A 144,179-nucleotide genomic window follows, 5' to 3' on the forward strand; every position below is an offset into this window, starting at 1 on the left:
GGATCAAGACCATCCCCATGGAAAAGAAATGCAAAAAGCGAAAGGTTGTCTGGAGAGGCCTTACAAATAGCTGTGAAAAGAAGAGAGGTGAAAAGCAAAGGAGAAAAGGAAAGATATAAGCATCTGAATGCAGAATTCCAGAGAATAGCAAGAAGAGATAAGAAAGCCATTTTCAGTGATCAATGCAAAGAAATAGAGGAAAAGAACAGAATGGGAAAAACTAGAGATCTCTTCAAGAAAATTACAGATACTAAGGGAACATTTCATGTGCAAAGATGGGCTCGATAAAGGACAGAAATGGTCTGGACCTAACAGAAGCAGAAGATATTAAGAAGAGATGGCAAGAATACACAGAAGAACTGTACAAAAAAAGATCTTCATGACCTGGATAATCACGATGGTGTGATCACTCATCTAGAGCCAGACATCTTGGAATGTGAAGTCAAGTGGGCCTTAGAAAGCATCACTACGAACAAAGTTAGTGGAGGTGATGGAATTCCAGTAGAGCTATTTCAAATCCTGAAAGATGATGGTGTCAAAGCGCTGCACTCAATATGCCAGCTAATTTGGAAAACTCAGCAGTGGCCACAGGACTGGAAAAGGTCAGTTTTCATTCCAATCCCAAAGAAAGGTAATGTCAAATTATGCTCAAACTACCGCACAATTGTACTCATCTCACATGCTAGTAAAGTAATGCTCAAAATTCTCCAAGCCAGGCTTCAGCAATACTTGAATCGTAAACTCCCTGATGTTCAAGCTGGCTTTAGAAAAGGCAGAGGAACCAGAAATCAAATTGCCAACATTTGCTGGATCATGGAAAAAGCAAGAGAGTTCCAGAAAAAAATATCTATTTCTGCTTTACTGACTATGCCAAAGCCTTTGACTGTGTGGATCACAATAAACTGTGGAAAATCCTGAGAGAGATGGGAATACCAGAACACCTGATCTGCCTCTTGAGAAATCTGTATGCAGGCCAGGAAGCCACAGTTAGAACTGGACATGGAACAACAGATTGGTTCCAAATAGGAAAAGGAGTACGTCAAGGCTGTATATTGTCACTCTGCTTATTTAACTTATATGCAAAGTACATCATGAGAAACGCTGGACTGGAAGAAACACAAGCTGGAATCAAGATTGCTGGGAGAAATATCAAGAACCTCAGATATGCAGATGATACCACCCTTATGGCAGAAAATGAAGAGGAACTCAAAAGCCTCTTGATGAAAGTGAAAGAGGAGAGTGAAAAAGTTGGCTTAAAGCTCAACATTCAAAAAACTAAGATCATGGCATCTGGTCCTGTCACTTCATGGGAAATAGATAGGGAAACAGTGGAAACAGTGTCAGACTTTATTTTTCTGGGCTCCAAAATCACTGCAGATGGTGACTGCAGCCATGAAATTAAAAGACACTTACTCCTTGGAAGAAACGTTATGACCAACCTAGATAGCATATTCAAAAGCAGAGACATTACTTTGCCGACTAAGGTCCGTCTAGTCAAGGCTATGGTTTTTCCAGTGGTGATGTATGGATGTGAGATTTGGACTTTGAAGTAGGCTGAGCACCGAAGAATTGATGTTTTTGAACTGTGGTGTTGGAGAAGACTCTTGAGAGTCCCTTGGACTGCAAGGAGATCCAACCAGTCCACTCTGAAGGAGATCAGCCCTGGGATTTTTTTGGAAGGAATCATGTTAAAGCTGAAACTTCCAGTACTTTGGCCACCTCATGCGAAGGGTTGACTCATTAGAAAAGACTCTGATGCTGGGAGGGATTGGGGGCAGGAGGAGAAGGGGATGACAGAGGATGAGATGGCTGGGTGGTATCACTGAGTCGGTGGACGTGAATCTGAGTGAACTCCAGGAGTTGGTGATGGACAGGGAGGCCTGGCATACTGCAATTCATGGGGTCGCAAAGAGTCAGACACAACTGAGCGACTGAACTGAACTGAACTGGAAAAACTATAGGTTTGACTATCCAGACGTTTGTCAGCAAAGTGATGTCTATACTTTTTAATACACTGTCTAAGTTTGTCATAGCTTTTCTTCCAAGAAGCAAGTGTCTTTTAATTTCATGGCTGCAGTCACTGTGTGAAGTGATTTTGGAGCCCAAGAAAATAAAATCTGTCATAGCTTCTGCGTGCTCCCCTTCCTTTTGCCATGAAGTGATAGGACCGGATGCCATGATCTTAGTTTTTTTAATATTGAGTTTTAAGCCAACTTTTTAAACTCTCATCAAGATGTTCTTTAGCTCCTCTTCACTTTCTGCTATTAGAGTGATATCATCTGCATATCTGAGGTTGTTGATATCTCTCCTGGCAGTCCTGATTCCAGCTTGTAACTCCACCAGCCCTGCCCTTCACATTATGTTTTCTGCATATAAATTAAATAAGCAGGGAGACAATATACAACTTGCCATAGTCCTTTCCCAATTTTGAATCAGTCGGTTGTTCCATGTCTGGTTCTAATTATTGTTCTTGACTTGCAAACAGGTTTCTCAGGAGACAGGTAGGGTGGTCTGGTATTCCCATCTCTTTAAGAATTTTCCACAGTTTGTTGTGATCCACACTGTCAAAGGCTTTGGCATAGTCAATTGAGCAAATGTTTTCCTGGAATTCCCTTGCTTTTTCCGTGATCCAATGGATGTTGGCAATTTGATCTCTGGTTCCTCTGCCTTTTCTAAACCCAGCTTGTAAATCTGGAAGCTCTCAGTTCACATACTGTTGAAGTCTGTGCTGTGCTGTGTGCTAAGTCGCTTCAGTCATGTCCAACTCTATGTGACCCCATGGACTATAGCCAGGCTTCTCTGTCCATGGGGATTCTCCAGGCAAGAATACTGAAGTGGACTGCCATTTCCTACTCCAGGGGATTTCTCGACCCAGGGGTCAAACTGGTGTCTTTTGTGTCTCTTATGTTGGCAGGCGGGTTCTTTTCCACTACCAACACCTGGGAAACACTTGTTGAAGCCTAGCTGGAAGGATTTTGAGCATAAACTTGCTTGCATGTGAAATGACTGCAACTGTATGTCAGTTTGAACATTCTTTGGCATTGCTTTCCTTTGGGGTTGAAACGAAAACTGACATTTTCCAGTCCTGTGACCACTGCTGAGTTCTCCAAATTTGCTGGCATATTGAGTGCAGCACTTTAACAGCATCAACTTTTAGGATTTGAGATAGCTCAACTGGAATTCCATTACTTCAACTAGCTTTGTTCATGGTATTGCTTCTGAAGGCCCACTTCACTTCACACTCCAGGATGTCTGGCCCTAGCTGAATGACCACACTATCATGGTTATCTGAGTCATTAAGACTTTTTTTGTATAGTTCTGTGTATTCTTTCCACCTTCTTAATCTCTTCTGCTTCTGTTAGGTTCTTACCATTTCTGTCCTTTATTGTGCCCATCCTGGCATGAAAATGTCCCTTCATACCTCCAATTTTCTTGAAGAATATTTGTCATTATATAGTGGCTCTCATTTGAGCATACTTGCTATGTTCCAGGCACTGGACTGTATTTAAACCTTATTATTTGTATGTATTTATTTTATTTTATTCATATTAACTATCATGTAATATTTTTCATCCCATTTTTATGATAAAATACCCTAAGGCTATATTCTGAGTGACTTGCCCAAGATGACAGGTAACAAAATCAAAAACATTATTGAATACTTATTCATTTGATTGCAAAGCCCATCTTCTTTTTTACCTTACTACTCTGAACTCTGTTGTTACTGTGACACATCTTTACTGCAAGATGGTAGAGGTTGAGATTTTTAGTAAAATTTCACTAATCGTAGTAACAAGGGTTGGATCAGGACAAAACAGTTGAAAGTAAGAACTGAAGAATTTGAAAATACACAGCTTCTTAGAGAATGTTATAAATGTTAATTAGAAGTAACATGACTTCTACCTAAGTAATTTCTTAGAGGGAGATCAAAGATGTAAGTTACAATGACACATTCCATTTACATTGCCAATTTTAGGTATCAAATCTATAGCAGGAAATTTTTAGGAAAATTATTGGACAAAATTAATATTTTCAAGTGTAATTTTATTTCCACCATTAATTTATGGAAAGAGTCTTTTATTTTCCTCTTAGACAAAGGTGGCAATTGGTTTTTGTCAAAGTGGTATACCATTCCTCTATCTGAGTCTAATTCACTAATAATTTTTCTTTATGTTAAAATGATGACCCGAAGACAGAAGCAAGTAGAGCAAAATTCATTGCGTCATAGCAGAGAAAGAAAATACAGAGTCAAGTTAAATGCAGAGAGCCCATCTTCTTTTAGTGAGTGACATTGCCTTGCTTGAACTTTCCCTGCATTCCACAGAATGTGAGATCTGAGACTGGTCTTCAACTTCCCACCCAAGATACAATTCTGATCTTGAGGTTTAACATCCTAACTTCCTAATTTGAGTTGTATTTTTTAACTATAATATTAGTCCGTGAAATTCTGACACACCATCAAGAAAACTTCTGACTCTTTGCTAAATCATAAGTGATTTCTATAAAATATTAAGCAGGTAAATCTGGATACAGAAAAAAAAAAAGAGAGAGGGAGAGAAATATTTATTGTATAGAAAGGAGGATGCTGTGTGGTAAAAAGACCGTATCTCAAGTAGAACTGGAAAATTTCTCCTGATCCATGCATAAAATAATAGACTAAAAAGTATGATGAAACCACCTATAGGGTCAAGTATCTATCCTAAATATGTTAGGACATTGTGTTCTGAAGTCATACAGGTCACCCCTCCCTACTCATTGTTTGCCCTTGTCACTTTTCAGCTCTGCACTCATCAGTAGTGTGGCCTTAGGCAAATACTTTCACTTTTCTGAAATGCAGTGTCCTCCTTGTCAAATGGAGATGATATCAATATTAATGTATTATAAGTATCTTCCACAGTTTATTGTGATCCACAAAGTCAAAGGCTTTGGCATAGTCAATAAAGCAGAAATAGATGTTTTTCTGGAACTCTCTTGCTTTTTTGATGATCCAGCACATGTTGGCAATTTGATCTCTTGTTCCTCTGCCTTTTGTAAAACCAGCTTGAACATCTGGAAGCTCATGGTTCACATATTGCTGAAGCCAGGCTTGGAGAATTTTGAGCATTACTTTACTAGCGTGTGGAAAATTCTGAAAGAGATGGGAATACCAGACCACCTGACCTGCCTCTTGAGAAACCTGTATGCAGGTCAGGAAGCAACAGTTAGAACTGGACATGGAACAACAGACTGGTTCCAAATAGGAAAAGGAGTACGTCAAGGCTGTATATTGTCACCCTGCTTATTTAACTTATATGCAGATTACATCATGAGAAACCTGGATTGGAAGAAACACAAGCTGGAATCCAGATTGCTGGGAGAAATATCAAGAACCTCAGATATGCAGATGACACCACCCTTATTGACTATGCCAAAGCCTTTGACTGTGTGGATCACAATAAACTGTGGAAAATTCTGAAAGAGATGGGAATACCAGACCGCCTGACTTGCCTCTTGAGAAATCTGTATGCAGGTCAGGAAGCAACAGTTAGAACTGGACATGGAACAACCGACTGGTTCCAAATAGGAAACGGAGTGCATCAAGGCTGTATATTGTCACCCTGCTTATTTAACTTATATGCAGATTACATCATGAGAAACCCGGACTGGAAGAAACACAAGCTGGAATCAACACTGCTGGGAGAAATATCAAGAACCTCAGATATGCAGATGACACCACTCTTATGGCAGAAAATGAAGAGGAACTAAAAAGCCTCTTGATGAAAGTGAAAGAAGAGAGTGAAAAAGTTGGCTTAAAGCTCAACATTCAGAAAACTAAGATCATGGCATCTGGTCCCATCACTTCATGGGAAATAGGGAAACAGTGGAAACAGTGTCAGACTTTATTTTTTTGTGGGGGGGGTGCTCCAAAATCACTGCAGATGGTGACTTTAGCCATGAAATTAAAAGACACTTACTCCTTGGAAGAAAAGTTATGACCAACCTAGATAGCATATTCAAAAGTAGAGACATTACTTTGCCGACTAAGGTCCGTCTAGTCAAGGCTATGGTTTTTCCAGTGGTCATGTATGGGTGTGAGAGTTGGACTGTGAAGAAGGCTGAGCACTGAAGAATTGATGCTTTTGAACTGTGGTGTTGGAGAAGACTCTTGAGAGTCCCTTGGACTGCAAGGAGATCCAACCAGTCCATTCTGAAGGAGATCAGCCCTGGGATTTCTTTGGAAGGACTGATGTTGAAGCTGAAACTCCAATTCTTTGGCCACCTCATGCGAAGGGTTGACTCATTAGAAAAGACTCTGATGCTGGGAGGGATTGGGGGCAGGAAGAGAAGGGGACAACAGAGGATGAGATGGCTGGATGGCATCACTGAGTCAATGGACGTGAGTCTGAGTGAACTCCAGGAGATGGTGATGGGCAGGGAGGCCTGGCGTGCTGCGAGTCATAGGGTCGCAAAGAGTCAGACACAACTGAGCAACTGAACTGAACTATGGCAGAAAGTGAAGAGGAACTAACGAGCCTCTTGATGAAAGTGAAGGAGGAGAATGAAAAAGTTGGCTTAAAGCTCACCATTCAGAAAACGAAGATCATGGCATCTGGTCCCATCACTTCATGGCAAATAGATGGGGAAACAGTGGAAATGGTGTCAGACTTTGTTTTTGGGGGGCTCCAAAATCACTGCAGATGGTGACTGCAGCCATGAAATTAAAAGACTCTTACTCCTTGGAAGAAAAGTTATGACCAACCTAGATAGCATATTCAAAAGCAGAGACATTACCTTGCCAACAAAGGTCCGTCTAGTCAAGGCTATGGTTTTTCCAGTAGTCATGTATGGATGTGAAATTTGGACTGTGAAGAAAGCTGAGCACTGAAGAATTGATGCTTTTGAACTGTGGTGTTGGAGAAGACTCTTAAGAGTCCGTTGGACTGCAATGAGATCCAACCAGTCTATTCTAAAAGAGATCAGTCCTGGGTGTTCATTGGAAGGACTGATGCTTAAGCTGAAACTCCAATACTTTGGCCACCTCATGCAAAGAATTGACTCATTGGAAAAGACCCTGATGCTGGGAGGGATTGAGGGCAGGAGGAGAAGGGGATGACAGAGGATGAGATGGCTGGATGGCATCACTGACTCAATGGATGTTAGTTTGAGTAAACTCCAGGAGTTGGTCATGGACAGGGAGGCCTGGGATGCTGCAATTCATGGGGTCACAAAGAGTCAGACATGACTGAGCGGCTGAACTGAACTGAACTGATTACAAGTATAGTAAAAGTCCTGGGAATTTTTCATTCCACGTGCAATATATGTATGTTCCTCACAACAATATAATGAAATGCTGTTAATGTCTTCAAAGTCCATCAGAAATACATCCATGGATGAACAAGTTGGTTTTATTGCTCATAAACTCACCATGGAGAATGATGGGGTATCTTTGTGTGATAATGTTGGAACCAAAGAAGCAGAATTTTTTGGAGAGATCTATTAAGAGAATTATTGCATGGAATTAGTTTACACAGTGTGAGAGTGACTCATGCGAAGAAGCAACTCATTGGAAAAGACCCTGATTCTGGGAAAGACTGAAGGCAGGAGGAGAAGGGGACCACAGAGGATGATATGTTTGGATGGCATCCTGACCTGATGGACATGAGTTTGAACAAGCTTCTGGAGGTAGTGATAGACAGGGAAGCCTGGCAAGCTGCAGTCCGTGAGGCTGCAAAGAGTTGGACATGACTGAGCAACTGAACTGAACTGAGGTTGAACTAGAGAAGTGCAAGACCATAAGGTGGGCTATTGTCAGGAAAGGCAGACTGGAATTCTCAGCAAAGGCTGGAACTTTCAGCACAGGCTGATGCTGTAGCCCACAGTGGAATCTCTTTTCCCTCAGGGAAATCTAGCTCTGTTTTTGAGACTTTTCAACTTTTTGGTCCAGGCTCACCCAGGTTATCTAGAATAACCTCTCCTACCTAATGTCAACTTATTATGGACTTTAATCACATGTACAGGATACCTTCAGAACAACACCTAGATAAGTATTTGAGTGAATAACTGAGGACTATAGCCTTGACAACACATGAAACTGACCTTTAAACTACTGTAGGATTTAGGCTTGTGTTGGCGATTTCGAGGATGATTTAAGAAACAGTGACTTTGTTCTCAACTAGATTCTGTCAGGAATTAGAATAGGTGGTGGAGGAGGGTAATTCTATAATCAGCCATCTAAGTAACTCTTACCTAGAAGGCACTGAGGCTAAAGCTGTAATTAGTAAAGAAGCAGAGGGCATTCATATTATCTAGGACAGAAGTATGCTTGGTCATTTTCATGATTTGGACACTGTTCATGTTCATGTTTTGTCTGTGTCATGATTTCTGAGGGTCCTTGTTTTCTGTTTTGATCCATCCTGGTCACAGAATGGCTGTCTGATGCTGTTGTACAACACTGCTTATGTTCAACAAGAAAACACCAAAACCTAGCTGTGAGTAGCAGGCCAGCCCCTGGCAACAACAAGGCCTAATTACAAGCAGCTCTAGACACCAGGGCTTTTTCAGTCTCACTCTTCTTTATAGTCTTTGTCACTGTGAAATAAGACAGTGCTGAGAAACTGAGGTACATCTAACAGGGACAGGGTGATTGATTCCAAATGGAACCCCCATTAACCTGTGGCTTCCATAACACACACAGAAACATAAATTATTTTCAAAAAATAAGTTCTCCCCTCTAAAAATTGCCTTTGACTTTAGCTCAGTCATTCATCCCTCACAAATATCTGGAGTATTAATGTGGTAGGATAAATAATACTAAAATATAGAGTAAAGGAAGAAAACTAATTTTCTGAGTCAGGACAATTCCCTGAATTCTACTCTCAATATTTGAGTTGACATACTTAATTATACAGTAAGTCAACCAGAATGTCCTTTAACATAATCAGTTCAGTTCAGTTCAGTTCAGTCACTCAGTCGTGTCCAACTCTTTGCAACCCCATGAATTGCAGCACACCCGTAGCAGCAGGCCTCCCTGTCCATCACCAACTCCTGGAATTCACCCAAACTCATGTCCATCAAGTGGGTATGCCATCCAGCCATCTCATCCTCTATTGTCCCCTTCTCCTCCTGCCCCCAATCCCTCTCAGCATCAGAGTCTTTTCCATGAGTCAACTCTTCACATGAGGTGGCCAAAGTACTGGAGTTTCAGCTTTAGCATTAGTCCTTCCAAAGAACACCCAGGACTGATCTCCTTTAGAATGAACTCTCCTTGCAATGATCCCCAAATTCCTTTAAATGTAGGTAGGTTCACCAGAACATAGAACATAAAGAATACTTAAGGCAGGGGAAAAATTCAAATGAAAGATCATGCAGTTACTTTAGGCAGCACAATATGACCTTATAAGTCTTTTTATTCCCCTGAGTGCAAATACTGGAGCTTTTGAGAACATGAGAAGAATAATTTACTCAACAGGATTTCTACAGGTAGAAAAGGCAAAGGTATTCCTTGGCTACCACTTGGCAGAAATCACTTGGACCAAATCAGTATTTAGAGAATTCCACATGCACTATGGAAACAAAGAGAAAGACAGTTAACCTACATACAGAGTCAATGGAAGGGGAGGGAATGGAACGTGCCAGGGAGGGGGAACAACTCAGGGAAGATTTTTTGGAAGCTATAGCCCAGAATATCCTGTTGGACATCAAATTAGCTGTATCTTCATCTATCCATGAGGCTGCTCAGAAATCCCCACCCCTCATCACCAACAGGCATACACACATATATGAGAAGACTCTACCCCTCGTCCAAGGTAAGGAGCAGCGGCTGCTTTGCTGGAGCAGCCGTGAACAGATATCCCACACCCAAGGTAAGAGAAACCCAAGTAAGATGGTAGGTGTTGCAAGAGGGCATCAGAGGGCATACACACTGAAATCATACGCACAGAAAACGAGTCAATTTAATCACACTAGGACCACAGCCTTGTCTAACTCAATGAAACCAAGCCACACTCGTGGGGCAACCCAAGATGGGTAGGTCATGGTGGAGAAGTTGACAGAATGTGGTCCACTGGAGAAGGGAGTGGCAAACCACTTCAGTATTCTTGCCTTGAGAACCTAATGAACAGTATGAAAAGGAAAAATGATAGGATACTGAAAGAGGAACTCCCCAGGTCAGTAGGTGCCCAATATGCTACTGGAGATCAGTGGAGAAATAACTCCAGAAAGAATGAAGGGATGGAGCCAAAGCAAAAACAATACCCAGCTGTGGATGTGACTGGTGATAGAAGCAAGGTCCAATGCTGTAAAGAGCAATATTGCATAAAAACCTGGAATGTTAGGTCCATGAATCAAGGCAAATTGGAAGTGGTCAAACAAGAGATGGCAAGAGTAAACATCAACATTCTAGGAATCAGCAAACTAAAATGGATTCAAATGGGTGAATTTAACTCAGATGACCATTATATCTACTACTGCGGAAGGAATCCCTCAGAAGAAATGGAGTAGCCATCATGGTCAACAAGAGTCCAAAATGCAGTACTTGGATGCAATCTCAAAAATCACAGAATGATCTCTGTTCGTTTCCAAGGCAAACCATTCAATATCACAGTAATCCAAGTCTATGCCCCAACCAGTAACACTGAAGAAGCTGAAGTTGAATGGTTCTATGAAGACCTACAAGACCTTTTAGAATTAACACCCAAAAAGGATGTCCTTTTCATTCTAGGGGACTGGAATGCAAAAGTAGGAAGTCAAGAAACACCTGGGGTAACATGCAAATTTGGCCTTGGAATGCGGAATGAAGCAGGACAAAGACTAATAGAGTTTTGCCAAGAAAATGCACTGGTCATAGCAAATACCCTCTTCCAACAACACAAGAGAAGACTCTACACATGGACATCACCAGATGGTCAACACCGAAATCAGATTGAGTGTATTCTTTGCAGCCAAAGATGGAGAAGCTCTATACAGTCAACAAAAACAAGACCAATAGCTGACTGTGGCTCAGATCAAGAACTCTATTACCAAATTCAGACTCAAATTGAAGAAAATAGGGAAAACCACTAGACCATTCAGGTATGACCTAAATCAAATCCCTTATGATTATACAGTAGAAGTGAGAAATAGATTTAAAGGCCTAGATCTGATAAATAGAATGCCTGATGAACTATGGAATGAGGTTTGTGACATTGTACAGGAGACAGGGATCAAGACCATCCCCATGGAAAAGAAATGCAAAAAAGCAAAATGGCTGTCTGGGGAGGCCTTGCAAATAGCTGTGAAAAGAAGAGAGGTGAAAAGCAAAGGAGAAAAGGAAAGATATAAGCATCTGAATGCAGAGTTCCAGAGAATAGCAAGAAGAGATAAGAAAGCCTTTTTCAGTGATCAATGCAAAGAAATAGAGGAAAAGAACAGAATGGGAAAGACTAGAGATCTCTTCAAGAAAATTACAGATACTAAGGGAACATTTCATGCAAAGATGGGCTCAATAAAGGACAGAAATGGTCTGGACCTAACAGAAGCAGAAGATATTAAGAAGAGGTGGCAAGAATACACAGAAGAACTGTACAAAAAAGGTCTTCATGACCCAGATAATCATGATGGTGTGATCACTCACCTAGAGCCAGACATCCTGGAATGTGAAGTCAAGTGGGCCAGGCAAAACCAACACAGTATTGTAAAGTAAAATAAAGTAAAAATAAAATTTTAAATAAATAAATAACCCTATGTGATCAAAAAAAAAAAAAAGAAGAAGAAGAAAGAAAGATAGAAAGCATCACTACGAACAAAGCTAGTAGAGGTGATGGAATTCCAGTTGAGCTGTTTCAAATCCTGAAAGATGATGCTGTGAAAGTGGTGCACTCAATATGCCAGCAAATTTGGAAAACTGAGCAGTGGCCACAGGACTGGGAAAGGTCAATTTTCATTCCAATCCGAAAGAAAGGCAATGCCAAAGAATGCTCAAACTACCGCACAATTGCACTCATCTCACATGCTAGTAAAGTAATGCACAAAATTCTCCAAGCCAGGCTTCAGCAATATGTGAACCATGAACTCCCTGATGTTCAAGCTGGCTTTGAAAAAGCAGAGGAACCAGAGATCAAATTGCCAACATCTGCTAGATCATCAAAAAAGCAAGAGAGTTCCAGAAAAACATGTACTTCTGCTTTACTGACTATGCCAAAGCCTTTGACTGTGTGGATCACAATAAATTGTGGGAAATTCTGAAAGAGATGGGTATACCAGACCACCTGACCTGCCTTTTCAGAAATCTGTATGCAGGTCAGGAAGCAACAGTTAGAACTGGACATGGAACAAGAGACTTGTTTCAAATAGGAAAAGGAGTACGTCAAGGCTGTATATTGTCACCCTGCTTATTCAACTTACATGCAGAGTACATCATGAGAAACGCTGGACTGAAAGAAACACAAGCTGGAATCAAGATTGCTGGGAGAAATATCAATAACCTCAGATATGCAAATGACACCACCCTTATGGCAGAAAGTGAAGAGAAGCTAAAAAGCCTCTTGATGAAAGTGAAAGTGGAGAGTGAAGAAGCTGGCTTAAAGCTCAACATTCAGAAAATGAAGATCATGGCATCTGGTCCCATCACTTCATGGGAAATAGATGGGAAAACAGTGGAATCAGTGTCAGACTTCATTCTGAGGGGCTCCAAAAAAGAAATTAAAAGACTCTTACTCCTTGGAAGAAAAGTGATGACCAACCTAGATAGCATATTCAAAAGTAGAGACATTACTTTGCCAACTAAGGTCCATCTAGTCAAGGCTATGGTTTTTCCAGTGGTCATGTATGGATGTGAGAGTTGGACTGTGAAGAAAGCTGAGTGCCAAAGAATTGATGTTTTCGAACTGTGGTGTTGGAGAAGACTCTTGAGAGTCCCTTGGACTGCAAGGAGATCCAACTAGTCCATTCTGAAGGAGATCAACCCTGGAATTTCTTTGGAGGGAATGATGCTGAAGCTGTAATTCCAGTACCTTGACCACCTCATGGGAAGTGACTCATTGGAAAAGACTCTGATGCTGGGAGGGATTGGGGGCAGGAGGAGAAGGGGATGACAGAGGATGAGATGGCTGGATGGCATCACTGACTCGATGGATGTGAGCCTGAATGAACTCAAGGAGTTGGTGATGGACAGGGAGGCCTGGCGCGCTGCAATTCATGGGGTCTCAAAAAGTCGGACACGACTGAGTGACTGAACTGAACTGAACTCCTTTCGTAGAAAAATCCTTCAATTCCACTCTGAGTGGAGCCTGCACCAGAACTTGGGGATTTCCCAGTCCCTTCCAGGCCTCTTAGTACAAAGTCTTCATCTGGCAACTGAGGTGTCATCACAGAGGATATTTCTGATTGGCTAAAAGCTAACCTGACAGAGTGTGGCTTGGCTATCTTTAGAATTCCCTCTCAACTCAGCCCACATCATTGCTCTGCAACTCCAAACAGCAACTTCTGAGACCACTTTGAGAACAGGATGATCCTGAACAGAGCCCTGATTCTGGGGGCCCTGGCCCTGACCACCATGATGAGTCCCTCTGGGAGTGAAGACATTGTGGGTGAGTGCACGGTGGAAGGATACGGAGACTGAAGTTAGGAAGTAGGAAACTGGAGGGGTGGGAGGGAATTGGCCTAGAAATAGAGACTCCTGGAAGCATTCTCAATATTAAGCAAATCTAAAAGTTACTGTCATTGCACCTTCAGGAAATCAGAGTCCAGACCCACCCTCTCTGTTACCTGTGCTGTTGCATGCTCTGTTTCTGATACTGGATCCAGTGAATATGTTCTGGAGGGCTCCAGGGCATTCACTCACAATTGTCTCAAAGATTAGTGATGTTTTCACAAGTAGATGTTTTGTTACAAAAAGTTTCATGAGCTACTGCTCCCAAATTTTCTGAATAACTTTTGAAGCTTTTTATGTACGTCTCCTAAAGTTTATATTGGGGTATATAGTTTCATGAATTATGAATACTGTGTGGATATGAAGAAAGGTAACCTTTACTTGGTTTCAGATCTACATACATTTCTGTGCTGGCATTCTGGCACAACTAGGTGTGCAAGCCCAGCTGAATATCTTTAGACAAAGCATTTTATTACATGGTTCTCACTTAATCTCAGTTACTTTATTTGTGTCACCTCACAAATAATCAAATAAAAAGGCATGTAGAAATGCTTTCCAAGTAATGAAGACACATAAATATCAATGATTATTCTTATTTTTAAATTATTACTATCACAAACACAACTTCATATTTTTCTAAAACAAAGTAGAGAATATATTTACCTTTATTTTAAAATTAAGAATTTTATGAAGAAAAATTTGGACATTTAAATTATATTATTCTCAATTTGTCAGCCCAAATTGCCTATTTTCATTTCATGTAATGAAGACCTGTATAGGGAAACTGGGCAAGCACAAGTTAATTACATGGTCCCTTAGGACCCTCTGCCTTGCTGTCCCCCTCTTTCCACCCTCTCTTCATACATTTCTTCATCTTCCTTTCCTTCCAGGATCCATCCCTGGCTCATATCTCTGTTGTTTCATAGACAGGAAAAGTGGGTTTCTAAAAACCAAAGTAGAAAAGCCAGATCGTTTAAAGGGGAGGTGAAAGAAAGGTTACTCTAACCTTCAGCAACTTTATTAACCATGGCAGCTACCACTCTAATTTTGTATGGTAGTGCAAGTTTCACCTGCTTCTCCAGAGCACTTCCAATTTTCCTCTCTTCCTCATCGCACCAGAGCATCCTTGTCAGGCTTGATTTACACATTAGGCACAGTGGGCACAGTGCTGAGGGCCTGCATTGCTTGTAGGGCTCACAAAAATTGTTTGTTTTTTTTTAAATTAGAAAAAAAAAAAAAAACTTTTAGAGTAGGGGGAAATGCTTTAAATTTTAATCCAAGCTGAATTATGTTTATCTTTGTATCATATGGCTATAAAATACATTTTGAATATTTTTATAAAAGGAGGCACTCACAAAAGCAACAATGCTTAAGGCTCACAAGTCATAATGCAGCTCTGGTCACTGCTGACTCTGACTTCCATATGGTTCGGCTACCTGTGTCTGTCAGTCTTCCCCCAAATCTCTGTAATTCTCAAGAATAACAATTGATGTTTAATACACATTTTTGAGAACACAGCAAACTAAATTTGGGGGATTCAAAGACGAAAAGACATGATTCCTGTCCCCTAGAGGGTATACAGATTAGCAATGAAAAGAAATGGTGCAGGAAAGCGGAAGGACCACGACTGAGCAGGACCAGGGATCCAGCTGAGGCTAAAACTGTAAAAGTGAATTAGTTCCAATTGACACAGTAGAGTGATACTCTTCAGCATCAGTTGGTAGCCCAGGACAAGTACCAGATGAAAAGGACATTACATATATTTCTGTCTGGAAAAGTCAAGATGGGTCAAGATGCATTGCAAAGATAAGGAGGCTTTGTTGCAAGGCTTTTTAACTAACTGGACAACTACCAACACAGAGCGAAGAAGGAGCAGGTACTGGGAATTTTGTCTAGAAACTGGGCCACAAATGAAGCCCACAATGTTTGATAGTCAATTTCTTCTTTCACTGCTTAATGAAGATCTTTTCTCTATTTTTCCCTTTCTGGCTCCTCACCCTGACTCAGCTGACCACATTGGCATCTATGGCGTAAACGTCTACCAAACATATGGTCCCTCTGGCTACTTTACCCATGAATTTGATGGAGATGAAGAGTTCTACGTGGACCTGGAAAAGAGGGAGACTGTCTGGCGTCTGCCTGAGTTTAGTAAATTTACAAGTTTTGACCCTCAGGGTGCACTGAGAAACATAGCTACGGCGAAACATAATTTGGAGATCTTGATTCAAAGGTCCAACTCTACTGCTGCTACCAACAGTATGTGTTCACCATTCTGCCTCTCTTTGTTATTCTTCCCCTTCATACCAGCTTCACTCCCTTTTTCCCTAGGGATAGATACCCTTCACCACTCTATAAAACTTTCTCCTTTCCAAGGAGTCACCACATTTTCTCATGGTAATATCTGAACCCTCAACCTCTGCCTTCTTTCAACTCATATATTTCCATATGATAGAAAGATCCTTACTTCCATAATGCAAGCTTTGAATATTTCATGGAGAGAGCCCGCAGACATCCCACTTGACAGGTCGTCAAAAACAGGGGGACAAGGATAAAGCAGAAGCAACATATAGTGCCTCCCAACAGAAGGGAAGCAAGAGCTTCTCCTCTGTCAGAGTGCAACTGTTGGTGGAAGGGCTCCCCCAGGAGGCAGTGCAGAATCAGGGCAGAGCTACTCCCGTTTCACATCTGTGCTGTTTCCTCACCACAGAGGTTCCTGAGGTGACTGTGTTTTCCAAGTCTCCCGTGATGCTGGGTCAACCCAACACCCTCATCTGTCACGTGGACAACATCTTTCCCCCTGTGATCAACATCACATGGCTGAGGAACGGGCACTCGGTCACAGAGGGAGTTTCTGAGACCAGTTTTCTCATCAAGAGTGATTATTCTTTTCTCAAGATCAATTATCTCACCTTCCTCGCTTCTGATGATGATGTTTATGACTGCAAAGTGGAGCACTGGGGTCTGGATGAGCCAGTTCTGAAACACTGGGGTATGTACGAGTTCCACCCTTTTGGTACCTTCTTTTCTCTGTCAGGTCCACAGTGTCATGTTTGTTATCCCCTAATCCTCATGGCCTTAAACTTTGAGGGATTCTAATGATAGACCTCACTCTCTTCTCTCAGCTCCATGCCCCAAGTCTGTAGAACCAACCCCTCTTCACTCCATCCCACATACACACACAGAAACACTCTGTATTGTGACTTCCACAAAACTTCACTTTCACAGAGCCTGAGATTCCAGTCCCTATGTCAGAGCTGACAGAGACTGTGGTCTGTGCCCTGGGGTTGACCGTGGGCCTCGTGGGCATCGTGGTGGGCACCGTCCTCATCATCCGAGGTCTGCGCTCAGGTGGCCCCTCCAGACACCAGGGGCCATTGTGAGTCATACTCCAGAAGGAAGGTAAGAATTCAAATCTGTTAGATCTGGGGACATAGTACAGACGAGGGAAAGTGGGAGGAGGCTGTGGACACAAACGTGGCTGAAAGTTTCTAAATTGGGAAACAGCATGGCAGTGGCACAGGAGCCCCCTGAGCCCACTCATCTCATGCCTTTTCTGTTGCAGGTGCACTGTTCATCTTTAAGAACAGAATAACAGACTTGCTAAATGACCTAGAGCTATTTTCTGCCCAAGTCCATCATGTACCTTCTCTCCTCCTACCCTCCTCCTCATACTTCTTCTCTGGGACTTAAGGTGCTGTATCATCTAGGAGCTCACATACATTTGGGATTCTCCCCCGACCTTCTAATTTTTTCTTTTCTCAGTTGTTACCTATTATGGGATCACTGAGATATCCCACCCAACTACCTAATCCACCAATGACCCTAAACTAATATATCCATGGAAGAAATAAATGCCTTTATGAGGTCTTTACTGACTTTTTCCCATCTTTCATCTCAGGGCTGATTAGAACCATGTCCTCTTCTGTTTCAGGCCCTTTTAACCTCATTTCCCAGATTATGTTTCATGCCCAGTAACACCGGAGCAGCTTATAGAGACTGATAATATTTTGCTGTCTTAACTGGATTTAATATTTCTGTCTTCCTTTTTTTTCCATCCTTAGTCACTGCCACACACCCCCAAATTCAGACATCAATGAAGGTAATATATACTCTCTGCCTTTGGTGAAGATTTGTTAAACAAAAATACAAAAACCAAGAAGTAAAGTGATACTTATTATAATATCACTTTTAAAATTCTGACAGAGAATTAAGTTAGGAAAAGGAACTTTAAATCTCTAAAGTACCAAGAGTCAAAATTAGTTTTCAGAACCTTTAATTCTTAAAGAATTAGTGGTGATAAGAAAAACTTTCTTCTCCCCTCTCTCACGCTTGAAGAGATAAGAATTATCTAGATAAGAAAAGAAATATGTTTGTTAGGAAAACATTAGAATAGGACAATAAAGCAGGTATCTGAGAAGGACCAAATACTTTGTCCTTATTTAGGGTTAGAAGCAATGGGAAAATGGATGGATGTAGAAACCACAGACATATTTAAGAACATAGCTGTAGTTTGCTTCATGTCTTATGCGAATTCCTCCTAGAAAACCATGTAGACTTTTCCTGACATGGCATGTGTGGAACAGAGTGAATATGGCTCCAGGATGCTCCTAGGAAAATAAGCCTAAGTCAGGCTCACCGAATCTCGGTGCATCCCTGTATGCCCTGGAAATAACCGATCAGTATCCTCAGTTCCTGCCCCTCACCCCTCCTGGCAAAGAGAAACATAAGCTTACAAGAGAGAAATCTCTGGAGGAACAGCATAGATGAGATAATGTGGCTGCAGCTATGGGTGCCATATCCTCCTCTAGGCTCACTGTCTCCTAGTGGAAGTCCTTGTAGTGGGGATGGATCAACAGACGAGATTCTCTGGCTGTCCTCAGTGTGTCCAAGGCCTCACTCTTGGGAGTGTATGTGACTTGACTTGGAGTCATTTTGACCTTGAAAATTATTTACATTCACTGTCTCAGTCTTTCCACTCTGCAATTACTAAGTCCATACATTGCATTGCAGATTACTTTATGGAACAACTATGAAATGTATGAAACTGTCCTTGCCCAGGCCATCTGCATCAGTGAAGCTTAAAATGTGATTAGAACACAAATCCATTCCCTGAGAGAATGTGTCTTCATTCTTTCCCTGCAAACAGGTTCATCATATCATTTTTATTGATTCCATATGTATGTGTTAATATACTATATTTGTTTTTCTCTTTCTGACTTACCTTGTAAAGATCTTTTGAAATATATTTAAATCAAAAAAATAGAAAAAATGTGTCAGGGGAAAAAGACACAATATGAGCACAGCACTGATAGAGCAGACTTTGGTGCAAAGAAACCCAAAATCCTACAGCTAGGATTTTGAATTATAACATAAAGCAAAGTATCTAGCATTTCTGAATCTTATTTTCCCATTCATAAAGTGGGAGTGGTAATACTTTCTTTGCAGAGTTATTGACAGAATTTGAATAATCTTGTTATATAGAAACTACCTTATACATAGTACAGAAATATATAAGAAAACATTGCTAGTTATATCAATATTTTATTTAAAAGAATGGATTATGTTATATGAAAATTGTTTTTCTGAGCCCTTTAATGATTTAAGAGATTCAAACTTGGAACTATGGATGAACTTCTTGTCATATGTTATTGGAGAATTTTTTTTTCCTCTCCAAAATGAGAGGAGGTGGTACTGGGTTAGGCTTAGAGAATAGACAGGGTATAGTGGTTAGTGACACATCACTGGTGAAGGGGTTGCTGAAAGAACTCAGGGCAAGTTGTAATATTTGACTTTGTGTTTTCGCTTTCTAATAAAAGATATATCTCTTCCTTATGGCCTATGAATTTTTGGTCAAGCTATGGTATATGCAACAGATCTTTATCCATGCTTATTTTGAGAAGTGGGGAGTAGAATTAAAAGCTGCCTGTAAGGTAGAAGCAAGAGGATAATTTAAAGTCCAGACAAGAAATTAGTAAACGCAGGGAATCTGAACCAGAGCTGATCATGAAAATATAGGTAATAGAGCATAACAGATATTTAGGGCAATGAACCTACTCTGTATGATGCTATAATAGTACATACATGTCATACAAAGCCATAGAATGTACATTAAGAGTGAATCCTAATGTAAACTATTGACTTTGCATGCTAATTATGTGTCAATGTAGGTTCATCATTTGTAAGAAATGTACCACTGTTAGGAGAGGTTTATAATAGGGAAGTTATAGTAAGGGCAGGAGATATGTGGAAATCTCCTTACCTTCCATTTAATTTTGCTATGAAACTAAAACTACTCTAAAATGAGTGATTAAATAAAATTAGATTGGTAATTATCATCCCATATAAAATAACATTTTAAGTATGGAAAGAAATGTAGGTCACCTAAAAATACATAAATATGCTGAGAAATTTTTGGCAATAGAATTTGAAGTAAATGTTATGTAAATATAATGATTCATCAGCTAACAACCCAGAATATTGGAGGTAGTGTGTGTGTTTACATTTTATGTGTTATCATAATATAGGGTTATATTGTATAGCATTACTATCAGTGTCCTAGAAACAGACAAATGCTGTACTCCTTCCCCATGAGATACTAAGGAAAGCAAATTTCATGGTAGTTGCATTTTATTAAAGGGATTCATTCATTAAGTCTTTGTGTAAGTTTAACAGAAATAAAATTAATTCCAAAAAATAAGAGCAAATATTTATTTTTATCAGCCACCATATGACATTACTATAAACAAAGACAGAAATCAGTCCTCATGATGTCAAATTACGTGATTCTTGAACAATTATTTGAATTATTTCAGAGTACATGCATAAAATAAGACTTTAATATTCAATATGCTATTTTAAATTTACAAATCAAAAATCACATAAAAATATATCAAGTTTGTACTTACCACATACAGACAAGGATTTTGAAAGATTTGATATACAAACCAGGCACTTCACACATAGTTGGCACATACTAAGCAGTCGACAAATGTTAACAATTTGTGTTATTGTTATTTTCTGGAACCCAAACCATAAATCTCATGGTAAATTATATCAGAAGGATGCAACCAACAAGATTAAGCACATGCAAAGTTCTACTGGACAAATAATTCCACTTTTTCAGCAAACAATTTTCTAGGAAAAACAAAGAACAGATTAACTATACATTAAAAAAAGAAATATATGGACCAAATGCTAGGCTTTGTTTGGATTCATATATAAATAAAATAACTTCAAAAATTTTTGTGAGACAATCAGAAAAACTGGACACTAAACACACTAAGGAATTATGTATCTAATTTTAGGTGTGCTCATGACATTATTATTTCTAAAAACTCATTACATTTTATATTTCTCTAGTAAAATATTTATGAATTAAATGATACAATTCTGAGATTATTTTCCAAGTCTGCATGTAAGATTAAGTAGATGGGTTTACAAAACTCCCCATGAGTTGATAATTGTTAAAGCTGGATTGCTGATACACGATACTATGCCCCCTACTATCGTATATAGTTGAAAATTTCCATAATACAAAGTTTAAAAAAAAAATTCAGTGAAAGCAAAAAAAAAAGTAGGCAGAGGGGCATTCTGTTTAAAGTTATGTCATTTTTTAAAGTTTTCTTCAGTTTTATCATACTTAGGAAACTTTGAGTATACAAATGCTAATCCAGACTACAGGAACCTCTCAGAAATGTAACCCTAAAGATATATATACTCAACAAAGAATAATAGTAAAGGTAAACAATGTAATTTTCCCTTTATTATTGGCTGAATTAATCCCCAAACTTTGGTAACCTGATGGTTAATTTAATTAGTAATGCAAAAATGGTTATTGAGTACCAATGTTATCACACATACCATTCTATGTTCTCAGTATATTAAAATAATGTGAAAACAAATATATTCATTGTTTTCAAAAGAATTTACACTCCAGGTGAGGAAATATACACACATGAAATAATTCCACAAAGATATAATCAGAAGCTCTGAAAAATTTAACGAAAAATAAAAGGTAACACAAAAGAGTATTGCACAGACACCAGAGTAGAGTTTAGAAGAGACTTGAAGAAACATATCTTGAGATGAAATAAGATGGTGCATAGTAGGTAAAGAACAAAGTTAAGGAGGGCAGAGCAAATGTTTGAGAAAATCTTACAACATGAAATAAAAGATGAGAATAAAAATCATCACATACTTAGTAAAGAAAGTTCATTTAAGAACAAATAAACTGAAAAAAAAGAGCAAACATAATTGTTTAAACAAACTTTAAAACCTTTCTAATTGGAATTATCAGAAAGAAAAAAGATACTGCATCTAATAAAAGTAATGCTTGCTTGCTTGTGTGTGCTCAGTCATGTCTGACTGTTCGTGACCCCCTTGACTGTAGTCCACCAGGCTCCTCTGTTCATGAAATTCTCCAGGCAAGAATACTGGAGTGGGTTGTCATTTCCTACTTCAGGGGATCTTCCCAACACAGGGATCAAACCATGTCTCTTATGTCTCCTGCATTGGCAGGTGGGTTCTTTACCAATATAAAAGTAATAGTGGGGGCTAAAAATGAAAATTTTAACATAAAGCTTGGACAATTAACCAAGAAAATCTGTCTGAAACTAAAAAAAGAAGAAGACAAAGAAATGTAATATATAGAAGAAAAGATAAGACCTAGAGAGTACATTCAGGAAAGTCTGTTGTTACATCAAGTAACAGAGCTAGAACTGTGGTGTTGAAGACTCCTCAGAGTCCCTTGGACTGCAAAGAGATCCAACCAGTCCATTCTGAAGGAGATCAGCCCTGCGATTTCTTTGGAAGGAATGATGCTAAAGCTGAAGCTCCAGTACTTTGGCCACCTCATGAGAAGAGTTGACTCATTGGAAAAGACTATGATGCTGGGAGGGATTGGGTGCAGGAGGAGAAGGGGACAACAGAGGATGAGATGGCTGGATGGCATCCCTGACTCGATGGACGTGAGTCTGAGTGAACTCTGGGAATTGGTGATGGACAGGGAGGCCTGGCGTGCTGCGATTCATGGGGTCGCAAAGAGTTGGACATGACTGAGCGACTGAACTGAACTGAACAGAGCTAGAGAGAGGAACAAATAAGATACAATATTACCAAAACAAATAGCAATGGGAAATTTTCCGTATATGAAGAACCTAACTCTTTACATGGAAGGGGACTATGATATATTTAGCAAAATTAGTGAAAAAAGACTCACTTCTAAATACATCATTTAAAAATTTTCAGAACCTCAAGGCTTAAAAGAAGACCATAAAGCATGCTGGTGGTGGAAAAAATAAACTTACAACAGACAAAAATCAGATTACCAGATACTACTATAATTAATTATACTATACTACTATAATTATATAATTAACTATAATTAAGATAATTAGAAAGGTCTGGAAGTTCTAAAGGAAACGTTTTCTATTTACAAATGTGTACCTTTCCAAAATCATGATCAGGCATGAAGAAAGAATAAAAATAGTGTTAGAAATGAAAGGATATATATTTGCCTACCACACATAGTTTTACTGATTGTTGATTAAGTTCATGACTTGTTGATTAGAATATGACTTGGAAAAGTGAGGCTGTTATTCAGAAAATAGGAAAGCAAGGAAACCAAGAAACAGTGGATTCAATCCAGGACATCACTGAAAAGAAATCATACTACTGCAGCTCCAAGGGAAGCCTAAGTTGATTACATAAAGTTGTTTTACAAGTGATAAAGAACTTCCCCCCATCCAACTTTTAAAATTAAGCTATGAGCAAAGCCCAAAGACAATTACTATTACAGAAGAATGCCAATATTTCCAACTTTGACAATATATTTTTTAAAAGACCTGACACCACAATTTGGCAAGTGGAAGCATAAAGAAGAGGTGAAGGAAAGCATAGTGACACCAACACCTTCATCTTCTAAGAAAAGTGATAAAAACACTGGCCATACTGAAGGGAAGAAAAATAAATATATTTAAATTATAATAGAAACTAAAACAAAAGTTACATAAGATGACTCTTGATTTTATACAGTTATTATGCAGTCAAGAAAATGTCCTCAGTTTAACCCCAGGGAGTTCCAAAGCTATAAGATTCCTGCAGGGTTGACACAAGTTAAGGCAAGACTCAGGGCCTTTATAGCCCTGCAATGAGCTGCCATTGGCGGTGAATTCCCTAGCGAAGTGGAATAAAACTGGATGAGACAGTTTTTTTTCTCAATTAAAGTAATTCCAAAGGAGGACAAACAACTGAGAGGTATCAGTCAGGAACATTCCCAAAAACTGAGGGAATAAACCCTTCATTCCCAGAGGGTGAAGACTAAGTGGATCAGGACAGTGATAGCTTATAGTGAACGGTGTGGGATTCTTGATCTCCAAAGATTTAGCTTCAGGACCAGGGACCAGGCTTGATCACTCAAGAGCTATTGCATAGCAGAGTTTTATTAAAGTATGAAAAGGGACAAAGCTTCTAACATAGACATCAGAAGGGGGACGGAGAGTGCCCCCTGCTAGTCTTTAGCCAGATATTGAGAAAGCTATTAATCAGATAAGAGAGACAGCTCAAGGTTGACGGAGTTTCACCAGGCCCCTCTCCCACAATATGCATTTTTGAGATAGGATAGCATGAGGTATGTCATCCCCCAGCCATAAAACCATTGATATGAACACTGGTTTGTTGAGCAATTATCAGCCCAAGTTTTGAGAAAAGTTAAGTTCTGGTGAAACCAGGTGTCATCATGGCAACACAGAATTTTAAGAGACACTAGCAGCCTATTTACTCCGTTTGGAGACCCCTGCCTGTTACCCTCTCAACAGCATGCCCTGCAGAAGCACTGTTCTAGTCACTGGGAATACTTATACTGTTAGGTAGAAGAAAACAAGCAAATAAATGTTTTTAAAAATTCATCATCTCTTAACTTCCATTAATTCCACTGGATCATCTTCTAACAAGAACTTAATTCTTCAGTTAAGCACTCCATTATACTTATGCAAAGTTATGTTACAGTAAGATGTTAAACTGCAGTAAAAATTTAATCTCAATGGCTTAGCTCACTAAAAGGGACTCCATTACACAGTCATTCAAGGGATTCAGGTTATAGAGTTTCCAACATCTTGTACACCATCACCTCAACAGTGGCTTCCAGGCTTGCAATAACAGGGACAGAAAGTAGAACTTACACCCACTTTTACGTTTCATTGGCTGGTGTCAGTCACATGACTCAAACCTAACTGCAGAGGAGGCTGGGAAATGTACAGAAGCGCATGGAATACTGTTGAACACCACTGTCCCTGAAAGACATACTGACTGATCTAATTGATGATAAGGCCAAATGCTCATGACAAACAGGTTGTTCTCTAGTACATGCACTTTTCTCCAATCTACATGTTTACTAAGACTTGAGGTTTTTTTTGGCCAGGAAACTTGTTTATAAAAGACGTACTTGTTTCAAAGGCAGGAGCCTGCTGCGGCCCCTTTGCCTGGAAAAGCAATGAAACTATCCTTTTCTACTTCACCTCCCCAAAAACATACTTGTTATTTTAAATTAAATAATCAACAAAGGATTATATTTCTTAATGAAATCTGGGTGCAAAAAAAAAAAATTATTTCTATGAAACTGTCACAGGCAGGAACTAAAGAAGATATTGACCTCTCATTAAGAAGGAATCTCCCTGCATGGGGCCTGTGTGACAAAGTTGAACTGTAAGAATGTCCCAAAATACACTCCTCTTTTCACTCCTTAGAAAAGGTCTTATATTTCAACTAGAAAAGTCAGATCTCAATGTCTTCCTAAACTGTGAATCTGGTTCAGTCTCCAGTCCTGCCTCTTGCTTTTGCAGGATCAAAATCAAAGAGCTACATACTGAGCCCAAGTCTCCCTGGACACCCCACATAAGCCCTCCCAATTTTCCCATGATATCACTCTATCTTTACTCCTATTGTGAATGGCAACACCCATCCTAAGGAAGATGCAAAGTCAGCACAAAACCCCTGACTCCACTCAGCATCTTGCTCTGGGCAGATTCAGACCATGACCTCCTCAGGAGGGAGAATCTTGAGTCCCCACACTCCACCGTGGCCCTGGCTGATGACCTGGAGTGCATCCCAGAGTACAAGAGATAAAGATCTCAAGAAAGCCTGGACTTCCCAGGAGAGGGAATGAGCTGCCATTGCCTCTTCAGGTACAGTGAGTGGATGAGTGATCAGGGAAAAGGGGATGTCTGGTCCTCAGAGGCATAGCTGTCCATAACCTCAAAGATAAGCACTCATCCACCCATCTTAGTGATTAATCCCAGCGACTGAGATGAAGACTAGCTTTTAGGCCTGGATCAACGTCTTCAGAGCCACCAGGTACAGTGACCTGAGAAGAAAGTCTCATCACAAATTGACAGAGGAGCTCTATCTTCTGAGAATTTCGCCTCAGCAGTGCCATCAGATGACTGTGCAGGACATGCGGGTTGGGATGAATGTGAGTCAGTACCTCCAATGAGAGACCCTAGAGCTGGAGGGAACTCTGCCATTTGTCTTTTGGGGTCCACAAAAAACAAGCTCCCCTTAAGCCACTCCACACTACGGAGGCTCTGTAGACTGGAATACTCCGTTTGACTGATGCAGACATCTCCACATTGGGAAGTCATTTCCTAATCAGGGGAATAGGCTCAATGCCAGGAGTCTGTATGCCATGTACAGGATGATGTTTCTGAAAGGCGTGCATGTTACCAAGGCTGGGCCAGACAGAATCCTTCCTAGAATAATTAAAACTCTAGAAGACAATCCAGAAACATACAACAGAGATAGGGTCATACACACAAACACAGAAAGAGAGATGTGATATAAGGTGGTAAGAAAGAAAGATGCAGAAAATAGACAGATGCAGATACAGAATAACAAAGGTGTAGACAGAGAAGAGTTGATTTTCTTTCTCTTTTGTCCACCCACCCCTACAGGGCACACAGTGGTGCTTCTCGTCTCCTTCTGGTCCTCAGTTGGCTGGTTTACCCCAAAATATTTTCCTTCATTCTGCAGTGGTTCCTACCTCTACTCATTTAAGGAGGTTCAGAGTACAGACAACTCACAATCATGTTTAATTATGATTAAAGGAAAAAAAACTCCACAGCCCAGTAAATGATTGCAATGTGCTTCTTTTGCACACTCTGTTGGGTGAAAATGGGAGCAGAGGAAGCTCTTGGGGTCTGAGTAGATGCAGCTGACGATGCACAGGCAGAGGTTCCAGGGTCAATGGAGGAAGCAGCATCACAGCCAGATCCTTGGTTGGGGGATGGCCACGGGAAATGACCTGGTGACTGACTCTGATCTCAGAGTGGGACAGGCTGACAGGCATCTGGGAATTCCAGGCAAGGACAGACACGCATTATAGAAGAGCAAACACCAATCTCAAAATATCCTCAGGAGTCAGCGCGTGAGCCCTGTAGAAGAGAGAGTGATCAGCACACAGGACCCACAAGGAGGGGTCAACCTGACAAGGAGGCATGGGAAGCAGGGGAGCAGCTCTTGTCCTTCTGGGGGATATGAAGATTTCAATTTTTTAGTAAATTCAGTGATAGCTCACCTTCTTTCCACCACATTCAATCACTTATAAATACCCACAGGGAGTAGCCACCAACATGTGGCACAAAGTACGCACCATCCTGGTGTCTATCTTTCAAACCAGAGCTCTGGCTCCAAGTTTCACAGAAAGATGCCATCAAAGTTATGGCCTGGTTCTGGGGAACAACTTCAGGAGCTTCCTATAGAACCTCCTACAGAAACTTCTTCCCTAACTCTTGATTCCATAGCAGGGAACATGTCATGAACAAGACACTATGCCCAGGTACACTCACCTCACACCCTTCATTCCTTTATCTATCCCCACAATCCCCACTGACACAGAACAGAAATAGAGCACCTGCTGGTAGGAGCCCACAATGTCCACAAAAGCTCTCATGACACAAACAGCCACTGCCTTACTCACCCCAAAGGGAAATAAGATAAGCAACTCAAGGGGAAATGTATTTCTTTCTTATCCATTGACCACAGGCCTTAACTGCCCTAAGCTAAAATTCCCCCAAATGAATGAAGCTTTCACTAGAAGGAAAGGAAACCAGTGCTCTGGCCTTCTTAATGGAAGAAGTTTTCAGAAAGGAGCCCATGAGACAATGATGAACTTTAAGGAAGTCTTAGAATAAATTCCACCTGCCATCTCCATGGCAGGGCTACCCTTTCAACCAATAAAGTCAGACTACAAAGTCTTCCCAGGTTGTTCATTTCCTCCCACCCCCAGCCCCGCCTCCCCCTTTCAGAGTCAGGAAGAAAGAGATACATCCAGAGGCAGAGGCTGCCCAGAGGATTGCAGTCACAGCCCATCTTCCCATTTCCCCAGAGTTCTTTACCCTTCTGGCTCCTGTGATGGATGATGAGGCCCAGCCCGAGGAAGATCAGCCCCAGCACGAAGCCTCCAACACCACTCAGCATCTTGCTCTGGGCAGATTCAGACTGTGCCCCTGGGAAGCAGAGCCTGAGTGTCAGCGTTTGTCCCCACATCTCACAGTGTCCCTTTAGGAAGCTTGAGGTCTAGTCTGAGGTACAGGAGGTGGAGGTATCAGGGGAACCTGGCTCTCCATTCTGACCACACCCATGGGAGGAACTCACCAACAGATCTTTGGATACAGTGGGCAGGTGAGAGAAGGTGAAAGTGGATCCCTGCTCTCAGGGACACTTCCATAACTTTAGACCTTAAGACTATGGTCACCAGTCAACTCTACAGAGCTACCAGGCTGGGCTCTGGGGCCATGATGTGTACAGTGAGCTCCCTGTATGTGAAAAGACAATGTGATTTGGCTCTTCTGATGCCTGTGCTAGGAGGCATGAGCACTCTTGTGTCCTGTGATTTCCAGTTCAGTAGTGAGGCTGGGAATAAGGGATGGGAGGGCATGGACTGGGGAAGCTCTGTCTGCCCTGAGCTGTAGGGCCCACAGTGAAAGGAAACCAAGTGCCCTTACGCCACTCCACCGAGATGGGGCTCTGGAGGCTGGGGTGCTCCACGCGGCAGGTGTAGACATCTCCTCGCTGGGGAGTCATTTCCAGCATCACGAGGATCTGGAAGGTCCAGTCCCCATTCCTAATAAGAGGCGTGGCCACAACGCCGGCTGTCTCCTCCTGGTCGTTCCGGAACCACCGAACCTTGATCTGGCCTGGATAGAAATCTGTCACCGAGCAGACCAGCAGGTTGTGGTGGTTTAGAGCCTCAGTCTTGGATGGGGAGACGGTCACTGTAGGTTCCACTGAGGGAGGAACAGACAGGAAAAGACACAGTGAGACATGAGACTGCACAGCATGTCTCCCATGGGAGGAGTCATTCCTTGGTACCAGAGTGGGAAGATCCTTGGAGTCCAAGCCTTGGATTTAGATCTATGCTGGGTCACTTCATTAGCTTGAATAAACCCATTGGTCAGTTTCCTTTTCAGTCTCAAGAGATCACTGTAATCACTCTATGGGAGTTATTCTATCAATACTAATTGATAATGGAGCATTTTAAAATTATAAATTGCTGTATTATACCACTATTTGTGAAATTTAAAAAACAATTTTTTTTAAGCACCTGGACTTGTTTTCTCCCCCACCTATTAAAGGTGACCATCAAGATCAGCACTAGTGACTTGTGCTGGGACAGTGATACCGTTTTCTGTTAGTCCCTGTGCTCCCCACAGTAGAGATAATCCAGCAGCTTTGACTCGCACCTGATGGCTGAGATTTTCAACATCAGTCATGGCCTCAGGAACATGGACTGAGAATTAAGAAAGTATAGACATTTCTATGTCCAGTAAAGCAGGACAACAATGACTATTCCATCCTTCCTACAAGTAATGCTTCTCAAACAAGCTATATTCTATAACTCTTAGCCTGCAATATTAACAAAATTTGAGAGCAAGAGCACTTCTTACATGTTGCCAGTCAACAAAGCACCTCTCTCAGCTTATAGCCTAACCTTAGCTCAGATGCCATACTCTCTGTGTGAACTTCTCACACAGACACATACACAAATTGCATTAAGATACATAAACCTCCAGGGACTTCCCTGGTGGTCCAGTGGATGACTCAACACTCCCAAATGCAGGGGTCACAGGTTCCATCCATGGTGGGACAACTAAAATCTTGCTTGCAGCCCAAGTGCTGCAATGAAGACCCAGTGCAGCCAAAAATAATAATGACAAATAAATAAAATTAGCTACATATATAATTTTAAGTGATATATAAACTTCCATCTCCACATCATGGAGTGGGTTGCCATTTCCTTCTCCAGGGGATCTTCCCGACCCAGGGATTGAGCCCAGGTCTCCTGTATTGCAGGCAGACGCTTTAACCTCTGAGCCACCAGGGAAGCTCATATATGCCACCTTTATTTTATTCATTCCTTGATTCATTTATTAATCCAATCAACAAGCAAATTTGACAAGCACAGGGAATCCAATGATATACAAGAACATGGCCCCTGACTTCACAGAACCTGCAATCTAGTAACAGAAACAATCAAAAAAAGAACATTATTTTTAAAGTTTGTAATTTTTGAAGTAAAGGAAAGGGGACTTTAAAACAAGTAACAGTGATAAAATGTTTGACTATGTCTCAATTCCTTTACCTTCTCAAATTGCTACTCATTATCAAACGCAACATACCTCCCAAATTCTTTAACACATCTTATCCTTTATTTCTCTAGGCATTGTACTGAATTTCCCTCATTCTCTTAGCCTGAAGCCATAGTAAATATTTCACGTGTGGTTTAGTTATTTGATAACCTGTTATGTTCTCTCCTTTCCTCTTTTTTCCCTATTTTTCTTTTAATTCAAGTGAGTCTAACTGCTGGTTCCCTATCCCACTCCATTACCCTGCTATTAAGAATAACTGTCTTGTTCTGAAATCAGACATTATCGCATGTATTCTCTAGAGAAAATATTCTGGGATTCTTGCCATAGTTGGCCTGAGTTAATGAGAATGTTATATAAACATTTAACTGTGACTTGCTGAGGTCAGTAGGCAGTCTCATTACCCCAATTACATGTCACTCATGAGCCATCATCTGGAAGGAAACCATGCTTTTGGTTTGGTCTTGACTTTTGATCAGGCTCTTCTTCCTGGGCTCTGACTGAAGTCATAATCAGCTATGGGGACTTATAAAATCTGTTCATCTTAAACAGATTGGGAGTAAAAGTAGAGGGCACAAGTTCAAGAGAAAAATGTTAGAATAACTTTTATGAAAAAGAACTGAAATAACAAAAATATAAGTTGTTGTTCAGTCACTAAGTCTTGTACAACTCTCTGACCCCAAGGACTGCAGCACACCAGGCTTCAGTTAATCCTTTACTATCTTCCAGAATTTGCTCAAACTCATGTCCATTGAGTCAGTGATGCCATCCAACCATTTCATCCTCTGTTGCCCCCTTCTCCTCCTGCCCTCAATGTAAGTACTCAGTGACATTAGGATACAGAAGAAGGCAAGACTGTAAAGTAAGCTAAAAGTTATACGAACATGTATAGATAACACTGGGGTCAAACTAGGGATTAATCAGTGAGTTTTCAGCCCCTTGAATATATCATTTCATCCCACTAGCATTGAAAATAGGCAGAAACAGACTCGTATTGCTGCTTCTAGTCATAACTGGCTTTAATGGAGGCTTTGCTTCTGTTAGATGCTAAACACATGTAGTAAAGAACATGATGACTGTTCTGTATCCGGGGCACACTTCACAACTTAGGAAATAACTATGATGTAATTACTTAAGCTGTTTATTATGTACCAATATTAGTCCATGGGGTCGCAAAGACTCAGACATAACAGAGTGACTGAACAACGAGTAGTGTATATAAAGTGGCGATGCTAGTTGTTAAGGCAGTTGTGGAATGAAGTAGCGTAATATAGATGGCGTTTGGTAAGATAATTGTCTAGAACTAGCTGCTTATTAAATGGGTATAATTCCTGAAATGGATGGAAATGTTGGGAGGGGGGAGAGGAAGGGAGCAAAGGCAGGGTTTAGGCCAAAAGAAACTAGAAATAATGTTTATTCAGTAATTTAATGGCATTACTTTATTCATCCCAAAACTTCAGTCTTTCTACTATGCCATTTGTTGACCTTTTCTAATAAATTAAAACTCTCTCTTACAAATACCATTCAAGTGTTGGGGGCGTTTTTTAGCAAACACTTTTTCTCTCAGACTTTGCATTCACAAATTCTAAATTGCTGATTTTGCATTCACAAATTCTAAATCCATTCAAGTCAATAAGAATTTACTTTAAAGCAATGAGCAAAATAGTAAAGAATAATTGATAAAGTCATTTTAAGGCCCTATTTACCTTTCTGTTTCTCTTGAGCCTAAGTGGATGGGCAACCGAGTACATTTATTCATTAATTTAACAAAGTTTTATGGAGTTCATACTACCCGCCAGGGTGTCAGACTAGGCACACAGGGATAATTAGCACAGCCCCTTGGCTGAAAGAAGTCCAGGCCCAGTGATATAGCGATGTCCATTTGAGAAACCAGGATTACGGTGAATAATAATTTTAAACCAAAAAGAGAACATGTATTATTTCGTGACTGTAATACATCACCACGAGTTCAAGTTGCCCTAAGAGCACCCGGAAGTAACCCTAAGGCCACCAGGCTGCGCTGTCAGGCCTCCAGGAAGCAAATACGCCAAAGGCACCGGGGGGGAGGTGCAGAATGAGTGGAAACAACAGCGCAGGGCGGGGCCTTCGAGAGGTGACCCACACCGGGCAGGCCGGCCGCCTCTGCAGGGAAGGCTCCCGGGTGCCCACCCCCACCCTCACGCTGTGCCCTCGGGCCCCTGTCCCTCAGCGCCTCTCTGTCCCATCCGTGGGTCTGGGGACCCCGCCCCGGAGGACTCAGCCCCCTCCCCGCGCGGAGTCCTGGCGGGTGGAGGGCGGCCCCGCGGAGGGCGGCCGGCACTCACCTCGCCGCTGCAAGGATGTGATGAGTTCGTTCTGGTAGTTGTGTCTGCACACCGTGTCCACCGCGGCCCGCGTCTGCTCCAGGAAGTCCTTCTGGCTGTTGAAGTACTCGGCGGTCGGCCGCCCCAGCGGGGTCACCGCCCGGTGCTCGCCCCAGTCGCTGTCGAAGCGCACGAACTCCTCCTGGTTGTAGATGTATCTGGTCACACCCCGCACACGCTCCGTCCCGTTGGTGAAGTAACACTGGCCTATAAACTGGTACACGAAATCCTCTGCGGGGAGACAGCCGCTCGGTCAGGCTCAGCCCCACAGCCCCACGCGGCGGCCCCTCGGCCAGATGGGGAGGTGCCGGCCGCCGCCAGCGGGGTCCCGAAACCGGAAACCCGCCGCCGCTCAGCCCCTGTTCCCTGCCCGGCCCTGCGCCTCCCGCTGCGAACCCAGGTCCTCCAGCGGTTCCTCCCCAGGCCTCCCGCCCCCTCTGAGGGCTCCCAGGATGTGAGAAGGCCTGTCATTGAGGGAGCCCTAGGACCTGTGATCCCTAGAAGCTCAGAATCAAGTAAACAGGGCGGCAGGTTGATTTTGCATCCATCTCGGTACTTAAAGGTTCTCACATGAAATCCCGTTTTACCCGGAGCTCCTGGGAACCTCAGAGACAAACGAGAGCAGGAGAGTTCAAGCGATGGCAAAGGACCTGTAGAATCAAGCTTGTCCTCCTCCTGACAGGTGTATTCTCTTGGTCCCCAGCAAAGTGTCCTTACAACGCCTTGGCTTACTCTTGAGTTTCTGCTACCCGCACCCGACTCCTGTGTGGTTTGAAAGGACCAGCAACCCCCCAGTCCTAAAAAGGACAGTTTATTCACAGAAAGAGTATGGACTTTCAAATTAGATTAGAGCTAATGTATAATCAAATATATATATATATATATATATTTCTCTTCTTATGTTCTCCTTTGTCCTAAATCCTGTCCATCCTCAAGTTTCTGAATATCACTCAAGTCACCAGTTGACTACAAATCAGTGAAACTTAAATTCTGTCTGTGGTCACCCAGGCAGCTCAAGAAATAAAAGTTTGCTTCCACAAACCCTCCACTGAGAGTCAGGAATATACAGTCTTCCCCTCAAATGCTGAGCCTGCAGAGACCATGGCTGCCCTACACATCCCCAACCCACAGCAGTAAGTCCAGACAAGGTCTTGCTGCTGCTGCTGCTAAGTCACTTCAGTCGTGCCCAACTCTGTTCAGCCCCATAGATGGCAGCCCACCAGGCTCCCCTGTCCCTGGGATTCTCCAGGCAAGAACACTGGAGTGGGTTGCCATTTCCTTCTCCAAGACGAGGTCTTGGGGGGACTCTGAGATGACAGATTCTGCAGTGCCTTCTTTGGAGAAAGTCACATCTTAAAAAAAAATACCCATGCTCACTTTGTCCTGGCACTTGTAGTAGATATTCACTGTGTCTCCTCCTCCCCATTACAACGTTCCCAGGGTTAAACCTGTGGGAGGGGAATTGTCCTCACCTTGTCCTTAGAGGGTGGAAATGAGAATGTAACATAGCCCTCATTCCCAAAGGGAGGAACTGTGTGATAAAAGACAGTATCCCAAGATCACAGCCCAACCCAAGGATCCCTCGGAGCCTGCTCCCCAGAGTGGTGGCTCCAGGGAGCAGCTGCCCTGCACTTACTTGGCAAGTCTCCACTCTCAGCCCCTGGGGTGCTCAGCATAACCAGGGTCACCATCACAGCTGCTGTCCAAAGGTCTCTGGGAATCTGCAAAGCCACTATCCCAGACATAATAGAGAACAAAGGAAGAAGTAATGGTAGTCAACACAGCTCAAACACAGTGGATCTGGTGAACTCACTTCACAGAATAAAAGTCTATGGGAGCTCCCATGTATGGCAGGATTGGAGAGTCCCTAGAAAAGGGACCAATCAGCAGTGGAGCTGAAAAACTTCATCTGTTTCTGGGTAGACATTTTTTTTTTGAAGGTTCTTACTCTAATGCCTGGCACAGTGTCCTAATCAAATTGCACTGGATTGAGATGAAAATGTTCTCTCAGTTATAAAATATCTGAATATTGAATGCCTTAAGAGTTTAAATAATGAAAAAAAATTTTCAAGAGTAGATATTTCTGTGATATTTATTTAATACCTATTGTTCTTGGAATTTGGGGTAAGGGAAAATAAAAGTGGAAGTGTTAATTAATGAGTTGTGTTCCACTCTTTGCGACCCCATGGACTATAGCCTGCCAGGATCCTCTGTCTATGGCATTCTCCAGGCAAGAATACTGAAGTGATTTGCCATTCCCTTCTCCAGAGGATCCTCATGACCCAGGAATCAAACCCAGGTCTCCTGCATTGCAAGAGGATTATTCTTTGCTGTTTGAGCCACAAGGGAAAATAAGTGGGGATCATATTTCAGAGAGGGAAAATTATTGTCACCGAGATGTTTACTTTTATTGTCTTAGAGACCCTGAAGATCCTTAAGTTTTGGGTGGGAAGAACAGAGTTCTTGAAGGAAATGGTTTTGAGCTGCAGTTCTATCATTGATGTGCTTTATGAGAGTCAACAAAATACTGAACCTTTTTGCCTAAGACTTCTCTATAAAATGTGAATCATGTTTCATGCATTTTATATCTAGACCTTCATATATACAAACTTAAAGGTAATATGACTTGTTTAATATTACAGAATGTTCCTCAGCTGCCATGGGTAACTGTTGGCAATATCAGGTTAATATGTGGAACAAGAAAACAAGCCAAAAAATTTGACAATCAGAACCTCCCTGGCAGTCCAGTGATTAAAACTATGCCCTGTACTGCAGAAAGTGTGGGCTCAGTATCTGGAGAACTAGGATCCTACAGTGCCATGGGGCACAGCCAAAACTTTTAAAAATTGACAGCCAGCCCTGCTGGCAAGTGATTTTTCATTACATAAGATTCTAGGGCTTCCTTGGTAGCTTGGATGATAAAGAATTCACCTGCAATGCAGGAGATCTGAGTTTGATCCCTGGGTTGGGAAGATCCCCTAGAGAAAGGAATGGCTACCCACTCCAGTATTCTTGCCTGGAGAATTCTATGAACAGAGGAGCCTGATGGGCTACACAGTCCATGGGGTCTCAAAGAGTCAGACACGACTGAGCAACTAACACACTTATAAAAAAGAAAAGAATATATTTCATTTATGCTTTTTGAGTTAAAGTATTTGGAAAGATAAGTTGACTTTTCTCTTAAAATATCTTCATCTGCTCAAATTCTTCCTGAACAGTCTGATTGTGCAAAGGCATAGTCCACTAACATTAAAAGCATTAAGATATTGTCAACTTCAGTTTTGAGGACAGAGAGCAAAATTGTGAAGAAGCATTTCCTGGGGCTTGAATTCTGTTGATGTTTAGAGAGCTGTGCCAACCCTAAGAATCAAATCTCAGTGGCAGAAGTATTAATGTGCTTTATTAAATAAACATCTTATTTATCAGACTTCTCTTGCCCATGTCTAGGGACAGTATAAAATGGTTATAGAGCAATTAGAACAGTGTCTGGCATATACCAACGAATAAGAAAATAAGTATCTCTCCCTCTAATTTCTCTCTCCTTCTCTGTCTTTCCTGAATTTTAGGTTCTTCTTTCAGAAGAGAGGAGATGATCTAAAAGCAGAAAATAAAGAGTTTACCAGGTAAAAAAAAAAAATAGGGATAAGGCAATGACAAGAATTTCCCTTAGTTGCACATGAAGGCAATGAGTTAGTTCAATATTCTGAATTAGGTGCATAGCCCCAGGGCACCTGAGACTGGGAAATCTGTCACTGGGCTTCCACCTGCTCTAGTACACTCAGGACCAGGGTAGCTCCAGAATAAGGAGGGTTCCAGGGTAGGATGAAAGCATAAAATAGGAACATCAAGCTCAGACCAGTAACTGGGTTGTGGAGCAACAAAGAACAGTCAGCGAGGGATTCCAAAGGTGTCTCAGTTCCCTCAGGCCCACCACAGGGTCTCTAGAAATAAACAGAGGCTTCTGGCCCTTCCCCTCCCTCCTGTCCTAAGGAGGAAGTTCCCTCCGCCCTGTTCTGGGGCTGTGCAGTGAAGGCTGCCTCAGACCTGGGGATTATCCTCTTCTCACAGGCCTCCTCTTCACAGAGACTTTTTAACTGGCAACATGTGGTCAGTTTAAAATCCCTTTTCTGATTGGCTACAACTTTATCTGCAAGGCTGTGGCTTGGGCTTCTGCCTGCTGCTTTCCCCAAGCCAGATAACATTCTCTACATTTTCTAGAGTTTTCTGCACTGTCCTTATCTGTGCTGAGTTACTCAGGGCAGTCACTGCTGGCCTGGCCTGGTCTGATTCCAAGTATTTACCTGAATCACCCTGTGGAGGCAGGGAGCTTAGGATGAGGCAGTGTGTATCCCACTTGAGTAGATGGAGGGATCTAGAAACAGTCATAGATATGGATGAAGGTCACTGTAGGGACCCTCTCTCATGGTACATCCTCTGTTCCCTTGGAATGGAAGATAAAAGCTGTGAACTACGTCCTTGTGAAAATTCAGGGAGAAATCATCTTCTTTGCTCAGCATCCACTGGAATCTACACTTGGTCAGTGGGGTTAACTGTGAAAGTAATAATCATCTTGTCCGGAAGGGCCATCCAGGACCCTATTTTGTATTCAATTCAGGAAACAACATTCATTGTATATTATCAAAGTTTCCATGACCTCCTTAATGTCAGTACTAATATAATTAGGATTATTTCTCCTCAGAATATTATTTCCCCTTAATGTAAAACTGTTAAGCCATTATCCTTAAATTTTTCCAAATCTTTGTGAAGTTACTCATCAGTTCGCTCAGTTCAGTTCAGTCGTTCAGTCATGTCCAACTCTTTGCGACCCCATGAATGGCAACACGCCAAGCCTCCCTGTCCATCACCAACTCCCGGAGTTCACTCACACTCATGTCCATGGAGTCCGTGATGCCATCCAGCCATCTCATCCTCGGTCGTCCCTTTCTCCTCCTGCCCCCAACCCCTCCCAGCATCAGAGTCTTTTCCAATGAGTCAACTCTTCACATGAGGTGTCCAAAGTACTGGAGTTTCAGCTTTAGCATCATTCCTTCCAAAGAAATCCCAGGGCTGATCTCCTTCAGAATGGACTGGTTGGATCTCCTTGCAGTCCAAGGGACTCTCGAGAGTCTTCTCCAACATCACAGTTCAAAACCATCGATTCTTCGGCGCTCAGCCTTCTTCACAGTCCCCTATATGAACACTTAGGTAATCCATTATAAAAATTTTCCATGACATACAGAAAGTCCTTTCTCTTTGTACAAAGTTATCTCTTTAAAATCAGATTTTACAGAATCTGAAGTAAGAGTCAGATTATTAACAGAGTGACCATGTATAAGCCATTTCAGTTCTGAAAGACATAGTTTTGCCTCATTGTCATGAAAACAGATGTAATTAGTAACTGTGCACTGCAGTCTATGGCGAGGTGCATACACACTGATTTTAATATAATAGTAGTCAGTTAATCTTTCCTGAGGTCATTAACAAAGTCTTGTTATTTCTCATTTCTGTCCAGATGGCGGAATCATTGTGGTTTCAGATCCCTAACGCTTACCTCATTATGAAGAGAAAGAGAGGAGAAAGCTCATTACCCATATTTGATCATGAATCCCCTGCATTTTCCCTCTCTGAACCCCATGAGTACCCCTGCAAAGAACTGCCATTTTAACTATAATTTCAGATCTCAGAGCCTGGTCTTCTCAGTGGGCTCATAAACGTGGAAACATGAATGTAAAACAGAATGTAATAAAAATTGATGAAAGAAGAAAGTGAATGCAACTTTGTGAACTTCATAAATTGTTAATGACAGAGAGTCCAGGGTTGTATGTCACACATCTTGATTTGATATAGAGAAAGAGGGACTGGCCACTCCTCATTGTAGCTTCTTCCAAATGTCTAAATCCTGTCCTGTACCACATGCCTGAGTGCCCTACTTTCCTAGCGCACATTGTCAGGGGTCCTCCTATGTCTGAGCTCTGGCGCTTTTATGTGGTTTGATCTCTAGTAGCTTTTGTCTTCCTTCCCCAAAAGCCAGCAGACCCTAGATGGTGGTTACTATCAGTTACCAATATTTTTATACACCTCCAGAGTTAAGGTCCTGGGTTCCAAAAATGAAAATACATAGATCCTGCCTTCTAGGAGTCCCCATATTGGAGGGGAGAAACACATGGGAAAAATAAAAGAGACAAAAGCTGTTGCTTTTGCAACAGCCACTAAGGAGAATGTCAGATACTACTGACTAAAGACAAGACTGCAGTGTTCAAGGTTCAGAGGACATTTAAAACTACAAGCTGATAATGATACCTATTGGTTCAGTTATTTTCTCTTCTGTTGGAAAGGGTTGGCAATGCAGACCTATGAGGTGATGATTATTTGTGAATTAATTCATAAATAATAATTTTTCAAGATGATGAGATGGGGAATTAATGGTGTAGAGGTCATGACGCGGTTGAAAGAAAGGCTTTTAAGATTAAGTTCTCAGAGGAAATGTTGGCTTAGAAGATAGGCTGTGATCATTCCAGGCAAAGACCCACACTTGAGTGCAGACACAGAAGTTTGGCAAGACTGCTGCTGAGGGGTCAGGGATGGTATGACTGTGGTTTGGTATGACTAGAGGGTGGGATTCAAGTAACCTATGCTCTGTGAAGAAGAGATGGCAAGAATACACAGAAGAACTGTACAAAAAGGATCTTCACAACCCGGATAATCACGATGGTGTGATCACTCATCTAGAGCCAGACATCCTGGAATGAGAAGTCAAGTGGGCCTTAGAAAGCATCGCTACAAACAAAGCTAGTGAAGGTGATGGAATTCCAGTTGAGCTGTTTCAAATCCTGAAAGATGATCCTGTGAAAGTGCTGCACTCAATATGCCAACAAATTTGGAAAACTCAGCAGTGGCCACAGGACTAGAAAAGGTCCGTTTTCACTCCAATCCCAAAGAAAGTCAATGCCAAAGAATGCTCAAACTACCACACAATTGCACTCATCTCACATGCTAGTCAAGTAATGCTCAAAATTCTCCAAGCCAGGCTTCAGCAATACGTGAACCGTGAACTTCCAGATGTTCAAGCTAGTTTTAGAAGAGGCAGAGGAATGAGGGATCAAATTGCCAACATCTGCTGGATCATGGAAAAAGCAAGAGAGTTCCAGAAAAACATCTATTTCTGCATTATTGACTATGCCAAAGCCTTTGACTACGTGGATCACAATAAACTGTGGAAAATTCTGAAAGAGATGGGAATACCAGACCACCTAACCTGCCTTTTGAGAAATCTGTATGCAGGCCAGGAAGCAACAGTTAGAACTGGACATGGAACAACAGACTGGTTCCAAATAGGAAAAGGAGTATGTCAAGGCTGTATATTGTCACCCTGCTTATTTAACTTATATGCAGAGTACATCATGAGAAACACTGGACTGGAAGAAGCACAAGCTGGAATCAAGATTGCTGGGAGAAATATCAATAATCTCAGATATGCAGATGATACCACCCTTAAGGCAGAAAGTGAAGAGGAGCTAAAAAGCCTCTTGATGAAAGTGAAAGAGGAGAATGAAAAAGTTGGCTTAAAGCTCAACATTCAAAAAACGAAGATCATGGCATCCAGTCCCATCACTTCATGGGAAATAGATGGGGAAACAGTGGAAACAGTGTCAGACTTTATTTTGGGGGGCTCCAAAATCACTGCAGTTGGTGATTGTAGCCATGAAATTAAAAGACGCTTACTCCTTGGAAGAAAAGTTATGACCAACCTAGATAGCATATTCAAAACAGAGACATTACTTTGCCGACTAAGGTCCATCTAGTCAAGGCTATGGTTTTTCCAGTAGTCATGTATGGATGTGAGAGTTGGACTGTGAAGAAGGCTGAGCGCTGAAGAATTGATGCTTTTGAACTGTGGTGTTGGAGAAGACTTTTGAGAGTCTCTTGGACTGCAAGGACATCCAACCAGTCCATTCTGAAGGAGATCAGCCCTGGGATTTCTTTGGAAGGAATGATGCTAAAGCTGAAACTCCAGTACTTTGGCCACCTCATGCAAAGAGTTGACTCATTGGAGAAGACTTTGATGCTAGGAGGGATTGGGGGCAGGAGAAGAAGAGGACGACCAAGGATGAGATGGCTGGATGGCATCACGGACTCGATGGACGTGAGTGTGAGTGAACTCCGGGAGTTGGTGATGGACAGGGAGGCCTGGCATGCTGCGATTCATGGGGTTGCAAAGAGTCAGACACGACTGAGCGAATGAACTGAACTGAACTGAATTGATGCTCTGTGAATTTTGATCATAGTACCTTTGGAAGTTTCCTGGATTTTCATCAGCTTAACAAGAAAAACAGAAGGAATTCAAGAAGCAGAGTGCCATGACATGCTTTTCCATTCATGAATCTACCTTGGAAGCAATGTAAAGGAGACCTTTCAGAGGGACTATAGATTACTTTCTGTGGTCCAGAAAGAATCCAGGTTAATGTGATGAAACCAATCCACTAACAGCTATATTACAGAGGAACCAATGTACCAATGACCAGTTTGGCAAATTTACCAAAATTAATGTACCCTAAACTCTTTTCATTTTTTTCTGTTCCTGATGTTTGCATAAGTTCATGTTTGGAAGTGCATCAGAGGCCTGAGAATCATAGACCCCCAAATGTCTGGAGCCCTCCTGCTCTCCCATGAGAGCCCTATTCTCTCGCTTCCTGGAACTCCACTCTTTCTGCCAACAAAGAGCTCCAGTTTCCATGAAGCTTTATATCAAATGTATTTGTAAAGACAAAATGAAAACAGGTCACAGATAACTTCAGAAATTGTTTTAAATGTTTTTAATATAAATTGGCTTCCCTGGTGGCTCAGATGGTAAAGAATCTGCCTGCAATGAAGGAGACTTGTGTTAGATCCATGGGTCAGGAAGATCCCCTGGAGAAAGGAATGGCAACCCACTCTGGTATTCTTGCCTGGAAAATCCCATGGATAGAGGAGTCTCGACAGTCCATGGGGTCACAAAAAGTCAGACATGACTGACCAACAAACATGTTCAATATAGACTGGAATAAACATTATAAATAGTTATAAAACATTTTGCTTGAATTTTGTAGATTTTATGAATTGACCCTCCAAAGAAATTAGCAAAATAACCCTTAAAAAACTAAAATCTTGACTAAACAAAATGCAATTTTAAAAGGGTTTGAGAGCCAGTATAAATATAAACAGATTTTTCTATGTGAAGTGACGACATAGCTGTAATGTTCATGTCCTACACAAGGCCAACACTTCAAGACTGGAAGAAGTGGCTATTTCAGCTGATGCATAGAAATCAATACAGAAAGTCAACCAAAATGAAGAAATAGAGGTATGTGTTCCAAGTGAAAGAACAAGGAAAAAAATGTCATTAAAAAAGATGATGCTCACTTAAAAAAAAAAAAAATCCTATAAGAAAGATGGAAGGACACTCTCACGTCTTAAAATACATTTAAAAGAAAAGATACTCCCAAACTTGGGAGTAAAATAGATGAATATAGTAATAACTTCAACAAAAAGATAAAAATATATGTATAAGAAAATTAAACAGAACACACAGATCTGAAATACAATAACTAAGCTGAAAAATGCATACAAGAGGTTCAGCAGCAGAACAGATGAAACAGCAGAAAGAATCAGTGAACTGGGAGAAAGGAAATAGCAACTGCCCTAATCAGAGAAGCAAAAGGAGAAAAAAAGAGGAAAACAGTGAAGGCAGCTTAATGAACTTACGGGACAATCTCAGGCACTAATATTTGCCTCTAGGACTCCTGGAGGAGAAGAAAGAGAAAACGGGACAGAAGCTTTATTTGAAGAAAAAATAGCTAAAATTTTCTTTAACCTGGAGAAAAAAAGTGGACGTCCAGATCCAGGAAGCTGGTAGTTTAAATAAATCAATTTTAAGAGATCTGTGGGCTTACCTGGTGGCTCAGCTGGTAAAGAATCCATCTGCAATACGAGAGGCCTGGGTTCAATCCCTGGGTTGGGAAGAGATCCATTTCAGAACACATATAATTAAAGTGTTAAAAGTTAAAGACAAGGAGAAAATCACAGAAGCAGCAAGAAAAAGAAATTACACAAAAGGTAGTCCCCATAAGACAATCAGATTTTTTAGCACTAACTTTCTAGAAGGGAAAAATTATTCAAAATATTGAATGAAAAAAAAAATTTCAACCAAGAATACTCTACCTGGCCACTGTAATTCAGGATTGAAAGAGTGATAAAGAGTTTTCCAGACAAGGAAACCTAAAGGATTCATCAGAACTAAACTGGCCTTACCAAAAAAAAAAAAAAAAAAAATATATATATATATATATATGCAGCAGCAAGCATATATATATACACACATATATATAAATTCTCACATATATATATATAAGGCCTCATATATATGGCCTTCTTTAAACTAAAAACAATGGATGCTAACTAGTAACAAGAAAACAAGTGTAAACTCACAAGTGTAAGGCTCAATGGTAAAGGCAAATATACAGTAAAAGTCGTTGATTCATCACTCCTAAAGCAAAAAAATTAAAAGATAAAAGTAGTAAAAAAAGTTACTAACTACAATAATTAGTTGAGAAACAAGAGATGAAAAGATGTAAAATGTCACATTGAAAACATAAAACATGAGGGGGATAAAAAGATAGAGCTTCAGAATACATTCAGATTTAAGTTTTTATCAAATTTCTACAAGCTATTACAAATGTAAGTTGTTATATATAAGCTTCATAGTAACCATAAAGCAAGAACTTATAGTAAATACACAAAAGATAAAGAGAAATGAATTTAAGCATACTACTAAAGAAAGTCGTGAATCAAAATTGACAAAAACAAGAGAAGAAAGAAACAGAGAGAAACTACAAAGCAGCTAGAAATGAATCATTTTTGCTGGTCACAATGGTATAAAACTAGAAATCAATTACAAGAAGAAAACTGGAAAAAAAACACATATATGTGGAGATTAAATAATATGCTAGTAAACAGCCAATGGACCAATAAGGAAATAAAAAATGAAATTTTTAAAACTTTCAAAAAATGAAACTGGAAATAAAGTATACCAAAATGTATAGGATACAGTAGAAACAGTTTTAAGAAGAAAGTTGACAGTCATTTTTACTGCATACCTCACGAAACAAGAAAAATCTAAATAAACAACCTAACTGTATACCTCAAGGAACTAGGAAAAGAAGAATAAACAAAGCTTAAAGTTGCTAGAAGGAAGGAAATAGCAAGGACCAGAGCAGAAATAACGGAAATAGATACTAAAAGAAAATAGAAAGAGCAATGAAACTAAAAGCTACTTCTTTGAAATAATAAAGCTCATAGAGAAAAAGAGAGAGGCCTCAAATAAATAAAATCAGAAAAGAAAGAGGAGATGTTATGACTAATACCATGAACATACAGGATGATAAGAGAATACTATAATTTTATGCCAATGAATCTCACAATATACAAAAATGGATAAATTTCTAGAAATGTACAACCTTCCAAGTCTGAATCATGAAAGAACTGAAAATCTGAAAAAACAATTAGTAATAAATAGATTAGTTCAGTAATTTAAAACCTCCCAACAAAAAAAAAGAAAAGCAATACCAAAGAAAATGGCAATGCCAAAGAAAGGTAATTCCCAAAGAAAGGCAATGCCAAAGATTGCTCAAACTACCGCACAATTGCACTCATCTCACATGCTAGTCAAGTAATGCTCAAAATTCTCCAAGCCAAGCTTCAACAGTACGTGAACCATGAACTTCCAGATGTTCAAGCTGGTTTTAGAAAAGGCAGAGGAACTGGAGATCAAATTGCCAACATCTGCTGGATCATCGAAAAAGCAAGAGAGTTCCAGAAAAACATCTACTTCTGCTTTGTTGACTATGCCAAAGTCTTGACTGTGTGGATCACAATAAACTGGAAAATTTTTCAAGAGATGGGAATACCAGAGTACCTGACCTGCCTCTTGAGAAACCTGTATGCAGATCAGGAAGCAATGGTTAGAACTGGACATGGAACAACAGACTGGTTCCAAATAGGAAAAGGAATACTTCAAGGCTGTATATTGTCATTGTGCTTATTTAACTTATATGCAGAGTACATCATGAGAAACACTGGGCTGGATGAAGCACAAGCTGGAATCAAGATTTCCAGGAGAAATATCAATAACCTCAGATATACAGAAGACACCACCCTTAAGGCAGAAAGTGAAGAAGAACTAAAGAGCCTCTTGGTGAAAGTGAAAGAGGAGAGTGAAAAAGTTGGCTTAAAGCTCAACATTCAGAAAACGAAGATCATGGCATCCAGTCCCATCACTTCATGGCAAATAGATGGGGAAACAGTGGAAACATTGGCAGACTTTATTTTGGGGGGCTCCAAAATCACTGCAGATGGTGACTGCAACCATAAAATTAAAAGACACTTACTCCTTGGAAAAGTTATGACCAACCTAGACAGCATACTAAAAAGCAGAGATGTGCTTTGCCAACAAAGGTCTATCTATCTAGTCAATGCTATGGTTTTTCCAGTAGTCATGTATGGATGTGAGAGTTGGACTATAAAAAAAAGCTGAGCACTGAAGAATTGATTCTTCTGAACTGTGGTGTTGGAGAAGAGTCTTGAGAGTTCCTTGAACTGCAAGGAGATCCAACCAGTCCATCCTAAAGGAAATCAGTCCTACAAATTCATTGGAAGGACTGATGCTGAAGCTGAAACTCCAATACTTTGGCCACCTGATGTGAAGAGCTGACTCATTTGAAAAGACACTGATGGGGAAGATTGAGGGCGGGAGGAGAAGGGGAGGACAGAGGATGAGATGGTTGGATGGCATCACTGACTCAATGGGCATGAGTTTGAATGAATTCTGGGATCTGTTGATGGACAGGGAGGCCTGGCATGCTGCAGTCCGTGGGGTCACAAAGAGTCAGACATGACTAAGAGACTGAACTGAACCGAACAGAAAAACTCCAGGACCAGATGTTTCCACTGATGAATTTCACTAAGCATTCAAGGAAGAATCTGTATCAATTCTATTCAAACTCTTCCAAAAAATAGAAGAGAGAACAATTCCTAAACATTTTATGAGGCCACTATTACACTGATGCCAAAACCAGACAAGGACAACACAAGAAAATAAAATTACAGGGCAACATCCCTGGTAAGCATAGATCCAAAACTTCTCAAAAGAATATTAGCAAACCAAATTCAACAATGCGTTAAAAGGATCATACACCATGATAAGCAGTATATATTTCAGGAATGCAAATTTCAACATCTGCAAATCAATCCATGTGGTATACCATGCTAACCAAACAAAATACAAAAGTATGATCATTTTACTAGAAGTTAGAAAAAACATTTGACAAAATTCAACACCCATTTTTGATAAAAATGCTAAACAAAGTCGGTGGAGAGGGAATGTGTCTCAAGATAATAAAGACCGTTTCTGACAAGCCCACAGTTAACTTTATACTCAATGGCAAAAAGTTTAGTGCTTTTCCTCTAAAATCGGGAATAGGCAAAGATTTGTACTCTCACCACCTTTATTTGGCATAGTATTGGAAGTCATAGCCAGAGCAATTAGTCAATAGAAATAAATAAAAGCATTCAAATTGAAAAGGGAGAAATAAAATCATTGCTAATTTGCATGTCACATGGTATTATATATAGAAAATCCTAAGGAACCTGCCAAAAAGCAATTAGAACTAACAAATGAATTCAGTAAAGTTGCAGGTTGCAAAACCAATATACAGAAATCTATGCATTTCTATATACTAATGACAAATTAGAAAGAGAAATAAATCAATCTCATTTATACTTCCATCCAAAAGAATAAAATAACCTAGGAATTAATTTAACCAAGGAGATGGTCGACCCATACACTGAAAATAATAAAATATTAATAAAAGAAATTGAAGAAGACACAAATAAATGGAAAGATATTCTATGTTCATGGATTGGAAGAACTAATATTGTTAAAAGGTCCATACTACCCAAAGCAACCTATCTGATTCAGTGCAATTCCCTATCAAAATTTTAAATGGCACTTTTCATACTTATAGAAGAAGTAATTCTAAAATATGTATAGAACCACAAAAGACCCCCAAATAGTGAAAGCAATCTTAAGAAACAAAGCTACAGGCATCACATATTCCTAACTTCAAACTATATTTTAAAACTATTGATATATTTGTGGGGATTTCCCTGATGGTTCAGTGGTTAAGAATCTGGCTTTCAATTCAGAGGACTTGGGTTCAATCCCTGGTCAGGGAACTAAGATCCCACATGTTTCAGAGCAACTAAACCTTCATGCCACACTGCTGATCCCATGGGTCAGAACTAGAGTGTCCATAAGCTGCAACAAATATCCTGCATGACACAACAGAGACCCAAGGTGGCCAAAGAAATAAATAGATATATTTTTTAAAACTGTGTTTGTAGTATAGTTTTCTTGACTAATTTTATAGTAATCAGAATAGTATGATACTGGGATAAAAATAGACACACAGATTAATGAAACAGAACAGAGAACCCCAAATTAAACCCAGGCTTCTACGGGTCAATTAATTTACAAAGGAAGCCAAACATATACACTAAAAAAATCACAGTCTCTACAACAAAGTGTTGCAAACACTGAACAACTATATGAAAAAAAAATTACACTGAACCACTATTTTACATCATACTCAAAAATTAATTCAAAACAGATTAAAGTTCTGAAACCATTAAATTCCTAGAAGACAGCGTAGGCAGTAAGATCCTTGATATTGGACTTGGTAATAATTCATAGGGTGAAACTACAAGGTCTAGAAAAGAGTAATCCAGTAGCTGTAATCTGAAGAGTTCTTAGAGGACACACACTGAGTGGAATAGAAGTTTTAACCAGAAAGAGCATGAAGTTCCTTTGTGGTTAATGAATTTCCATTTGATATTAAGCTATAGACTCAAAGGGACACTATGTAGATTTCTGGAGCTCTTCAGCTTTTGCTTTTCTCTGATATCTGCCTTTCAAAGTTTATCCTTCTTAGCGTTCCCAAACTCAAATCACTTTCTCTTCAACTCATCAAATTCATTCTGTTCCGCCTGAGACTTCCTCTTGTGTGCCATGCTTGAAAACATACTTCAGGCAGAAATCCAAATGAATCATAATGTTCCTCTTGCTTATGTCCCTTTTTCAGAAATCACAATCCGATAGGATTTGTTGTCCAATATTTGAAAACAGTCACCTTATATATTTTTCCTGTTTTCTAGTTGTTAACATCAGCAGGTGATGTCTGTTACTAATTACTCTATTATGGCCTAAAGTGAAAGTCCTAGCTCAAAATTTTGACCATTTCTATCACACCACATGTTCCAAAATTTGACCACTGGAAAACTTCTGTTACAGTAGGTTTGCATGAACTCATATCCTCTAGAGATAAGACCAAATGTGCATCTTCTTCCCTTAAGCACTTAGAATATTAAATCATTATGTGACTTGATGCTGGATGTTATAAGAGTCATAGAGTCTTAGGTTTGGGCATACACAACCACAATCCATTGTATAATTAGAGTGATATATATGGAACCAGATTTGAATAGATTCAAGGTACATTTGGAGAAGGCAATGGCACCCCACTCCAGTACTCTTGCCTGGAAAATCCCATGGACGGAGGAGCCTGGTAGGCTGCAGTCCATGGGGTCACGAAAAGTCAGACACAACTGAGCAACTTCACTTCACTAAGGTACATTAATGAATGAACAGTCTAAACTCCCACACGTTACCTACTTCTACTGAGTTATCATTTCTCCCTGAACCTACATCATGACAATTATGCTTAAACAACTAGTGGAGGAAGAAAGAATTCTGACTCAGTTCCCAAAAGGGTTGGATTGCACGGTGACGTTATTTGAAAGTAGATTGCTGCTACTCACTTGATGATGGCTCTCCAGGAGTTGATTACCACCTTAGAATATCGGGAGATGTGGCCTGAGGTATAGATACTCACTCTTGGGCAGTGGGGAATAGTTCATCTGAGTGATCAAACTTCTAAAAGGAATGAGCCTAGTAGATCTAGGACAGAGGAATGTGAAAGAGGTATATAAGTGGATCTCTATGAAAGATAACAAATGTTATTTATTTTTTTATTATGTTATTTTTTCTGTTAAGACTTAATGTGTTTCATATAAAGTCTTACCAGAAATCACCTACATCAAATATCATTCTTGAAAGTGACTAGAACAACTTACCTTATAGACATCCTCTTGCTTCTCTCCTTGGCCACAGCAGTGATTGTGCAATGAGCCCATGAATAGCATGGCCATAACAGCAGGGAAGAAAGATATACATGCATTCACTAATAGACTTCTTCGCAACAAGGGTGATCTAGTTAATGGCATAGCTGAGTCCAAACATACCAAAAATAGAGAATGACACTGAACTTTTAATATAGCATCATTCGTTGGGAAGATCAAGTTAATTGGCAGCAGACTAACTATATCAAAACCTTTCACCTTGGTAGGTAAGTGATTTTTCCTTCCTAGATTTGGTATGTATTTCGCATATGGGTTCACTATTTTTGCCCACAGTGCCTCCAATATTATTACCATCCAAGGATTCATGATACATCATATTTATTGGCATAATACTCAGCCACAATATTGCCTCAGATCACAGAACCCATTTAAGAAAAAAGGGGTAAAAGCATTGGGCAACATGGCCCATTATAAAGATGTATCTACCCAAAAGAATGATTGAACAGTGTTGACTGGAGGACACTGTCCTCTAAGATGTGATATCAGTCTCAAACTAAGGATGTAAACCAAGACTGAGTGACTCCTCTTACTATGAAACTTAGTTGTGGAATTAATGCTAACTGTTCCTATAAACTTGGGTTCTCCCAATTTAGATGTCCTGATTCCTGGAAGAGAAATGCTTCTGCAAAATGACACAGTAAGATTTTAATAAAATTTGACTATGATTGCCATCGCTTGCCAGTGGACCAAGAGGTAAACAAAGGAGTTAATGTACAGAATGAAGAAACTAATCTTAATTGTGATAGAAGGCAGGTTGCTCACACCCAGTAAGGGCAAGGAGGAATATATTTGCAACCCATGAATTTTACTGGACAGTCTTTTAGTACTTCTATGTATGGTAATAACTGACAACAGATGCTAAAACAATCATAATCCAACAAGTGGAGAGTAAATAAGAATGCAGACATTTATGGGATGGTAGCCTCTATAATCAAATCAGAAAAATAATCTAGACTAAATTCATAGAATGGGGGGAATTAAGAATGGCTTGTGAAGGAGAGACATGATAAAGATTACTTACAGTCACAAGGTTGATTGTAGCAGTGGACACTCTTGCAAATCTCACTAACCTTCTTCATTTAGTCTTCCAGATCACAATTGTCCACCTTTCCTGACGTCTCTTCTTGAAAAATTGAGGTGTTCGTTTTCATTTAAAGATGGAAGGAGACATGTTGAAATATGGGAGCCTGAGTCCCTGCATCGCCACCTAGAGGAGTTACTAATCATCAACATCAACTGCCTGTTGTTATCTAGTGAGATACAAACTTCTGTATTTGAAGCCATCATACATTCATGAATTTGTTACAGCAGTTGGATCCACTCTAATTAATATAGGAGGAAATTTTGAGGCAATCAATTTTACTTGTAGAATAAGCAAATCTCAAGAAGTGTTAATAATAAACTCTCATACATTGATGATGAGTTGCAAATGGAGGAAAATTTGGCACTAATAACCAAGATTTCAAATATGAAGTCTTTGACCTAGCAATTCTACCTCTAACAATTTATCCTTCATATATCTTGAAGATGTATAAATTAATGGATTTATGAAGTTATTCATTGCATCATTGTTTAAAAAAACAAAGAAAACAACATGACTGTCTCTCATTATCAGACAACTAAGTGGCTATTTTAAAAATGAAGCAGATATTTAGGTTCAGATATGAAAACACATTAAAGATAAATGATTAATTAGAAAAATGAAAATATCTATAACATACAATGCTAGGGCGGCCTGGCGTGCTGCAGTCCATGGGGTCTGCTGCAAAGAGTCAGACACAACTGAGCGACTGAACTGGACTGAACTGATTATGACTTAATGTTAATAATAGACAGATATTCAGATACTAGATGGAATAGATGATTTTTTACTTGCATATATTTAGAATATTTCTGGAAAGATAACCAGAAAGGGCTAACAATGACTGCCTTCTCAGAGGTATACTTGATAACTCTGTGTTTGGGTTGGGGAAATAGATGATAAATTTTCTACTATAATGATTCTTTGTTCCAAATTTTTGCTGTGAACGTGTATCAGTTATTCAAAATAAGTTAAATTTTAAAACAAACCAAGAAAAGCATGAAGAAAACTAAAGGAGAATATGACCATTTAATGGTTTCTGTGGACAGGTTTCAGTGAAATGACTCTCAATTTGGATCTTAGGACTGTCAGAGATGTAACACAGGGTGTCACAAAAACATTAAAGCTGATGATGCCAAATTAGCAGCTAGGGTATGTGTTTAGAATTCAGACCATGTCAATCCTCCCTGCCCATTTCATATCCTATCCTTTAGGGCAAGGCCTTTTCCTCATTGACTTCTCATGTGCTAAATCAGAACATAGTGTTTGCCTTTCATTGACATATTACCCCCTAAGTCTACATGGATCAAATCAATGTTTTATTATTTTGAAAGCACCTTATAGAAAGACAACTTTGTTGAAAATTATATTTGAATCTGGGCAGTCTGTCCTATGCTCTTGTACTGATATTACTTCAAAACTACATATATCTATATTCCTCTCACTTGTGGGAAATTATTACACTGTAGATCAGCTTGAAATAGTTGTGAATCAAAAGTTACCGTATGAAGTTGAGAAGAAAGGGTTTAGTTAGAAATAAATGTATCAAACTAGCATCCCAGACACTCAGGACAAGAGGAACAATAGCTAAGAGACCACAGAGGATTCTTTTTTAATCACATGCCTAGCTCTTGGAGCAGCGGACGGTGTCCTCGGCAGCATAAAGTGGTTACTTCACTGCAGAGTAACCAAATATGGAATGGTGCTTTAAAAAAAATTACAGAAGTTGTAATTCAACAATGTAGATCAAACCATTAAATACTTTCCTCTCCAGCTAATAAGGCAGCGTCACTTGTCTCTGGCAGACTAAGTCACTAAGTCTGGTCTAGAAAACAACTTACTTAGAAGAGCAATAAATGTACAAAATATCAAAGCAATAAACTCTACCAGCCATTTGTACAGTCTAAAGGAAAGAATAGGAGTTGAACAGAAAGTAGTTTAACAAATAAATAAATAAAGATGCCATGATCTGGAACAGGAAAGCTGTTGTCAATTTCCCAAACAAGATATAGATTTGGAGTTACTTTAATCTAAATATCAATAAGAGATTTTTACTAAAATTTTTTTTCAGTAATAATAAATGTACAAAAATAGTTATTAATAAGAAAAGTGGGATGAGTTTCTCTGTGCTCAGTTGTTCAGTCCAGTCCAACTCTTTGTGACCCCATGGACTGTGGTCCACCAGGCTCCTCTGTCCATGGAATTTTCCAGGCAAGAATATTGGAGTGGATTGCAGTTTCCTACTCCAGAGGACCTTCCTGACCCAGGGATCAAACCTGTATCGCTTGTGTCTCATGCATTGGCAGGCAGATTTCTGATCACTGTGCCATCTGGGAAGCCCAAGTTTTTCTGTAGATGTGTACAAGTGATTATAAAGTTAAATAATTAAAGTATGTTTGTACAGCTACAAAAAAAGACAATTGTGAAATAAAATTGACTGCACTGAATTATATTAAGATTAATGAGATTGAAAATTTTATTTACTGTATTTTTAGGAAGGGTTTAGTCCTGTGAGAAAATTTTAAGATAGGAAACAGAAGCTTTCATATTATAGGTTGTGTTCTCCACTTTTTCATGGCACAGAAGGAGCCACTTTACACCCCTGTAGTCAATCCTGGTCTGTCAGATAAAGGTCAGTAGCTCATGGGGACTGGAGGTCAGTGGAGCATGAGAGGTCAGGAGAGAAGTCTTTTGAGAGACTTTTGAGATATGCTTGATCATCATGTCAGCTAGAGGAAGAATGGAAATGAAAGCAGCATGGTGATGAAATGCAGTGAGGAAATTCTAGTGTGAGATTTTAGGTAAAGATGATATTTGAAAAGAATTTTACATCATACTTCTTGGTGTTAGAAATATAATTCAAATTTGATATTCCTCAAAAGACTGAAATAAAGGTTTGAACTGTGTTTTGATTATATGCAGGGAAATTTACTCATGCTTATTTAAAAGAATTCTACACTGGGGACTACTTTCAAGGCAGAACAAGTTATCCTACTATGCATAATAAAAAGTAAATTTTTTTAATTCAATGGAGTGAGGAAAATGTGCTAAAAATGGCATTGTCAATTGCTTTGTTGTAGGTGAACAAACACACGGATGGTATTCAGTTCGGTTCAGTTCAGTTGCTCAGTCATGTCCGACTCTTTGCGATCCCATGAGTCTCAGCATGCCAGGCCTCCCTGTCCATCACCAACTCCTGGAGTTTACCCAAACTCATGTCCATCGAGTCGGTGATGCCATCCAGCCATATCATTCTTTGTCATCCCCTTCTCCTTCTGCCCCCAATCCTTCCCAACATCAGGGTCTTTTCCAATGAGTCAACTCTTTGCATGAGGTGGCCAAAGTATTGGAGTTTCAGCTTCAACATCAGTCCTTCAATGAACACCCAGGACTGATCTCTTTTAGAATGGACTGGTTGGATCTCATTGCAGTCCAAGGGACTCTCAAGAGTCTTCTCCAATACCACAGTTCAAACGCATCCATTCTTCGGTGCTCAGCTTTCTTCACAGTCCAACTCTCACATCCATATGTGACTACTGGGAAAACCATAGCTTTGACTAGTAATGTCTCTGCTTTTAAATATGCTATCTAGGTTGGTCATAATTTTCCTTCCAAGGAGTAAGCATCTTTTAATTTCATGGCTGCAATCACCATCTGCAGTGATTTTGGAGCCAAAAAAAAAAAAGTCTGACACTGTTTCCACTGTTTCCCCATCTATTTCCCATGAAGTGATGGGACCAGATGCCATGATCTTCGTTTTCTGAATGTTGAGCTTTAAGCCAACTTTTTCACTCTCCTCTTTCACTTTCATCAAGAGGCTTTTTAGTTCCTCTTCACTTTCTGCCATAAGGGTGGTGTCATTTGTGTATCTGAAGTTATTGATATTTCTCCCGGCAATCTTGATTCTAGCTTGTGCTTCTTCCAGCCCAACGTTTCTCATGATGTACTCTGCATATAACTTAAATAAGCAGGTGACAATATACAGCCTTGACATACTCCTTTTCCTATTTGGAACCAGTCGTTGTTCCATGTCCAGTTCTAACTGTTGCTTCCTGACCTGCATACAGGTTTCTCAAGAGGCAGGTCAGGTGGTCTGGTATTTGCATCTCTTTCAGAATTTTCCACAGTTTATTGTGATACACACAGTCAAAGGCTTTGGCATAGTCAATAAAGCAAAAATAGTATTAAGATGGGTTAAAAATTCAAATGCAAAATAATAAGGAACTCAAAATATAGAAAAATATGTATAAATTAATATTTATTTTCTTTAAAGCGGTTGGATGCTTTTAAATAACAAAAAAGAATCTATAGAGAAAATATTGTTCAACTGTATGTTTAAAGCTTCTTATTTCTACATTCAAAAGTTGAAATCTGAAAGAGTGGGTATATGTATACATATGACTGGTTCACTTTGCTATACAGCAGGGAACTAACACAACACTGTAAAATAACTACAGTCCAATAAAATTAATTAAAAATAGTTTCTGAGATAAAGAAGTCATAAATATAACCACAAGTTACATGAAAAATCAGAAATTACTATGTGAAACACATATCAATCATTAAGTTTACTAGTTGTTTTTTAATAAGCATTTAAACCATAATGGAAAAGAATATGAAAAATAACATATGTATATGTGTGTGTGTGTGTGTGTGTGTGTGTGTGTGTATGTATAACTGAATCACTCTGCTGCTGCTGCTGCTGCTGCTTAGTCGCTTAAGTCGTGTCCGACTCTGTGGGACCCCATAGATGGCAGCCCACCGGCTCCCCTGTCCCTGGGATCTTCCAGGCAAGAACACTGGAGTGGGTTGCCATTTCCTTCTCCGAATTACTCTGCAGTACAGCAGAAACAACACAATATTATAAATTAACTATACTTCAATAAAATCATTCTTTTTGAAGTGCTTCAGATGCAGTATGTAAAACTTAAATGAGCAAGCAACGCTGTATTTATTTTCAGCCACTGTCATAAATTAATTCAAACTCAGCAGTTTAAAGAATACCCATTTATTATCCAGTGTTCTTAGTCAGAAGTGCATGCCAGTCTCTCTGCTTAAGGTCTCACCATACTGAAGTCACACACTGAGATTGCACTTCTCATCTAAAGGGTAGGGTCCTCTCCCAAACTTGTTGGATATTGGTATAATTCATTCCTACCCATTCACTTGTTGCCTCAGTTCTGAAATTCCAAACTTTCTTCTGTTATCATTTTCTTTCTGTTTGGAGAACTTCCCTTAGCCATTGTTTAAGGGTAGATTTACTACCAAAAACATTTCCTTAGTTTTCTCTTGTCTAGAAATGTCTTTATTTCCCCCTAATTCCTGAAGGATAGTCTTGTCAGATACAGAATAATTCATGATTGACAGTTGTTTACTTCCAACACTTGCAAACCATTGTGTCACATCTGTCTGGGCACTGTGGCTTCAGGAGACAAATCCATGGTCATCTGTCATATGATTTGATGTTCCTTTATCATAATGTATCATTTTTCTCTGACAGATTTTAAGACTTTTTTTCCCTTTAATTTCAGGAGTTTAATAATCCATGTCTCTTAGTGTGAATTTCTTTAGGTATAACCTATTTGAGTTTTGTTCACATTCTTGAATCTGTAGGATTCTTATGTCTTTGTTAAGATGGATTAAAAATTTGGGGATTCTTTAGCCATTATTTCTTTGACTACTTTTCAACAATACTCCCTTTTCCTTCTCTTGGGCTCCAAAAATAAAAATGTTAGATATTCTGTTACTAATCCATAAGTCTCAGAGTCTCTGTTTATATTTTTGTTTGTTTTCTCTCTATTGCTCAAATTGAGTAAATTCTATTAGTCTGTCCTCAAGTTCACTGATTTTCTTCTCTGTTGTCTCCAGTCTACTATTGAATCTTTTTGACAATTATTTTATTTATTTTTTAGTTCTGTGATTTCTACCGGGCTCTTTATTTATAACTTCTACTTCTTTACTTAAATTTTCTATTATTTTCATTTGTTTTGATATAATTTATAATTGCTAATCAAAGCACATTGTGATGGATGTGTTTTTTTCAGATTTTATTTTATTATAATTTTTTTTTTTACTTTACAATATTGTATTGGTTTTGCCATACTTCAACATGAATCCGCCACGGGTGTACATGTATTCCCCATCCTGAACCCCCCTCCCACCTCCCTCCCTATACCATCTCTCTGGGTCATCCCAGCACACCAGCCCCAAGCATCCTGTATCCTGCATCGAACCTAGACTGGCGATTCATTTCTTATATGATATTATGCATGTTTCAATGCCATTCTCCCAAATCATCCCACCCTCTCCCTCTCCCACAGAGTCCAAAAGACTGTTCTATACATCTGTGTCTCTTTTGCTGTCTCGCATACAGGTTTATCATTACCATCTTTCTAAATTCCATATATATGCGTTAGTATACTGTATTGGTGTTTTTCTTTCTGGCTTACTTCACTCTGTATAATCAGCTCCAGTTTCATCCACCTCATTAGAACTGATTCAAATGTATTCATTTTAATGGCTGAGTAATACTCCATTGTGTATATGTACCACAGCTTTCTTACCCATTTATCTGCTGATAGACATCTAGGTTGCTTGTGATGGATGTTTTAAATTTCTTTTCAGACACTTCCAACATCTGACCTGTCTTGGTATCAGTTGATTGTTATTTCTCATTCAAGGTTCTCTTTCTGATTCTTGATATGACAAGAGCAATATTTTATTACATCCTGGACATTTTGGATATTATGTTAGGAAACTCTGGATCCTGTTCAAATATTTTATTTTAGCTGGTGGTCACCCAATTCTAAAGGAAATCAACTCTGAATACTCATTGGAAGGACTGATGCTGAAGCTCAAGCTTCAATAATTTGGCCACCTGATGCAGAGAGTCAACTCATTGAAAAAGACCCTCATGCTGGGAAAGATTGAAGGCAAAAGAAGTGGGAGCAGAGGATGATATGGTTAGATGGCATCACCGACTCAATGGGTGTGAATTTGAGCAAACTCCGGGAGATAGTGGAAGACAGAGGAGCCTGGCGTGCTGCAGTTCATGGAGTTGCAAAGAGTCAGACATGACTTAGTGACTGAACAACAACAACTTGATATTCATGGCATGGTAAGCTTCTTTTATTCAAAGCTTCACTGTCTCAAAGCTGTCTACTAGTTCTCTCTCGTAATGAGTAATATTGATTCTCTGGTGTTGATTTGTGGAAGAAATAAGCACAAGATAGAGTCTCTAGTAAATAATGTCTACAGATCTGGATCACTCTAAGAGTTGAGGAATCTGTCTCCAGTAGGTATGGATGTGTCCGTTTGGACTATATTAAGACTATATTAAGAGATCCCTTGCATGTCACAACACCTAGAGTTTGGCTGTAATTCAGGTGAACTCTGATTTTTTTTTATCAGGAGACTGATGGCAGCTGGAAAGCATTGGGGGTGGATGACTGGGGTGAGTGGGTTCAATAGACATGAACTTGGGCAAACTTCGGGAGATGGTGAGGGACAGGAAGCCTGGTGTGCCACAGTCTGTGGTATTACAAAGAATCGGACATGACTTGGAGACAGAACAACAGCAACACTCTTCTTGATCTTGGCACTTGTTCTTGGCCTAATTTTCAAGCTGTGGTTCTAAAAACAGTTTTGTTTTAGGATCCCCTTTAGTGCTATTCTGGTCTGTTTCATTTATGTTATACCACTGGGGCTTCCATTCAGACCAAGCCTGTGTCATCCACGGTGGCAGAAAGCACTACCAGGACCAACCAGTGCTGCTGGGTGGAGGATGGGCAAAGGTATTTCTTGGCTGCCACTAACAGAATTCCCCTGGGTCAGCTCAATATTTAGAGAATTCTGTATGCACTATGGAAGCAAAGAGAAAGACAGTTAATCTACATATGGAGGCATTGGGCTTCCCTGGTAGTTCAGCTGGTGAAGAATCTGCCTGTAATACAGGAGACTCTGGTTTGATTCCTAGGTCGGGAAGATCCCCTGGAAAAGGCATAGGCTACCCACTCCAGCATTCCTGGACTTCCCTAGTGGCTCAGCTGGTAAAGAAGCTACCTGCAATGTGGGAGACCTGGGTTCGATCCCTGGGTTGGGAAGATTCCCTGGAGGAGAGCGTGACAATCAACTCCAGTATTCTTGTCTGGAGAATCCCCATGGACAGAGGAGCCTGGTGGGCTACAGTCCATAGAGTCACAAAAAGTCAGACATGACTGAGAGATTAAGCACAGCACAGCATGGAGGCAGGGGAAAGGGGAGGTGGGAGGTGGCAGGGCCTCCCAGGGACGGGACCAACTCAAGGGAGAGTTCTTGTGAGTTGTATTCTGGGAAATCCTGTTGGGACACCCTATCAGTGATGGCCTCATCTGTCCATGAAGTTTCTTTGAAATTCCCACCCCTCTTGTCAGGAGTGGGCTAACACACATGTGAAAAGACTCTGATTTAACATTGTCCCTCCTTTCATAGACAGATCCCTCTGGTCCACTCTGAGTGGAGGCTGCATCAGAACCAGGGGATTTCCCGGTCCCTTCCAGGCCTCTTAGTACAAAGTCTTCATCTAGCAACTGAGGTGTCATCAAAGGGGATTTTTCTGATTGGCCACAACCTGACCTGGCAGAGTATGGTTTGGGTGTCTTCAAAGTTCCTTCTCAGCTCAGCCCTCATCATTGCTCTGCAACTCAGAACAGCCACTGCTGAGCCCACCTTGAGAAGAGGATGGTCCTGAACAGAGCTCTGATTCTGGGGGCCCTCGCCCTGACCACCATGATGAGCCCCAGTGGAGGTGAAGACATCGTAGGTGAGTGCACAGCTGAGGGATGTAGAGATTAGAATTGGGGAACAGGGATTCAGAGGGAAAATCAAGAAAGACTGGCCTAGAAATAGTAGAGACCCTCACACCTTTCTCCATATTCAGTCAGTTAGTTCAGTCGCTCAGTTGTGTCTGACTCTTTGCAACCCTATAGACTGCAGCACGCCAGGCTTCCCTGTCCATCACCAACTCCCAGACCCTGCTCAAACTCATGTCCATCAAGATGGTGATGCCATCCAACTATCTCATCCTCTGTCAACCCCTTCTCCTCCTGCCTTTAATCTTGCCCAGCATTAGGGTCTTTTCCAATGAGTCAGTTCTTCGCATCAGGTAGCCAAAGTATCAGAGCTTCAGCTTCAGCATCAGTCCTTCCAATGAATGTTCAGGACTGATTTCCTTCAGGATTGACTGGTTTGATCTCCTTGCAGTCCAAGGGACTCTCGAGAGTCTTCTCAGTATTAGGCAAATCTAAAAATTACAGTTGTTCCTCCTTCAGGAAACCAGAGTCCAGACATGCTCTCCTCATTACCGGTGCTGTTGCAGAGTTCACCAAGGTCGTCACTCAGTTTCTGATGCTGGAGCCAGTGAATGTGTTCTGGAGAGCTCTCAGGCAATCAGTTCATTTTTGATTGCCTCAAAGATTAGCAGTTTCCACAAGTAGACGTCTTGTTACCAAAAATTCCATAAACTATCTCTCCCAAATTTATCTGAACAACTTTGGAAGCCTTTTATATATTTCTTCTAAAGTTTATCTTGGGGTGAATAGTTCCATGAATTATGAATACTGTGTGGATATGAAGAAGATTGACCTTTTCTTAGTCTCAGATCTACATGCATTTCCATGCTGGCATCTGGCACAGGGGGTAGATGAGCAAGCCCAGTTGAGTACCTTTATATAAAGCACTTTGCCACACGGTCATCACTTGATCTCAGTTACTTCATATATGTCACCTCACAAATAAAGTTGTGAGGCATGCTTTCTAAGTAATTAAGATACACAAATGTCAAAGATGACTCTTATTTTTTAGTATTACTGTTATAAGTGTAGCTTTAATTTTTTTTCTTTAACAAAGTAAAAATGTTCCTTATTTTTATTTTAAAATTGAGAACTTTATGATATAAAAAAACTTGCTGAATTAAATTGTATTGTTTTCAAACTGTCAGTCCAAATTACCTGTTCTTCACCCCATCTATAGAAGTCCTTCAAGGAGAATGGGCAAGCACAGGTTATTTTTTTGGTCCCTTAGGCCCCTCTGCCTTTGCTGTCCCCCTCTTTCTATCCTCTGTTCATACAATCCTTCATCTTCCTTTCCTTCCAAGATCCATCCCTTGCCCACATCTCTGTTGTTTATGGACAAGAAGAGTGAGTTTGTAAAACCAAAGTAGAATGGCCAGATAGTTCAAAGGGGAAGAAAAAAGGAGGTTACTCTAATCTTCAGCAACTTTATTAGCCATGGCTGTTCCCATTCTAATTTTGTGTGATAGCAGGTTTCATCTGCTTCTCCAGAGCACTTCCACATTTTCTTTCTTCAACATCACACCAGAGTGTCCTGGTCAAGCTCAACTTACCCATTAGGCACAGTGGGCACAGTGCTGAGGGCCTGAATGCTTATAAGGCCCAATGAGAATACTTTATTATTTTAATTAGAAGAAAAACTGAAAATTTATGGTAGGAGAAAATGTTTTAATTTTAATTTAGCCTGTACTATTTTTGTCTTTATACCAATATAGTCATAAAATATGACCTTTAGTATCTTTATGGAGGTGGGCCCGCCTGAGCAACAGTGCTTAAGGCTCACAAGTCATAATGCTTCCCTGGTCACTGCTGATTCTGACCTTCATATAGCTCTGCTACCTCTGTGTCTTTAAGTCTTCCCCAAAGTTTCTTTGATCCTCAAGAATAGTAATTGACATTTTGTACACATTTTTGAGCACATAGCAAGCTAAGTTTTGGGGGATTCAAAAATGAAAAGACATGCTATCTGCCTCATTTGGGGTGCTAAGATGAGTCATGCTAAGAAAATGGTGTAGAAAAGCAGAAGGTGTATTGCTGAGCAAGGCAATGGACCCAGCTGAGGCTGAAGCTATAAGAGTGATTGGTTCCAGTTGGCGCAGCAGTGTAATGTGGTTCAGTGTGGGCAACCCAGGACAAGTACCAGATGAAAAGGAATAATTGCATATATTCATGTTTGAAAAGGAGTCAAGAATATTCATTACAAGGATAAAGAAGTTTTGTTAGAGGCCTTTAATTATAATTGATCCAGAAAGGGGGTAAGGATGAGCAATAGACTAACCTGAAAGCAGGACATTGGGATGGAGAGATTGGAGATTAGAATGCAATTTTTAAAAAAATGTGTAATGAGAGAACTTGGTTAAAATAGTTGATAACTAAGTAGAAACTTCAGGAATGAGCTAGAGGTGTCCAGGAAATCTTAAAAGATTATTTCATACATTAACATGACTCTGCCACAGATATACACGTGTTCCCCATCCTGAACCCCCCTCCTTCCTCCCTCCCCACAACCAATACAATATTGTAAAGTAATTAACCTCTAATTAAAATAAATTTATATTTAAAAAAATAATAATAAAATAAATTTTTAAAAAAGATCATTTCATTCCAGGGGCTAAAAACAGACCCCTGAAAAGACCAAGGAACATGAAAGGAAAATCTCATTTGGTTTGATTGACAGGAGAGGCCAGATGAGGGCGTAGGATATACCCATCACAGAACTGATCAGTACACAGCACTTGGTCCTTTTCTCACCTGACTCCCATTACTCAACAGACTCCTTGTTGACAGAGACCATGCCTGATCGATGTTTTATTCTTTGCCTCTCCCAGTGTCTGAAACCCTGTTGATATTCATGAAATGAGGAAGTGGGGAAAGAGAAAATATTAAAAGACTCATATGTGTCTGGACAAAATTGTCCATACTTGGGCAGAGTCAAACTGAGTTGGTAGCCACTCTGCTTTAGCATCCTCAGAAAAATACATTGTCCATTTGAAGAAAAGGGCTATAATTCACTCTTAGTCTTCAGAATGGGACTCTGAAAATTTTCAATCAGAAAAAGGAGAAGTTTAATTACCTCCTTAAAGAAAAAAAAAAAAAAAGGTCTTCCTGATGGCTCAGATGGTAAAGAAGTCACCTGCAGTGCAGGAGACCTGGGTTTGATCCCTGGGTCGGGAAGATCCCCTGGAGAAGGAAATGGCTACCTACTACAGTATTCTTGCCTGGGTAATCCCATGGACAGAGGAGCCCAGCAGGCTAAAGTCCATGGGTTCACAAAGAGTCGGACATGACTGAGTGACTTTCACATTAAAGAAAGAAATAGGGGAAGGAAATGTCAGAAATCAAAAATAAAGCTTCCATTTTTTTATTTCAGAAGGAATCAGGCATTCTTCTTTAAGAATCACTATGGTTAACAAAATGGACACCTTAGAAGCATTGTTTATTCTTTATATGCTTTGTTATGTTGTCAGTGTCCTTGTCATACTGTTTCTTATACCTTATAAAAGAGGAATCTCTTAAAATAGTAGGATCATGTGTGCTTTTCCTTGTTTTTTTTTTTTTTTTAAAGAAGGAATCCTATACTTGGTCTTCATTTTCACTAGAGTCTAAGGGGATGAAACACATGTATTCTATATGCTGTTATAATCCTAGTACATATCAAAGAAATAGGTACAAATCAGGAATTCAGTAAGTGCAGAAAGAATGAACTTCACTATGGAAAATATTAAGCATGAAAAACTACATAACAAGGTTATTTTTCTACAATATCAGAACACTGATACCAACTTAAATGTCCATTTAAGGAGAAGAGTTAAACTGGTATACTCAAGCTCTAAAATACCATATATTGACTTTTAAAGTAGAATAAAGCAAATTAAAAGATGATTGGGAGAATCATACGCCCCTTCTGATAGGCTCTTATGCCAAATCACATTCAAGAGGACTTTATGTTAGTATTTCACTAACAAGTCTGACTGTATGAAACTGCTAGGTTTCTACCAAACACATGCATGCACACATACTAATAGAATTTCCACGGTTTTCAAGTAAAACACTTTATCAGTGCGTCACCATATTTGTTCTGATTTGACTGTGCTTTTCATTTATTGCTATTTTAATATATCAGTAAAATTATCACTGTAAAAAAATAAATAAATAAAGAAGGAATCCCTATGCAGAAAATGTTCTGCTCTGAGTCAGCCCTGAGGGGAAAAGAATCACAATGAATGTGTTATTATCTGATGAAAAATTAAATGAGAGAAAAACTTCTGAAGAAGAGAAAACAAAGCTAATACCAGGAAAATTCATTCATTCCCTTCTTCCTTCTCTCTTTCCATTATAATCTTTATTACAGATCTACAATGTGCCAGGCACTGAGCTGGGCAGGCAGGAAATAGCAGTAAACAAAGCCTGTGAAATCCTGCCCTTGTGAGCATACGAAAGTGAAAGTAGCTCAGTCGTGTCTGACTCTCAACCCCATGGACTCCAGGCCAGCATACTGGAGTGGGTAGCCTTTCCCTTCTCCAGGGGATCTTCCCAACCCAGGGATGGAACCCAGGTCTCCTGCACTGCAGGCGGATTATTTACCAGCTGAGCCACAAGGGACGCTCAAGAATCACACGTGTTACAGTGCAACAGCAGCCTGGATTCTAACAGGACAGCTACCAGCACTGAGGGAGAAGGAAGCAGGTGCTGGCACTTTGCTTAGAGACATTGTGGGTGAAGCCCACCATGTTTGAAAGTTAGTCTCTTCTGTTACTTTGTTTAATATGGTCTTTTCTTTCCCTCTGTTTTCCACCTTCCTGCTCCTCACCCTCACAGCTGACCACGTTGGCATCTATGGCGCAGACCTCTACCAATCTCATGGTCCCTCTGGCCAGTACACCCACGAATTTGATGGGGACGAGCTGTTTTATGTGGACCTGGGGAAGAAGGAGACTGTCTGGCGGCTGCCTATGTTTGGTGAATTAACAAGTTTTGACCCGCAAGGTGCACTGAGTGAAATAGCTAAAGCAAAACACAACTTGGATATCATGATTAAACGTTCCAACTTTACCCCTGTTATCAATGGTAAGTGTCCACCATTCTACTTCTCTTTACTGAATCTATTCTTTCATATCAGGCTTCACTCCCTTCTTCTCTAAGGAGAGATATCCTTCACCACGCTATAAAACTTTCCCAAGTGTCCCCAGATTTCATAGTAATTATTGACCACTCATCCTCTCCCATCTCAAAGATCACGTATTTCCATGTAATATAAGGACCCTTACTCCCATAACATATTCCTTGAATCCCTCAAGGAGGAGTCCCACATGCCTCCCTCCTTAAGAAGCATGCCCACAGACAGCACGGGGATAAAGCGTGGGCAGCTCATAGCATCTCCCAGCAGAAGGCAAACAAGAGCTCCTCCTCCTCTCAGACTGGGAAACGTTGGTGGGCGGGCTCCCCCAGGAGGCAGTGCAGAATCAGGGCCAAGCTTTTCCCATTTCACATCTGTGCTGTTTCCTCACCACAGAGGTTCCTGAGGTGACTGTGTTTTCCAAGTCTCCCGTGATGCTGGGTCAGCCCAACACCCTCATCTGTCACGTGGACAACATCTTCCCCCCTGTGATCAACATTACATGGCTGAAGAACGGGCATGTAGTCACGGAGGGTGTTTCTGAGACCAGCTTCCTCCCTAAGGATGATCATTCCTTCCTCAAGATTGGTTATCTCACCTTCCTCCCTTCTGATGATGACGTTTATGACTGCAAAGTGGAGCACTGGGGCCTGGAGGAGCCGCTGCTCAAACACTGGGGTATGTACGAGTTCCACCCCTTTCGGCACTCTCTCGTTTTCTACCAAGTACAAAACACTCTGAGTTTTGGTCCCTCAATCTCACAGTCCAAAGCTGGTTTTCCACACTTCAAGGTTTCTAAAATTATACTTCATTCTCTTCCCTAAGCCTGGTGCCCTGAGTTTTTGTAGCATGAACACCACACCTCCTGCCCAATCTCATACACAGGCACATGAACCAACACTCTGTATTCTGACTTTCATAACTTCACTTTTGCAGAGCCTGAGATTCCAGCCCCTATGTCAGAGCTGACGGAGACTGTGGTCTGTGCCCTGGGGTTGACCATGGGCCTCGTGGGCATCGTGGTGGGCACCATCTTCATCATCCAAGGCCTGCGCTCAGGTGGGGCCCCCAGACACCAGGGTCCCTTGTGAGTCGCACCCTAAAAAGGAAGGTAAGGATCAATATTTGTCAGTGCCACAGACACACTTCAGGAGAAAGCGAAGCGGGAAGAAGTTGTAGACACAAACGTGGTTGAAAAGTTGTGGGAAAGTTGGGAACCAGCATGACTACAGCACAGAAACTCCCTAGGACTCATCAGTCTCGTGTCTTTCCTGTTGCAGGTGCTCTGCCCATCTATGAGAGCAGAAGAGTGGACGCGCTAGATGACCTAGAACCAGTTTCTGGCCAAGTTCATCATATACTCTCTCTCCCCCTACACTCTGCCCCTCCTCTCCTCCCTGGGACTTAAGATGCTGTATCATCTCAGAGCTCACATATACCCCAGAGTTCTCCCCTGACTTTCTGATATATTTTTTCTGTTCTCAGTAGTTGCCTACCATGATATCACTGGGATATTCCACTCAGTTACCTACTCCCTAGTGACCTCGACCCCATAACAACATGGAAGCAATAAACTCCCCTTTAATAGAAATTTTTCCTGTCTTTCATCTCAGGGCTAACTAAGATCATGTTCTCTTATGCTTTAGGTCCCTTAATTTCATTTCTCAGATCATGTTTCAATGCCAAGGAACATAAGAGCAACTTGTATAAACTCATAATATTTCAGTATGTTCACTATGGTTAATACTTCTCTCTTCCTACTGTTTCCACTCTTGGCTCTTGGCACTGCCATCCACCCCTTGATTCAGGCATCAGTGAAAGTAATATATACACTTTTTTCCTTTGGTATAGATTTGTTATAGCAGAAATACAAAAGCCAAAAGACAAGTCTATACTCATCTTTTGGGTTTTTTTTTTTTTTGGCTGCACTGTCCAGCTTGTGAGATCTTAGTTCCCCAACCTAGGATCGAATGCAGAACCACAGCAAAATAAGCTGGATCTTAACCACTGAAATGCCAGGGAATTCCCAATTCTGTACCCATTTTAATACAGCTTTTTAAAGCTGTGACAGAAAAATAAGAGAAAAGAATTTTGAACCAAAATCAAAAGTACCAAAAGTCAAATTTTTGATACCAAATGTCAAAATTTGTTTCCAATACTTTAAATTTGTGACGAATGCATTATAATAGTAAAAGCATTGTCTCCTGTCCTCACCCTTAAGGAGATAAAAATTCTCTAGATATAGAAAGAACTGAAAAGTCAGTTAGGAGAGGGTTAGAGTTAGATAATAATACAGATATTTGAGAAGGACAAAAACTTGTTCTTACTTAGGGTTAGTAACCCTAATGGGAGAGGGGAGGGAGTAGAAATCACAGACATACTCAGGTTCCCTAGAAGACAGGTGTAGTTTGTCTCACCTGCTAGGTGAATCCCTGCTATATAAGCACACAGACTTTCCTGACGTGGCCTGTGAGGAACGGGAGAGTGAATATGGCTGCAGTGTGTCTCCAGGCAGATAAGCCTAAGCCAGGCCTGCTGGATTCCTGTGCATCCTTGTTTGCCCTGGAAATAGCAAAACACCCAATATCCCCAGCCCTCTGCCCATGACCCTCCTGGCTAAGGAAAGCATGAATCTATGAGAGAGAAATCCCAGGAGGGACATCATTGAGGTGATGTAGCAGCACCTATGAGTGCGATGTTCTCCTCTAGATTCACTGTCTCCAGTGGAAATCCGTGTGGAGAAAGTGGATCAACAGATGGATCCTCTGGCTTTCCTGAGTGTGTCCAAACGTAACTCTTGAGAGAGTGTGTGACTTGACTTGGAGTCATTGTGCCTTTGAGAATGTTTTAGGCACATTGCCTCAGACTTTCCACTCTGCAGTTATTGAGTCCATGCATTGCATCTTAGATGGTATTATGGAACAGCTATGAAATGTATGAGACTCAAGGAGCTCAAAATAAAATTGGAAAAAAAAGACACAATATTAACACAGTATCGTACAGCTTAGTTTGGTGCAAAGAAACCTAAATCCAGGTTCAGGACTCAGTACTTTATACCTAGTATTTATATTTTATAACATTGGCTAAAGTATCTAACATTTCTAAGCTGTAGTTTTTTCATCCATTATATGGGGTGTTGATACGTTCCTTGTAGACCTAGTGTCAGAATTCAAATAATCTTATTATATAGGAAGTGTCTTACACATGTATACAAATACATAAGAAAAACATTGCTAGTTATATTTACAATAGATCAAATCATATAGAAAGAACTTTTTATGGGCCTTTTAGTGATTTAAGAGATTCAAACATGGAGTATAGATGAATTTTTTCATATATTAGTTGGACAGTTATTTTTTCCAGAATGAGAGAAGCTGAGATTGAGTTGGACTAAGAGAATAAATAGGGTCCAGTTGCCAAAGACCTATCATTGGTGAAGGGGTTGCTAAGAGAACACTTCAGGAAAGTTGTAACATTTCATTTTGGATTTTTTATGAACAGTTGACTTATTGGAGAAGACTCTGATGTTGGGAGGGATTGGGGCAGCAGGAGAAGGGGATGACAGAGGATGAGATAGCTGGATGACATCATGGACTCGATGGACGTGAGTGTGAGTGAACTCCGGGAGTTGGTGATGGACAGGGAGGCCTGGCATGCTGCGATTCATGGGGTCACAAAGAGTCGGACACGACTGAGCGACGAAACTGAACTGAACTGAACTGAACAAAAAATATGTTCCCCTCTCCCATGACCTATAATTTTTAGTCAAGCTGTGCTACATGTAAATGCATATTTATGCATGTTTACTTGGAGAAGGAGTAGGGAAGATTCAAGGAGAAAAAGCTATCTGTGAGGGAGAAGTAAGAGAATAATTGAAAATGCAGAGTAGGAATTAGTAAATGCAGGAAATCTGAACCAGAGGTGATCAAGAAAAGGTAGTTAACAGAGCCCAGAGGATTCCTAGGGAACTGAAACTACTCTGAAACTATAATAAGAGATACATGTCATACATTTGTCCAAACGCATAGAATACGTATCAAGTGAGCCCTAAGGTAAACGATGAACTTTGGGTGATAATGATGTGTCAATGTAAATTTATCTAGTGTAAAAAAAAATGTAGGGGATGTTGATTGTAGCATAGGATACGCTTGATGGAGCAACAGTCTGTGAGAAACCTCTTTACCTTCTGCTTAACTTTGCGAGTATATATTTTTTTTAGGTTATTTACTTTTATTTTTAGCTTAAAAATTTTTTTAATTGGGGTATAATTGCTTTGCAATGTTGTGTTAATGTCTGCTGTACAACAAAGTGAATCAACTATACATATACATATATTCCCTCCCTCTTAGACTTCCCACCCACCCCTCCCCCATCCCACCCATCTAGGTCATCACAGAGCACTAAGCTCAGCTCTCTGAGCTATACAGCATGTTCCCATTAGCTAGTTATATCACACATGGTAGTGAACATGTGTCAATGTTACTCTTCCAACTCATCCCCCCTCCCCCCCCAGACTCCATATCTACACGTCTGTTCTCTACGTCTATGTCTGTTTCTGCTTTGTAAGTAAGATTGTCTATATCAATTTTTTCAGATGCCACGTATATGTATCAAGATACTATGTATATTTTTAAGTGAAAGAAAATATCAGCAATTATTATCCTAAACATATAAAATTAAAATTTCAGTATTAAAAAATATAGATCACGTGCATATGAACAAATGTACTAAAAAGAATTTTGGCAATACAATTTTGAGTAAGAAAATTTAAGTATCAATGATTCATAAGGTAAGAACTCAGCATAGCATAATAATACACTCCAGGTCTACCTGTGCTGTTGCAAAAGGAAAACTTCATTCTTTTTTATGCTGAGTAATATTCCATTATATATATATATGCACACACCCACATCTTCTTTAACCATTAATCTGCTGAACACTTAGTTTGCTTCCACATCTTGGCTATCATAAGTAATGCTACTATGAACACTGGGGAGTATATACCTTTTTGAAATAGTTTTTTTCTTTCCTTCAGATATATACCCTGGAGTGAATGTGCTAGATACTTTAAATGAAGTATAACCCTATAAAAATATCAAATCACTATTCTGTATACCTGAAACTAACATTGTAAACAGCAATCAAAAAATAAATAAAATTTAAAAATAAAAAATGAATAAAACCACGTGTTATATAACAAAAAGTTTATGGGACTAGAAATATTTGATATATATAACAAATTACAATTAATTAATTAGAATTTGTTTTGCTCTGAATGACTAATGAAGGCATAATATAATTAGCTTAGTGTAAAAACTAATAAGAATTGATGCTTTTGAACTATGGTGCTGGAGAAGACTCTTGAGAGTCCCTTGGACTGCAAGGAAATCCAACTAGTCCATCCTAAAGGAGATCAGGAGAAAGGGACAACAGAGGATGAGATGGTTGGGTGGCATCACTGACTCAACTGACATGAGTTTGAATAAACTCCGGGAGTTGGTGATAGACAGGGAGGCCTGGCATGCTGCAGTTCACGGGATTGCAAAGAGTTGGACACTACTGAGCGACTGAACTGAACTGAACTGAACTGAAACTAATAAGCTTAAGCTGTTTAAAAACATGTCTCATATTCTGAATCAGAAATAAATAATAAATAATAAAAACTCCAAAAATTTAATTCTAAAAAATAAATATAGTGCTATTTAAAAGTTACATAATTAAAAAATCACATTTCTTCAGCAAATAATTTGCTAGGAAAAATAATGAACAGGGAAATTTATACATTTAAAACAAAACTGAAGAACCATGTAAACCAAATGCTAGGTTTTTTTGGATTCACATTCAAACTGCTGCTGCTGCTGCTAAGTCGCTTCAGTCGTGTCCGATTCTGTGTGACCCCATAGGCGGCAGCCCATCAGGCTCCTCTGTCCCTGGGATTCTCCAGGCAAGAACACTGGAGTGGGTTGCCATTTCCTTCTCCAATGCATGAAAGTAAAAAGTGAAAGTGAAGTCGCTCAGTCGTGTCTGACTGTTAGCGACTCCATGGACTGCAGCCTACCAGGCTCCTCCGTCCATGGGATTTTCCAGGCAGGAGTACTGGAGTGGGGTGCCATTGCCTTAATTAAAAAAATTCTTGTGAGACAGAAAAAATGAACAGTGACTATATTAAGCAATTATTGTTTTCATATTTCTAGGGTTATTATATTTTAGATTTTCATAGTAAAACAGTTAGGAATGAAATTATATAATATCTAAGATTATCTTAAAAATAATCCAGTAGGCATGTAACATTAAGTGGGTAAATTTATAGAATTGTCCATGAATTGGTCATTGTTAAAACTGGACTACTGATTCATGATACTGTTCTCCCTACTACTGTATGTAGTTGAAATTTTCCATAATACAATGGTTTTTTTAAGTATTCAGGAATGCCCAAAGAAGAAGTAAGCAGAGAAACATTCTATTTGAAGTTATGCTGGTTTTTAAGGTTTTCCTCATTTTTATTGCAGTTAGGAAACCCGGAGACTCCAAATCCTGCTCTAGAGCACAGAATCTTTCAGATATGTAACCCTAAAGAGTGTGCATGCCACGAGGAGTAACAGCAAAGGAAAGCAAAGTTAATGTTCAGTTTATTATTGGCTGAACTAAGCCCCAGACTTTATTGATATGATTATTAATTCAATCTATAATGCACAAATGGTCATTAAGCAGCATCGCTGCTACACATACCCTACTACATTCCATGTGTATTTTTAAATAGATTTATTTATTTATTTTCGGCTGCACTGGGTCTTTGTTGCAGCACACAGGCTTTGTTTAGTTTCGGAGAGCAGGAGCTACTCTCTAGTTGCAGTGAGCCAGCTTCTCATTGTGGTCGCTTCTCTTGTTGTGGAGCATGGACTCTAGCGCTTGTGGCCTTCAGCAGCTGAAGCACACCAGCTCAGTAGTTGTGGCAAACAGGCTCAGCTGCCCCGAAGCATGTGGGATTCTCCTGCACCAGGGATCAGATCAGTGTCTCCTGCACTGACAGGTGGACTCTCTACCACTGGACCTCCAGGGAAGTCCCCCAAGTGTATTGATGTCATATGAGAAGAGACACATTCATTGTCTTTGAAGAATTTACACTCCAGAAGGAGGAAATATACACATACGGAATAATTTCACAAATACATAATTATAAAGGCTAAGGAAAATAGAAATGCAATATGATAAATATTACACAGAAACCAAGTGTAATTTGGTAGAGTTTAGAGAAGACTTGAATAAGGGAGATGAAATAATATGGTTTATAGTAAGTGAAGGACAAGGTTAAGGAGGGCAGAGCACATGTTTGAGAAAATTTTGCAGTACAAAAGGTATTATGAAAATTAAGTTATCACAGACTTAGTAAAAAATGTTTATGTAAGAGCAAAAAAGTTATTTAAATTCTTTCTAATTAGAATCCTAATGAAAAGAAATTGTATTTTTAAAAATAATAATGAAAGGCTAAAAAACTGGAAAATGTAATAAATGTAATAGAAAGATTGAAAATTAAATCAACAAAATCTCCCTGAAAAAAAAGACAAAGAAATGTAATATATGGTAGAAAAGATAAAACACAGAGACTTGACCTCAGAATATCAAGTAACAGAGTTAGAGAGAAAAAGAGAAACATGAAGGAGGAAAATTATGGAAAGAAGTAAAAGAAAAATTTCCAGTTATGAATGACTTAATTCTTTACATAGAATGAGGACTTTCATATATTCAGCAAAATTAATGAAAAAAGACTCATCACTACATACATTTAAAATTTTTAAAGTCATTTTAAAATTCTGAACTCCTTCATGGATCACTACCTTGTGGCAAATGAGATAGCATAATTCAATGAAGCCATGAGCCATGTCATGTATGGACACCCAAGATGAACAAGTCATAGCAGACAGTTCTGATAAAACGTGATCCACTGGAGGAGGTAATGGCATACTACTCCAGTATACTTGCTGTGAGAACCTCATGAACTGTATAAACAGGCAAAAAGATATGACAACAAAAGATGAGCCCCACCCCCTCCCCAGGTCAGAAGGTGTCCAATATGCTACTGGGGAAGAGCAGAGGACAACTACTAATAGCTCAGAAAGAATGAAGCAGCTGGGCCAAAGCAGAAGCCACACTCAGCTGTGGATGTGTCTGGCGATGAAAGTAAAATCTGATGCTGTAAGAACAGTATTGCATAGGAACCTGGAATGCTAGGTTAGGTAAACTGGAGGTGGTCAAGCAGGAGATGGCAAGAGAAACCATCAACATCTTAGGAATCAATGAACTGAGATGGACAGGAATGGGTGAATTTAATTCAGATAACCATTATATCTATGACTGTGGGCAAAAATCCCATAGAAGAAACAGAGTAGTCCTCATAATCAACAGGAGTCCAAAATGCAGTACTTGGGAGCAACCTCAAAAACTACAGAATGATCTTATTTCTTTCCTAAGGTAAACCATTCAACATCACAATAGTACAAGTCTATGCCCAACCACAGATGCTGAAGAAGCTGAAGTTGATCAGTTCTGTGAAGACTAGAAGACCTCCTAGAGCTAACACCAAAAAGAAATATGTCCTATTCACCACAGGGGATTGGAATGCAAAAGTAGGAAGTCAAGAGATACCTGGAGTAACAGGCAAGTTTGGCCTTGGAGTACCAAATGAAGCAGGGCAAACGCTAACAGAACTCTGCCAAAAGAATGCACTGATCATAGCAAACAACCTTTTTCAACAATACAAGAGAAGACTCTACATAGGACATCACCAAATGGTCAATATCAAAATCAGATTGATTATATTCTTTGTAGCTGAAGATGGAGAAGCTGTATACAGACAGCAGAAACAAGACCTGGAATTGATGGTACCTCAGATCATCAGCTCAGTTCCTCACAGCAAAATTCAGGCTTAAACTAAAGAAAGTGGGGAAAACCACTAGGCCAGTCAGGTACAACTTAAATCAAATCCCCTATGAATATACAGTGGAGGTGATGAATAGATTCAAGGGATTAGATCTAGTAAACAGAATGCCTGAAGAACTATGGAGAGAGGTTCATAATATTGTACAGAAGATGGTGAACAAACCATTCCAAAGAAAAAGAAATGCAAGAAGGGAAAGTGCTTGTCTGAGGAGGCTTTATAAATAGCTCCTATAAATGAATAGAGAAAAGAAGAGAAGCAAAAAGCAAACGAGAAAGGGAAAGGTACATCCAACTAAATGCAGAGTTCCAGGGAATAGCAAGGAAAGTGTTCATCAATGAACAAGACAAAGAAATAGAGGAAAACAACAGAGATCTCTTCAAGAAAATTGGAAATATCAAAGGAACATTTCATCCAAAGATAGGCACAGTGAAGGAGAGAAACAGTAAAGACCTAATAGAAGCTGAAGAGATCAAGAATAGATTGCAAGAATACAAAGAAGAACTGTACAAAAAAGACCTTAACAATCTGGATAACCACAATGGTGTGGTCACTCACCTAGAGCCAGACATTCTGGAGTGTGAAGTCAACTGGGCCTTAGGAAGCACTGCTGCCAATAAAGCTAGTGAAGGTGATGGAATTTCGGCAGAGCTATTTAAAATCCTAAAAGATGATGCTATTAAATGCTGCACTCAATATGTAAACAAATTTGAAAAACCCAGCAGTGGCCACAGGGCTGGAGAATGTCAATCCTCATCCCAGTTCCCAAGAAAGGCAGTACAAAGAATGTTCACACCACCAGACAATTGCACTCATTTCCAAAACTAGTAAGGTTATACTCAAAATCCAGCAAGCTAGGCTTCAGCAGTATGTAAACTGAGAACTTCCAGATGTTCAAACTGGATTTAGAAAAGGCAGAGGAACCAGAAATCAAATTGCCAACATTCACTGGATCTTAGAGAAAACAAAGAAATTTCAAAACAGCATCTAACTCTGTTTCATTGACTATGCTAAAGCCTTTAACTGTGTGGAACAAAACAAACTATGGAAACTCTTAAAGAGATGGGAATACCAGACCATCTTACCTGTCTCCTGAGAAACCTGTATGCAGGTCGAGAAGCAACATTTAGAACCTTGTATAGAAAAACTGACGGGTTTAGGATTGAGAAAAGTGTATGACAAGGTTGTTTATCGTCACCCTGTTTATTTAATTTATATGCAGATCACATCATGCGAAAAGTTGGGTTGGGTAAGTTACAGGCTGAAATCAAGATTGTCCCAAGAAATATCAACTTCTGATATGCAGATGATACCACTCTAATAGTAGAAAGTGAAGAGAACTAAAGAGCCTGTTGATGAGGATGAAGGAGAGTGAAAAAGCTGGCCTAAAACTCAGTATTAAAAAAACTAAGATCATGGCATCCGGTCTGATCACTTCAAGGCAAGTAAAAGGGGAAAATGTGGAAGCAGTGACAGATTTCCTCTCCTTGGTCTAAAATCACTGTGCATGGTGACTGCAGCCATGAAATTAGAAGACGACTGCTTCTTGGAAGGAAAACTATGACAAACCTAAACAGTGTGTTAAAAAGCAAAGAGATCATTTTGCCAAAAAAAGGTCCATATAGTCAAGGCTATGGTCTTTCCAGTGTCACCTACGAATGTGAGAGAAGTCAGAACACGAAAGAAATGAAGCTTTTGAACTGTGGTGTTGGAGAAAACTCTTGAGAGTCCCTTGGACAACAGGGAGATCAAACCAGTCAATCATATAGGAGGTCAGCCCTGATTACTCATTGGAAGGACTGATGCTGAAGCCGAATCTCCAATACTCTGGCCACCTGATGTGAACAGCTAACTCGCTGGAAATGACCCTGATGCTGGGAAAGATTGAGGCAATGAGAAGAAGGGGATGAGAGAGGATGAGATGGTTGGATGGCATCACCGATTCAATGGACATGAACTTAGGCAACCTCCAGAAGATGGTGAGAGACAGGGAAGCCTAATGTGGAGTTGTGAAGAGGCAGACACGACTTGGAGACTGAACAGCAACAAAATTCTGAAAATCTCAAGTGTTAAAAGAAGATCATCTCAGTAGAGGAAACAAAACTAAACAAACAAAACAGACCTATGGTAAATTGTCAAATACTTCTATCATTAAGAAATGAGAAATGCCTGGAAGTTCTGAAGGAAAATTATTTTCTGTTAAAAAATATATACTTTTGCAAAATCACAATCAGGTACATGGAAAGAATATAAGTACTGTTAGACATGAAAGGATACAAAATGAACCTACCACATATGATTTTATTGGAAACTGATTAAGAATGTGACTTAGTAAAGTGAGGTTGTTAATCAGGAAATAAGAATGTACTTGGGGAATGACATCAGCAACATGATCAAAAAAGAGTCTTTACTTGTATCTCCCTCTCAACAATTGGACGTCCATCCCTAGACAAAGATGTCTTTGTGGGAGCTATGGAATCCAACAGCATATGCTAAAGAATCCAGGAGGAGACTCGCCTACCCAAGCATCACATAACAATCATACAGAACTTGGTCATGGCTAGGAACCCTGCAATGGCCCATAAACTGGCTCAGAGCTTCTTAGCTATGATCTGGAAGCCCCTGGAGAACAATTTTAAACACTTTGTGGAAGTCTAACTTTCCAGTGGATAACTTCAAGGACATCATTGGAGCAAAGAAATATAATTTGGACACATTGGAAAGAGTAGGAGGAAGACCTCACTCCTCCCCAAGGCAGCACAGATTGGTGCCAGGAAGGACCTTCTCAACCCATGAATTATCCTGGTGGGGAAAGTGAGAACTTGTGAGGGAACATCTGTCTTCCTCAACTGTGTGGGAAACTGCCAAAGAGATTCATTTCTCTCTTACCCTATCCAGAGTACTATGTCATGAGCTACATAACTGGGGTGGGAAGAGGCTGGTAAGGTGGCAGATAGAACGCTAGGAAGATCTGAAAAAGGCACAGATTCCTCAAGAAGTCTACTAACAATCCACTGGGGAGGCCTCATCATTGAATCCCGTCAACCAGCCCAGGCACTCCTAACAGTACATGCACCTCACCCACACACTCCACACTGTAGTCAGCTCCCTGTGTGCACTCCTGACAGCAGCAAGAGTGAGCTCTGGCAGACAACTAAAAAGCAGCACAGAAAGCCAGTCCAAAGCCAGTCCCTGTAGGCCAGGGAGAGAACAGGAACTTGAACTTCAGCTCCATTCTTGGGAAAGCAAAAGGGAAGCTGTCAGCATCCAGCATGTTGCATTGCAGAATCAGGAGAAGGCATACAAGTTCAAGAATTCCGTCACAGGAAAGAACAAGAAGTGTGGTGCAGACACATCCATAAAAGCTCTGAGAGGGTCTTAGAAGCTCCAGAAGACCAACCAAAAAAAAAAAAAAAGAGAGAGAGAGAGAGTGAGATATTATAGAAAAACTGAGCAAATGTTTTGGCCAACCCAGTATTTCTTTCCTGAAGTCAGCTAGTAAAAACTAGTATGGATGTGAGAGCTGGACCATAAAGAAAACTGAGCACCGAAGAATTGATGCTTTTGAAATGTGGTGTTGGAGAAGACTCTTGAGAGTCCCTTGGACTGCAAGGAGATCAAACCAGTAAATCCTAAAGGAAATCAGTCCTGAATATTCACTGGAAGAACTGATGCTGAAGCTGAAGCTCCAATACTTTGGCCACCTGATGTGAAGAGCTGACTCATTGGAAAAGACCCTGATGCTTGGAAAGATTGAAGGTGGGAGGAGAAGGGGACAACAGAGGATGAGATGGTTGCATGGCATCACCTACTTGATGGACATGAGTTTGAGCAAGCTCCAGGAGTTGGTGATGGACAGGGAAACCTGGCATACTGCAGTCCATGGGGTTGCAAAGAGTCAGACATGACTGAGTGATTGAACTGAACTGAGAGGTGATGATTGCTACTTCAAAGGCAGAGACAGAAATGCAAGACTTCAATAAACATGAAAAATCAAAGAAACACAATATCACCAAATAATCTTCCAGTAACTGACACCAAGACATGGAAATCTATAATTTACCCAATAAAAGTTTATTTTAAAGGAACTCAATAAGTCACAAGAAAACACAGTAAGATGATTCAGTAAAATCTGGAAAACAATAAATGAGCAAAATTAGAAGTTTAATAGAGAGGTAGAAATCATAAAAAACAGAAATTAGGAATATAAAAAATACAATAGATTAAATGAAAAATGCAGTAGTGCAAGAATAGAGTGTATCAAGCAGAAGAAAGAATTAGAAGCTAAGAACTTTGAAATTATCCAAGTCAGAGTAAAAGAAAGAAAAAAGAATAAAAAGTGAAGAAACCTATGTGATCTATAGAATATCATCAAATGTAACCCTCTTTGAATTGCTGGCATCCCAAAAGAAGAGAGAGAGGAAAAGGAACAAAAAGCTTATTTAAAGAAACAATGGCTGAGAACTTACCAAATCTGAGGACAGAGTTGGATATAAGTTCATAAAGCTCAAAGATTAAGAAACAAATGCAACTTAAATAGATCTTCTCAAAGACGCATTATTAAAAAAACTGCAAAAAAAATCAAAGATAAGATAATCTTAAAAGCAGCAAGAGAAACTAAGCTGGTAATTTACACAGAAAACATAATAAGGATATCAGATTTCTCAACAGAAACTTGACATTTAAGGACAGAGAATGATGACATATTCAAAACTTGCTGAAAGAGTCTGGGTCATGAGGTAGCTGAAGGAAGGTCATGAACTCACCTCCTCCAATGAACAAACTCAGTCTACAGCTACAAATGGAATAATTTCCTCTGGAAGAAAAAGAAATCTAAAAATCTGTTCAACAATGCCTGCACATCAGGCAAATGAGAGAAAAACCACATCAAGGCAGGAGAGAGAGTCATACTCTTGCCATAAATCCCACCCTGGGCACAGCAACCCACAGTTGGGAAGGAACTCAAAACCAAGAGCTTCTCCTGAGGAGCAAGGGGTGTGATCACAACAACGGGCATCCCAACTAGTAAGACCTGCACCTAAGAGATAAGCCCCCCAAACATTTAGCCTTGAAAGCCAATGGGTCTTATGTTTCGAGTGAACTCAAAAATGGCTTTCAAAGGAATCACACACAGACTCACTTGACCCAGGTCCCAGCGCAGAAGCAGCCATTTGTAAAGTATTCAGACTTTATGGGAACAAGGCTCATTTGATGACCTTAAAATGTTAGCCTAAGGGACAAGGGCCTGCTAGGATACCTTTCCGGGACAGAGGCTGGCAGACACCATTTTGCTCTCTCTTCCTTCTGTGCTACAATGGGCAAGCATCTATTTTTTCATTCTAAGATTTTTTTTTTTTCTTTTCAGAGGTTCGGTCTTTAACTCCTCTTTTGCATCACTGTAGCCCGCAGGCGCTGGCTTTACACTTTCCCTGTGCCACCTCCAGAGCACCACTATGTCATCCAGGTGAGCTTTTACATAGGCTTGCTGTCCCAGTTTTTATGCTGCCACCCAGAGGATGCCTTCGGATCACCTGGCTCTGGAAGTTTGCAGTCCATCGGAGCACTGCGCAGAGAGCAGACTGAAACACACTCCTAGTCTTTCTAAGAAAGAGGCCTATTTTCTCATCCAGGAGCTTTGGTATGAGGGCAGGTTTCTGGTTTGACACAGTTCTAGGGGGCTATAGAAGTGCTCTCATGAATCCGAAGCCAGTAGACAAAATCTTTGCACACTTCCCCTGCCTTGCTCCAGCTCACTGGTATCTCTCAGAAAGCAGCTTAGACATTTGTCTGGTGCCCTAATTCTTCCAGCTGGTACCAGGAGATAATTCTACACTCTCTGGCTCTGGTGAGTAGTGGCGCTTAGGCTCATGGGTCACAAAGCACTATAACAAATGTAGTTCTTAAATAGCTACCAACCCAGGGCACAGCAAGAGGCAATGGTATTTCTGTGAAAGAAGCCTATTAGCTTACCACCATAGCTGTAGCCTGAGGGATAGGTTTCTAATTAAACACAGATCTAAGGACTGACTTTAACCACTTCCAGAGACCTTGCAGGGTGGCATTATCATTTTACTCTTCCCTGCCATGCTCCACAGTGCCAGTGGCTCTCAGAAGGGAGCTCTTACACCCATCTGGGACCCTGGATTTTGTGGCTGCAAAATTCAACATCTGTGTGATACATCATATTTAAAAATTGCAGAATAAAAATGATTATCTCAATAGATGCAGAAAAGGCTTTTACAAAATTCAACACTTGTTTATGATAAAAACTCTCAACAGAAGTGGGTTTAGAGGGTTCATGTGCTGTGCTAAGTCACTTCAGTCATGTCCAACTCTTCATGATTCTATGGACTGTAACTGGCCAAGTTCCTCTGTCCATGGGATTCTCCAGACAAGAATATTGCAGCAGGTTACCATGCCATCCTCCAGGGGATCTTCCCAACCCAGGGATCAAACCCACATCTCCTGTGTCTCCTGCTCTGGCAGGTGATTTCTTTACCACTAGCACCACCTGGGAAGCCTCAACATAATAAAGGCCATGTATGACAAACCCGCTGCCAACATCCAGAGGCTCAAACAGTAAAGAATCCACTTCTAGTTATATTAACAATATAGGTAAGTCCTGAGGATGTGATGTGAAGCATGGTTACTATAGTTAAAAATACTGTATTGCAGACTTGAAAGTTGCTAAATCTTCTTAAGTTTCACTATGCTTTAATTATTTTGACCCATGATAACTCACAAACCTCTCTGTGAGACAAAAGATTGTCATGGGTATTCCTCATTTCATTCAAAATATTGTAAAGATTCCACTATTTGCAATTCTGTTATTTGAAAAGTAAAATAGTCCACAAATTTCTTTAACAGGGCACAATAAACTTCAACACATGGAAATATGCTAATGTGACTGAACGAATGAAGATATAGCTGCAGCTTTCAGGGCTGGAGTACTGCTCTGTCTACTGTATCTTATGTGACATCTCAGTTGTGACACAGGATGTCTGTTAGCTAGACATTATAGTGATCATTTTGCAATATAAACAACTATATCACCATGCTGTATACCTGAAATTAATGTTATATATCAATTATGCCTCAATAGAAATTCTTAATAAACAAGAAGGCTCACGGTACAGATAATTTATATTCATGTTTAATTATGATATACACTATAACCAGGTAATGGTTTCAATGTGCTTCCCTTGAACAATCTGCAGAGGCAGAATGGAAACAGAAAAATCCCTTGGGGTCTGAGTAGATGCTGTTGGCAGTGCACAGGCAGAAGCTCCAGGGTCCATGCAGGAAGCAGCATCACAGCCAAATCCTTACAGCAGGGGTCACAAGGGGTGACCTGGTGACTGTGTCAGAGTTAATCTAAGAAAGACTCTGATCTCAGAGGAGGACAGGCTGAACATGGGAATGAAAATGGGGACAGAAACAATTCTCAGGGTCTGAGTAGATGCGGTTGGCAGCACAGAGGAAGGTGTAGGAAGCAGCATCGTTACAGCCAGATCCCTGTTGGGGCAGGTGGTCACAGGAAGGGACCTGGTGACTGCATCAGAGTCACTATAGGATCTGATCTCAGAGGAACAGAGAGACGGGCAGCTGGGAATTCTGGGCAAGAACACGCAGCTATTACAGAAGAGCGAAGTCCAATCTCCATCAAAGCATCCTCGGGAGTCAGCGCACGAGCCCTGTAGAAGAGAGTGATCACACACAGCACCCTGAGGGAGGCGCCCCTCACCTCCTCTAAGGTCCCTGCAGCATCAGACAGAGAAAGCTGAGCTCCAGGGCATGTCATCGTCACCTCCCCTACAGCTGGGTAAAGGTGACTCTCCCACAGAGGATGGAGCACTCCAGGCTGACAGATGTGTGGGAGGCTGGGGAGCAGCTGTTATCCTTCTGGGGGATATAAAGATTTCAATCTTTTCAGTAAATTTAATGATAATTCACCTTCTTTAAATTTACTACCTCTCTGTCCATCAGTCACAAGGTCTTAACTGCTCAAAGTTAAAATCCCCCAAGTGAATGAAACTGTCACTAGAAGAAAGGGAAGTCAGTGCTCTGACCCTCTTAAAAGAGGAAGCTTTTGGAAAGGAGTCTGTGAGACAATGATGAACTTTAAGGAAACCCTAGAATGAATTCCACCTGCCAGTTTTGTGGCAAGGCTACCTTTCAATCAGTAAAGTAAGACTTCAGTGTCTCCCTAGGTTGCTTGTTTCTTCCTGCCACCACCTTAACCTCCTTAATGTCAGGGTCAGGAAAAAGAGCTACGTCTAGAGACAGAAGCCTCCCTGAGAAGAGGGTCTCAGCCAAAGTCTTCCCCATTTCCCCAGAGTTCCTTACCCTTCTGGCTCCTGTGACGGATAATGAGGCCCAGCCCGAGGAAGATCAGCCCCAGCACGAAGCCCCCAACACCACTCAGCATCTTGCTCTGGGCAGATTCAGACTGCGCCCCTGGGGAGCAGAGCCCGAGTATCAGCATTTGTCTCCACATCCCAGTGTCCCTTGAGAATCCTGAAGTCCAGTCTGAGGTACAGGAAGTGGAAGTACCAGGAGAACTCAGTTCCTCATTCTAACCACCCCCAGGTGAGGGACCCAGCAAAAAGATCCTTGGACAGAGTGGGCAGGTGAATGAGCAGGGAAAGCAGATCTCTGCCCCTCAAGGACACATGCATAACCTGGGACCTGTCAATCCTGCAGAGCTCCCTGGGCTGGCCTCTGGGGCCATGGTGTGTGCAGTGAGCTCCTGTATCTGGAAAGACAATGTAATTAAGCTCTTCCAATGCCCCCTGCTATGAGGTATGAGCACTCTTATGTCCTCTGATTTCAGTAGGGATACTGGGGACAAGAGGTGAGATGGGATGGACCCGGGAAGCCCTGTCTGCCCCGTCCTGTAGGGCCCACAGTGAAAGGAAACCAAGTGCCCCTTACGCCACTCCACCATGATGGGGCTCTGGAGGCTGGGGTGCTCCACGCGGCAGGTGTAGACATCTCCTCGCTGAGGGGTCATTTCCAGCATCACCAGGATCTGGAAGGTCCAGTCCCCGTTCCTAATAAGAGGTGTGGACACAACTCCAGCTGTCTCCTCCTGGTCATTCCGGAACCACCGAACCTTGATCTGGCCTGGATAGAAATCTGTCACCGAGCAGACCAGCAGGTTGTGGTGGTTTAGAGCCTCAGTCCTGGACGGGGAGATGGTCACTGTAGGTTCCACTGAGGGAGGAACAGACAGGAAAAGACACAGTGAGACGTGAGACCACACAGCATGTCTCCCCTGGAGAAGAGTCCTTCCTCAGTTCCAGAGTGGGAAGATCCCCGGATTCCAAGTCTTGGATTTGAATCCAAACTTGTCCACATTATTAGCTTGAATAGAAACATTCATCAGTTTACTCTTTGGAGTCTCAAGAGATAAATGTCATCATTCTATGGGAGTTACTTTGTTGACACACATGAAGCACTTTTAAATTATAAATTGCTATATTATACAAGCTACTATTTATTAAAAATTTTTAAATAAAAATAAAAAACCAAGACTTGTTTTCCCCACACCTATTGAAGGTGCCCATCAGGATTAGCTCTAGTGACTTATGCAAGGTTGATCCCAGTAGTCCTCACTGTAGAGAAAATCCAGCTGTTTTGACTCCCATCTGTTGGTCATGAGATGATCAACAATAGCCACAGAATAGCAACACAGACTGAGAATTAAGAAAGCACAGACATTTCTGCATGTGTGCATGCAAAGTTGCTTTAGTCATGTCCAACTCTTTCAACCCTATGGACTGTAGCCTGCCAGGCCCCTCTGTCCATGGGATTCTCCTGGCAAGAGTATTGGAGAGGGTTGCCATGCCCACATCTAGTGGATCTTCCTTAACAGGGATCAATAAACATTTCTATGTACAATCAAATAGGACAAGAGCAACCATCACATCCTTCCTACAAAGCAATTCTTCTCAAACAGGCTACATCTATAATCCTCAGCCCTATAACACAGAATTTAAGAGCAAAAGCACTTCCCACATGTTACTGGTCAAAAAAGCATCTCTCTGGGCTTTAGCCTCCAATGCCATTCTGTGGTGAACACTGCACAGAAATTTACATAATTAAAAACATACATTCTGTCTCTACTTTATTTATGCCACATATGTGAAAGTGAAAGTCGTGTTCGACTCTTAGCAACCCCATGGATTGTATAAAATTCTCCAGGCCAGAATATTGGAGTGGGTAGCCTTTCCCTTCTCCAGGGGATCTTCCCAAACCAGGGATCAAACCCAGGTCTCCAGCATTGCAGTCGATTCTTTAACAGCTGAGCCACAAGAGAAGTCCAAGAATACCAGAGCGGGTAGCCTATCCCTGCTCCAGGGGATCTTCCCGATCCAGGAACCAAACGGGGGTCTCCTGCTTTGCAGGTGGATTCTTTACCAATTGAGCTATCAAGGAAGCCCAATACATACACTGCATACACTCTGTCTCTACTTCATTTATGCCACATATACTTATTTGATTGATCTGTTGATTCATTTATTCATTCATTCAACAATTATATATATGACAATTTGGATTCTCTGGTAATCCAAAATAACAACAGACCATAGTCTCTGCTTTTACAGACTTTGTGATCTAGTAACAGAGACCAAACACACACACACAATGTTACAAACTTAATCAGTCAGTCAGATCAGTTGCTCAGTCGCGTCTTTTTGCAACCCCATGGACTGAAGCACAGCAGTCTTCCCTGTCCATCACCAACTCCCACAGCTATCTCAAACTCATGTCCATTGAGTTGGTGATGCCATCTAACCATCTCATCCTCTGTCGACCCCTTCTCCCCTCATCCTCAGTGTTTCCCAGCATCAGGGTCTTTTCAAATGAGTCAGTTCTTCGTATCAGGTGGCCAAAGTATTGGAGTTTCAGCTTCAGCATCAGTCATTCCAACAAATATTCAGGACTGATCTCCTTTAGGATGGACTGGTTGGATCTCAAGAGTCTTCTCCAACATCACAGTTCAAAAGCATCAATTCTTCAGTGCTCAGCTTTCTTTATAGTCCAACTCTCACATCCACACATGACTACTGGAAAAAACCATAGCTTTGACTAGATGGACCTTTGTCAGCAAAGTAATATCTCTGCTTTTTAATATGCTGTCTAGGTTGGTTCTAGCTTTTCTGCCAAGGAGCAAGCATCTTTTAATTTCATGGCTGGAATCACCGTCTGCAGTGATTATGGACCCCCTAAAAATAAAGTCTGTCACTGTTTCCTTTGTTTCCCCATCTATTTGCCATGAAGTGATGGGACCAGATGCCATGATCTTAGTTTTCTGAATGTTGAGTTTTAAGCTTTTTTCACTCTCCTCTTTCACTTGCATCAAGAAGCTCTTTAGTTCTTCTTTGCTTTTTGCCATAAGGATGATGTCATCTGCATATCTGAGGTTATTGATATTTCTCTCAGCAGTCTTGATTCCAGCTTGTGCTTCATCCAGCCCTGCATTTCACATGATGTACTCTGCGTATAAGTTAAACAAGCAGGGTGACAATATACAGCCTTGACATACTCCTTTCCTGATTGGGAACCAGTCTGTTCCATGTCCAGTTCTAACTGTTGCTCCTCTATCTGCATACAGATATCTGAGGAGGCAGGTCAGATGGTCTGGTATTCCCATCTCTTGAAGAATTTTCCACAGTTTGTTGTGATCCACACAGTCAAAGGCTTTAGCATAGTCAATAAAGCAGAAGTAGATGTTTTTCTGGAACTCTCTTGCTTTTTCAATGATCTAACAGATGGCAATTTGATCTCTGGTTCCTTTGCCTTTTCTAAATCCAGCTTGAACATCTGGAAGTTCACTGTTCATGAACTGTTGAAGCCTGGCTTGTAACATTTTACAAACTTTGTAACATTTTGCAATTTTTGAAAGAAAAAAAAAAGGAACCTAAAAAGAAGCAACACTGATAAAACATCATGTTTGCCCATACCTCAATTCCTTTATCCTCTCAGATGTTACTCATGGTCAAATACAACACACTTCCTTATCTATTCTACACATCTTATCCTCTACCTCTCCAGTTGTTTCACTGCATCTCCCTCATTCTCTTAGTGTGAAACTATACTAAATATTTCATACATGTTTTACTTATTTATTTGATGACACATTACATACTCTTTTCTTTTCCCCCCTCATTTCCTTTTAACATTCAAGTGAGTTTAACTACTACCTGCCTACCCTATTCCATCCCCTTGCTTTTAAGAATAACTTCCTTGTTCAGAAATCAGACATGATTATCATGTATGTTCTCTATAGAAAACATTCTGCAATTCTTGCAGAAGTTGGCCAAGGTTAATGAGAAAGCACTGTGAACTATAAAGTATAACTGGGACTTGCTGAGGTCAGGAGGCAATCTTGTCACCCCAGTTACATGGTACTCATGAGCCATCATCTGGAAAGAATCATGGTTTCAATTGGGACTTTAACTCTTGTTTAGGTCCTCCTTGCTGGAGTCTGATTGAAATCTTGGTCAGGTATGCAGACTTACAAAATTTGTTCATCTCAAACAGATTGGGAGTAAAAATAAAGGTCACAAGTTCAAGAGAGAAATGTTAGAGTAATGTATATGGAAAAAGAACTGAAATAGCAAAAAATATAAGTATATATTAATACTTGGTATCATTAGGATGAAGAAGGTAAAAGAGTGTAAAGTAAGCTAAAAGTTATGTGAACGTGTATAGATAACACTGAGGTCAGATTAGGGATTAATCAGTGAGTTTTCAATTTTGTCAATGTATCATTTTTTCCCACCAGTTTGAAAATAGGCAGGAACAGACTCACACTGCTGTCTCTGGTCATAACTGACCTTAAGGAGGATTTGCTTCCATTAGACTCTATATATTAGCAAAGAACATGATGACTGTTGTATATTGGGGGACACTACAGGACAGTGAATAACTGTGTGTAACTGCTTAAACTGTTTATATGTACCAACATTACTACTACTACTGCTAAGTCACTTCAGTTGTGTCCAACTCTGTGTGACCCCATAGAGGGCAGCCCAATATTAGCATATATAAAGTGTTGATGCTAACTGTTAACACCCAAGTTTCACTTGTTGTGAAATTAAGTGGCATAATACAGACAGTATTTGGTAATATAATTGTCTGAAAATAGATTCCCACTAAATGGGTATAGTTAACTTTCAGAAGGTGTATCCCTGAGGTGGGTGGTGACATTGGGGGCCTGGAGGGAGAGGATAGGGTTTAGGCCAAAATAAACCTGAAGAAATTTTTATTCAATTAAATGGCATAGACTTATTTACCCCAAAACGCCAACTCTTTATATTATGCCATTTGTTGAGCTTTTCTAAGAAATTGTAACTCAGCCTTACAACACCATTCAAGAGTTGTTTCTATTTTTAGTAAACACTTTTTTCCTCAGACTTTGCTTTCAGAAATTTTAAGTTGTTAAGATCCAAGTCAATAAGAGTTAACTTTGAAGAGTTAAGTAAAATAGTAAAGAATAATTAATAAAATCAGGTTTTAAGACTCCATTTACTTGTTTTCTCTTGACCCTAAGTGGATGGAAAACCAAGTACATTCATGCATTAATTTAACAAAGGTGTAAGGAACTCACACTACCTGCCAATGTGTCAGCAGGCAGACGGTAATAACACCGTCCCTTACTCGAAAGAGGTCCAGAACAAGTGATACAGTGACATCCATTTAAGAAACCAAGATTAAGTTGAATAATGATGTGAAACCAAAAAGTGAAAAGGTATTATTTCATGACTGTAATTTATCACCACGCGCGTAGGGTGCCCTAAACTAAGCAGTGGAGCTGCCGTGACCAGGCAGGGCGGTCAGACGTTGGGAAGCAAACACACCAAAGGCGCGAGCGAGGCGGGAACGAGCTGAATTAGTGGAGAGAGCTGCCCAGCGCGCGGCCTTCAGAGGGGGCCCACCCTGGGCAGGCCGCGCCGCCCCTGCGGGGAGAGGTCCGGGGCTGCGAGTGCGCATTGCCCGCGGCCCCTTGGTCCCCGCCCTCCGCGCCGACGCCCCGGCCTCGCTGACCCCTCCGCGGGCCTGGGGACCCCGCCCCGGAGACCCGGCTCCTCCCGCGCTGAGTCTCGGGCGGAGGGCGGCCGGCACTCACCTCGCCGCTGCAAGGAGGTGATGAGCTCCGCCTGGTAGTTGTGTCTGCACACCGTGTCCGCCTCGGCCCGCGTCTGCTCCAGGAAGTCCTCCTGGCTGTTCCAGTACTCGGCGTCCGGCCGCCCCAGCGGCGTCACCGCCCGGTACTTGTCCCAGTCGCTGTCGAAGCGCACGTACTCCTCCCGGTTGTAGATGTATCTGGTCACGTACCGCACCCGCTCCGTCCCGTTGGTGAAGTAACACTGGGCCTTAAACTGGACCAGGAAATCCTCTGCGGGGAGACAGCCGCTCGGTCAGGCTCAGCCCCACAGCCCCACGCGGGGCCGCTCGGCCAGATGCGGAGGTGCCGGCCGCCGCCAGCGGGGTCCCGAAACCGGCAACCCGCCGCCGCTCAGCCCCTGTTCCGCTCCAGCCCGGCCCTGCGCCCCCCGCTGCGGACCCGGGTCCTCCAGCGGCTCCTCCCCCGGCCGCCCGCCCCCTCTGAGGCTCCCAGGACGTGAGGAGGCCTTGGGACCTCAGGAAACAGGAGGCTGAGAACTCAGTAAACGGGGCCGTGTCTGTCGGGTTGATCATCCATCCCTCTGTACTTAGAGGGATCAGGATGTTCTCACAGAAATCTCAAGTTTCCCTTAACTACTGGGAACCTCAGAGGCAAAGTAATGACGTAAACGCAAGAGTTCAGAGAATGACAAAAGAGGCGGAGAAGTTTATCCTCAGCCTGAAAGTGAGATCAAATCGCTCAGTCGTGTCTGACTTTTTGCGACGCCATGGGCTACAGCCCACCAGGCTCCTCCACCCATGGATTTTCCAGGCAAGAGTACTGGAGTGGGTTGCCATTTTCTTCTCCAGGGATCTTCCTGACTCAGGGATGGGTCTTCCGCATTGCGGGATAAACACTTTACGGTCTGAGCCACCAGGGAATCAGCCTGACGGGCGCACAAATTCACTGTCCCCGGCAAAGTGTCTTCCTTACAACACCTGGGTTTACTCCTAGTTTCTGCCACCCCCACCGACACCTGTGTGGTTAGAGGGAACCAACAACTTCCCAGTCATAGAAAGGAACATCTTATTCATGGAAAGAGCACAGACTTTCAAATGAGATAAATTGGATTCCAATTAAACTGAGATAGTTACCAGCTTGTGCAGGTTCCTAAATAGTGTATCTGTATCATAAGTATAATTGTGGAAAAAGTCATTATACCGACATGTAGGGCTTTTAGGAAGATTGAGAGAGAATTTATATTAAGATATTAATCCTGTGTCTGAGGTGAATGGTTTCTCAATATTTATATCATTCCATTCTTACCTTCTCTTTTCTCCTAAATCCGGTCCATCCCCACTTATAAGTCTCTGAATCCCACTCAAGTCACTAAGTGAAGTCGCTCAGTCGTGTCCGACTCTGCAACCCCATGGACTGTAGCCTACCAGGCCCCTCCATCCATGTAATTTTCCAGGCAAGAGTACCGGAGTGGGTTGCCATTTCCTTCTCCAGGGGATCTTCCCGACCCAGGAATCAAACCTGGGTCTCCTGCGTTGCAGGCAGATGCTTTACCATCTGAGACACCAGGGAAGCTTGACCATAAATCAGTGAAACCTGAGGCTAAGATTCTGTCTGTGATCACCCAGGGAGCTCCTCCAATACCAGGAGTTGCTTTCATAAACTCTCCACTCAGAGTCAGGACTGTAGAGTCTTTTCCTCAAATTCTGAACCTACAGGGATGACTACTGCCCTACATTTCCCACCAACCCAGGATCCCACAGTATTTAGTCCAGACAAGATCTTGGGGGACCCTGAAATGACAAATTCTGCTGTGTCTTCTTTGGAGAAATTGGTATCTTCTAAAAAAGAAAGGCAGGGGAGAGATGCCCATGCTCACTTTGTCCTGGCACTTATAGTGGATACACACTCTGTCTCCTCCTCCCTGTTACACCCAGGCTCAAACCTCTAAGAGGGGGATTGTCCTCACCTTGTCCTTAGAGGGTGGAAATGAGAATGTAACATAGCCCTCATTCCCAATGGAAGGAAATGTGCGATGAAAGACAGTATCGGGAGATCATACCCCAGCCCAAGGGTCCCTCAGAGCCTGCTCCCCAGACTGGTGGCTCCAGGGAGCAGCTGCCCTGCACTTACGTGGCGAGTCTCTGCCCTCGGCCCCTGGGGTGCTCAGCACCACCAGGGTCACCATCACAGCTGCTGTCCAAAGGCCTCTGGGGATCTGCAGAGCCACCATCCCAGACATAATAGAGAACAAAGGAAGAAGTAATGGTAGTCAACACAGCTCAAACCCAGTGGATCTGGTGAACTCACTTCACAGAATAAAAGTCTATGGGCGCTCCCATGTATGGCAGGATTGGAGAGTCCCTCGGAAAGGAACCAATCAGCACTGGAGCTGAAATACCTCATCTGTCCCTGGGCAGACATTATTTTCTAAGGTTCTCAATCTAATGCCTGGCACTGTCTTCATCAAATTACACTGAATAAACATTTCAGGTGAAGATTTTCTCTCAGTTATAAAAGATCTGAAGATTGAATGTCTCAGGAGTTTAAAGAACGAAAAGAAAAAGTGATTCAGAAGTAGACATGATATGATATTTATTTAAAACCTATTGTTTTGGGGTTTGGGGGTAGGGGGAAATAAGTGGGGATCATATTTCAAGGAGATAAAATTATTGTCACAGAGATGCTCACCTTATTAGCTTAGACACTCTGAGAGGCCTTAAGATGCCATGGGAAGAACACAGCTCTTGAAGGAAATGGTTTGGGGCTGCAATTCTACCACTGATATGCTTTATGACAATCAGCAAAATATTGAACCTTTTTGCCTCAGACTTATCTATGTAAAATGTGAATCCTGCTTCATTTTATGTCTAGGCCTTTGTATATACAAACTTAAGAATAATGTTGTTGTTGTTCAGTCGCTAAAATGTGTCCAACTCTTTGCGGCCACATGGACTGCAGCTTGCCAGTCTTCCTTTTCCTTCACTGTCTCCCAAATTTGCTCAAGCTTATGTCCACAGAGTCAGTGATGCCATCCAGCCATCTCATCCTGTGTCACCTCCTTCTCATCCCTGCCTATAATCTTACCCAGCATCAGGGCCTTTTCCAAAGAGTCAGCTCTTCGCATCAGGTAGTCAAAGTATTAAAGCTTCAGCTTCAGCATCTGTCCTTCCAATGAATATTAAGGACTGATTTTCTTTAGGATGGACTGGTTGGATTTCTTTGCAGTCCAAGGGACTCTCACAAGTCTTCTCCAGCAACACAATTTGAAATCATCAATCCTACAGTGCTCTGCTTACTTTATGGTCCAACCCTCACATCTGTACATGACTGCTAGAAAAACCATCTCTTTGACTATCTGGACCTTTGTCAGCAAAGTGATGTCTCTGCTTTTGAATATGCTGTCTAGGTTTATCACAGCTTTTCTTCCAAGGAGCAAGCATCTTTTAATTTCGTGGCTGCAGTCACTATCCACAGTGATTTTGGAGCCCAGGAAAATAAAATCTGTCACTGTTTCTACTTTTCCCCCATCTATTTGCCATGAAGTTATGGGAGCAGATGCCTTGATCTTAGTTTTTGAATGTTGAGTTTTAAGCCAGCTTTTTCACTCTCTTCTTTCACGCTTATCAAGAAGCTCTTTAGTTCATCTTAGTTTCTGCCATTAGAATGGTATCATCTTGCTGAGGTTGTTGCTATTTCTCCCAGTAACCTTGATTCCAGCTTGTGATTCATCCCTCTGTACTTAGAGCAATAAAACTCAGCATTTCACATGATATACTCTACATATAAATTAGATAAGCCAGGTGACAATATACAGCCTTGAGATATGCCTTTCCCAATTTTGAACCAGTGTGTTGCTGCATGTCTGGTTCTAACTGTTGCTTCTTGACCTGGATAAAAGTTTTCTAGGAAGCAGGTAAGATAGTCTGTTATTACCACCTCTTTAAGAATTTTCCAGTTTGTTGTGATCCACACAAAGGCTTTAACGTAATTAGTGAAGAAGTAGATCTTTTTCTGGAATTCCCTTGCCTTTTCCATGATCCAATGGGTTTGGCAGTTTGATCTCTGGTTCTTCACTTCTTCTAAATCCTACTTGTACATCTGGAAGTTCATATACTGCTGAAGCCTAGCTTGAAGGATTTTGAACATTACATTGCTAGCATGTGATATGACTTGTTTAATATAGTAAAATGTTCCTCATCTACCATGAGGTCGATATGTGGAACAAGAAAACAAACAAAATTTGTCAACCGGTCCTGTTGGCAAGTGATTTTTTTATTATACAAGAATACATTGCATTCTTTTCTTTGAATGAAAATATTTGGAAAATTAAGTTGACTTTTCTGTTAAAAATCTCTTCAGCTATTCAGATCCTCCCTGAACCATCTGATGTCAGCAGAGACACAATCCAAAAACAGTAACACCATTCAGACACAGAAGACAGCAAAAGTTGTGGAGAAGCATTTCTTGGAGCTTCAATAGTGTTAATGAGGGAGTGGATGCTTGTAGATACAGATTGAATTGTGCCAGGCCTAAGCATCAAATCTCCAGTGCAGAAATATCAATTGTGTTTTTTTAAATAATTTTTTTCATTTATCAGATGCATCTTACGCATGATTAGGGGCAGTATTAAAAGATTATAGAGCAATTAGAATAGTACCTGGAAAAATTAATAAGACAGTAAGTGTCTCTTTTCTTTCTCTGTCTTCCTGAATTTTAGGGTCTCCTTTCAAAACAGTATGCTGCTGCTGCTAAGTCGCCTCAGTCATGTCTGACTCTGTGTGACCCCATAGATGGCAGCCCACCAGGCTCCCCCGTCCCTGGGATTCTCCAGGCAAGAACGCTGGAGTGGGTTGCCATTTCCTTCTCCAATGCATGAAAGTGAAGTCACTCAGTCGTGTAAGACTCTTAGCGACCCCATGGACTGCAGCCTACCAGGCTCCTCTGTCCGTGGGATTTTCCAGGCAAGAGTACTGGAGTGGGGTGCCATTGCCTTCTCCAAAAACAGTGTGAACAGGATCTTTAAAAAAAAAAAAAAAAAACATATATATATATATATATATATATATATATATATATATATATATGGAGTTTACCAGGTAAAAAGAAATAGGAAAGAAGCAACATCAAGAAGTTTCCTTTAGTGGCACATGAAGACAATGAGTTATTTCAATATTCTGAATTATGTGCATAATCCCAGAGCACCTGAGATTTAGAACCTGTCACTGGGCTTCCACAACTGCAGTGGTGCACTCAGGACCAGGGTAGCTCCAGGCTAGGAGGGTTTCCAGGGTGGGATAGCAGCATAAAGGGGGAACACCAAACTGAGACCAGTAATAGGGTTGAAGGGGGCAACAGAGAAATTCAGAAAGGAATTCTGAAGGTGCCTCAGTCCCCTCAGGCTCCACTTCAAGGTCTCTCAGAATAAACAGAGGCTTCTGGCCCATCCCCTTCCCCCTGTCATAAGGGGGAAGTGGCCTCCGCTCTATTCTGGGGCTGTACAGTGGAGGCTGCAACACATCTGGGAATTGCTGGATTTCACAGGCCTCTTCATGCAATATTTCTACTAGCAACAAGGGGGTCAACTTAAAATCCTTTTTCTGATTGGCTAAAACCTCATCTGCAAGGCTGTGGTTTGGGCTTCTGCCTGCTGCTTCCCCCTAAGCCAGACTGCATTCTCTACATTTTCTAGAGTTCTCTGCACCATCCTTATCTCTGCTGAGTTACTCGGGACAGTCACTGCTGGCTTGGCCTGCAAGAAGGCAAAACGGACAAGCATTCTGATTCCAGGTAGTCACCTGAATCACCCTACAGGGAGCTTAGGATGAGGGAAGTGTGTACTTCATGTGGGTAGATGATGGGATCAAAAAACTAAATGAATACAGTGAGAACTTCAACAGAGAGGGAAAATATAAGAAAATTAAAACAGAACACACAGAGTTGAAATACAATAACTAAACTGAAAAATACATGAGAGAGGTTCAAACACATGAATAAATGAGGCAGAAGAAGGATCAGCGAACTTGGAGAAACACCAGAGCAATAACTTGTTTAATCAGAGCAGAAAAAAAAAAAAAAAAAGACAGGGAAGTAGGGGACAGGAATAAAAGTAAAGCTTAAGGGACTTACAGGACAACCTCAAGCAAACTAACTTGCTTGGTTCCCCTGGTGGCTCAGAGGGTAAAGTGTCTGCCTGCAATGCAGGAAACCTGGGCTCAATCCCCAGGGTCAGGAAGATCCTCTGGAGAAGGGAATGGCAGCCCACTCCAGTACTCTTGCCTGGAAAATTCCATGGACAGAGGAGCCTGGTAGGCTACAGTCCATGGGATTGCAAAGAGTCACACAGTACTGAGCAACTTCACTAAAAGTCCTAGAGGAGAAGAAAGAGAGAATGGGACAGAAATTTTATTTGAATAAATAATGGCTAAAACCTTCCTTAAGCTGGGGAAAGAAATAGACATCCAGATCCAGGAAGCTGAGAGTTTAAGTAACAATCCAAAGGATCCATACCAAGATACATTATAACTAAAATGTTAAAAATTAAAGACAACCAGAAACCACCATAAACTGGAAGAGACAAGGATGAATATTTCCCTAGAGCATTCAGAGGGATCATAACCCTACTAACGCCTTGATTTCAGATTTCTAACCTCTAGAACTACAAGAGAAAAAATTTCTGTCATTTTAAACCAGCTTGTTAGTTGTACTGTTACAGCAGCCTTAGGAAAATAATCAGAAAGAGTTAAAACTTGGTGATTGCTGGATGAAGCATGTCTCTGTATTTTCAAAGTTTATCTACCTTTTGGAATACCTATTATTGGAATACCTATCCCTGGTGTCTCAGTAAAGAATCTGCTTGTGATTGGCTTTGATCCCTGGATCGGGAAGATCCCCTGGAGAAGGGAATGGCAACCCAATCCAATATTCTTGCCTGGGAAATCCCATGGACAGAGGAGCCTGGCAGGCTATAGTCCACGGGGTTGCAAAGAATCGGACACAACTTAAACTAAACAACATTATTTACCTACTGTCTCCTAGTCTGAGCCCCCCAGTTGATTGGCCAATCAGAAATGATTGACATGTGCTAAGCTTCTCGAATGATCTAGCCAGGCCACCAGCCCCTCTCAGTGTTCTAGAATGTTCTGTGATGACTCATTATTAAGATATACTAGGAGAAGGGAAAGACCTTTCCCAATCTTCCTTGATTCTGTTCTTATCCCTAAATAATATTAAAATATGAAACCACAGGATATATGTATACTTTAACAACAGGATATATGTTTATTTTTATAACTGGGGCAGCTTGAACAAAGCCTGTCATATAGGAGGTACTCCAAAAATGTTGGTCACAGAAATGAGGGAACACATAATTTCCACAGAAGGAGGCAAGCTCTATTCCATCACAGCTCTCCACTACCAGTCACTGCAGAGGCTTTCCTGTGTCAGATTAAGCACTCCTCTAAAATCATGTCTTTCTTTGTAGGCAAAGCGAGCAAAAGCGCAGTTTCCAATCTCCAATCTCAGAAGTGAGTGGCTCTTTGCCCGTTCCACCCAACCTTAGGCCCCTCGCCTGGCCTTTGGGAATGAGTACTTGATGCAGAAGCCTCCCAGTACCCTGATGGCAGTGACCGTGAAGCCCAAGCCGCTGACACTGTCACTGAGACCAGAGCAAAAACCAGCCAGCACTGCTTCCTGGGAGCTGATGTGAGGGCGGCGTGAGATGAGGCTGCAGCAGGCCCGTGGGAACAGGCCCTCCCCGACTGAGAGAAGACTCTATCCCTCAGGTTCCAGCCTGGCTCCCAGCAGGTCCACCCCTCCTGCCCCAAACTGCTCGTTCCTCCACAAGCTTTGTGCTTTACCCTTCAGCCTCCCAGCTCCAAGCACACAGCCATGCCCAGTTGTGAAATTCCTCCTATCTCAGGGAGAAATAGCAGAGCTTCGGAGTTCAGGAAAGAGGACAGAATGGCTGCAAAAGAAATCCCCCGAGGGCTGGATGAGCTCTTCTCTGCTGGGGACAGCACAGATCTCAGCGGACCCCTCCCCCCAAGGCCTGCCTTCACCCAGGCCTACTGTGTGGCGGCTCCGTGGGGGGCTGGCCTGGCCCCCACCTCCCTCACCGGCTCACCTCTCCTCACCCTCAGCTCCACCAATATCAACTCTCAGTTACTCTCCCAAGACACCCGCCAGCCCCATCTTGGCACCACTGCTTGAGCTGTTTCGCTACTTGGAATTTTTCGTCCTCCTATCTGTTGGGTGACTGTTCTCATCTTTCAAAATTGAGGTTGGTGTCTCTTAAACCCCCAAACCCACCTTCAGCCTGCAAGAGGCACAGGACCTCCCTCACTACCTCTCAGATCTCATCTCCTAGCTCACCGCGCTCAATCACACTGGGCTCCTTCCCATCCCTCAAGTTGTGAGGCACACCTTGCCCCAGGGCCTTCGTGCTTGCCATTCCCCCTGCCTGGGACGCTCTCCACTCCCTTCCACACTCCTCGGGCAACACACTCCTCGGGCAACTCACTCCTCAGTCCAGTCCTCTTCCTACAAATGGAGCCCTCTCAGGATGCCTTCGCTGACCCCTGTCTAAACAGAGGTCACACAGTCACGCTCCACACCTCTCCTCTGTTTTTCCTCATTGCACATGTCATGATCTGATTGTATGTTATGATTTACATGTTATGGTTACTCTCTGCCTCTGCCAGTGAGTCCTGAGGCTGCAGGGGCTTCTGTGTTCAGCAGTGTCTTGTAAGCCTCAAGGACAGCACCCAGCCTGCAGTGAGCCTTGGGAAACAGTGGCTGAATAAAGGTTGTTTCCAGCTGATTTCTAACTTAATATTCTGGGGCCTCTGGGCATCCCTGTGAATACAGAGAGGACTCCAGGTAAGGCTGGTGTGGATTTAACTCAAATGACATGTGTGTTTGTGTCTGTGTGTGCACATGTGTGCATGCACACGTGTGTGAGCCTTGTTGAGAACAACAGTGTAGAAGATTGATTCCATTCTCTCTTTAAAGAGCATGCAACGATTGTAAGAGAATTTCCTGCACCGTTCTATCTGGGGCCCACTACTCTGACAGTGGGTTGCATTCCTCCACTCTAAATGAGCAGGAGGCCAGTGTGAGCTGTCCCTCTACACAAACGCCACACTCAAAGTCAAGGCCAGCCTCAAGGGTGCAGGACCAGTGACCGCACAGGGCCCTGTACTCAGAAAGGCCCCACACTTGTTTCAATGTTCTGCTGCCCTTGGCTTGAAAGTCTTCACCATTTTGAACACTTCGCTGTATACCTAAAACTAGTATAATATTGCAAATCAACTATACTTCAATGAAAAAGTTAATTTTAAAAAATAAACTTCAACCTTGAAGGAGGCATGGGAATCAAAAGAAAGGGAGAGAGCCAAGAGATGTTATGGAGGAAGAATTGATAGAATTACATCCAAGATCAGGTAGAAGAAACGATAACTAGAAAAGGAACGGAGAGCAGGGTCCAGGACGGGCCATGGACAGACTAGGAGACATCAGATGAGCTGCTTTGTGGCAGCAGGTGGAAGGAGAGTGAGAGGTAAGAAGGCGACCTTTGAGAGGCTGCTGCTTCGTTTGTTTGACTGAGCACACAGATGGCAAAGTTACATAAAGGACACAAATGTTTACTCAGATATAGCAGAAAGAGGTCATTCCTGGCTTGATACGTCACTTGGGTTAACCTAGTGTTTTGTCTAGAAAAATCATCTCCTTGATCTCCTTGATCCTTCTCTTCTGTTTGAACTAATGATCTGGCTCAAGAAGGTGTGCAGGGAACAGCAAGGTGTAACAGGCTTTGGGCCCACCTGCTGGCATCACGGGAGCTTCGTTAGGGCCACAGCAACCTGTGTGTCTCTCAGGTGAGAGAAGATGCTACTGTGGAAGAGGTGAATTCTGGCAACAGACAGAAGAGGTGAGACACAAAAGTTGCAGCAGTTTTCTAAGGAGCCCATCCAAAAACTGCATTAACTGCATCGACTTTGAGTCTCTGCCTCTAACACACTTCAAATGAATACGGTGTGTTCCCCCACTGTTACCCATTGCAGCATGTTTCCCAGAGTTGCCAGGTGTAGCAAATAGAAATATGGGCTAGCCAGTTAAGTTGGAACTTTACACAACACATAGAATTTTAGTTTAAGTATATCCTGTGCAATATTTGAGATATACTGAAAATTACTCTCTGTTTATCTGGAATTCAGATTTAACAGACCATCCTGTGGTTTATCTGACAACTCTGAGGATCCCATTCCCTCCTTCAGCTTCCACTAAAACAAGGGGAAATAAGTTGAAATCAGTTCAATAAATTTTTAGCCCCTTCTGGGAAAAATCACCTCGGTAGTGGAGGGACATGCAAAGATGAGAATATAACTGCTGATCTCAAGGAGTTTACACCCTAGACACTTCACAGAGAAATGGAAATAACTGAAGCACGTGCCTTGATTCCTTTCTGTGTGAAGGCAGGGTAGAAATGCAAAATATATGTTGCATGAGAGATGCAAAGATAGAATTTGCGAGTTCAAGGGAAATAGATGGCATCGTCTGGTGGATTGAGCACCATGGGGCTATGGAGTGAGGAACAGTAGTAAGAAGGCTTGCTTACAGGCACCAGACTTCTTGGGAATGATGCCTTTTAAAGACTGTGGGCTTTCAAAGGAGAAGTGGGGAAAAAGCTCTGTGTAGAGGAAATCAAGAAAGGCAGGGTGGCAGGGAGTGGTTATGCGTTTCTGAGTCAGAAAATTGTCAAGTAGAGTGAAGGCATGTGGTGGAAATGGTGAGAAGTAAATTTTAAAACTTAGGTTGAAGCCACATTAGGGTAGGTCTTAAGAAAAACACTGATACCTTCTTGTCTTCCATATGACCTGATCAATACTAGCCTCTGTGCCCCTGCTCAGCCACCTCTCCTAGGTGAATTGGAAGCTAGGGTGCGTTAGGCAGTGGGTGGCATCCAGGAGGCCAAGATGCTGGTGGCAGCCTGGATCCTTTGTCTGCAGGTCTCTCCAGAAACATCGCCTAACTGACACCAGAAACTAAGAAAGAGGAATAGGCAGCCAGGGAGGAAATGAAAGGGACATTTAGGGATGCCCTCATATGTGCAAGGGGCTTCCCTAGTAGTGACTCAGCTGGTAAAGAATCCGCCTCCAATGCGAGAGAACTGGGTTTGATCCCTGGGTTGGGACTATCCCCTGGAGAAGGCAAAGGCTACCCACTCCAGTATTCTGGCCTGGAGAACTTCATGGACTGTGTAGTCCATGGGGTTGCAGACTCGGACATGACTGAGTGACTCTCACTTCACTCATATGTACAAGACACCATTCTTGTTTACACTTTCTCTCCTTGCATCCTCACAGGTTGCACATGTGGGCTGTGCTACCCTTGGCTTCTGTGAGAATGAAATGCAATGTTTCTTATAAACTAAAAGGAATATAAAATGATGCATATTATTGTCCCAAACCCTTGGCCTGGGAGACCTCACTGCCGCATTCAAAAAGTCATTTCCCCACCCCACCCAACCTCCACCTCCCACCTTCAACTCCTCATATAATGGAGAAACAACGAGAACTTGATCTGGTTGTGTGCCAGCTTTGATTACAGTGATTCAGAAGAGTGACAAAGAGCAGCATCTTATATTGCTTACAGAGCCCATTTCCATCCTAACACAACTGTTTCACCTTTCAAATAAGAAAGCTGCCTGTATGTACCTAAGCGGCCCTTCATTTCTTCTGTAGTCATGTTGACCAAGCGAATCACCCTAGACTGAGAGGTCAAAGGTCATGGACTTGCCCTGTAGGAGAGGCCTGCACATGGAAAGGATACATGAGTCCTGGAATGGAATGTTTGACTGGAGGCAGGCCCAGGAGTGGGGAAGGGATTGAAGCAGAAATCAAGCATGCAAGCAGGGAGCAGTTGGCAGGAAAGGAAAATTACAGGGACCAACTTCAGAGTGATTCAGCAACAGGTAAGGAGAGGAGGATTGTAGTAAGACAACCACTCTCATTTAATGTGAACCTTCCATGTACTGGGAGGAACATTGCTTATCTTACGTAATCATTGAGTGGTAGAAGTCAGGATCCCCATTTTTCATGAGTGGGCATAGTGGTTATGGAAATAATTTAACTACAGCTCAGAGAAGTAAGTATTGTGACAATAAGGAGTGTGGTGATGAGACAGGGGAACCTGGATCTGGGACCTTTTGCTGCAGTACTTGCACCTGGATAAACATCTCCAGCAACAGAATGCAAAGAAACTGTTAAGGGACTAATGATAACTATGTGCATACTTGGGGTAAATTATGAACGAAATACAAAAAGACCAAAACTCAGCTGCCACTTCTGGGGTGCAGAGAGCAAAAGCAAAAGCAGAGAGCAAAGATCTGATAGTCAGAGTGCCTGAAGAACTATGGGCGGAGGTTCGTGACATCGTACAGGAGGCAGGGATCAAGACCATCCCCAAGGAAAAGAAATACAAAAAAGCAAAATGCATGTCTGAGAAGGCGTTACAAATAGTTGTGAGAAGAAGAGAAGCTAAAGGCAAAGAAGAAAAGGAAAAATACACCCATTTGAATGCAGAGTTCCAAAGAATAGCAAGGAGAGATAAGAAAGCCTTCCTCAGTGATCAATGCAAGGAAATAGAGGAAAACAATAGACTGGGAAATACTAGCTATCTCTTCAAGAGAACTGGAGATACCAAGGTGCAAAGACGGGCACAATAAAGGACAGAAATAATATGGACCTAACAGAAGCAGAAGATATTAAGAAGAGGTGGCAAGAATACACAAAAGAACTGTACAAAGAAGATCTTCACAACCCAGATAATTACAATGTATGATCACTCACCTAGAGCCCGACATTCTGGAATGCCAAGTCAAGTGGGCCTTAAGAAGCATAACTATGAACAAAGCTAGTGGAGGTGATGGAATTCCAGTGGAGCTATTTCAAATCCTAAAAGATGATGCTGTGAAAGTGCTGCACTCAATATGCCAGCACATTTGGAAAACTCAACAATGGCCACAGGACTGGAAAAGGTCCTTTTTCATTCCAATCCCAAAGAAAGGCAATCCCAAAGAATGCTCAAACTACCACACAGTTGCACTCATCTCACACGCTAGCAAGGTAATGCTCAAAATTTTTCAAGCCAGGCTTCAATAGTACGTGAACCGAGAATTTCCAGATGTTCAAGCTGGATTTAGAAAAGGCAGAGGAACCAGAGATCAAATTGCCAACATCCACTGGATCATCAAAAACAGCAAAAGAGTTCCAGAAGAACATCTATTTCTGCTTTATTGACTATACCAAAGCCTCTGACTGTGTGAATCACCACAAACTGTGGAAAACTCTTAAAGAGATGGGAATACCAGACCACCTGACCTGCCCTCCTGAGAAATCTGTATGCAGGTCAGGAAGCAACAGTTAGAACTGGACACGGAACAACAGGCTGGTTCCAAATTGGGAAAGGAGTACATCAAGGCTGTAAATGGTCACCCTGCTTATTTAACTTATATGCAGAGTACATCATCAGAAACACTGGCCTGAATGAAGCACAAGCTGGAATCAAGATTGCTGGGAGAAATATCAATAACCTCAGATACGCAGATGACACCACCCATATGGCAGAAAGTGAAGAAGGATTAAAGAGCCTCTTGATAAAAGTGAAAGAGGACAGTGAAAATGTTGGCTTAAAGCTCAACATTCAGAAAACGAAGATCATAGCATCTGGTCCCATCACTTCATGGCAAATAGATGGGGAAGCAATGGAAACAGTGACAGAGATTTTTTTTGGGGGGGAGCCTCCAAAATCACTGCAGATGGTGACTTCAGCCATGAAATTAAAACGCTTGCTCCTTGGAAGAAAAGTTATAACCAACCTAGACAGCATATTAAAAAGCAGAGATGTTACTTTGCAGACAAAGGTCCATCTAATCAAAGCTATGGCTTTTCCAGTAGTCATGTATGAATGTGTGAGTTGGACTATAACGAAAGCTGAGCAACAATGAATTGCTGCTCTTTGAACTGTGGTATTGGAGAAGACTCTTGGGAGTCCCTTGGACTGCAAGGAAATCCAACCAGTCCATCCTAAAGGAAATCAGTCCTGATATTCATTGACATGACTGATGCTGAAGCTGAAACTCCAACACTTTGGCCACCTGATGCAAAGAACTGACTCATTAGAAAAGACCCTGATGCTGGGAAAGATTGAAGGCAGGAGGAGAAGGGGACGACAGAGGATGAGACGGTTGGATGGCATCACCGATTCAATGGACAGGAGTTTGAGTAAACTCCAGGAGTTACTCCTCCGGGAGGCCTGGCATATGTAGCAGTCCATGGGGTCGCAAAGAGTTGGACACGACTGAACGACTGAACTGAACTGAACTCAGCAAAAGCAGGGTCCTGCGTGTGAGTGACCCCTGCACACAGCACCACGCAGGGGTGAACAGGCCGCCTAAGCCACCCCTCCAGCCTGACTTGCTGATCCGCCCCTGCTCTTCACCCCATTTAAGGAACCAGATCGCCCCCTTGTGGGGAAAGAGCAAAGGCACATGTTAGTTGTTCCAGGTCTGCAGGTCCCAGCAAAGCCTTGCCTGAATTCCTCCTCTGGCCTCATCAATGTCTTTTGATTAAAGTGTCCAAGAACCCGGGTCGGCAACAGTGATAGAGCCGCCGAGGAAATGTTGATTTAGGTCTCAAGACATAGCCCATCAAAGGCCCTAGTGCCTTGCAGGACTTACTAAGTGAAAAGCAGACTCCCAGTTTTATAGAGTGGGCTCTGAGGCAGAGAACTATGGTGGGTAGAAGTAATCCAGTGTAAAAGAGAAGGATTGAAGGGCGGGGAACCTGGCCTGTCACCACAAAGAACTGACATCTTCCAGGCTTTGGAAAAATAATTTATCATCATGGACCAAGTTAAGAGTTTCGTATAACTGACCGCATGTGGGAATCATTTCTCCAGCATTTCCTGGTCATCTGCAGGGTCAGTACGGAACTTACTGGGCATGCACTAAGCATACACACACCAACGCACTATGCTGCGTCCAAAGGCCACGTGAGCACTGCCTGTTCCCGTCCAGTGATGAAACAGGCTTTCATCTGGGATAAGACGGAAACTGAAGAGGTGAAGTAGAAGAAGCACTGGAGTAAAGTCAGGTGAAGTTTCTCCAATCCCCATCTTTTGAGGCAACTCAAGGAAGAGCGTTATTTTCCACATGCATGTTCTGTGCAGCACTATACACAACAGACAACAAATAGAAGTAACCCAATGTCCATCAGTGAATGAATGGACACACAAATGTGGTCTATCCATGCTGCTGCTGCTAAGTTGCATCAGTCGTGTCCGACTCTGTGCGACCCCATAGATGGCAGCCCACCAGGCTCCCCCATCCGTGGGACTCTCCAGGCAAGAACACTGGAGTGGGTTGCCATTGCCTTCTCCAATGCAAGACAGTGAAAAGTGAAAGTGAAGTCGCTCAGTCGTGTCCGATCCTCAGCGACCCCATGGACTGCAGCCCACCAGGCTCCTCCGTCCATGGGATTTTCCAGGCAAGAGTACTGGAGTGGGGTGCCATTGCCTTCTCTGTGGTCTATCCATGCAATGGAGTATTATTCAGCCATAAAAGGGGATGAGGAACTGATAGATGTGACCCCATAGGTGAATCTTGAAAACTTTATGCCACAGGAAAGAAGTCAGACACAAAGTGCCACATGTTGTTTGATTCCATTTATATGAAATATCCAGAGAGGGTGAACAGAAAGCAGATTGGTGGTTTCCAGGGTCTGGGAGGAGGAAGCAATAGGAAGGCCCTGGTAATAGGATATATAGACAAAGAAGGAGGGAGGCAGTTCAACACGGTGTTAGTTCTGTCCATCCTCTGTTACATTACCAGATTCCAAATGGCAAATTATGACCCATTAGTAAAGCAATTCAGTGGATTGCAAATAATTGTAATTTTAATGCACTAGGGCAGAGAAGAAGAGAAAATATCTCAGCATGTTATTCCCAAAGAGTATTGCATTTAAAACTTATTTCCAGTGTGTGTGTGTGTGTGTGTGTGTGTGAGAGACTGAGATTCAGAGGGCAAATATACTATGATATAAAATGTACTTCTCACTGTGACTCATAGTTAAAATGTTTGAAAGTCTATGTTCTATTTGCCAGCTTGCCTTAAAGAACAAGCATAGCCTAGGTTTTAATGTCATTTTCCCTAGGTAAAAAGCATTTGCCTAATGAATCTGGGATGTTTGGTTGGAGCCTGCAGAAGGCCAGCACCTCTCCTCACTCATCAACCAGTGTACCTGAAGAGGAAAAGTTAAAATTTTACATAACCTCCTGCTCCTTCCGCCTCTGTAACTCAGCTTGCTCCTTGCAAAGTCTGGATCATGTGGGCCACGTAGTCTCAGAAAGTGGGGACTTACAATACTAGGAACTGGAGCTTATCACACTTGTCCTTGTCCTGCTCTTTGCAGTTGCCCGGCCCCTGCACACCTGCTTAATCATGCCTGTCCGTGTAAAGGTCAGGCATCCTGCTCCCCACCTTGACTGCTGTTCCTGCATGCGCAAAGCCCCTTAGTTTATACCAGCCCACTAACAGCTAGTGTTGCCCACTATAGTCTGTCTATAAAAACTCGGTAACCCCTTTGTTCGGGGCTGAGAGCTTGGACTGTTAACTCCTCTGGGTCCAGTGGCCTAATAAACCGGAGTTCAACTCTCTGAGTATGGTGCTTGGTTTCTCCAGTACTGGTTTCTGCAACATTTCGAGGAGCTTTTCTCACAGTAATAATCTTGCTTTTCATTCCAAACTTCCATCAATGATTAATCACTGACTTCTCCTCATTTCCCTGCAGGTCAGTTGACTATTATTCCTGGTAATAGAAGGCATGGCTACACATAAAAGTTGAAATCACAGTCACCTAAACACTTCCTTTTAGGCAATTTCCTACATCCTTCTCCAAAAGTGAGAGTGAATGGAACCATTGAATGGTCATATTCTCTCTTAATCCCCTCCCTTGTGCCACTCTGTCTGCTTTGCAGGGATTCCCCTATTTAGGGAGAGCAGTGACGTTTTCCCAGCTCAGATCTGTGACACCCCGAAAAGCCAAGCAGTGGGCACCACTTCTGTTCAGTTCAGTTCAGTTCAGTCACCCAGTCATGTCCAACTCTTTGCGACCCCATGAACCGCAGCACGCCAGGCCTCCCTGTTGGCCCTGAGCCTCCTTCTTTAAGTCACTCTTCTATCGGAGCCAGGGTTGACCTTGGCCCTGGAGCCTTGCGCGTTTGGCCAGTGGTCTGGGGAGTGAAGCAGCAGCAGTTGCTGATGCTGGGGTCTCTGTGTTCAGCCTCTGACTATTAGTTTTATCCAGTGGCATCGAGCCCTTAACCCAAGATCAAATATGTCCCTGCTTCATTGAACACTACCTGGTTAGGGAGATCTGCGTAGGCAGAGAGGTCTAATCAACGTGCTCAAGCTTATACTAGACGGCCTTGAGAATGGAAAGCTCATGGCAATGACCTACCCACACCAAAGGCTGCATCCACTTTGGATCAGAACCGACCTTCCTGAGTGAATGACAGACTGAACAGGAAGGGTTCTGTGTGTTTATATGTGTGTGTATGTACAGCTTGATCATTAAGAAATCTATGAATGTGAAAATTCTGTGTTTACTGGTATTTTGTCCTATGTCATAATATCGTCCACTGAAATAAAAAAAATATACATTTTCTGTATGTGTTACATAGTGGATGATGGAAAAAAATTTTTGAACTGTTTTTTGAACATCTATTGACCTCTATGCTCATAACTGTACTTCTTTCTATAACCAAAGATTAATAAGATCCCATCGTACTCCAAATTATTAGCATTTTTTAAGTCTCATCCTTCTTAGTGCCCATATGTAAGGTCCCTATAGTCAAAGCTGTGGTTTCTACAGTGGTCATGTATGGATGTGAGAGTTGGATCATAAAGAAGGCAGAGCACCAAAGAATTGATGCTCTTCAACTGTGGTGCTGGAGAAAACTCTTGAGAGAGTCCCTTGGACTGCAAGGAGATCCAACCAGTCAATCCTGAAGGAAATCAACTCTGAATATTCATTAGAAGGACTGATGCTGAAGCTGAAGCTTCAATAGTTTGTCCACCTGATGTGAAGAGCCAACTCATTAGAAAAGATCCTAATGCTGGGAAAGATTGAGGGCAGGAAGAGAAGGGGGCAACAGAGGTTTAGATGATCGGCTGGCATTGTTAACTCAATGGACATGAGTCTGAGCAAACTTCATGAGATAGTGAAAGAGAGAGAAGCCTGGCATGCTGCAGTCCATGGGGTCCCAAAGAGTCAGACACGACTGAGCGACTGAACTGAACAACAAAATATACCTTAAAAAATTCAGCAAATGCACTACTTGAGTCAATGAAGCATCTGATTGCAGCTGCGAACCTTACCTAGAAAGGTGTCTCTGCTTGAACTTATTCAAAACTACAAGAAGGTTAATTAACAATTCACAATTTTTGTCTGAACTTCCTAGTGTTCTTAAAAAAAGATGGGGGAGGAAAACTATAATGAATTTCCCTCTTGTAAGCACACCTAATGACTGTTACTAGAGCTGATATTCATTTCTCTACCAACAAGGTTTGAACAGCCTCAAAGTTTCACTACTATGAAGAAAGATGCTGGATTAAGAAACTGAGACTTATGATTTATCAAAAAGAGAACTGGCTTTTTAATTCTGAGCACCTGGAAGGACTGAGGGCTGCTTTCATCCTTATATTTGAAAGGTGGGGAACTGGAGGTCAGAGGTGATCTGTTTCATATTTCTGTGGTTCCCAATCACTGTTCCATGCCAAACTGACCATTGGACATTCCCTACTGACATTCCCTCCCTACTGGAAGGCCCAGAGTAAAATCTGACTTTTACTAGATGGTCAAATAGTCCACCAAACACAAGTAAACCACCAGTCCTTTAAAAATATTCCCCCAAAATACCCAAAAGGATAAGTACATGTTTTCTTTGCAAAGAACACGTTGCTGTTTAGTTGCTCAGTCATGTCTGACTATTTTGCGACCCCATGGATGTACCCCACAAGGCTCTTCTGTCCATGGGATTGTCCAGGCAAGACTACTGGAATGGACTGTCATTTCCTACTCCAGGGGCTTCTCCCTACCCAGGGATCGAACCCACGTCTCCTCCGTCTCCTGCACTGCAGGCAGATTCTTTACTGCTGAGCCACAGGGAAACCCAAAGCGCACAGGGGGAATAAACAAAATCGCTGCACTGTACTTTAATTGCAGTGGCCAAGTTAAGCTTAAGGGTGATGCTCTAAGACTTTAAAGGAGAATCTGGAACCAAAGTAATGTTTGCCTGGTGAACCTCAGGCTCTAAGAGAGAAGTGTCCCAGGGACACCTTCCAAGAGAGACCAAAAAAGAATTTTCCTAATTTGTGAATGTGTTTATATAAAAAGTTTTTGAAACTTTAAGTTAAATCACATTTGTTTGACACTGTCGCAGAAAAACGGTGTGTTTGATCACTGTACCGATAGAATCTCACATTTTATTTCTGTGTATATCTCCCCATGAAAAAGGAAATTGGAGTTAATACAGATATTTCTCTCATTAGAATAGAAACACATATTCTATATTCTTTCCCTGATTAAGGGGCTTGCTTTTATTTACAAATCCATAGGCGTATAAGTAGAAGAATAATATATAACCCAGGAAACAGTGAGTCACGATGAATTGGTGGCAGAATGGACACATAACCCTTGAACTTTGACTCTCCAATCCCACCTTGACCCCTTCCCATAGGACATTCTTTTGTAGGATGCTGCTGGAAGTAAGTCAGTCCAGTTCCAAGAAAAACAAAAGCCTCATCTATTCTTTGTCTTTTAACAAGACAGCATTGTTGACACTCAGAGACCTTCCTGCACCACCGCGCGAGTCCTTGAAGGCCTGAGGAAGCGGCTGCTTCATGTTTATGCAGCAAGGGCCGGCCCAAGTGTCCTGAGTCTTTTCTGCAGGCCAAGCCCCAAACAGCCATGCTGCTTTAAGAAGGGTTGAGCTGCAAAGGAAACAATGCCATTCGCGGCAACATGGATGGACCTAGAGATTATCATACTAAGCAAAGTAAGTCGGACAGAGAAAGACAAACATTATATGATACCATTTATATGTGCAATCTAAAAAATGATACAAATGAACTGATTGACAACATAGAAATAGACTCACAGACACAGAAAACAAACTTATGGTTTCCAAAGGAAAAGGGTAGCAGCCAGGGGTGGGGATAAATTCGGAATATACGAGTAACATATACACATTACTATATATAAAATAGATAAACAATAAGCACCTACTTATAGCACAAGGAACTATATTCAATATTTTGTAATAACCTATATGGGAAAAGAATATATACAGTATATATATTTTGCTGTATACCTAAAGCTAAAACAATACTATAAATCAATTATACTTCAACTAAAAAAGGATGGTTGGGTTGTTGAGCAAGATAAAGATACTCCCTTTGATAGCAATGAAAAAATGTTCAGCTGTAAGGTGTGGGGAAGTCATTTGGGCACATACATGAGTTAACTCGAATTTGATGCTAACTAGAACTGCCTGGTTGTGACCTGTTGATTGTACATTTTGTTGTTGTTGTTGTTGTTGTTGTTGTTGTTGTTTCAGTCACTGAGTCATGTCCGACTCTTTTATGACCCCATGGACTGTAGCCCAGCAGGCTCCTCTGTCCATGGAATTTTCCAGGAAAGAATACTGGAGTGGGTTGCAATTTCCTCCTCCAGGAGATCTTCTTGACCAAAGAACTGAACTCGCATCTCCTGCCTTGCAGGTGGATCCTTCACCACTGAGCCACCAAGAAAGCCCTCATACACTGTACATCTGATTTAATTTTTAAAGAAAAGGGCACATGAACCAGAAGTAAAGAATGTCTATGCTAACAATAAAGATTAAAAGTCTCCCTTTGTGGACAGTGCTGGGCCTACTTTGATCATAAGACTCCTTTCCCAGGTGCCAGGGCCATGCTGACTTGCTGTGTCTATGCTGATCTGGTTTCCTGAAATCCTAAGGGAAACTATCCCCTGACTTATTTGCTGTTCTTTGTTGTAACAAGACAGAAAACTGTACTGAAAACCCTGCTTCTGCAGAGCAATGCCTCAGAGTTATCTGAGAGGCTGACTTCTGGGCTATAGCTCTCAGTTTAGTTCAAAAAAAACTCATTTCTATTCCTATTATAGATTGTTTGTTGATTATTTTTGTCAACACCCTCAATTATTTTTTGAGGCCTACTTATTAGTAAAAGTACTAGAATACATAAGATGTCCATAATCTCAAGGAAAACTCACAGACAGGTAACAAAAAGCAAGAGGCAGGAACAATCAAAAGACACTGACATAACTCAAAGGGAAGGCAGATCTAAATATTAAATGCAAAAGGATTAAATTGCTAGAAGATACATGGTAAGTCTAAATACATTCATTTTTTCTAAATAAATAAAATTAAATCTGGATAGAACTAAGGGACCTTAGGTTTAGCAATGGCTTTTTAGATACCAAAAGCACAATCCATGGGAAAAAAATTAAGTTGGACTTCACTAAAATTAAAATAACTGCTCTGAAAAAGACTGATAAGAGAATGAAAAACCAAACCATGGACTGGGAGACTTCTCTGATATATTGCAAAACACATATCTGATAAAAGACAGGTATCTAAAATACACAAAGAAACATTAAACTCAACAATAAGAAAACAAACTACCCAATTTAAAAATAGACAAAAGTTCTGAACAGACTCCTCATCAAAGGAGACAGACGCATGGCAAATAAGCATATGAAATCCACTCTGCACCACATGTCATCAGGGAAATGCAAATTAGAACAATCATATATCACATATTGAAATTGTAAGAATCCAAAAACACTGACAACACCAAATGCCTGCAAGGAAGTAGAGGAACAGGAACGCTCACTCACAGCTGGTGGGAATGCAAAATGGAACAGCCACTTGGGAAGATTATTTTGGCAGTTTCTCACATCACTAAACCTACTCTTCCCACACAGTTCAGCAATTGCACTCCTTGATATTTACGCAAAGGAGATGAAACTTTACATCCACAGAAAAATCTGCACAGGCATGTTATATAGAAGCTTTATTTAAAATTATCAAAACTTGAAAGCAACCAAGTTGTCTTTCAATAGGTGAATGGATAAAGTGTGGGACATCCAAACAAGGGAATATTGTTCAGCAATGGAAAGAAATAAACTTGCAAGCTACAAAAAACCTGGAGGAAACTTAAGTGCATATGGCTAGGTGAAAGAAGTCAATCTGAAAAGGCCACGTACTGTGTGGTTCCAACTACATGGCATTCTGGAAAAGGCAAAAGTATAGAGACAATAAAAAGATCAGTGGTTGCTGAGAATTCAGGGGAATGGGGAACAGGATGGATAGGTGAAGCACCGGAGACTTCTAGGACAATGAAACTATTCTGTCTGCTGCTGCTGCTGCTAAGTCACTTCAGTCGTGTCCGACTCTGTACGACCCCATAGACAGCAGCCCACCAGTCTCCCCCGTCCCTGGGACTCTCCAGGCAAGAACACTGGAGTGGGTTGCCATGTCCTTCTCCAATGCATGAAAGTGAAAAGTGAAAGTGAAGTCGCTCAGTCGTGTCTGACTCTTTGCAACCCCATGGACTGTAGCCCACCAGGCTCCTCTGCCCATGGGATTTGCCAGGCAAGAGTACTGGAGTGGGCTGCCATTGCCTTCTCCATTCTGTGTGTTAGGTGGATACAAAACATTATGTATCAAAACCCTTAGAACAATAAAACAGGAAGTGTGACCCCTAATGTAAATTATGGACTTCCACTAATAATGAATCAATGCTGATTCATCGATTATAACAAATGCACCATACTAGTGCAAGACGTTAATAATAGGGGAACTTGTAAAGAGGGGTCAGGAAGAGGGTGTATATAGAAACTCTTTTAACTTTCTACACGTTTTGTATAAAACTAAAACTGCTCTAAAAAATGAAGGTAGTCAAAAGGTACAAATTTCCAGTTTTAAAAAAAGTAAGGACTAGGAATATAATGTACAATATGATAAATACAACTTACCCTGTTGTAGGTTGTATGTGGGGCTGCCCTGGTGGCTCAGCAATAAAGAATTCACCTGTAATGCAGGAGCCACAGGAGATACGAGCTTGATCCCTGGGTTGGGAGGATCCCCTTGAAAGAGGGCATGGCAGCCCACTCCAGTTTTCTTGCCTGGAGAATCCCCATGGACAAAGGAGCCTGGCAGGCTGCAGTCCAAAGGGTCACAAAGAGTCAGACACGACTGAAGCGACTTAGCACACAAGCACATGTTGTATATAACAGGGGTGAAGAGAGTAAACTCTAAAAGTTCTCATCAAAAGAAAAACATTTGTTTTCTATTTCTTTAATTTTGTGTCTATATGAGATGATGGATGTTCACTAAACCTATGGTAATCATTTCATAAAATAAGTAAATTAGATCATTATGCTGTACATCTTAAAGGTATGCAGTGCTGTGTCAATTATATCTCAATAAAACTGAAAGATGGTCCCAGCGGTTAAGACCCCATGCCCCCAATGCAGGGGGCTCCAGTTCAACCCCTGGTCAGGGAACTAGATCCCACATGCCACAGCTAAGATTCTGCCGCAGCAGCTAAGACCCAGGGCAGCCAAACAGATGGATAAAACTAAGTTTTTAAACTGGGAGAAAAAACTATTAAAAATAATAATAAAGTTTATTTTTTTAATAAATGATAGTGAGAAGATGTGTTTGGAATGTTACGGGAGCACAGAGGAGCCAAACTAAATCTGGCACAGTGGAAGTGAGGGAAGGCTTCCTGAAGGAGGTGAACTCTGAGTCAAAGAGAAGGCAGAAACAGAGGAAAGGGTACCAGGGGAAAACAGGATAGCGCACGTGTTGTAAGCTGAATGATGGCCACCCAAAGATGTCAAGCCCTGATTCCTGGAACCTGCAAATGTAAGGAAAGGGGGCCTTTGCAGATGTGATTAAGAATCTTGCCTTGGGGAGGTTATCCCGAATTATTTGAGCGGGCTCTGAACTCAGTCACAAGTGTCCTTAGGAGAGAAGTAGAGAGAGACTACACACACAGAGGAGAAAAAGGCAAAGTGAAAATTCAGGCAGAGATTAGCATGACAGGTCCGAAAGTGGTGGAATCGGGCTGCTACCAAGAGTTGAAGGGACAGGAGTGTAGTCTCCCCTAAAGCCTCTAGAGGGAGTGCTGACCTACCGAAAACCCTAACTTCAGCCCTGCGAAACTGATGTTGAATTCCAGCCTCCAGAACTTTAAAAGATCAAAGCCTATTGTGTATAAGGCACTACGTTTGTGGTACTTTGTTATGAAAGCCACAAGAAATTAACACAACAAGCAAATGCAGGTCTTCTTTAGCTTATAATGGAGTTATGTTCCAATAAAATCCATCATTAATCTCAAAATAGCAAAAGTTAAAAATGCATTTAATACACCTAACTTCCCAACATCATAGCTTAGCCCAGGCTGCCTTCAACTTGCTCAGAACACTTCCAGGAGTCTACATTGGGTAAAATCACCTAACACAAAGCCTATTTCATCATAGTGTTGACTATCTCGTATAATTTAACTGAACATTCTCCTGAAAGTGAAAAAACAGAGTGGTTATCTGGGCACCAATGGACACGGGTGTATCAGTTGTTCACCCTCGTGATTGTGTGGCTTATGAAGAGCTGGGGCTCGCTCCCCAGCATCACCAGAGAGCATCTTACCCCATATCACTAGCCCCAGAGATCAAAATTCAAAATGCTAAAACATAGTTTCTACTGAAAGCATATCACTTTCATATCATCATAGTGTCAAAACAATCATAAGCTGAGCCATCATAAATCAATCCCATCCTGAGTTGGGGACCATCTGTACAATAATGTGTTTGTAGAGTAACAATGTGTTCCAGACATTATTCTAGGTGTCCACAGGTAGTGATTCATTTAATCCTCATAACAACAAATTAAGTAGATACTATTATCTATTTTGAAGATATTAGATATAATCCATATCTTCATCCCCATTTTATATGTGGGGAAACTAAGATTCAGACAATTTAGTCACTTGACTGAGATCACACTGCTAGTATGGCATCCAAGGCCAGGCAGTCTGGCTCCAGAATCCTTGCTGTCAACCACCAGGGGACACTGTCCTTGGATGGGAAATAGTTGTAGTATGCTTAGCAGATACAAATGCACTTTGAGGAGTGAACCCGTGAACAGCAAGGTAAGGCTAGAGTAGGTAATCCATTCCATACTGCCGTGTGGAATGTCGTGCAGAGATCCGACTTGAGCGTGCAGCATCAGAAACACCCAGAGGGCTTGTCTGTACCCAGATTTCTGAGACTTGCCCTCAGTTTCTGACTCAGTATGTCTGAGATGGGGTCTGAGAATTTGCATTTCTGGCAGTTCCCAGGTGATGCTGCTGGTCTGCTCCCAGGCGATGCTCCCAGGGACCACACTTTGAGAATCATTGCCCTAGGTAATGAGAAGCTACTCAAGGGTTTCAAGCCAAGAAATAACACTGTTAGATTTGCATTTTAGTTACCTAAAGTCTCCATGGAAAGCATTCAACAGTTTCAGGGAAAAAAACCCTCAATATTTAAAATCAATAAAAATGTTGCTGCTTTGTTCTAAGAAGAAAGTGGCAGAGTGCTTTTTGGTTCTTAAGCTTGTGGGCTCTAGCATCTGTGGGACCTTGGGTAAGTTACTGAACCCCTCCCAGGCTCAGCTCTGTCATCCATACAGTGAGAATAGAACCTTGAGGGTAGAATAAGCTGAGAAAAGTATAACACATGACATAGAGCATCACTTATTACAGGGAAGACATTTGTATGTTTAGCATATTGTTGAGGAGGGGTAGGGCAAAGCTCCCACCCCCAGGGTGGATTCTAGGTGAGCTGGGAGTTTTTCATTTAAACATAGTGTATTTTAACTTAAATACATTTACAGGAATATATTCATATTTATTAATACAGTGTAATTTAGTTTAACTTAGCATAATTTGGACCAAAGTTTTACATGGTTTAAAATTTTTAAAGGAAAAAAATAAAACAAGACTTACAATCTGTATTATTTTTCACTTATTACAAATGTACAGGAGATCCTCCCTCAAATGCTACTAAAGAAGGCAGCATGAACTATGAGAAACTGGGTTTTAGTTTACTTCAGAAAAATAACGTTACATCATTTAAGAAAACATTTTTTATAAAATGCAACAAAGCGTTTTTGTACTGTTTCAATGCCAGTTTACATAAAGGTCATAACCATAGTGTAGCCCAGGGTGGGGTAAAGGGTACTTCACATGTGAAACAAGTACAATAGCTGTGTGTGTTTAGTTGATGTTGTGTGTGGCTTCTAAATCTACACCCTCTGAGAGTCACCCAGTTAATAACCAGTCCGAGTTAGCACTCTCAATCTGAGGGATGTTTTGAAAAATACTGAGTTTGATCAGCTTTAAACACCACGCACGTTGTAAAATTGTAAGGTTCTAAGTGAGCATTTTCTCCAAATTAAGTAATTAGACTGGTTTTGCCAGATTTATAGGTTCAGATGTTGAATAATGTGCCTGGTCTTCCAAGGTGTTAGAAACAGTTTCTGTCTTAAGCCATTAATCTTGATCACATTTCAGTGATACATGGAAAAAGTAGGTCTCGTCCTCCTTAAATCTTAGAAGGCGAATACGGCACTGAAAGTCTACACTTAAGGTCACTGAAGAAATCTGTTTCAGAGCTGCCACTAGCTTCTGGGCCTCCTGAGATTTCTTCCAGAGGACTTTCTGTTCACTTTCACTGATGACCTTAATTAGGAGAATGTACATGGATTTTCAATCAGGAGCCATCTGGTCAACCAAAGTATCAAAAACTTTAGCAAACACTTATGTTAGAACATAAAATACGTCAAGGTACTATCCACCTTTTTCTTGTATGCCAATATACTGAGTAAAAAAAAAAAGAAAAAGAAATATCTCGTTGTTGTTTTACTCTATAGTTCCTTAAAAGATCTTGAGCATCTTTTCGTATATGTATGGATCATTTTATTTTCTTCTATGAATTGACTTTTCTAATCCTTTGCCTGTTTCTCTACTCATATCTTTTTCTTATTAAGGACAAGAATTCACAGTCGTATATTTTTTTTAAGCTTTCTTTCTACTCTATTACTCATATAAAAGGATTGCAACCTTTGGTGCACTCAGAGAATGTAGTTTATTTTGTCTGTTATACATCATGGGAGATGGTGAAGGACAGGGAAGCCTGGCGTGCTGCAGCCCATGGATGCGACTGAACGATTGAACAGCAACAACAATCCATCACCCCAAAAGAGCCCATTTGCTAAAGAGGAGGCAAAATTAACAAAATGCTGAGCCAATGTACCTCTTAGTCTGATTAAACCATTTAAACAGTGCTTTCAGCTAATGTTCATTTTGGGGAGATTACTGTTTAGTTAGTCTCATTATTTGCACCCCACCATCACTATTTTCATCTGTACTGCTACTTCTGCCAAGATGGGATTTGATACATCAGAGGAGATGGCCTAATGTGAGCTCAGAAGGCAGTGCAGGGTCCCCAGGGAACAGTGCTTCAGAGCCTCCTTAGGGCCATCTGCACTATGGCTGGTTTGGTGCCCGTAGGGTTACAGTTGATCCATCCAAGCCACACACGTTCTGCAAGCATCTCCTGCCACTGGTGACTCCAAGGTTGATTTGTTCCCAGCTAGGTGAGAGCCATGGCAGTGATCCCTCCTCACCCACCACCACCACTGCCTTGCCCTCCTCCAGTCCTTGCTGAGTTACAGACCCCCTGAGCATCTGTCTCATATTTTATCCTGCCCGCTGGCTCGGGATTTGATGTAGGGCCAACTCACCATCTTTATACTGGGCTCCATTGTTCTTAACTCAGTATATCCACTTGAAGAATCACAGGAATTCAGAAATGCAATACCTTCCACTCTCCTCTTTCCCTCTCCTAAACTTACTAGACTAAGTTAACACGAGACCTTTGCACAGCTGCCTCCTCTAAGACCCACATGGAAGGTGAAGCCAGCCCTTCTGCCCTTGGGGTTTCCCTCAGTTGATCCGACATGACCTCCTCTCTTAGGATATGTGTCTCATTATCTGCTCTGCCTACCACGTTGTCAGTTCCTCTTCCCCAAATCCCTCAGGACTGAACAGGGTGAGATTTCCCTGATTCTCCTTCTGAGACCTCTCCAAGGTGAAAATGCTCTATCTGCCTCCAATTCCTTCTCCTGATACCTTTATTTCTTGTAGTAAAACCCTATTCTGAATGTCAGAAGTTGACTGTTTACTTGCTTGGCATTTTGGTTATCTCAACTATTTTTTTAATCTTTTAAACATAATTATGCTCTTTCTTAGCCTCAGACTGGATTTCACTCCCAGCATTTTCTGGAACTGATCAAGTATTAGAAGAAGACTCTCTGGCACCTCTGACCATCTTGGAATCATGTAACTCACAGTCACTACAGGCTGGGCTTCCCAGGTAGCTCAGTAGTTAAGAATCTGCCTGCCCATGCAGGAGACACAAGAGATGAGGGTTCGATCCCTGGGCTGGGCAGATGCCCTGGAGATAGAAATGGCAACTCACTCCATATTCTTTTTGGGAAAATCCCATGGACAGAGGAGCCTGGTAGGCTACAGTCCAGGGGGTTGCAAAGAGTCGGACAAAACTGTGCAACTGAGCACGCACAAACACACTAAATTTCCCGGAAGAGTTTGGAGTGTATGGTGTGAATACCCTCACATGGGGAGATGACACATATTCCCATAATCTCCTATATATACTATTAAGTATCAAACATTTTTTCTCACTGAGAATACTAATACACATTCATTGCTGGTAAATTAAATAATATCAAAAACAATAAAAATCAAAAGTATTACTTTCAATCTTATTTTCCAAAGACAATAGATGTTAATACTTTATTTTCTTTTAATTTTTCTATGCATTTTAAACAAAATTGGGGTCATTTTATACACATCATAAGTGTTGCTCTAGTGAATACATTTTAAATATAAATACCTTATCAATGTCACTTGTATATAGAAGTAATTTTTACATGTGTAAATAGATATATACATAGTGTATATATTACCTAATCCATTTTTAAATGGAACTTTTATCAGATTGATTTCTTTTTTATTAGGCTGTCTACTGACAAACTGCTTTACTCAGCTTCCAGTTTCAGAAATTCCATTTAATAATTGCCTATTCACACAGAACAACAGTCTCTTTATGACACAAAGATTTTTGGCTGGTAGCCTTACAGAGTTCACTGCACTATTTATAACTGTTCATACAGATTTGTCAAAAAAAAAAAAAAAGGATGGCCTTTGGGCTTAGTTCAATCAATTCCCTGCATAATTCAATAATAAACTTTTAGCTAAACTTAGAAATGCTATTTTACTATTTACACATGAAGGTTTTTTTTTTTTCCATTTGAGGTGTATTAGCTGATTTAAATGAGCAACTTATACTGAGGGAGAATTTTTATGCTTTTATATTGAGGGAAAGTGAGTAAGCTAAATAGAAAAATGAAAAACCAGATAACAACACTAGAAATAAAGATGCTGTCAAATTCTGGATCCAAATGAAATAGGAAATAGATTAGTCAATGGTTCCTGATCTTAAACTCATATTTTGTAAATATATGTACAGAAATAGTATGAGAAAGACTAGTTACACAACGAGTCAGAATCAACTCTGAAATACCAATTTTTTTGGTAGGACAGAGAGGATAATAAAATCATGAAAAGCAAAGATTAAGTTGAAAGGCATCATCTTCTAGCACACATGTCCTGCACCTGGTGAGATATGCAATTGAAAGGAACGTGTGGATAACAATATACAATACTGGGTAAAGAGCAGATCGTTATTTTAAGCCTATCCCCCTGAAGTTACTGGTGCCCCCTCATTCTCCTTCTAACTGTGACCAGTTGTCACTAAGTCCTGTATTCCCAGAGTGAGCAAAAAGAAACCTATTATTCAGGTCAAGATGTTTTTCACAGTGAGGAGAGTAGTGATATTAATAATTACTCTGAGACAACAGACATTCATATGGACTCTCCTGGGGAGAGCAGGATATATTTTCATCCTAATCTTAGAACACTTTAACTCCTGTCACTTCCCCACTCACAATGTGCATGCTATTGATACAAAAGACCAGTTATGTCCTTTTATCTAATCCCACAAAATAGAATCATTATTATAATTATTATATAAAGACAATATGATAAGACTTAGATGTTTACTATTTCTTTGCTCACCATTTTTGTACCTGAGGCTTTTTGGAATTATTTTTCTTCATTGTGAAGTATATACATAAAGTTTCTTTAGTTAAAGTCTGCTGGCGACAAACTGCTCATCTGATAGTTTAAATTTTGTCCTCGTTCCTGAAAAAGCATTTTATTAGACAGTTATTAATTCTTCTCATATTCTTCTTATGTTGATAATATTATTTCATTGTCCTCTGGCTTCTGTTGCTGAGAAGTCTTATGTTAGTGTAATTATTGTTCTTGTAGGTGATCTGTCTTTTTTCTCTGACCATTTTTTAAACCTTCCTTTTCTTTTTTTTTTAACCTTCCTTTTCAATTTGGTCTTCTGAAGATTCATTACAATCAACTAGGTGCAGGCTTTTTATGGCCTTGTATTCAAGTCTTACACCATTTCTGGACAATCCTTCTTAGCCATTATCCCTTCAAATAGTGAAGACCAAATGAACATGTATTGAGCATCTCCATCTGTCCTCCAAAAGTTTACTGTCTCCTTCATGTTTCACATTTCTTTGTCTCTGCTTTCAGTTCACAAGTACTTCCTTCAGTTATATTTAATCTGTTATTTAACTCATCTATTGTTTTTTAAAAACACAGTAAGATTTTTCTAAATACTCCATTTGGTTTCTTTGCAAATTTACTGGTCACTTTTTATGTCTCTTGCTACTTTTTAACTTTTGTATTGCATCTTATTTTATTGTTAAAAATCGACTACTTAAAGCCTCTAGTAATAGTCCTAAAACAGCAGTATTACTTTGATAAACAAGACAAAGAGCCATAAGAAAGGAAACTTATAGGTCAGTATCTCTTATGAACAAGGACCTAAAAAATTCTCAGAAAAAAACACAAAAACTACTGTCCAACCAAATTCACAATATATAAGAATTACAGTTGACCCTCCATATCCACACCTGGGGAAACCACAGATACAGAACAGCAACTATACTACACAATCTTATACAAGGGATTATGAGCATTCATGGATTTTGGTATCCATATGGAGTACTGGAAGATACTGTGTATATCCATGATCAAGTGCCATTTACCCAGGGATGAAAGGTTGGTTTAATATCTGAAAATAAATTAGTGTGAAGTGAAAGTCACTCAGTCACGTCCAACTCTTTGCGATCCCATGGACTGTAGTCCATGGAATTCTCCAGGCAAGAACACCGGAGTGGGTAGCCTTTCCCTTCTCCAGGGGATCTTCCCATCCCAGGGATCGAAGCCAGCTCTCCCACATTGCAGATGGATTCTTTGCCAGCTGAGCCACAAGGGAAGTCCATTCTATCAATAGAATATTTTTAATCACATGACCATATAAATAAATGTAGAAAAAGCCTTTGACAAACTCGATCATCCTTCCATGATAAAAACTCAACAAACTAGTAATATAGTAAAAAGGAATTTCTTCAAACTGATAAAGGCATCTACAGAAAGAACACAGTGACTTCACACTTAATGGTGAAATACTAAATACAACACTTTGGCCACCTGATGTAAAGAGTCAACTCATTGGAAAAGACCCTGATGCAGGGAAAGATTAAAGGCAAAAGGAGAAGGAGGTGGCAGAGGATGAGATGGTTAGATAGCATCACCAACTCAATGGACATATATTTGAGCAAACTCCAAGAGAGAGAGTGGAGGACAGAAGAGTCTGGCATGCTACAGTCCTTGGGGTCGCAGAGTCAGACTCGACTTAGCAACTGAACAACAGTGCTAAATACAGTACTCTCCCTCTAAGATCAGTGAGATAAGTGTGTGCACTCTCACCATTCCCATTCACCACTATACTACACATTCTAGCCAGAAAATTAGTCAACAAAAAGAAACTAAAAGGTATTTAAATTGAAAAGAAAGAAGTAAAATTATCCCTATTTGCAGATGACAAGAACCCTAAATCCCTAAAGAACCCTCTAAAAAACTGCTAGAATTGATAAACGAGTTCAGCAAGGTTTCAAGATACAAGACCAGTATATATCAATTACATTTCTATACACTTATAATGAACAATCCAAAAATAAAATTAAGAAAGCAGTTCCATTCTCAGCATCATCAAGATGAGCAAAATAAATTTAAAAAGAGGAATACAATTTATAAATACTAAAAACTACAAAACATTATTGAAATAAATGCTAAAAGATCTAAATAAACAGAAAATCTTCCACATTCATTGATATGCAGCCTGAACATTGTTAAGATAAACTTACTACCCAAACTGATCTACAGATTCAAGACAATCTCTATCAGAATCCCAGCTGACTTGTTTGGAGAGATTGACAAACTGACTCTAAAATTCATATAGATTTGAAAGGGACCCAGAATAACCAAAACCATGCTGGAAAGAGGAATTCAATAGTAGGACTCATACTTTTTGATTTTTTTTTTGGTGGGAGCTGCTACACCCCGTGGCTTACAAGATCTGAGTCTCCAGGCCAGGGATCAAAGCCAGGGCCTTGCAGTGAAAGCACAGAATCCTAACCATTGGACTGCCAGGGACTTTCCAACACTGCCTGACTTCAAAATTCATTACAAAACAGCAATAATCAAGTTGTGTGGTACCAGGACAATAACAGACATGTTAATCAATGCAATAGCATAGAGTTCCGAAATGAACCTTCACATAAATGGCAACTGATTTTTTTTTTTTAATTTTAAAATCTTTAATTCTTACATGCGTTCCCAAACATGAACCCCCCTCCCACCTCTCTCCCCACAACATCTCTCTGGGTCATCCCCATGGCAACTGATTTTTGACAAAGATGTCAAGCCCAGTAAACGGAAGAATTATTTTTTCAACAAGTGGCAACAGCACAACTGAATAGCCTCGCGTAAAATAATGAGATTGAATCCTCACCTCATACCATATATAAAAATCAGCTCAAAATGGATCAAAGACCCAAATTAAAAGCAAAAACTTTAAAACTCTTAGAAGGAGACATGAGGGTAAACTTTATAACTTTGGATTTGACAAAGGATCTTACATTTGACACCAAAAGCATAAGCAACCAAAGAAATAAAGTCAGATGTCATCAAAATTTAAAATTTTGTGCTTCAAAGGATCAAGAAAGTGGAAAGAAAGAACAAAAAAAAGAACAAAAAAGAAAAGTGGAATATAGCCCGTAGAATGGAAGAAAGTACTCGCATTCATATATTTGTGAAGGGACTTGTACCTACAATATATAAAAAGCTACAGAGTTACCATTTTGTTGTGGTTGTTATTTAGTCACTAAATCATGCCCCACTCTTTTTGTGACCCCATGGACTATAGCCCGCCAGACTCCTCTGTCTACGGGATTTTCCAGAAAATATACTGAAGTGGGTTGCCATTTCCTTCACCAAGTCATCTTTTCAACCCGGGGATCACACCCACATCTTCTGCACTGGCACGCAGATTCTTTACCACTGAGCCACCTGGGAAGCACAGAGAGTTAACACATGACCCGGCAATTCCACACCTAGGTGAATGCCCAGGAAAAAATGAAAGCCTATGATACGTCCACACAGAAACTTGTAAATGAACGTTTATAGCAGCATTATTTGTAATAACCAAATGGTTGAAATGACTCAAATGTCTATCAATGGACAAAAAGATAAACAGATTATGATAAAGTCATACAATGAAATGCATAGGGTATTATCGACCATAAAGAGGAATGAAGTACTAATATATGAGGCAACATAGATGAACTTTGACTACGTTATGCTGAGTGAAAGAAGCCAGTCACAAAAGATGACATATTCATGACTTCATTCATACAAAAGTCCAGAATAAGAAATCGACAGAGATAGAAAATAGATTCGTGGTGGCCTAGGGCTGGGGTGAAGGAGGAAGTAGGAGGTGGGGATGATAATTAAAGGATATGTAATTTCTTTTTGAGATGGTGAAAATGTTCTAAGATTGACTTTGGTGATTGTTGCATGTACCTGTGAATATACTAAAAATCATTGAATTATACACTTCAAATGCATTAAGTGGGTAAACAATACAGTTATGAATAGTATATCAATAAAGTTTCTTTTAAAACTTTATATGGAGTTGTTTTGTTTTGAATATAATAATTCCAGTATTTGATGACCTCCAAGTTTCTTTCTCCACTCAAGAAAGCATGTTTCCTAACTTGCTTGTTGGTCTTCTCATAGTAGCTCATTTTTTTAATTAATTTTTATCACTTGAAATCAGATCATGAACTCATTATTGCAAAATTCAGACTTAAGCTTAAGAAAGTAGGAGAAACGACTAGCCCATTCAAGTATGACCTAAATCAAATCCCGTACGGTTATACAGTGACAAACAGAGTCAAGGGATTAGAGCTGATAGATAGAGTGGGTGAACTGTGGGTGGAGGTTTGTGACCTTGTACAGGTGGCGGTGATCAGAACCATCCCCAAGAAAAGGAAATGCAAAAAAGCAAAATGATTGTCTGAGGAGGCCCTACCAATAGCTGAGAAAAGAAGAGAAACAAAAGGCAAAGGAGATAAAGAGAGATATATCCATCTGGATGCAGAGTTCAAAAGAATAGCGAGGAGAGGTAAGAAAGCCTTCCTCGGTGATCAGTGCAAAGAAACAAAGGAACACAATAGAATGGGGAAAACTAGAGATCGCTTCAAGAAAATGAGAGATACCAAGGGAACATTTCAGGCAAAGATGGGCACAATATAGGACAGAAACGGTATGGACCTAACAAAAGCGGAAGATATTAAGAAGAGGTGGCAAGAATACACAGAAGAACTATACAAAAAAGATCTTCATGACCCAGATAACCACGATTGCATGATCACTCACCTAGAGCCAGAGCCAGTCTGAAGTCAAGTGGGCTTTAGCAAGCATCACTATGAAGAAAGCTATGAACAAAGGAGGTGATGGAATTAAGTTAAGCTATTTCAAATCCTAAAAGATGATGCTGTGAAAGTGCTGCACTCAATATGCCAACAAATTTGGAAAACTCAGAATGGCCACAGGACTGGAAAAGATCAGTTTTTATTTCAGTCCCAAAGAAAGGCATGCCAAAGAATGTTCAAAATACCACAAAATTGCACTCATTTCACACACTAGAAAAGTAATGCTCAAAATTCTCCAGACTAGGCTTCAACAGTACATGAACAGAGAACTTCCAGACGTTCAAGCTGGATTTAGAAAAGGCAGAGGAACCAGAGATCAAATTGCCAACAACCATGGATAATAGAAAAAGCAAGAGAATTCCAGAAAAACATCTACTTCTGCTTTATTGACTATGCCAAAGACTTTGGCTGTGTGGATCACAACAAACTGTGGAAAATTCTGAAAGAGATGGGAATATCAGACCACCTTACCTGCCTCCTGAGAAACCTGTATGCAGGTTAAGAAGCCACAGTTAGAACTGGACATGGAACAGTGGACTGGTTCCAAATTGGGAAAGGAGTACGTCAAGACTGTACATTGTCACCCTGCTTATTTAATTTATATGCAGAGTACCTCATGCAAAACGCCAGGCTGGATGAAGCACAAGCTGGAATCAAGATTGTGGGGAGAAATATCAATAACTTCAGATATGCAGATGCCACCACCTTATGGCAGAAAGCGAAGAGAAACTGAAGAGCCTCTTGATGAAAGTGAAAGAGGACAGTGAAAAGCTGGCTTAAAACTCAACATTCAAAAAACAAAGATCATGGCCTCTGGCCCCGTTACTTCATGGCAAATAGATGGGGAAACAATGGAAACAGTGAGAGGCTTTATTTTCCCGGGCTCCAAAATCACTGCGGATGGTGACTGCTGCCATGAAATTAAAAGATGCTTGTTCCTTGGAAGTAAAGCTATGGCCAACCTAGACAGAATATTAAAAAGTAGAGACATTACTTTGCCAACAAAGGTCCGTCTAGTCAAAGCTATGGTTTTTTCAGTAGTCATGAATGGATGTGAGATTTGGACCCTAAAGAAAGCTGAGCACCAAAGAATTAACACTTTTCATCCATGGTATTGGAGAAGACTTGAGAGTCCCTTGAACTGCAGGGATATCCAACCAATCCATCCTAAAGGGAATCAGTGCTGAATATTCATTGGAAGGACTGATGCTGAAGCTGAAGTTCCAATACTTTGGCCACCTGATACAAAGAACTGACTCATTGGGAAAGACTCTGATGCTGGAAAAGACTGAAGACAGGAGGGGAAGGGGATGACAGAGGATGAGATGGTTGGATGGCATCACCAACTTGACGGACATGAATTTCAGCAGGGTCCGGGAGTTGGTGGTGGACAGGGAAGCCTGGTGTGCTGCTGCAGTCCATGGGGTCACAAAGAGGTGGACACGACTGAGCAACTGAACCAAACTGATGGCTTGAAATCCTAGGCTCTTAAGTGAGGCATGCTCTCTTCCAGAGATAATATGTATTTGCTTCTGCTGGTAGCCTGAAGACACTCTTGACCTGGGACCAATATGGAACCCTAAGCATCTCCAGTTTAATCCAGAAGCCTCAGGTTTATCTCCCAACTATATGCAGATCCAGGAGCTGGTCTCCTGTTTCCAGCACTGATGCTAGCACTTAAGCAGAGAAGGCGATGGCACCCCACTCCAGTGTTCTTGCCTGGAGAATCCCAGGGACGGGGGAGCCTGGTGGGCTGCCGTCTATGGGGTCGCACAGAGTCGGACACGACTGAAGCGACTTAGCAGCAGCAGCACTTACGGCAGCTTCACTTCATGTGTCTGCTCACAACTCCTCTCATGTTTTCAGCTCACCGATTTGTTTAGCTGGATTAGGTTTATGCGCCTGGAAATTTCCCTTATTTTCCTGAACCCAAAAGTGCAATAAAGTTTACCCACTTATTCAGGATCTAATTGTTTTCTAGAGGAGAGCTTTGGAGAATGTAGATGACTGTATTGCCCAAAATGGAAGTCTCTCATATGAGGCTGGTTGGTTGTTTATTTATTTGTTCCTGTATTATTTTTTAGCATCAGTATCCACAGAAAATTTGCTTTATGACTAATTCAGTTTATTATTATTCTTTTCTCGCATTTATGGAACTGTCAGAAATACTCGACAGATCTTCCTCCCATAGGGAGGCAATAAGGCATTTAATTAATAGGTCCCACATGACATATATAGCAAATATAAAGTATACATACCCAAACCAAGGCACTCACCAAAGCTATCTGGGGAACTTTAAAAAGATATGGATACCAGGGTCCAATCCTGGCAAGTCTGTCTCAGTTGGTCTGTCCGTCAATTCACCAACCCTATCTGCCTTACTAACGTGATATCCATTATTGTCCAAACCAAAGATGCAATTCTCTTCATTATTAATTCAAGTAGAAAACATTTATTATGTGGTTACATGAGAAGGGCAATGCACTCAGTTCTTTACTTGGATTATCTCATGCGTTTATCACCACAGCTTACAAGGAATATATCAGTATTATTTCCACTTTACAAATGAGGAACGTGAGATTCAAAACAGGCAAGTAACTTGATAAACAAATTAGCAGGCAAAAGCTAGGCTGCTGATACAGAGAACCAAAATTTATTCAGGAGTTTATTTCTCATATTACAATCTGAGGTCAGCACAGCAGGTTGGTGGCAACTTTGCTCCATGTGGGCATTCCCAAACCAGCTCCCTCCAATGTTTTTATTTACCATCTCCCATGGGGTCGCAAAGAGTCGGACACGACTGAGCAACTGAACTGAACTGAACTGACTGTTGCATTGCGACCGGCGCACTAAGCACGGGCGGCTGCGACCCGGTGCACTAAGTGCGGCCGAGAGGAGCTACGCCACGTCCGAGGTCGGGGGCAGCGGCTGAGAGGAGCTACCCTGCGCCCGAGGCCAGGCGCGGTGGCCGGGAGGAGCAACCCCACACCCAGGAGCGGTGGCTGCGCGGGAGCAGGAGGGCCTAGAGGAGCTATCCCACGTTGAAGGTCAGGAAGCGTGGCGGTGAGGAGATACCTCTCGTCCAAGGTAAGGAGCAGCAGCTGTGCTTTGCTGGAGCAGCCATGAAGAGACAGCCCACGCCCAAGGTAAGAGAAACCCAAGTGAGATGGTAAGTGTTGCAAGAGGGTATCAGAGGGCAGACACACTGAAACCATACTCACAGAAAACTAGTCAGTCTTATCACACTAGGACCACAGCCTTGTCTAACTCAATGAAACTAAGCCATGCCCGTGGGGCAACCTAAGGCAGGCGGGTCACGGTGGAGAGGTCTGACAGAATGTGGGCCACTGGAGAAGGGAATGGCAAACCACTTCGGTATTCTTGCCTTGAGAACCCCATGAACAGTAGGAAAAGGCAAAATGATAGGACACTGAAAGAGGAACTCCCCAGGTCAGTAGGTGCCCAATATGCTACTGGAGATCAGTGGAGAAATAACCCCAGAGAGAATGTAGGGATGGAGCCAAAGCAAAAACAATACCCAGCTGTGGATGTGACTGGTGATAGAAGCAAGGTCCGATGCTGCAAAGAGCAATATTGCATAGGACCCTGGAATGTCAGGTCAATGAATCAAGGCACATTGGAAGTGGTCAAAGAGGAGATAGCAAGAGTGAACGTCGACATTCTAGGAACCAGTGAACTAAAATGGACTGGAATGGGTGAATTTAACTCAGATGACCATTACATCTACTACTGCAGGCAGGAAACCCTCAGAAGAAATGGAGTAGCCATCATGGTCAACAAAAGAGTCCGAAATGCAGTACTTGGATGCAATCTCAAAAATGACAGAATAATCTCTGTTCGTTTCCAAGGCAAACCATTCAATATCACAGTAATCCAAGTCTATGCCCCAACCAGTAACGCTGAAGAAGCTGAAGTTGAATGGTTCTATGAAGATCTACAAGACCTTTTAGAACTAACACCCAAAAAAGATGTCCTTTTCATTATAGGGGACCGGAATACAAAAGTGGGAAGTCAAGAAACACCTGGAGTAACAGGCAAATTTGGCCTTGGAATGAGGAATGAAGCAGGGCAAAGACTAATAGAGTTTTGCCAAGAAACTGCACTGGTCATAGCAAACACCCTCTTCCAACAAAACAAGAGAAGACTCTACACATGAACATCACCAGATGGTCAACACCGAAATCAGATTGATTATATTCTCTGCAGCCAAGAGATGGAGAAGCTCTATACAATCAACAAAAACAAGACCAGGAGCTGACGATGGCTCGGATCGTGAACTCCTTATTACCAAATTCAGACTTAAACTGAAGAAAGTAGGGAAAATCACTAGACTATTCAGGTATGACCTAAATCAAATCCCTTATGATTATACAGTGGAAGTGAAAAATAGATTTAAGGGGCTAGATCTAATAGAGTGCCTGATTAACTATGGACAGAGGTTCGTGACATTGTTCAGGAGACAGGGATCAAGGCCATCCCCATGGAAAAGAAACGCAAAAAAGCAAAATGGCTGGCTGGGGAAGCCTTACAAATAGCTGTGAAAAGAAGAGAAGCGAAAAGCAAAGGAGAAGAGGAAATATATAAGCATCTGAATGCAGAGTTCCAAAGAATGGCAAGGAGAGATAAGAAAGTCTTCCTCAGTGATCAATGCAAAGAAATAGAGGAAAAGAACAGAATGGGAAAGACTAGAGATCTCTTCAAGAAAATTAGAGATACCAAGGGAACATTTCATGCAAAGATGGGCTCGATAAAGGACAGAAATGGTATGGACCTAATAGAAGCAGAAGATATTAAGAAGAGATGGCAAGAATACACAGAAGAACTGCACAAAAAAGATCTTTATGACCAAGATAATCACGATGGTGTGATCACTCACCTAGAGCCAGACATCCTGGAATGTGAAGTCAAGTGGACCTTGGAAAGCATCACTACGAACAAAGCTAGTGAAGGTGATGGAATTCCAGTAGAGCTATTTCAAATCCTGAAAGATGATGCTGTCAAAGTGCTGCACTCAATATGCCAGCAAATTTGGAAAACTCAGCAGTGGCCACAGGACTGGAAAAGGTCCGTTTTCATTCCAATCCAAAAGAAAGGCAAGGCCAAAGAATGCTCAAACTACTGCACAATTGCACTCATCTCCCATGCTAGTGAAGTAATGCTCAAAATTCTCCAAGCCAGTCTTCAGCAATACATGAACCGTGAACTTCCATATGTTCAAGCTGGTTTTAGAAAAGGCAGAGGAGCCAGAGATCAAATTGCCAACATCTGCTGGATCATGGAAAAAGCAAGAGAGTTCCAGAAAAACATTTATTTCTGCTTTATTGACTATGCCAAAGCCTTTGACTACATGGATCACAATAAACTGTGGAAAATTCTGAGAGAGATGGGAATACCAGACCACCTGACCTGCCTCTTCAGAAACCTATATGCAGGTCAGGAAGCAACAGTTAGAACTGGACATGGAACAACAGACTGGTTCCAAATAGGAAAAGCAGTATGTCAAGGCTGTATATTGTCACCCTGCTTATTTAACTTATATGCAGAATAAATACATCATGAGAAATGCTGGACTGGAAAAAACACAAGCTGGAATCAAGATTGCCGGGAGAAATATCAATAACCTCAGATATGCAGATGATACCACTTTATGGCAGAAAGCAAAGAGGAACTAAAAAGCCTCTTGATAAAAGTGAAAGAGGAAAGTGAAAAAGTTGGCTTAAAGCTCAACATTCAGAAAACTAAGATCATGGCATCCGGTCCTGTCACTTCATGGGAAATAGATGGGGAAACAGTGGAAACAGTGTCAGACTTTATTTTTGGGGGGCTCCAAAATCATTGCAGATGGTGACCGCAGCTATGAAATTAAAAGACTCTTACTCCTTGGAAGAAAAGTTATGACCAACCTAGATAGCATATTCAAAAGCAGAGACATTACTTTGCCAACTAAGGTCCATCTAGTCAAGGCTATGGTTTTTCCTGTGGTCATGTATGGATGTGAGAGTTGGACTGTGAAGAAGGCTGAGCGCCAAAGAATTGATGCTTTGGAACTGTGGTGTTGGAGAAGACTCTTGAGAGTCCCTTGGACTTCGAGGAGATCCAACCAGTCCATTCTGAAGGAGATCAGCCCTGGGATTTCTTTGGAAGGAATGATGCTAAAGCTGAAACTCCAGTACTTTGGCCACATCCTGCGAACAGTTGACTCATTGGAAAAGACTCTGATGCTGGGAGGGGTTGGGGGCAGGAGGAGAAGGGGCCGACAGAGGATGAGATGGCTGGATGGCATCACTGACTCTATGGACATGAGTCTGAATGAACTCCAGGAGTTGGTGATGGACAGGGAGGCCTGGTGTGCTGCGATTCATGAGGTCGCAAAGAGTCGGACACGACTGAGCGACTGAGCTGAACTGATGCATTGCCCTCATTTGCGTGCTCAAAACTGACTTGGAGATAAGAGCCTAGGAAAAGAATGCCTACTGTTGGAAAGCCTCAGCCTAGATGGATACGTGTCTTCTCCGATTCTAGTGGGAAGAACTGAGTCATGTGGCCACGCTTACCTTCAAGGGATCCTGGAAACAGGGAGAGAGGCATGGCAGCCCTGTGCCGGACCTCAATTTCATCACGATGGAAAAGGTACAGAGTGGTTTTATATGGATAGTCTCTGATGTAATTAACATTTAGAAACTCTCACTTTCATCTAAGATGCCATCATCTCTCATTTGGACTAATTACTTGATCTTCCCATGTCTACTCTAAATCTCTGTATTGCATTTCCCCACAGCAGTCAGAGTAATTAATTTTAAATACATGTTAGATTGTGTCATTCCTCTACTCAAAAGCCTTTATGGCTTCTCTTCTGATCCAAAATAAAATCCAAAGTTCTTAAAAATGCAGTCAAGTCTCAATCAATGTTGCCACTGACCTTGGCTCAGTCTTTATTTCTCTCTTCTTTCCATTGCTTACCCTGCTCCAGCCACAGTGGTCAACTCTGCTCTTTCCTAAGCAGATGAAGCAAGCGACCACCTCTAAGCCTCTGTACTTCCTATTACAAGAAGAAACCAGCCAAGAGAAACTCGAGAGAAAGTATTGTAGGAAGAGGGAAGACGTAGAAAAGTTGGAATGAAAGTGAGACTGGCGTGTTTGAGGAACAAAAAGATGTCTAATGTGGATAGAGCAAGTGGGCAGGAGACAGTAGGTGACACAGACGGAAAGTTCAGTAGGGGTTGTAAGGCACGGTAAGGACTCTGGAGTTCACCCAAGTACAATGATGGGAAACCATTGGAGGTTTTTAAAGAGTAACATGATCTAAGCTGTGAAAGCATTGTTCAGGATAGGCAGACAGTGGCCACAACCTGGAAGGGGAAGACAATTAGGATGCCGTACTTTCACCCACTCAAATATCTCCACTCTGCTCCCAGCTAGTTTTCTTACACACATAAATTCTCTGCCTTTTCCCCAGATGTAACCTCTTCCATGGGGCTTCCTGGGTGACTCAGTGGTAAAGAAACCACCTGCCAATGCAGGAGATGCAGGTTCAATTCCCAGGTTGGGAGGATCCCCTGGAGAAGGGATGGCAACCCACTCCAGTATCCTTACCTAAGGAATCCCATGGACAGAGGAGACTAGCGGCTACAGTCCATGGGGCCACAAAAGAGTCAGACACGACTTAGTGACTCAACAACAACCTCTTCTGTGAATGAAAGAATGAGTTTGTATCTTAACATTAATACACCAGAGGAGCTTATTTACATTCAATAAGCATTTAGTGAGCCTTAAAAAAATTTGAAAGGTACAAGACTCTACTGTGGTTAGTATACACATGACCAAGACACTCTCCTTGCCTTTAAGAAATTTAGTTCATTGAGGAAGACACTACATACACCTGTAACTAAAACACCAGCAAGAAGGGTTATAAGTGAAAGAGTTACAAGTAAAGTTCTATGGACTGTTCAGAGGAGTAGATGATCACTTTCAGCTAGAAAAATCACTGAAAATGTCCTGTTTGAATGCAGTAAGACTTCAATAGGTGAAAATGGTTAGTAAGTGCCTTTAGGTCATTAAAAAGAAACTAATGTAGAATCTGGGAGCAGAATAAAAAAATCAAAGGTCCTTTAATTCAAAACTGAATTTCCTTGAATGTATCAAATTATTTTATGGTCGAACAAGTACTGTTTCAACTTCATAATTTCCCACAAGACCTTAAATGCAGTTTAGCAATGAGACTGCAAACTTGAAGAGCCACAAAATTCTGGTGTAAACCTTTAGACTGAGACTGGACCAGTAATAAAAATACAAATAACAGATGTCTGACTTGGAAGAGAAAATGTCTGGACTACCTGTGAAAGTTTCCTCCATCCACCCAGTAATGCTTCTGGCATTTTTCTATCTGTTCTTCTCTTGAATTCAAATATGGAATCTACTTTCATGTTTGTATAAATTGAGCTGATGAAATTTAGCTTCTGCTTGTCTTGGAAGTTAAGTCAATAGTAAACATGTACTTTGGAAGTTTGTCTATTTGAACATTCACAGTCTGCTGCTAGTCTTTAAAAAATCTCAGAAGTTTTAGGTTAGTATAAAGGAAAATCATTATGATATTCACTAGAGAGAGAGGAAAAAAAACATTGATCTTTAAACTTCAACTTGACAAAATCAATACAGTATGATCAAAGAAGAATCAGTGAGTTGCTCAGTCATGGGTCAGTAACACTGGACTATAGTAACATTGGACTTGAATGTGGACTGATAATGAGTATTTATCTTTAACATTCACAGAAAGATCATGTATACAAGCCTCAGCAGTTTCAGGATACTGTCAGATAAAGATGTTTTAATTTACATTTCAATTTTCACTGCTTAATCTCATCCTTTATGGATCAAAGGTGCATATGTATTTTTTTTCAGGACTGGAGGATTAGGCAAAAAAGTCATTACAGTTCTTTCTTTATCCAGTCTGGGTTAACAAGAAGCCCTCGGCTTTTTTTCTTACAGTGTTGCTTTGGGGACAACAAAAAGTTAAATCAATAAGTATTCCAGGGCTAGGTATAAAAATACTTTAACCTAGCACCATATCGTTAACTGCGGGCATTAGGAAAAAAGTAAAAGAGATATGCCTAGCCACTCAGTCTCATCCAGCTTTCCGAGGCCTCATGGACTGTAGCCCACCAGGCTCCACTGTCCATGGGATTCTCCAGGCCAGAATACTGGAGTGGAGTGTCATTTCCTCCTCCAGGGGATCTTCCTTTCTCAAGGATCGAACCCTCATCTCTTATGTCTCCTACGTTGGCAGACAGATTCTGCGTCACTAGCACCACTTAGGAAAAAAGTAAAAGAGGTAGTCTCTGCCTTTAGGAAATGTACACACTTATTGAAAAGTTTATGTGTGTACGTATACAGTATGAGAAGGAGCCAGAATGAAAGAGAGAGACATGGAAGCTAAATATAGACAGCATTTGTACTACAGACATTAGGACGGAAGAGGTGATTGTGAGCATGAATTAATCAGAAAAGGCTTCATGGAGGAGAGGAAACCATCAAACAATAGCATTTACATAGTTGCACTAGAGAAGAGAAAGTATTCCACGTAAAAAGACTAGCATAAGCAAAGACATGAAGACATTCCCTCCTTTTGTTAATCCTCTCAACAACCATTTAATAAGCACTTCATGCCAGGACTGGTAATCAGTAGTTCCAAAGATGAACTGAAAGAGGAAAGCACACTGCCTCCATTTACAGGAATGATTTAGGAACCGTTCAGTCTTCTAACCCAGTATCTACTCTGCAATCAGCTTTTGTTGAACGTTTATTGAAACATTGATGCTTCTGCTACGTTCTCAATGCATCGTCTTTTTTAAAAATCTTTTTATTATTTTTTGCCCGTACCCCACAGCATGTGGGATCTTCTTTTCCCCAACCAGGGATTGAACCCCCACACCCTGCAGTGGAAATGCAGGTTCCCAACCACTGGTCTGCTAGGGAAATCCTGCACCTTCTCTATTTTTTGAAGCTTCTATCCAGTTCACCTGTCTTCTCATATCTTTCATGAGATTGTTTTCCACCTGCTGCTCTCACAGCTCACAGCATTAGCAGTTCCCAGGAGCAGACACTGGAAATCCAGCCAAGATGTGGGGGTTGACGGAGCTCAGTAGTGAATAGACCGATAACCAGAGCCACCCAAGTGCAAGTTAAAGGGTGACTGTGACTTGAGGCAGTCAAGTACCACTGTCATCTGGCAGTCAGGAAACTGACTCCTGGGAGAAAATCAGGATAATGACTTGCCAGCCCCTGTCAACTGGAGCTAAGTATCGGCAGACTTCTCTCCCTGCCCCAAACCCAGAACAGTCAGGCAACCATCCATTCTAAAAGCAGGGGCAGCTCCAGAGAACACTGCGAGGTGGGTCCTTGGTCATCAGTGCCCAGTTACCCTCTTCTTTACTTCTCCTCTAGAGGCTCCTTCTCTGTCCAATTCTGTTTCTTTGAACCAGTCACAGGCTTCCCAGAGCTTCCTCCCCAAGGTGGGTGGACCTTTCCTTTGTCCACACGGAGGCACGTGAATATTGCTGGAGAGAATCAAGCAGCTGGAAGGGTTGGATTCTGTATATTCATCATTACCTTCTGCTTCAATAGGAAAGTAGAGGTCATCTCCCCTTCACACCATGAAATCTGTCACCCACTGAGTATATCTGTTCATCATCTCCTCTCCTACCATTTCAACAGAGAGTTATTGTTAAGAGCATGGAGTTGGACTACCAAGGTTCAAGGCCCGGCTCTAGCACTTATCATGGATAAATCATTTAGTCTCTCTGGGCCTTTCCTCAAGAGTGAAATAGCAGAAATTTTAGAACCACCTTATTGACTTGTTGCTGCTTTTAAGAGAAAGCCAAAAACCGCTACAATGATCCATAAAGCAAGCTCTAAGTTTATTCATTTGCTAGGCAAGGGAACATGCACCAGTGAAGATGTTCACTGAGGCGGGGAGGGGAGTGGGTATAAAAGCAAATAAAGGGGCAGGTGTGGCTGTTGGTGCTTATACTGTTGAAGAGTAGAAGCTCGCACGCTGGATACAAAAGAATGTGTTCATAGGTCTGTGCAACTCCCAGCTCTCATCAATCAAGAAAGAATCTTCGGAGACTTCCCTGATGGTCCAGGGGTTAAGAATCCACCTTCCAGTGAAGGGGCACTGGTTCAATCCCTGGTGAGGGAATTAAGGTCTCACATGCCAGGGGGCAACTAAGCCCATGCACCGCCACTAGAGAACCCCAAGCCTCGAGGACGATCCAGCACAACCAAAAATTGAAAAAAAAAAAAAGAAGAAAAGAAGGATCTTCAGTTAGATTCGATGAGAGTCTGCTGCACATTCACACAGAGTTCTGGGTCATTTACCCAGCTTTAACTGATTAAAACCAGTTGTCGTGAAATGTGTGCTGTGCTTCGTTGCTCAGTCGTGTCCGACTCTTTGTGACCCCATGGACTGCAGCCTCCCAGGCTCCTCTGTCCATGGGGATTCTCCAGGCAAGATGACTGGAGTCGGTTGCCAGGCCCTCCCCCAGGGGATATTCTCAACCCAGGGATCGAACCCAGATCTCCCGCATTGCAGATGGATCCTTTACCGTCTCAAATGTTGCACTCCATTTTAATATTTTCTAAACATGTGATGTTATAAGTGTGAATGCACTCTTATTCAGAGAATCAAATTATTTAATCCATGACAAAGAATTTGAGGGCTTCCTGGTGGTAGAGTGGATAAGAATCTGCCTGCCAACACAGGGTACATGGGTTCAATTCCTGGTCCAGGAAGATTCCACAAGCTGCCGAGCAACTAAGCCCCTGCGCCTCAACTACTGAGCCTGAGTGCTGCAACTACTGACACCCACACATCTAGAGCCTGTGCTAGCAACAGGAGAAGTCAACCACAGTGAGAAATCCATGCGCTGAAATGAAGAATCGCCCCCACTCATCAACTAGAGAAAGCCTGCGAGCCACAAAAAACACCCAGCATGGCCAAAAACAAATAAATAATAAAAAATAAAAATAAAGAAGGAAGAGGAAAAGGAGTGGTACTGAAACAGAAAGAAAATTGGAGAAAGTAAATAAATAAAATATGATAAATCCTAGTTCTGCCAGTTATATAACGTTGAACAATTTTTTTTTACCCCATCTTGGGTATCAGTGTTCTGCATACAAATATTTATCTTATCCTTAAGAAAAATAGCATTAATTTTACTAGCTTGTTGAGTGATATGAAAATGATGTTCTGGAAACATTTTGTACAATGACTTGTACTGGTACTCATTAAACGTCAGAGCTGTTTCTTCTGAGTAATGAGTACTTGGCAGTTTATTATACTTTTTCTCAACTTTTCTGTATCTTGTAGTAAAAAAAATTTTAGTTCCAGCTTCTCCCTTTTTTGGTCTTTGCTTCTTTCTGATTGAACCTATAATTTTGTGAATAAGCCTGGAGAAAGAGAACATTAACACTAAATGACTAAATTGTCTCCACAAGGATTTTCTTAAGGGATGCAAGCAGATGAAACATAAATTAGGAAGTTCTCAACTCCACTTTGCGCTGAGATGTCTCACATAAATTTGAAATGCAGAAGTCCAGATTAACAAAGGCAATTGTTTGCCTTTGTCCCGTCTTCTGGAACAGCTGCTTAGGATCCACACCCCGTGGTCACCGTGTCTGCATATACACCCTAACCCAGAAGTGTGGGCTGGATCTAGGGTGTCACGTCTACTGAAAAGGATGCAATGAAGGTGATGGGGTGTCACTTCCCAGATTAAGTTATAAACAACTGTGACTCTTCCTTGCTGGTTTTCTTTCTCTCTCTGGCTCTGCTCACCTGCTTGCTCTGGTGAAGCAAGTGTCCATGTTGTGAGCTGGCCTATGGAGTGACCGACAAGTAAGGAACTATAGGAAGCCTCTGGCCAACAACCAAATGCGTGAACTTGGAAATGAATCCATTTACAATTGACCTGGAGATGACTGCAGCTCTGCTGACACCTTGATAATAGAAAGCGTAAATCACAGGAACCAAATAAGCAGCACCAGATTCCTGACCCAGAGACTGAGGGATGATAAGCATTGTTGTTTTAAGCTGTCAAATGTTGGGATAATTTTTTATACAGCAATACACAACTAAATACCCATGTCTTGACAAAAGCAATCACTGCAGAATGTCTATGAAGATCTTCTATGGATTCAAAATAATATAAGTCTTTCCAGAAATCAACTTACACTCAATTTTTTGGAGAATACTTCTATTGCAGAAAGCATATTGATATATACTTTAGAGGAGTATATAGGAGTCACACTTACCACACAAATCATTCTTATAAAATTTAAAGTTTAAGTCTCTTTACTGTACACCTGAAACTAACACAACACTGTAAATTAACTATACTAAAATAAAAATTTTAATTTAAAGTTACCTTGAGATTCTCCTTGTCTATTCATTTTTCCCAGTCAGTGTTATAGTCCCAGTTCTTCTACAGTAGGAGGAAGGAGAGGAAGGAGGAGGAAGAGGAAAAGGAGGGAAAAAAAGAAACAACCAGAGAAGGGAAACAATGAAGTTTGCATGCCAAAAAGATTCACTAAGAACAGTAATTTCCTCCATTGATGTTTATTCTCTACCTGAATCACGAAGAAACCTCCTGAATTTTCAGAAACAGTCTAAATTTCAAATCTTCTGCTCCACTTTCCCTTAGGTCAACCTGTACTTGACAAATCACACGTACTGATTTGATTTGGAAATAATGGGTCTCTAAAATCCTGAATTGCTCTTGAACTAGGCTTGTGTCATTGGTGGGCACAGTATATCAACTTGCCTATTAATTATTCAGCAAGTTCCTCTGATAGTTTCAGCACTCTGCTATGACAGTCAAAAAATGAGCGGAATCTTACAGAAGCATATAGCATATTTGGCGAGACTGAACAGCATATATGAAGGTACAGAGCAATCAATTAAATGGCTTCTGGATGCAAGAGATAGCTCAGTATTTCAAAAAAGGAAGGTATCCTTGAGAACTAAAGAAATCTGAGGAGTCTCCATGGGGCAGGGGAAGGACCTGAGATGGAAGGAAAGAAGAGTTGACTTCACTTTTGCTGTTCATGGGCTTCCCTGGCGGCTCAGACAGTAAAGAATCTGCGGGCAATGCAGGAGAGGTAAGAGGCATGGGTTTGATCCCCGGGTCAGGAAGATCCCCTGGAGAAGGGCATGGCAACCTACTCCAGTATTCTTGCCTGGAGAGCCCCATGGACAGACGAGCCTGGCGGGCTACAGTAGTCCACGGGGTCTCAAAGAGTTGAACACGACTGAGTGACGAACACTTTCACTTTTGCTGTTCAGAGTAAGGAGAAAGTCAGTGTAAAGTCAAGAAGATAAGATTGAGCAGGAAGTAGGTCTCTGGGGTATGGAGAAGTACAAAGCGGGACATGATAGAATCACAGAACAATTAAGAAAAGAGAACATAACATGGAGGTGGACCTCAAAGGTGTACCTCAAATTTAAACATGAAGAATGTTCCTAGTTCAGCGCTATGTATCTGATCATTGTGAGGTTAATCACTTATTCTATGCCTATTACTTGCCAAGCACTGTTAAGCACTACACACATACATCTCATTTACTCCTTATAAATAATATTTTTATTTTGTGCCCTTTACAAGAGATTCCCAGGTGACACTAATGGTAAAGAATCTGCCTGCCAATGAAGAGACGTGGGTTTGATTCCTGGATTGGGAAGACCTCTGCTGGAGCAGGAAATGGCAACTCGCTTTGGTATTCTTGCTTGGAAAATTCCATGAACAGAGGAGCATGGCAGGCTACACAGTCCACAGAGCCAAGGAGAGTTGGACATAACTGAGCAACTAAGCACACAGACAAGAACACTGAGGAGTTCAGAGACTTCAATAACTTACCTGAGGTCACAAGCAGAACCAAGATTTGTAATCAGTTCAGTTCAGTTCAGTCGCTCAGTCGTGTCTGACTCTTTGCGACCCCATGAATCACAGCACGCCAGACCTCCCTGTCCATCACCAACTCCAGGAGTTCATTCAACTCATGTCCATCGAGTCGGTGATGCCATCCAGCCATCTCATCCTCTGTCATCCCCTTCTCCTCCTGCTCCCAATCCCTCCCAGCATAAGAGTCTTTTCCAATGAGTCAACTCTTCGCATGAGGTGGCCAAAGTATTGGAGTTTCAGCTTCAACATCAGTCCTTCCAAAGAACACCCAGGACTGATCTCCTTCAGAATGGACTGGTTGGATCTTCTTGCAGTCCAAGGGACTCTCAAGAGTCTTCTCCAGCACCACAGTTCCAAAGCATCAATTCTTCGGTGCTCAGCTTTCTTCACAGTCGAACTCTCACATCCATACATGACCACAGGGAAAACCATAGCCTTGAGTAGATGGACCTTTGTTGGCAAAGTAATGTCTCTGCTTTTCAATATGCTATCTAGGTTGGTCATAACTTTTCTTCCAAGGAGTAAGCATCTTTTAATTTCACTGCAGTCACCATCTGCAGTGAGTTTGGAGCCCAAAAGAATAAAGTCTGACACTATTTCCACTGTTTCCCCATCTATTTGCCATGAAGTGATGGGACCAGTTGCCATGATCTTCGTTTTCTGAATGTTGAGCTTTAAGCCAACTTTTTCACTCTCCTCTTTCACTTTCATCAAGAGGCTTTTTAGTTCCTCTTCACTTTCTGCCATAAAGGTGGTGTCATCTGCATATCTGAGGTTGTTGATATTTCTCCCGGCAATCTTGATTCCACCTTGTGCTTCTTCCAGCCCAGCGTTTCTCATGATGTACTCTGCATAGAGTTAAATAAGCAGGGTGACAATATACAGTCTTGACGTACTCCTTTTCCTATTTGGAACCAGTCTGTTGTTCCATGCCCAGTTCTAACTGTTGCTTCCTGACCTGCATATAGGTTTCTCAAGAGGCAGGTCAGGTGGTCTGGTATTCCCATCTCTTTCAGAATTTTCCACAGTTTCTTGTGATCCACACAGTCAAAGACTTTGACATAGTCAATAAAGCAGAAATAGATGTTTTTCTGGAACTCTCTTGCTTTTTCCATGATCCAGCAGATGTTGGCAATTTGATTTTTGGTTCTTCTGCCTTTTCTAAAATAAGCTTGAACATCTGGACGTTCACGGTTCATGTATTGCTGAAGCCTGGCTTGGAGAATTTTGAGATGAGTGCAATTGTGCGGTAGTTTGAGCATTCTTTGGCCTTGCCTTTCTTTGGGATTGGAATGAAAACTGACCTTTTCCAGTCCTGTGGCCACTGCTGAGTTTTCCAAATTTGCTGGCATATTGAGTGCAGCACTTTCACAGCATCATCTTTCAGGATTTGAAATAGCTCAACTGGAATTCCATCACCTTTGTGATGCTTTGTTCATAGTGATGCTTTCTAAGGTCCACTTGACTTCACATTCCAGGATGTCTGGCTCTAGGTGAGTGATCACACCATCGTGATTATCTCAGCCGTGAAGATCATTTTCGTACAGTCTTCTATGTAGTCTTGCCACCTCTTCTTAATATCTTCTGCTTCTGTTAGGTCCATCCCATTTCTGTCCTTTATTGAGCCCATCTTTGCATGAAATGTTCCCTTGGTATCTCTAATTTTCTTGAAGAGATCTCTAGTCTTTCCCTTTCTGTCGTTTTCCTCTACTTCTTTGCATTCATCACTGAGGAAGGCTTTCTTATCTCTTCTTGCTATTCTTTGGAATTCTGCATTCAGATGCTTATATCTTTCCTTTTCTCCTTGGCTTTTTGCTTCTCTTCTTTTCACAGCTATTTGTAAGGCCTCCCCAGACAGCCATTTTGCTCTTTTGCATTTCTTTTCCTCGGGGATGGTCTTGATCCCTGTCTCCTGTACAATGTCACAAACCTCCGTCCATAGTTAATCAGGCACTCTATCTATCAGATCTAGTCTCTTAAATCTATTTCTCATTTCTACTGCATAATCATTAGGAATTTGATTTAGGTCATACCTGAATGGTCTAGTGGTTTTCCCTACTTTCTTCAATTTAAGTCTGAACCTGGTGATAAGGAATTCATCATCTGAGTCACAGTCAACTCCCAGTCTTGTTTTTGTTGACTGTATAGAGCTTCTCCATCTTTGGCTGCAAAGAATATAATCAATCTGATTTTGGTGTGGACCATCTGGTGATGTCCATGTGTAGAGTCTTCTCTTGTGTTGTTGGAAGAGGGTGTTTGCTATGACCAGTGTGTTCTCTTGGCAAAACTCCATTAGCCTTTGCCCTGCTTCATTCTGCATTCCAAGGCCAAATTTAGGAATGAACAAATTTGACTCCATATTGGATCTGTTTCTTTTACTTTAACTTTTGTATTCTATTGTTTCTGCTACAAGTTAAGAATGTTGCCTATAACCTGACATACACAGGACAGCCCATTCTTAAAGCTCTCGCCTTTAAAAAATATGACTTTTCCATTCATACAGAGATAAAAAGTTGAAAAACAGAGAACATTTGCTTTGTTGGAGGTTTAGAAGAGCATCATGACCTGACCTGCATGAACAGCTGCAAGAACAAAGAAGTTTGCAAAAACGAACCACACCATCTCCCCTTTTAATATAAAAGAAGCCTGAATTCTGACTTGGGTAAGATGTTTCTTTGGGACACTAGTCCACCAACTTCATCTGCTGGCTTTCCAGACAAAGTTGCTATTCTTTGCCCCAACAACTTGTCTCTCAATTTATTGGACTGCAGTGAGCAGTACCAGCTTGGACTCAGTAACAATTCAAGTCCAGGTATGACTGACACAAAAGCCCATGCTCCTAGCCATCATTCCATCCTAATGTTAAGTACAGAAAAGAGCCCAAGAAACATTAGTTCTGAAACTCTCCTTCAAGCTCTTCACAGGTAATGTCCTACCTGGCCCACCTGAGAGTTCCACCCAATGGGTAGTGAAGACAGGTCAAGTGTAGGAGTGCTGCACAGTGTAGGGGGCACATGCCCTTCTAGTCCCTTCTAGTCTTGGCCATGCAAGATGTAAAACTCTTGCAAAGCCACTGACTCTTGTTTGCTGCTGCTGCTGCTGCTGCTAAGTCGCTTCAGTCGTGTCCGACTCTGTGTGACCCCCATTGACGGCAGCCCAGCAGGCTCCCCCGTCCCTGGGATACTCCAGGCAAGAACACTGGAGTGGGTTGCCATGTCCTTCTCCAATGCATGAATCATGATCACCTCTAAATTCTATGTGCAGTCTTTGTTTTGCCTGCAAAAGGCTTACTTCTTGTGACCACACCAAAAATATCCTAACACAATGGTGGCATGTATTGATTTTAAACATTCTTTTCTTTTGACTCTGAGCTACTCTCCTACTACCTACTAAACACACTTTTGTTCTCCTCGGATGTTACAACAAATACACGCAGGCAATTTCATTAAAAACTATAGTCATCCATCCCTTACATGCAGAACAAAGACACGATGCAAACGAACTTATTTACAAATCAGACTCACAGACTTAGAGAATGAACTTACCATTGCCAGGAGGAAGGCTGTGGGAAGGGATAGGGACTTTGGGATGAACAGGTACACACTGTTATATTCAAAATGGATAAGCAACAAGGACGTGCTGCGTAGCACAGGGAACTCTGCTCAAGGCTATGTGGAAGCCTGGATGAGAGGGAGTCTGGGGGAGAATGGATACATGCATATGAACGGCTGAGGCCCTTTGCTGTCTACCTGAAACTACCAAAATATTGTTAATCTCCAATACAGAATTTATAATCTAATAAAAAATAAATTTAAAAAATTATATTTCATCAGTTGCTATTTAATACCATGATGCTCACTTTGAGCTTAAATGCAAAGCCTGAAGACAAAGTGGAACCTCTAACTTATTTTGCAAAGGAGATAAATGACAAAAGACATGTGAATTTTTGAGAACCTAGAAGGCTCATTTCTATTACTCCTAATTCAACTCTCATACTTCACCTGGTGGTGTTCAAGATATTTCTATAAAGAGAAAATATCTCACCATCTCCAGAGACTTCAATATTCTTTTATTCCAGAGAAACCAAAATAATTCCTATTTTTATTAATTGGACATACCTTCCCATTAACTTATTGTTTGTTTCCGTTTTGCTTTGTTTTTCACTGACTGATTTATTGAAATCAGTTTCATAAAATCCTCTGAGCAATAATCCAAAAATGCAGTATTGGGTTTAATCTATCTCTATGACAAAGTAAACTGCCTTCCTTCATATTTTAAATATAAATGTTTTCTTATTGTCTTCATCCCCCATATTCATTTCTGGGATGTTATTACTCATGAAAGCGCTTTCTCATTTTCTCAGAAAATGAGAAGCACAAACATCTTGGATCTCCTAAAGTAGAATCACGAGAATTTTCCAGAGTACGTGTGGTTAGATTACAGATACCATGTCAACATACATATTATAAGAAACTGGAATGGGGCTTGAATTTTATTTTCTTTCAGAATTTGTGATCCCATTCACTGCATTCTTCTATTTTAGAATTTGGAATACTGAGGGAGACTACTCAGTCAGAAACTGAAGGGTTAGAGACTTTACCATATTTGCAAGCTTACTAGTAAGGCTGCTCAGAGAAGGCATCGGCACCCCACTCCAGTACTCTTGCCTGGAAAATCCTGTGGACAGAGGAGCCTGGTAGGCTGCAGTCCATGGGGTCACTAAGAGTTGAACACGACTGAGCAACTTCACTTTCACCTTTGACTTTCATGCACTGGAGAAAGAAATGGCAACCCACTCCAGGGTTCTTGCCTGGAGAATCCCAGGGATGGGGGAGCCTGACGGGCTGACGTCTATGGGGTCGCACAGCGTCAGCATGACTGACAGCAGCAGCAGCAGTGAGGCTGCTATGTACGGTTTTATATACATAGAAGGATAGAGGAACATACACCCTTTGGACACAGACAAAACTCTTTATTAATAAGAAAGAACATGAAAAAATGAACATTCAAAGCAATATCTTGCATCAGTTCCCAAAGCCCCAGTCCCCGCAGGGTGATACAGTGGGGACCAGATGTCACATAGGCAGTCACTGGAGTGCATCACAAGAGAGAAATCCCCAAATTAGGAAAAACTAATATTTTTTTTTACTATTTTATTTCTTTTTTAATAACTCGATGGTATTCTTTACTATCTTTACAAAAACAAAAATCTCCAGCAGGAAAAACTGATTTATATAAGGCTACGGCTGACCTGCTCATTGTCCCCTCCAGAGGAAGAAAGAGGTTTTATTTTTCCTCTGGAATGTAAGCAAATTTCTCCAAGGAGAGGAAGACTTTTTACTAACCTGGAATGCATCTGAGGAGGGAGACATTTCTAAGCTTTCTTATCTCTAGCTTCCAAGGTCATTTGCTCTTGAAACATCCTTGAACAGATGGTCCAAGAAGTATGGGAAATACCACAAAGAACTGCCTTCCAAAACAGATAGGACTGGGGACAGAACTGAATATTGCCTCCAGAAAGCATTTCACCCCCCAAGAAAGCCCCCAAGTCTCAGGACTCTGTCCCAGAACAGCCCATACCTGCAGGCTCTGGACTCTAGGCTGCAAGTTCACACCCCAACCCTAAATCAGGGTGAAGCCAAATCCCAAAATCTGATGGACTTATCAGCTGAAAATCAGAAAAGACCTGGCAGAGAGGGGGAAAATCCAGATATAAAATCAATAGGACAAAAATTAGGAAAAAAAATCAAATAGTAAGTGGTACTTGGGAGAGAATGGTTATTAGAGAATTTCCTAAGCTGATCTGAATGTCTCATTACTTTCGTATAGAAGATGCATGGCCTCAGAAAAGGCAGGGATAAAATGGTTTAAAGTACCTATCAGTTTAGACAATATCCCTAGAGTATAGAGACTGCTCAAAGAGCCTTCAGGTAACGCCAAAGGAGAAATAGTATTATCCAAGATGGATTCAGGGTGGAAGAGAATTTATCCTATAATGTGCCTGTCCACAGACTATACGGTCAGACTCCTTGTGTAGACAGACCTTCTGCCGGAAAGAGCTCGCATCAGCAGGGCCCTCCCCAGCACAATTATGATTAACTAAGACACTTCATTAGCATATCTTCATTTCTCAGGGTGAAAAACTGGTCTGAAATGGGACAAGCTATCATTGACAACCCAACGTACCAATCCACGGACCACTTAGAAACATCAGAGGGGTTCCCTGGCAAGAATAGCTTTGAAACTGGGTTACACTTTTGGCAACAAATCACCGAGTGTTCCTGAAAAATTAAAAGCATCTTGTCTGGGGAAGAGGTATTACTTCTATTTTCTAACTAAGGTGTTTTCTGGTGTTCTGGGGAGGCAAACAGCCAAGATGCAGTCTCTTCAGGCTTTCATTTGCTGAGAAAAATGGCCCTTCAGACTCCTTGTGATATTTTGGGAACATTAAGCTGAGTAAAATTTGGGGTCATCTAACAGGTTAATGATCCAAATCATTAAACTGACTACACTAATCTCCCTTCCCACAAGAACAATGTCAGTCGCTTGACTTCTAAAAATGAGGACACTGGGAAAGAGAAGCTGAGATGGGAAAAACTGGGCAGCTGGTGTGCTCTTTAAAGTTCACATTCTAATTTAAGAGGAAAAAAGTTTACAGGGGTCTTCTCTCTTCATGCAAGCTACATATTTTTATATCACGTATTTTTAAAATTATATATTTATGCATATATATATACATACATATATATTATACACAATCATATCTGACTCTTTGCAACCCCACGGACTGTAGCCTACCAGGCTCCTCTGTCGGAATTTTTCAGACAAGAATACTGGAATGGTTACCATTTCCTTCTCCAGGGGAGCTTTCAGACCCAGAGATCAAGCCTTCATTCCTTGCATCTCCTGCACCTGCAGGCAGATTCTTTACCACTAAGCCACGAGGGAAGCCCCCATACTACACTTGATCTTAGCCAAAAGGTCAAGAAGCTATATATAGATTTACAAAACT

At 41.2% G+C, this 144,179-nt stretch overlaps 3 protein-coding genes across 6 annotated transcripts; 2 read left to right on the forward strand and 1 right to left on the reverse strand.

The window, feature by feature from the left end:
- On the forward strand, positions 13,401–18,026 carry LOC102179937 (SLA class II histocompatibility antigen, DQ haplotype D alpha chain). Its single transcript, XM_005701580.3, has 5 exons — positions 13,401–13,544; positions 15,614–15,862; positions 16,314–16,595; positions 16,832–17,005; positions 17,169–18,026. The coding sequence occupies exons 1-4, from the start codon at positions 13,463–13,465 to the stop codon at positions 16,984–16,986; spliced, it is 768 nt and encodes a 255-aa protein (XP_005701637.2). The 5' UTR covers positions 13,401–13,462; the 3' UTR covers positions 16,987–17,005; positions 17,169–18,026.
- On the reverse strand, positions 26,666–89,328 carry LOC102180664 (boLa class II histocompatibility antigen, DQB*0101 beta chain). 4 transcript variants are annotated; one of them, XM_018038927.1, is made up of 5 exons: positions 89,124–89,328; positions 86,994–87,263; positions 81,791–82,072; positions 27,994–28,104; positions 26,666–27,030 (listed from the first exon to the last, which is right to left on the reverse strand). In XM_018038927.1, the coding sequence occupies exons 1-5, from the start codon at positions 89,230–89,232 to the stop codon at positions 27,017–27,019; spliced, it is 786 nt and encodes a 261-aa protein (XP_017894416.1). In that variant the 5' UTR covers positions 89,233–89,328; the 3' UTR covers positions 26,666–27,016. The 4 variants fall into 4 exon arrangements, with proteins under 4 accessions (XP_017894416.1, XP_017894415.1, XP_017894417.1 ...); XM_018038926.1 differs by lacking the exons at positions 81,791–82,072; positions 86,994–87,263 and adding exons at positions 28,603–28,884; positions 32,568–32,837 and having other exon boundaries at positions 89,124–89,309; XM_018038928.1 differs by lacking the exons at positions 81,791–82,072; positions 86,994–87,263; positions 89,124–89,328 and adding exons at positions 28,603–28,884; positions 32,568–32,837; positions 34,243–34,424.
- LOC100860813 (HA25) lies at positions 58,624–65,512 on the forward strand. Its single transcript, XM_013977037.2, has 5 exons — positions 58,624–58,777; positions 63,624–63,872; positions 64,318–64,599; positions 64,858–65,032; positions 65,202–65,512. Exons 1-4 carry the CDS (start codon positions 58,696–58,698, stop codon positions 65,010–65,012), a joined length of 768 nt encoding a protein of 255 aa, XP_013832491.2. The 5' UTR covers positions 58,624–58,695; the 3' UTR covers positions 65,013–65,032; positions 65,202–65,512.

The sequence above is a fragment of the Capra hircus genome, chromosome 23 (assembly GCF_001704415.2).
Source record: "Capra hircus breed San Clemente chromosome 23, ASM170441v1, whole genome shotgun sequence".
Taxonomy (NCBI): domain Eukaryota; kingdom Metazoa; phylum Chordata; class Mammalia; order Artiodactyla; family Bovidae; genus Capra; species Capra hircus.

What these genes read in the sequence shown, in the direction of transcription:
- LOC102179937 (XM_005701580.3), top strand. Translation starts at nt 13,463, where the DNA reads ATGATCCTGAACAGAGCCCTGATTCTGGGGGCCCTGGCCCTGACCACC. An exon ending in CTCTACTGCTGCTACCAACA is followed by an intron (nt 15,863 to 16,313) that starts GTATGTGTTCAC and finishes TCCTCACCACAG; the next exon opens with AGGTTCCTGAGGTGACTGTG. An exon ending in GCCAGTTCTGAAACACTGGG is followed by an intron (nt 16,596 to 16,831) that starts GTATGTACGAGT and finishes TCACTTTCACAG; the next exon opens with AGCCTGAGATTCCAGTCCCT.
- LOC100860813 (XM_013977037.2), top strand. Translation starts at nt 58,696, where the DNA reads ATGGTCCTGAACAGAGCTCTGATTCTGGGGGCCCTCGCCCTGACCACC. An exon ending in TGGAGGTGAAGACATCGTAG is followed by an intron (nt 58,778 to 63,623) that starts GTGAGTGCACAG and finishes TCACCCTCACAG; the next exon opens with CTGACCACGTTGGCATCTAT. An exon ending in CTTTACCCCTGTTATCAATG is followed by an intron (nt 63,873 to 64,317) that starts GTAAGTGTCCAC and finishes TCCTCACCACAG; the next exon opens with AGGTTCCTGAGGTGACTGTG.
- LOC102180664 (XM_018038927.1), bottom strand. Translation starts at nt 89,232, where the DNA reads ATGTCTGGGATGGTGGCTCTGCAGATCCCCAGAGGCCTTTGGACAGCA. An exon ending in CGAGGGCAGAGACTCGCCAC is followed by an intron (nt 87,264 to 89,123) that starts GTAAGTGCAGGG and finishes GTCTCCCCGCAG; the next exon opens with AGGATTTCCTGGTCCAGTTT. An exon ending in CCCCATCATGGTGGAGTGGC is followed by an intron (nt 28,105 to 81,790) that starts GTAAGGGGCACT and finishes TCTGCTTCCCAG; the next exon opens with GGGCACAGTCTGAATCTGCC.